This window comes from Grus americana, chromosome 17 (assembly GCF_028858705.1).
Source record: "Grus americana isolate bGruAme1 chromosome 17, bGruAme1.mat, whole genome shotgun sequence".
Lineage (NCBI taxonomy): Eukaryota > Metazoa > Chordata > Aves > Gruiformes > Gruidae > Grus > Grus americana.
In genome coordinates, this window is record NC_072868.1 from 11,587,040 (window position 1) to 11,731,218 (window position 144,179).

At 46.3% G+C, this 144,179-nt stretch overlaps 2 protein-coding genes across 3 annotated transcripts; both read right to left on the reverse strand.

Annotated features, from left to right (window-relative positions):
• Positions 1-238: 238 nt before the first annotated feature.
• NTSR1 (neurotensin receptor 1) lies at positions 239-62,488 on the reverse strand. Its single transcript, XM_054846029.1, has 4 exons — positions 61,053-62,488; positions 17,786-17,987; positions 5,838-5,928; positions 239-3,453 (listed from the first exon to the last, which is right to left on the reverse strand). The coding sequence occupies exons 1-4, from the start codon at positions 61,719-61,721 to the stop codon at positions 3,204-3,206; spliced, it is 1,212 nt and encodes a 403-aa protein (XP_054702004.1). The 5' UTR covers positions 61,722-62,488; the 3' UTR covers positions 239-3,203.
• A 28,896-nt stretch (positions 62,489-91,384) lies between these two features.
• On the reverse strand, positions 91,385-119,739 carry SLCO4A1 (solute carrier organic anion transporter family member 4A1). 2 transcript variants are annotated; one of them, XM_054845987.1, is made up of 12 exons: positions 119,679-119,739; positions 105,725-106,686; positions 104,544-104,634; positions 103,581-103,702; positions 103,154-103,265; positions 98,071-98,225; positions 97,185-97,380; positions 96,467-96,632; positions 95,666-95,835; positions 95,223-95,287; positions 94,532-94,680; positions 91,385-93,732 (listed from the first exon to the last, which is right to left on the reverse strand). In XM_054845987.1, exons 2-12 carry the CDS (start codon positions 106,530-106,532, stop codon positions 93,583-93,585), a joined length of 2,184 nt encoding a protein of 727 aa, XP_054701962.1. In that variant the 5' UTR covers positions 106,533-106,686; positions 119,679-119,739; the 3' UTR covers positions 91,385-93,582. The 2 variants fall into 2 exon arrangements, with proteins under 2 accessions (XP_054701962.1, XP_054701964.1); XM_054845989.1 differs by lacking the exon at positions 103,154-103,265 and having other exon boundaries at positions 104,588-104,634.
• Between the last annotated feature and the right edge of the window lie 24,440 nt (positions 119,740-144,179).

Here is a 144,179-nt window from a genome sequence, read left to right on the forward strand (position 1 = left end):
GCATGGAAAGAACCATTTTTCTGGTATATATTGGGCAGTTCATACCTTTTTCTTCTCTACGGTACCATGCTTTCCTTTACAAAACCATGGGGTCTTGCAGTGAGTCATCCTCACTTCTCTGAGCTCAAGGAAACTAAATCTCAGGTCAAATATAGCAAAACTAGGTGAGGAGGAGGGGAGAGGATGAAATCAGCTGTAACTTTCACTTCTCTGATCTCAAGGAAACTAAATCTCAGGTCAAATATAGCAAAACTAGGTGAGGAGGAGGGGAGAGGATGAAATCAGCTGTAACTTCCACTTCTCAGCTCAAGGTAGTCAGATTTGCCCAGTGGAAGAGGTAGTTTTGAGCTGTAATCTCAGGTTAAGGCCATAGACTCAGGTCTGCTCCCGTGTTAAACTGCAGGAACAGAGCTGTAGAAGCCAGCAAACCACTCGGATAAATCCCCCCAAATAGTCAGCTCTTCAGGACTCGAGTGGCCCAACAAACATTGTGGAAAGAGTTTATGATAAGTTCATTTTTACTCCAGCTTGTTCCCATTTTCATGTCAAACCAAAACTAAACCTACCAGTTTCTCTGAGCCGTGATCAAATATTCTGTAAGCTGCCAGTGTATCTCAGTAATGGAAATCTAAGCCAAGCATTTTATGTGAAACAATTTTTGCACAGTGTTTTCTAAGATAATCAAGCACTTTTCCGCAGGTTGGTGTTGAACAAGTATATTAATAATGTTTAACATTTCAAAAGCAACTGAGACACGCAGGATATTAAATCCTAATGAAAGTCAAAGCAACACATAGTTACAGCTTCCGTGGGAGGTTTCAGAAATGAAACCACCTCCCAGCTGTTGACTCTATTTAGAAATGAAGTTAAAAAGTTTGGGTTGTCTTCAGAAACATCTGAAGTGTCTTGCCTGGAAGGCCAATGTTAAGTGTGTGACATTAAGACTTCTCTTCCTCCGCTCATTGTACCTGGACTTTCCCACAAGGCAGTATGTACGGGTCTTCTAGACCTTCTTCCTCCAACCTGCCCAAGCCATTTTTAACACTCACACAGATAACATTTGCTGGTTCCTCACAGATTTCCTTCCAAGGAGACCAGTCTCCTTTTTGCCTTTTCGTGTGTGTGTGTGTGTGCCATTGCCTGTTTTTCTTGCCAAAGAGAAGTCAACTGTGCATGAGCAATGAAAGTGATTTGTCAAATATAATCTCTACCCTCTGTTTGGTACAACCAGGGCAAAAAATTAAAAGAAGACATGACAGGACAGAGCTTGCAGTTTGGCTGAATCAGAAGAAACTAAAGCCCCACTGATTTCTATTTCGAGCGCTTTCTTTTGGAGTGGTTCTGTACTAGGCGTTAAAATAACCTCCCATCCCTGGCAGGTGTGGTTGGAGGTCTGCCATGGTAGCTAGCTCTGTACAACTGCCAGGTTATAAATGCCTTGGAAGTAGGTAGCCATCACTCACAACTCACAGCAAATGCCCCACAGGTGTTTTCTCTGTGCCCTGACTGCAACAGGGCCTAACCCATGAGATACCATAGGAGAAGTCACCAGTACGCAGTGGGTCAGTAACTGGTCCCCATCATTGTGTGACGGTTCACTGGAGACAGATCCACATCTCCAGCATTGAGACTTCTGTTACGTACCAAGGGTGCTCGTTAGCTGAAGAGTGACAGGGTATGGACAAAGCCCAGAAAGCGAATTGAGCCAAGTGACAGAGTTTGTCACCACAAAGAGGCAAGCCTTGCTCTCCTAATGAAGTGTGGTGCGAAAGGGGACACAAGGTCACCACCAGCAAAACCACAGCAGAGGTTGCACAGGATGATTGGTTGGTTCCAGGTCCATGCAGGTCACCACCTGGTGATGTGACAGCAGGGAAAGCCCTTTAGCTTGTCCCAGAGACCCGTGATTTCTGGTGTTAAAGGCTCTGGAGCAATTTGCTGCATCACATAGTGGGCTGTTAGAGGTTGAACCATATGGGAGAAAAGCTCACGCTACCTATCCTGGCCAGCTGAGAAATTTCAAAGAGAATTTTCAGGTCTTGTTTCTGTTTCTCTGGCTTGTTAAAATAAAGTTGTTTTAGAGCTAAGATTCCCCACTTTAGACCGTATTGTATTTTTCATTTGCACTATCTGAAGATTTGTGTGTGCAAATTGGTGTGCCAACAGGACCGGTAGCAAAAAAAAATAAAAGAAAACGTAGAACAAAAGGCCCTGCTGCCTACAACTTGTATAACCTCTGAGACCTTGTGAAAATGGTGAGGAAACAAGTAAAACTGGAAAAATCTGAAGATCCCACAGAATTGCTCTTGTCTCAGCAGCCTGGAGCCCTCATGAGCCTGGTGTTTTCTCACCTCTTAAAGTAGACCAGTTAACTGTTCTCCCTGGTAGAAAATAGGATTTGGCTGTATGGCAACAGTGAGATTTTCCATTTCTGTTCATTTTCAGCACTCTAGCTGGGCACAGTGTCTGCATTCTTGACTTTGCCAGAGACTTTATTATTTATTGGTGTTGCAGTACCACTACCAGCAAGAGAGGGGGTTCACTGTGCCAGGCACTATATATGCCCTAAAGTAAAAGATGGCCCCCGTTTCCCCAGGCCACAGCCACCCCAATCTAGGTAAGGCATCATCTGTTGTTATTTAATTTCAAGGAGCCAGAGTGGCTCTCTTGAGCACCTAGGTCATATTAATCATAATTTAGATATATTTCTAAAATAACCACCTGGCTCCCTGAGTTTTCACTCCTTGTTCATCGAACATCCCATAGATGAGCATGTCCGTTCTCCAAAAACATCCCTTTCTGTTCAAAACTTCTTTCTCCTCATCAGACTCTCTGCTCGGTGCGACCAAGAGGTGTGATCTCAAACCCTTGGATGTGAACGTGGCATCTCTGCACTGAGAAAAGGATGAAATGCAGTATGGTTTTGCCTAAGTTTAACATAGTTTGGCTTCCCAGTTAACACCGCACCTGGATTTATGCCAGACTGAAGTTACAAAACGTGTAGACATCACTCACAAGAGGCAAGGCCAATGCTTTAAAATAACCTCAAAGTTACTGGCAGCACAAAGCCTATTTTTCCAACAAAAATGACTTTGCTAAACACACTTGTGTTACATGAATTTGGAGACCATGCATGAAAGTCACAGAGGCCTCTCTCAAGTTTTGTCTCCATGATGAAATACATTTCCTTTCCTCCTTTGGCTTCAGTATGTAGTTTCCCTTGTGACCTGGCTGGAAAATGTGTGGTTGCTGGAGATGCTGTTGGATTTCCTGGTGAAGGCCAGTCGTTTCTTCTTCTTCCTGCATGGCAGGCACAGCAGTGTGAGTGTCGAGAGGAAGATCTGTCGGAAGTTTGCAGACACCAGGTTGTAGAGGATGGGGTTGATTGCCGAACTGACGTAGAAGAGGACGTTTGTCAGCATGTAGAAGTAATGGTAGAAGTTGAAAAGGAAACTGCAAGGACAGGTAAAAGATAAAAATATAAATAGAGTGTGGAGAACTGAAATCATAGTCACAAGGCTGAGGAAAACATGAGCTAACCTTTCTCAGCTGGGGACTTGAGCTTACGAATGGCGCAGGAGCCACCAGGAAAACATGTTTTCAACTGGGACTGGCCAAACGTAGGTGAAATGCCTCTACAAATGTCTTACCCCAATCACTGGCAGTTAGAAACTTATTTACGCCCTGGGTCTGGACATGATATTCACCTCGTGCATTCGTTTTGTCTTCAAAAATAGCATTCTGGAAACTGAGAAGCCAGATGGAAATTTGTTTCTGTGTCATGCATATACATTAGCTTGACTTTTCTGGCTGCAGTTCTGATCTACAGAGTCTGCAGAAGAGCCAAAACCCAGTAACAGATGTAGTGCTCTCCTTCCGCCGGCAGCGAGAGCTGCATCAGCTCATTCAGTGGGTCCCTGGGTTGGGTTTTGTCTGTAATCTTGGATAGCATTCTCTATTCTGGGGGCAAGTTGAAGATAGCATGTGTTTGAAACATATCCTGACCATCACAATATAAAGTTTTCAACTAGAATTAGTTGAAAACTCTTAGTTGTTTGGTTTGTTGTTTGGTTTTTTTTTTTTTTTTTCTTTTGGAAATATCTTTCTTTGGGACAACTGAGATCAACAACTCTGAGCTGGGAAAGCATTTATAAACAACACGGGTCTCATTTTCAGGAAGATGTTCCCTGGGATCATTTATCTCAGTGGAAACTGCAGACCTTTTTGTTAGTCTGAGCACTGTCTAACAAAAGATAAATAGACGTGTGCTGGAGTACATCACCAATCCCTCCACACCCCCTCAGCACTGCCAAGTACTGCATGGCCCATCCAGCTCTTACAAGCAGAGTTTCTTTATGTAGTTGTGAAGAATTAATATAGCAAAAATTTCTCTTCTTCAGGGACAAGGACATGCATTTATAAATGAGCATGTCAAGCTGCTGCAAGCTCTTGATTAGCTACCATACTGATAGTTCACCATTCATAATATGCCTGTAAATTCACTGTTTTCCTAAAATTGCTCATGGCTTTTAAAAGAGGAAAAAAAAACCATGTGAATGCAACCACAATGCATAAATTCACACTAACTGCAGACAGACTTCTCTACCCCTCTTGCTCAAAGCAAATGCGGTCGTTACATAATTGATTGCTGCTTTAAGTGCTTTTCATATAGGAAAGCAAATAAGAAACAACAGTTAGTCCCAATGTGTGCCTAGAGCTCTGTTTTCATGATTGAAGATAGGGTTTGGGTTTTACTATGGATGGATGTACAATTCCATTCAGTAGACTGCTATATCGTAAATTACTATTTTTTGTGCTTGACGTTTATGAAATTTTAATGTCTTACAGTTGCTCTGCTTTTTGGTATTGTAGATATTATTTTTTTCTTTTCCTGTTCATTGCAGGAAACAGACCTGGTCCCAGGGAGAACAGGGATGTAACAGTGTGACACATTTTTCACTGAGCACATCTCATGGTGTCTCAGGCTACCTGGGTGTGTATCATCCCCAGACAGCATTAGTGCTTAATTGCATATTGAAAATGAATAATCAGCTCTGTGGTTGCTTTGCTGAGGAACTTGGCCTGACGTGGCAGAAAGACTGCACGGAGCTGTTTGTGTGCTCTTGCACATCCGTGAACAGTGCACGTGCATTCGGCATAGACGTGCAATTATCCCTAAATTCTCTGAGAATTGGGACATTTTCTAATCAGTGGCAACTGCTAGTATTTAATTTTGATCCACTCCCTGCAAAACCCAGTAAATAACCGGCCCCAGACTCAGTAAGCAGCACAACTATTTCCCCACTGGTGTAATCTCTCCTGTCACTGAGGAAACGCGGCAGCGTGGAGCTAAATTGCATGTTGACAGGAGCTGCTCCATCTTAGGGCCGGTGATCGATATCTCTGCCACGGAGACAGCAATGCACTTCGGATGTACAAAACCCTCCTGTCCAAATGTCATTTCATTAAGGACCGTCAGAGGTGAATATCCATCGCGGTTGTTAATGAGGTCGAGTCTGTGGTCGCAGCCACAGCAGAAGGAGGGGCTGATGATGCGTTTCGGTTTAAGCTAATGTTTCCTTCACCCACACCTGGGGAATTTAGATGATAAAACTAGGACCCTCAATCTGGCTGGCAAGCACAGTAAGAAATTCAAAAGAAAAACCAAAACAATAATTAGGAGGTTGAGGCTTTAACCCCTTGAGTGGAGAACGCCTTTGCTCCCAGATGCCCACCGCCACCCCCCCAGTCTGCGGGTGCCCCGGCAGCCCCAGCTCCAGCCTCACCCCTACCCCGTCCTGGCATGGGGGGAGCTCGTCCCCCGTGTCGTGACTCACTCTGTCCAGTGACTGGAGGGGACGTAGCAAAACATGAGACGTCGTATGTGATAAGGGAGCCAACAGACCACGAAGGCAATCACCACAGCACCTGCAAGGTATGAAAAGAGACCGTTACTTTTAATGAGCAATTCTTCATCGAGGGTGGAAAAGGGACTTGTCTGTGTGGTGTTTATCGCTGGAAACTGTTTTCCTAAAGCCCCACTTTGTTCTTCCATTGGCGTTGTGCGAAGAATAACCCTGAAGGACAACCAGCCGGCAAATGTCTGTAAAAACAAACTTAACAGAAATAATAGAAAATAACAACAAGCACGGGGGCAGTGACATTACGAACACAAGAAGGTCCGATACAGATAAAGGACTGCTCATGCCTAGTTCAGACACTGGCTTAAACAAAACTGTATTTGCATCGGTCCTTGTGTTTCATGCCCTTGTGGCACTGGGTATTTCGTCCAAAGTACTCGCAGAGACAGTGTATGTTTTTCATCCAGGTAGACAGGGAGCCAGGGACACTATAATCCCATTAGTTTGTAACGCGGAGCCACTGGCCGCAGTCCCCACGGTGCTGGGGATCATTAAACAGCCTCAGGAGCTGCTTTCTGGTGGCAAGGCTCGTCCTTTTGTTCTACATTTCTGCAGTACCTGAGACAGTGATTACAAGATGTTTGGGTCTGGACATTGCCATAATAAAAATGATTAATTAAAGGGTAAGCAGAAAAAGACGAAATTTCTTTTTTTTTCCTTTCCAGATTCTAGCCGAGGGACATCAAACAATGGAAAATAAAATGCGACAACTCTGAGGGATGCAAGTGCTGTTGATAGAGTGCATTTGTCAATCTAGATTAAAAAGTAGATATATTAAGCAATCAAGGGAAAGATTTGTTTCCTTTTGTAATATGCATTTCAACCTCTCTATGAAATGACAGGATTCTGGCAGAATCCTAGCAGGAAATAAAGAAATCTCAGTTAAAACATAACACAATAAAAGACAAGAAGAAAATCAAGGCTAAATAAAATAATTATGTTAATTTTTTATCCCAAATTTGCTCTACAGAGAATAAGGGCCGCATCACTCTTGTCCTTTATGTGACCTGTAAAGGGCGAGGAAGCAGCGAAGCTCTCTTACAGAGCCACGCACCACCAGTGCAATGCGGATTTGGCACATGGAGGCAAAGGCTGCTTTTCCTTCTGCCTTGGGATTGAAACTATTTATGTGGATGTGTCCCAAACCCAGGCACTGTCTTCTCACAAGGACTATGGTGTAGCTCATAGTGGAGATATGCAGAAGATGTGTTTCCCTTGAAAAACGCAGTCCGGGAGGAGCAAGTCTGGCTGTGGTTGCATCTCCCCATCACTGTTACTCAGCCAAGAGGCACAGGGGAGGCTTCAGCAGCAGAGTGGGGAGGGACGGGTCTGTGCCCGATTTTCATGGGTGTCATCACTAGCAGAGTCACTGCCTAATTTGTACAGAAATTAATTAATTGCTGGTGTGCAGCTCCGTATTCACGGCCTTCAATTCCATGTGCTATCTCTCTTATTAAACACATAACTAACAATGGAGACGGTTATATTCTTTTAGCATCAGCCTGCATGATGTATGAGAGCATCTTCCAGGAACGCTGCAAAAGCCATTTATTCAATAAAGTTTAAGGCAACTGAAGGGACATGTTTTGGAAAGAAGGCTAGAGGGTCTGTTTTTATTCTCTTGTCCAAGTGAATTCATGATTTCAGTCTGAATTTTTTTGGCTGCTATATGATCATTGTGATCAGAGATGTAATTCATCACTAGACGGCCTGCAGCTCTTCAGATGCCATCAAGTGAATGAATTTGACCTGTGTCTGATCCTGCCCTGAGGACCTGTGATGGGACTTTGATGGGGACAGCCCCTAGATGACATGTGCCACAGGAGAAGTGGGAAGGTCCACTGGGAAGCTCGGAGGGAGCGCTGGACGCCTGCCTTGTTCCTTCACATTTCTGAGCACCTGTTTTTGGCCACCTCCAGAAATTAATTTCTCTGTCGGATGGACCTTTGGTTTGCCCTGGATGGAGCAGTCCACCCATGACTCCCCAGGAGATCCCGCCCAGGGGACACAGGAGAAGCCATACTCTCCAGCCTCTCCCCCTCCATCCATCAGCCTTGGGCCAACGGGAACAAGCCAACTTCACAGCTCCAGGCCATCTGCTTTCCCAGTGCCTGTACAGGATTAGCTGGATTTTCAGGCTGTGAAAGCAGCTTCACAAATGGCTCCCAACACAAGTTCATTCAAGCACATCATAATTTTTGCAGAAACCTCCATGCACTGGCACTTCCCAGCTGTTTACCCCCGCACGCAGCTCTTTAAGAACGGCAGGATCTGGATTCTTTCTAAAGCAAATTTTAAGAGTTTCACACATCTGCCAGTTAAATTTACAACACGTTAAATGAAAGCGGTTTTCTCCTGGTAAAGGATCTCTGCTTCTGCTGCTCAGACAACGCTGTGCCAAATAATATGGAGGCAGGGATCTATAGCGGCAAAAACACATATTGAGAGAAATATCTGCTTAACCTCAGCAAACAAATAGTCAATTAAGTAATCTGTGGTAATTCTGTAATAACACATGCAATCACTCTGCAATTAAAACTCTATTAAACACATAGCTAAGTGCATTGGAGACACTTATGGTCTGATTTTGAAATCCCAGCTGGGTAGCACGCTATGTGGTTCTGTGCCGCCAGCCTCTGCCGCACAGATTAGGAGCCTCTGACCCGTATTTGTCACCCTTAATCCGTATGTTTCAATTTTATCATACAAGGGATCAAGCAGATTTAGGGTTGCAATCCTGCCCTGTTGGGTCCCCTCCCCAGGGATGGATATGAAATGCGGGAAGGTGTTAACTTTCGTCTGATACAGAACACAAGTGTCCCTTTCTCCCAGACACCTGGTGCCTTTTGCTGCTGTCTTGTGCCTCCCTGAACGCATGCTTATCAAAACAGATGAGCTGTAAAAAAAAATGCTGGGCAAAGTGATTGCCAAAATTTTTTTTTCTCATTGCTATCAGTTCCTAGGACATCTTCTTCATCATCAGAGTCTTGACACATGGGTTTCTTTGGTGAAGTAAGGTGGAGCAGGTCAGCCTGCTGGAGCTGAGCACTGCAGGGGAAGGATTTGACCCAATGCGTGATGGGGGTGACTGTCCAGGATGGTGTTTGTGAGGTTGGAGATTTCCTGCCTCTGTTTTTTGAACTAAAAATAAACCAGACCCATCCCTCACTTCTAATCAATTCAATGCGTTTTTAATAGGAGCAGGGCCACTCCATGAACTTCTGACATTTCTCACATTTGAGCACACGAGGTGCCAAACCTGCAGATCCACCCAGGGCTGGGGAGCGGAGAGGGGACCCAAGCAAGCCAACCCTGGTGTGCTGGGGATGCCAGGGAATGATCCTTCCACCGAGCTGCGTCTTCATTTCCCTTCTAAATTAAACTCCTAATTTAAATCTGTATTAAAACCTGAATTATTGCATCCTGTGGCTTTCCATTCTGTCTTATAATGGCTCTGTTCTCTGCTCATTTGAACGGCATTCCAAGGAAGAAGGGGAAAGAGGAAGGAGGAGTGGTGGAAGATGAGTTCTTGTTTGTTTATCGCGCAGGAAGTCCTGCAGAGGGAAACATAAATTTTGAGTGACATCTTTTTCATCGTGCAAAAGAAGATTTAAACTGTGCCAGTCTTGATTTTCAGACTAAACTGGATGTGGAAACAATCATGGAAGTTAAATTATATTAGATTGCACTGAGTATTTTATTTTACCTTGTGTGTATCCTGTGACTGAAGCTGGGAGACAGCCCTTCTCCAGGGCCAATGTCTCAAAAAACTCACGTTGGGTTAGCACAAGCATGGAGCAATATATCATGTGCAAAAAGACTATGGTGAGTGCTCGGTGGCTGGTTTGACTGAGCACAAGAGCCACGCTCGGGAGGGATTTCCAGCCCTGTCCCTCTTCCGGGGCCACCTGGGGCTCAGCATGACTCAGAGCACCCGGACAGCGATGGGTAATGTGCCGCTGCTGCCAACTCACGTGGGACCCCAGGGATCTGCTGCAGTACAAAGCACTTGGGTAGCGTTTTCCTCCTCGCTTTACCTCTCCCATCCCCTCCAGGGTTGTGCTGAGTCACAGCCCTGCGGCTCCAGGGTGGCCCTCGGCGAGGGTATCCCTCCATCCTGTCCTCGTTTCTCTCTGGGAGAAGGAGAAAAGCGATGCTGCTCCCTCTTTCAACCCTCTTTCAACCTCCTCCACTTTCCTCTTTCAACCACCTCCACTGTTGCTAAGGCCTCCAGAGACACTCAGATCCAGCCTTCCTTGGTAGTTTTGTTCAGATGGTTTTGGCCAATTTATTTCTTTTTGTCTGCATTTCAAGGGGAGCTGAAATGCATACAGCTGAGGAACAGCATGTTGTAATTTCTGGGCAAAGGCAGGAGATGTTTGGGTCTGTACCAACCCACCTGAACAACACCTCTCAGCCTCGTCTGCATTTTGGCTCATCAGCGGCCGTGTGTCTCCAACGCTGCCCAAGGAATGCACACCTCAGCTGGTACTAATAAAATATAAGATAGTGTTATGGGGCTCATGTCAGGGATTTGCATTAATGCTGATTTCTGGAGAAACAGTCCTTGTGTATTCAAAGCTCCTGAGTTTTATATACTTATATAGTCAAGAGAACCTCTCACAAAGGGGAGCAAGTGTCACCATGCCTTTCGATGTGGGAGATGGTAAAATCTGGGCCAAGTGTAGATGTTGCTGGCACTGACGTGTTAAACCTCGAGGCGCTGTTTATATTAACACGATGCACTACCTGACAGGTCGTAGGCAATATTTATACCAGCGGGCCCCAAACTAGGGGTTACGGGAGCTGTGAGGGTGGGTGTGAGCCTAGTAAAATTAAAACTGGTTATGCTGGTATTTGGGTCACAAGGCTGCAGAAGAAAGGATTTCCATAAAAGTCAATAACAATCAGCAGAGGTTGGAGACCACAAGTACGCACCAGTGGTGCTCGGGAGAGCAAAGAAGGAGAAACTGGGAATAGCAATGGGCCTGGGGAGCCCTCAGCTCCACTGAAAACACGCAGCATTTGCTGGATACAGTCCCCCTGTGCTCTTGCACGTGTTTCTGAGCCGTGTAAACATTAGGTTTGACTCCTTAATTTCCATTCCCAGCAGCCAGAGATCTGCTTTTTATCTTTCTGTATCATTTTCCTTCTTTTTTTCCTACCGAGGGAGGATTGTCTCTTTTTCAGATTAAGGGGTAGAAGATGCTACCTTGCTTGAAAGGAGCCATGTTCCCCTAAATACTTCTTTGTTAATGGCAGCGAGACAGCATGGAGAATAGAAAAACCTTCTGGCATGCAAAACCAATGTATTTTAGTCAGACTGTACTCTCCGGTCCTGATTTTCAATGGCTTCAAGTGACAGATTTGAAAAAGTATGCGAATTCCTGCCCCTGCTCATGCTGGTGATTAAATCGTCCACTGGCAGCGGTTTCATCCATAAAGAGCAAGGCAGAAAATGAAAGTTAAAAGCTATCCCAAGAACAGGGTCCAAGCAGCACATCCTTGATGATACAGTGCAAACTGGGATGTCTTCTCTAGCTTCCTTCTGATTAATTTTGGGGAAAAGAAATAAGAAGTTGCTTGATTCCATTTAAACTTCATTCGTGCCATTTCCCCGAGGGATGTCCGGGTTTTTGGAGGAGAAGGAAGAAGAAAGAAAATTTCCCCTTTGAAGGATAGAAAAGGGGTCCTGCCTTCTCCTCACCAGGTTCAAGACTCTTTCTATTCAGGAAGATCAGGTATAACCCAAACTGACATCCTCTGCAGCCCCTTTCTTCTTTACAGTTTTGAGTTTCACGTGTCCTTTGTTCCTCCTCGAATGGTTTCTGCTGCAGAGGGACCCTGGGGCTGTATTTACTGCATGCTTCTGCAGTGACTAAGACCCTGGCCAGACTTTATGTTTAAAAACACATCAGTTAGCTTTTTAAACACTCATGTGGACAGGGTTTAACACCTGGAAAATCCGCTTGCTGGCCATGACCAGCCCTAGAGTTGTCTTCATAGATGCCACCGCGAGAGCCTGAATCCCAGTGGAAATGCCTCAGCAGGCTGAGCTGCAGTGCCAGCGAAGGGACACGGCTTGGGAGAGGAGAAAAAAGTCTCCCTGTCCCGAGAGGTGCAGCTGTGGTCCCTTTCTGCTCCTCAGAGAGTGTTTATAGAGCGCTCCGATACTGCTCTCTTTATGTCACTTGGCAGGCTGTAAAGTAAACCTGCACGTACAAACATCTCTGGGAAATATATACAACTGTTATATAGTTAATTTATCCTCCCAAATTTCAATGTGACACTTCAGCTGTTAAACTCAGCTTCCACTCACGCTTAATGTCACAGGCGTTTTGCTGAACTCCACTTGGAGTTGTTCAGACTTTTTATTAGAGATACAAACTGTCATGAATTTAGTTTCTTTTCTTGCAAAATAAATGTTTCATGGACAAATCTGACTTCCTTAGAATATAGGAATTACAAAATACAACTGTTTAAGGAGCAGATTTTCAGACTGGTTCTCTTCTGTGTATTGTGGCTGCAAAGTATTTGCTATTTGTTATTCCTGTTTGCGGGATGGTTACATTAAATCTCACAGCGATATTTTCCTCCTCAAACGGATAGCTCTGACTTGGAACATCGGTGCAGAGAAATGAATGAACTTTTCAAAACATTTGTTCAGAAGGGGAATTATTCATGCACAAATTAATTAAATGTAGGCTGCTTGGATACTTCATTAATAATTGGCATTTGTCTAGTATCGAAGAAACTAGAAACCCTGAAATCATAATTTCAAAATTCTTAGACGTTCAGTAAAAAGATGTTGTTTGACTTCATGTCCAAAAAAGCATCTTACTGAGGCATCAGCCAACCGGCTGTGGGAGACCGAAGGATATTCTTTTAATTGGTTAAACCTCTCTAAGTGCTTTATAATTACTTTCACTAAGCAGCTTCTGTAACAGAGCAAATGCTACCTGGAACTGATCACATTTTAATAGGCTTAACCAACGTCCACCCAGGGACGCACAAAGCTTCCCCTTGGTGTCCATCAATTTGTCTCAACATTGTGATGAGAGCTCAGCTCTGCCATTCCATAGCTCCTTCCTTCCATCCACGTGGGAACCGATCCGACGGGCAGTCGGGGAGGTGTGGAGGGCTGCTCGGAGGAGGATGGGCTGCAGGTTGCTGTACTGATGGGGACAATTAGTCACAAAACTGTCCCCTTTTGAGAAGACACGGTGGCCAGACAGTGCTTTCATACTGAGCCAAGCTAAATATGCCCTGATTCTTGAGCAGCTGTTTGGAAATGTGAGACTGAGATGGGGAAGGTTTATATTGGCTCTCTACGTCTGGATACAGTATGCGATGGTCTGGGCAGTGTACGTGAGGTTTTGCCTGCTGAAGGCTGCTTATTCTGAAGGATGTATGTGTGCATGTGTGTGCTTAAGATTTATTTAGGATGTTATCAAATGATTGGCATATCTGGCTATGCAATTGGAGAATATTCACCCTTCCACGAAGCATCACACAGCGCCCAAAAGACTCAGCTTCCCAGCACTACCGTATAGCCAAGGAATAATAACAAAAATTGGAGGTGGTTTATAATTGGAGAAATGGAAGAAATATTGGATGGATGAAGGAGGGTATGAAATCTCTTGGCAGGAAGTATTTTTAGAGGCAGCACTGGTGCAGACGTTGCCCTGTTATCCTCACAAAAGAGCTGGGAAGCTGCCAGCGCCTCGAGCTCTCTGAGTTTGGATCCTCACACCTGGTGAACGCTGACAGCAGAGACAGAATTACAATCAGAAATCACATACTTAATGAATTAATGAGGTGGCTCCCAGGCAGCAGGGCTCACACGTTCCTTGATCCCGATCTCCCTAATTATTTTGTACATGACCATTTTCAGACAGAGCCAAGAAAATACATAAATGCTACCAGAGAGGAGGAAAATGATATTGTGGATGTTTTGAATGAAGCTGTTAGCCTGACCACTTTCAGCTCATATTTCAATGCAAATAAATACATAATCTCAGTAGATCTGGAAGAAGGAAGGAAGGTGTTTGCTGCTCTGATCTCATCCAACAGCTCTGCACACCATGAACTGCAGAAATTTCTTTTCTGAGCACTAGTTTTACAAGTTCTGAAACATCTCACTCTTAAAACAAAATCAAGCTCTCTGTGCTTCAGGCCAAAGTTCACTTTTGGAAATGGAAAATACTTTGACCCCCATGAAGATCTGATTTTGTGCCAACAGTTTTATTAGTGCGGACAAGTGTCATTTTTCTTTTCCCATCCTCTTCCATAAACTAACCTAGACTGTGTACATGGTTTTGGCTGCCCTGGATCCCAGGATAAATCATGTGCGTCCTTGTTTATTTTTTGCTGCTTTTCAGACAGCTCAGAGGCCTGGTTTATTAAAAAAAAAAAAAAAAAAACAAAAACAGGTGACAAAAGTAAATATGAATCAAGCACCTCCAGTAATCAAGTGCATCTGAAAAATGAAATGAAGCAGGATTTCACTCACACTTGCTAGATAAAAAAAGCCTTTCTGCATGATGTGGTGAATCACAGACAATACTGACAGTAGATTTCTTATTTGCTGGATCTTCCTCACTCCAGAAAAGGGGCAAGCGCCCGCTCCTTCATTGCCTCCCAGCAGGGAAGGGAGCTCAGTCCTGCTGCCAGGGTGGCACTGCGGAGATGCACATAATATCTGTGCATTGCTGCCACGGGGCCCCGCGGTGCCACCTCTGACCCACTTCTGCACCATTTCAGGCTCCAGACTGAAGCCCTCGCTATTGCTAAGTTTTCTCAGCTTTTGCAATACATAACAAAAGCAAAAACTTGCGTGTAGGAGAAGAAGAAGAAAATTAAGCTTATTGTTCAGAGAAAGAAGGGCTGTTTTTCAGTGCATTGGAGGAAACGTGGACCTGTTGATGAGGGATGCTCTTCCACCACCACCGAGCAATGCCCAGGAAACGGCAGGTGTAAATTTAGGTCTTTCTCTTATTATTCATGAAGAGCTCTCTCTTCTTGATGTCAAAAGAGTATACAATACTAAAAGGCGAGAGAGAGGTGTGAGATGTTGTAGTGCAAGTGAGAAAAGGCAGCTTCTCGCTTAATGGCAGTGGGCAGAAGCGTTAAGAAACAGGAAAAGATAGCAGGGAACCGAGGGACCTGCACGGCCCCATCCGGGCAGGCTCGGTGCCGAAGCAAGGCTCACTTCTTATCCCCGGGTGGATGCTGGTTAACTGGGGTGCAGAGACGGTAAATAACTGCAGCCCGACAAGATAATTTTGGGGAATTTGATGTCTTCTGGGTTTTTCTCTCCTTTTTCTCAGTGGTCGAAGCCAGGGTGCACATGACAGCTTGCATATAGCATGGGCATAGCGCTCTGTGTGGGATATATCCCTCGTGAAAAACAGCTGGAAAAATCTGGAGAGAAATCTTATGGAGGTTTTTGGTGGCTTCTCTAGGGCCAAGATTTCCTTCCTTATGGTCTTGGCCAAAGCACTTCAGCTGCCAAGAGCTTTGCCATGAAAAGCACCAGTCAGAAATCTTTCTGCTAACAAACTCTCACTGGCTAATGTGCATGAGGACTCTCACAGTTTAATAACAGTACTGGCATACTTTATTAGATTTTTTTTGGGTACTATTTTTGAACAGCCTTTGCTTTATCATCTGTCAGTTTATGCTACCAGATTCCTTGGTCTTTTCCTCAGCTTATTTAATTAAGCCATCCAGTATTTTGCAGTACAGCTCAATTCCTGGGTGCAGAATCTTTTATTTAACCTTTGTCTGAACCAAAGCTCTGCAGAAAAAGAAAAGGAATAAAGTGATATATGCAAGGCTTAAGTTGCTGTTGACTGAATAATTAAAATGCTGGGCTAGTTCAGCTTTTTCAGAGTCTCTGTGTGTGAGCAGGTCTGGTTTTTAGCTTTACATATCAACAAGCAAAGGCAAAAGAAAAGGATTATTTATGATTACCCTAAATGTGGTTGTTTGGAAGAACAGAAAAAAAAAATAAATTAATCTCTTTCTGTCTTCATCCGTGGAGAACAGAGTTGTGTCTAGTCTCTCCGTGAAGTTATGAATACCCACCTGAGCAGTTCATAAATGGCCACTTGTGCTCACAGCTATCAATGTTGTTTGAGACACTGCATCTGCAAACATGAACCCTTTACTGCATGTGAAATATGGATGAAGGTATTTTCCAAAATAGGGCTTGGGAATTTGACTGAAATATGTTTAGATAGCCAGCCCTCAAAGGGCTGCAAAATTTAGTTAAAATCATAATGGATGGGGCCCTGAGCAACCTGATCTAGTTGGAGACGTCCCTATTTATTGCAGGGGATTTGGACTAGATGACCTTTAAAGGTCCCTTCCAACCCAAACTATTCTATGATTCTATACAAGAAGTAGCATTTTTTAAAAAAAATTCTGCTGCATACTAATTTGGCTTGGGGCAAAAAATGTCTTTTTTTTATATATTGTGATTAGCTGGGTCAGAGTCTGTAAAACACTGGGTGCAATATCTGATGGGAGAAGGTAAAGTGCAACTCACAGACGGGTGCACACTCATCCCTTGGGAGCTCTGCTGGGTTTATAGTGAGACATTTGGCCCCCAGGAAGGGAGATAAATCGGAGTCACCTTACCCCAGAGCTGAACGCTTGACTGGGGAGATGTTATGTGCAAGACAGGACTAGGGGAATTCTCCCACCGTAGACAACACAGCGATCGCCTCTGCCACTGTCTCACTTCAGGTTTTCAAGTGTGCAGTGGAATTATTTCTGGGATGTTATAAAATATCAAGTGTATGGGATTACCTGAGGAATGTTTTGCTGTCAAATCGGTTTTGTTGTTATCAAAGTTTTGAAGAGGAGAAACATCAGGAAGAGTCTGAATCGATCAATTTATTTTTTTTTTAATCTGAGTCATTTGGCCAGTATTTTTCTAACAGACAGAGGCAAATTGACATCTGAATTAAAGCTGTGATTGATTGCAAAAATCTTTTCTCCTATGTGTGTATCTTCAGGGGAAAAGTGATTTTCCACATGCCTCCAACGAAGCAGAGAACACCTTCAGAGCAGCTCCTGCTTTTACCTTGGGATCAGGGGAAGGAAAGCCACCAACACCGGGCTTCCAAAGTCTCTGCTTGTAACAGCTGAGAGGAATTTGCACATCTAATTTACCATAGGCAATGCCAGTGGGGCTGCATACCCTGTGCTATGTCCACTCTAGCTGATCCCTTCAAACGCAATCCCACGAAAAAAGTTTGGCTTTAAAACTACATCAGTCCCCTGGTCACACTCAAAGCCTAAAACCAGCACCAGCTGAAAGAGGTGTTCAGGCTGGAGCTGGCCAGAAAGAGAAAAACAAAGAGGAAAGCGTGTTGTTATCAAGTTGTTTCTGTTTCATAGAACATGAAATAGATTTTTTTCCTTAAATTTGATTTATTTTCCCTCAACTTCTCCCCCACTGAGCACAATTAATTAAATAATACTTAAATCTCTCTCGAGCTTCTTTTCTTGATATGATTTTTCTAGGAGAAAAAGAAAATAGTGGAAAATAGAAGACAAAATTCCCTAGAAAACTCTTGGTGACTCAGCAAGAAATATATAAGGAAGGAAAGAGACCATGAGACCAAGAGAACAAACAAATTTATTTTCCAAAGTCTGGGGCTTTGAGACAAGAACTGGACAATTTGGCCAAATGTCAAAGCATTTGGGGGCAATTGGGATTTCCAAAAAGAGCTACTTTTAATTTAAAATATGTGTTGGGTGAAAGCATTTACCAATTTCAACGTATTACTCTTCAAATCATATTTACTTTGACACCTCTAGCCCATTCCATGCCAAGATAGGTGTATACTTACGTAGGACCCTCACGCCGTGCTTCAAGGCTTGCACGCGGCTGGGCTCCATGGACATGCTGAGCATCGTCTGCTGCCCGCCGATGGTGCAGACCTGGTTTTCCTGGGCAGCCTGCTTGAACATGACCATGAGCTGGTTGGCGATGATGGTGTTGAGCACAGAAATGACGACCATGGGGAACACAAAGGAGATGAAAGTGTTGACCTGCGAGGGAGAGATGCGGCACGGTCAAGGGATGAGAAGGATCAGTGGAGCAGGAGGTTGTGTTCTATTTCTCACAGCAATAGAGAAACAGCCTGCAGTGGAAATCTTGTCCCTCCACTTACTCTGCTGGCTTTGGCTTTTGAAGGCTTATTGCACAGAGGGAAAACTCACCCACCAGGGGCATACATTCATTCACGTGGGTCAACACTCAAAAAAGGCAAATTCATTCACATCCAATTATGTTGTCTTCCCCTTTTCAGTGCAGTTCATTGCCAGAAATGTCTCGACCGAAACATGCCATTCATCTCATCTCACAAACAGCAGGATGCTTCTTGGCTTTCATTCTGCATAGCGTGACTTCTAAATAACTGTATGTTATTGTCATTTTTCTTTCTTATGAGCACTCCTTGGGATCTTTTTAACTTACTTTTTTGTGCTCTGTTCTTTCCTTGTATATTTAATGATAGCATTTTGTTATCTCCTAATCAAATTATCCAATAAACCTTGTGCCTTAAAGGATTAAAATTGATCAGAATAAACAAGTGGAAGTTGTAATGTTTTTAGTACAAATTATTTGATTACTACAGTTTTGATAAAATTAAATGGAGGATCAAATTAAGCAGTGATTGAATCAAGTGGAAGTCACTGTTCGTGTCAAATAAAAGCAGGAAGGCTTTATGAGAACCTTCTGTGCTGTCTAGAAACCCCGCTGGAGCTGAGCTGAGCAAACGGCAGCCCAGGGAAACAGAGGCGTGTGCGGGATTCGCCTGGATGTTTGTGTCAAGGCTGCTGTGGAGGGGTGGTGAGCTGCCGTGCTAACCCTCCCTGCAGCACGGAGGGGCTGGCTGCCCGCGGGGCTCGTCCTCGCCGCTGTATGGCTCAGGAGAGGCTCGGCACATCTCTGACATGAGTGTGCGATGAATCAAAAGCCCCTTAAATTTTTAAAATTTCAAAATATTAACAAGAATTAAACTGTGTGCTGCAAATCACCGTGGAAGAAATTTTATTAAAAGTGATAAAACGACAAAAAGCTAAAACTACTAAAACCGATAGGGAACGTTGCCCTGTGGCAGGGTTACAAGGCATTCTAACTTCTTCCCCAGATAGCCACATGACTTGCACCTTGGTGCTCTAAAACACAGAAGCAATCCTGCACTCCAAGCCAACCCCACGTCCCTCTGCAGAAAGCCTCATCTACAAACAGGTGCTCCGTCTGCTCGGATGGACACATCTCCTCCCCACCCACCCACGCAGCACCATCACCTCAGTGTACAAGCATTTGCTGTACACTCGGTATCTCGTGCAGATGTGTGGTCTCTTTGCTCTGTAGGGATTGAAAAACGCCAGGGATGAATGGAAAGATGGAGAAAGAATCCAACCACACCCCAGGATGCTACAGGGGAGCCATGAAAGAAAGAAATAACAAGGACGTAAGCATATGGGAAGCAGGTGCACTGGCAATCAGAAGCACTTAAGTATCCTTGTTGATAAATTTGAGAAAGTTGCAACTCCTCTTTTGGTGAAGACAGGCAGTGTTGTTGTTGCCAAAGTTTTCTTTAGATGGATCAAGTCTCTATACAGCTTTATGCTCCAGAGCTCAATGCGTTTAGCAAAAGCACCAGCTGGGTTTCGTCTCTCGCAACCCACATGGTGAGAACATCATCTCTCATTTATGCTGGTAATAATAATAGAGCTCCTCTGCGGACTGAGGAAATTCCTAGATATACCCCACCATTACAAGCTGTTAATGGCCCATTTTGTTAAATATATGGAAGTTTTCTAAGCTTCTAAAAAATAACACATCTCACAGCCTTCTGCGTATAAAGAAGAGTTATGTTTTGGAGTCACCTCAAGACACAAAGAAAGATCATTAAGCAATAGGGACCAAGTTCTCTGGTGGCACAAAATGACACAGTTTCACTGAGTGATTTGTGCTTGTAAAGAACCTGCTTCATTTATTTAACCTTCACGATGCAGCTGGGCTGCATTGGTGCACACAAGGGTGAAATGATTTGCTCAGACTTACCAGATCAGACTAAGAAATCAGCCCTGTAGTTCCCCACTCCTATTTCTATGGCTTTAGTTGCTGAGCGTCCTTCTTTTCTACTGCTGAACAATGTTTGCACATCAGCAAAAGGAAACGCTTAACTCTGGAAATGCTTTGCTCTGTCATCTGCGCTTCAGAATTTATTGGCTTGCATTCAAAACCTTTGCCCTAGCTATGAATTAGTCTTGCCTAATATAATTATGCAGAACTCAAAAAGTCTTTTCTGAGCTTTATTTAAAGCCTTGATTCATTCCATAATTGTATTGTGAAGTCTTTAAAGAGCTTGGAAAATTGGCTAGAATAGCATTGACTTTCCCTTTTATGAATTGTTATAGTAAAAGTGTGAAAATTGCATGCTTTCTATGAAAGACTATATTTAAAGGCTTTTTTCTGCATCTTGACTTGTACCAAAACTCTCATATAGTTAAAAAAAATAATCAATATTTTCCCCAGAGGCAGAAGGTTTTAATTTGTGGAAAGAATTATTTGCAAACACAAACTCTCGAGGACAATAAAGGCTAGAAGAGCAAATCCTCCTCCTGCAAACTCCTTGTATTCAGTGTTTTTTTCTGACGAGCTGCTTGCTGGATTGTGTGAGTCCAGACCCCGGCACGCTGTGCAGGTCAGGGCAGCAACAATTCGTTTCCAGGTGACTTTGCACACTGCGGGAGCTGATGCCTCAAACGCCTCTTCAAAGCCAGTGGAAAGTTTCCCACCTGCTTCAAGAGGAGCTGGTCTGCGATCCCAGGATGACACATTCAAAGGTCTTCAGGAGCAGGAAGACTTGTATAGGTGTTTAATGGGATTTTTTACAGCACTGAAACTCCTAACTTCAGTGGGACTCAGGTGGCTATGGCTGTCAGTGAACACCTGTGGGAGCCTTTGAGTCCTTATATACCTTTACAGATCGCTTTGGCCCAGGGAAAGAGGATTTAGACAGTGTCCAGGTTCATTTTTGACCTGAAAGTCTCAGGCTTTATGTTGGCTCACCGTGGAAAGGACAGCTTATGCAGTACTGGATCTACGCTAATTCTGTATTCAGGGCTGTTTGGATGCAGAAGCAGAGTGGTCTGGCCATATCTCTGCTGTCACCAAGTGTGGTTCAGTCTGATTCTCCTCTCCATTAAAGCTGATGTGTTTGCATCAGTGTAAACCCACCGGATCCGAGGGTTCTGCTCAGCACCGTGACGGGCAGTGACGTGCGGCATGAGCACAGGGCAGAAGCACAGAGCTGTGCATGGAAAGGCTTAGCACTGGCTGCTCTCTAGTGTAAAAAACACCCAACACCACAAGCGCTGTGACTGTGTGCTAAATCATTAAAAAAAAAAAAAGAAAATCCAATACTACAATGTTTGCCACTGGCAGGAGAGAATGAAACACTAACCCACTTCCATGCTGCTGTCGCTCCTGTAATCAGTGCAGTCCTGAAAGCCATTCAAACACCAGGCTGGCAGCATCTGTGGGATGGGATTAGTCCTCAGGACCAAATTGTGTTTCATCTCGCACAGAACAGCAACCTTCCCTTCCAGCACTGCCTGAGCAGTAACACTCTTCTCTGCCTGCGCTGCGCAGGACGGTGATGACATGGATGCCTTCTGAGGGTGAGCTCCCAGCAGAAATCTCTGCCTAGACCCTGTCCCCATGAAGGCGTCCCTGAGATATCCCATCACCTGAGGGATGCAAAGACACGGCAGTGACCCCCGCTCTGACCCAGCCAGTCCTCAGAGGTACAACACAGAGGTGGTGACGCTGATCTTCCCGGCCCCGACTTGGCGGCTGTGGGCGTCCTGCCCTGCCCAGGCTCTGAGCCTCCCTGGCTCTCCAACGATGCCGCACTTTTCATCCCAGCTTTCTCTTAGCCCCCTGTTGCCAAAGGTGATTTTAATTCCAGCTGAAATAAGCAGGGTTTTGCAGGACACAGAAGACAGAGCAAAGCTGGGGATGTGACTTCGTAAGCTCATGAGAAGACAAATGGAAATTTATGGAAATTAAGTCACACTTCTGGGGAAAAGGGAAAAAACCCCAATTACCAGCCTCTCTCGGTCAGCTCAGGAAAATTCAGACTTTGCATGAGACTAGAGAATTTGGCATGATGAGAGTTTTCTTCTTCCTTCCAAACAGGAGTGAGGGAGAGACCTGGGGGAAGGGACCAGCAAAATGAACTGACACAAAAGCAGAAGCCGGTGCTTGGGTTTGTGACTCTTCCTAAATCTTTTCTACGGCAAACTGCTCCCCTGGCTCTGCTGAGCATGCTGATGTGATTTGCTTTTGCCAAGTCGTCCCTCAAATTATTTGCCTGCCGTGGTTTCCCTGGGTTACCACTAAGAGTGGACATCAGCTCGTTCGCAACGGTGATGGGGAAGATGAGCATATAACTTCACGGAGGAACTCCCCAGAGGGCTTAAATGAGTCCTGTAAATCAGAAATTTTGTGAAGGTTTATTCATTTGTGCTCCAAGATGACTTCTGGAGGAGCACAGACTCACAGTCCACTTGGAAGAAGATAGGTTTTCCATCCCTCCTACAAGCCCAGACTTTTGTCTTATATGTATTTGAAGGGGAGGAGGGAAAATATTACGTTACAGGCATTTACAGGTCACCGTCGCTCCCAGCAAAACTCAGCCTGCAGCTGACTGTTCCCATGGTCCATCCGTGCATGGCCTTGAGGGGTACAGAACTGTTAATGAGTGTTTGCAGATGCTTTACGAGGTCTTGGAGCACTTAAGTAGTTAAAAGTAAAAAATTAGGCTAAAGGCTCTTCCTGGAGATACAGTAGCAAGTTAAACACCTCCACTGGAAGTATTTATAATAAAAAAGCCAAGAACCAGAACTATTCATAATATTTTCAGTGAGAGAGCTTTGATGAGAAAATGTTCCTTTACTAAGATCGTAAAAGATTTTTGAACTTGTGTCTCGTGTTTTACCACAAGCTGGACTTTTTTTCTAAGTAAATGAAGTCCCACAAAGTAAATGAAGTGAGAAATGCCGGTCGCAGCAGCAGCACAGCGTGGTGCCCCACACCGGTGCATCCCACAAAGCAGCAGCCGGGAGTAAGACTCCTGGAGTGGATGTGATGTGAGGGGTAGGTGACATTTAGGGACAATTTTAGCTCTGGGTTATGACAGAGATTTTGTGGCAGAGACCAAAGATGTTTCCTCTTTGTCCGATAAATGGGGCGACAGCAGAGCCAAATTCTTGGTCTCTGCCAGCGCCACGTCTCTGGAGACACGGCCCCTTCCAGCAGTGAGCTGGGGTGCTCAGAGCAATTTCTACCCCTTCCTCTTTGGGGATGTGAGAAGGACAACTGAAACAGAGAGAAGAAATGTGGATGATGGTGAGCTGGTAAAACCTCACCCAGACTGACTAAGCTTCTCTCGTACTTAATTTCCCCCCAGCACGCCTGCCTGCCGGCTGGGAAACGCTGTGAAACGGCTGTCAGCCTTTCTGTTTTCCGCTGGGGATGATTTCTCATTGCAGAGACTCTCCTCTGGTCCAGCCACCCCTTGAGGACATGCCTGGGGAAATGACTGAGAAACCCAAAAGGAGCTGAAAACTGTCTCAGGAGGAGATTTGTCTTTGCTGGTTTCCTGGAAGTGGTGATGGAGAGGACTGAGGATGCAGAGTATCGTTTGATTCGTGGTTTTGAGCAAAACAATTAAACCACATAGCTGGGATTTAACAATCTACTACATTCTGGTTCACCTCATTTCCAATGGAAATGAAAAGTAAATTATCCTCCCCCTGACTGTGGAGGCAGTATTGTTAGCATATGTCAATCAGAAAAGCACATTCTGCTACATCAACATTCGGCTGCCAAAAAATCTTATTTGACTAAATGTACTTTACAAAATTACCAGTTATCTCACTCAGTGGCTAGAATTAGCTTTTTTTTAACCACCCAGTGGATAATTTCAGCCTTTAATAAGCACAGTGCCGCATTCCTGGATACAGCAACCTGTAGAAGACAAAGCAGGAAGGGGAAAGGCACATGGTGTTGGCATGCCAAAAGGAGCATTTGGCAATGGCACTCATGTTTGAGGTTCACAGGATGTATCTGATGATAAATCCAAAGTTGTTTGGTTTGTTTTTTTTTTTCCCCCCAGTAAATAAATTACCATCTAATTAAGTCCCATCTTTGCATAGCTTTCCAAATTTCCATGCCAAGTATCTCGCAGTTATCAGCTAAATGCCATTCCTTAGATACAACAGGGCAGGAGAGGTCTGCGTTTGTGAGTGATGGACAAAACAACAACTGCTTTTGTAGCTGTTCCTGGTACAGACAGGAATGTGGAAGCTGAAAAACTGCAGCCTAGGAAGGGAATTCAGCTCTTCTGGAAATTTTAGAGGAATTGTATTAATTTCGGAGTGTATTAGCACTAGATTTTAATAGAAAAAATTTCCAATCTTTCCTCTGTCTGGTCATTCATTCAATAAATATCTAAATCAAATCTGCAGATTCAAGGAGGAAGCTTAAAAGAGTATGGAAGTGAGAGACTAGACGAAGGAATCCAGAATGTGCGAGTGGGTATCGAGCACTACTGGGGACCTGTACTGCAGGATGCAGGCGCCGGTCCTTATCTCAGACAAGTGCATCCTGGTATGGAAACACAAATCCTGGATAAATAGGAACAGGGCCAAGTGCTGGAGCCTGCGTGTATATCTGGAGCTCTAACAGCGTACTTGAGGAGCAGCTCGATCTTTACACATTGCTGGTTTTAACTCAGGCAGGTTTGCCTGTCACGTTTTATTTCTGGCAGCTGCTGTCTCAAGCAACCCTGACAGCGTGATGCAGTGTGACACAGCCGTCACCCTCGGACGGAGGCTGTCTGGTGACGTGGATGGGCAGCGCGAGGTGCCCTGGGCAGGCTCACTTGGCGGCTGCATGCGGGTACGGTCAGATCCTGCATCCTTGCAGGGTGCCCTCGCACCACCAGACAGCACGACACAAACCACGCTGCCTTGACATACAGAGGGACTTCATCAGCTGGGTGAAATGGCTCTCCTCTTGCCTCGTAACCAGGAACCGTATGTGAGTATCTGATGCAGATCCAAGTGATGGGACATTATATCCCATCATTAACTCAATGAATGACTGAAGACAAGATACCAAACTCCAACTAATACTTTATCTTTAAAACATTCTGAGAAATGTCCACAAAAGACTCTGTTACCACACCGTAAAGCCCTGTACCTCTTCTATCCAGCTATAGGTGAGTATGGATGCCATACATCTTCTCCAAGGTAATGGAGTGTGATGGTGTGAGCTGCTCTAATCCCATCCCAAACAGCTCCCCTGTTCATCTCCAGGAGCTGTAAGCGCAGACCAGCGAGATTGAGGAGCACCTTCACTCTGCCTCAGCAAGGCCTTTTCAAAAGCGTTAAATATCAAACCCAGACATTTCAAATAAAGGTTATGGTGATGTGAAACGTTGCTCACAGGCACAGGTATCTGATGTCAAAATGTTACAACCAGCTAGGAATTACAGAAGCAAACCTTGAAGCTAGGACACAGCTGCGTGGGGACAAGGGGATGGATGGCAGTCACAAGCAGCTAAACCTCCGGGAGTCGGGGCAGTGATGCGGATGTGAGCCTGATCTAAACACGGAGACGAGCAGGACATCAAATGTGTGTCATTCATGGAAAAAGAAAACAAAGAAAAGCCTCAAACGCTGGCGCATCCTGCCCAATCTACCTCTGATTAAATAACTCTGCGGGTTTTGCTGACCTCAGCTGGCATCAGCTGCAGGAGCTTGAATTGGCCAAACCTCTGTGTTTCAGACCTCTGCAGGAGTCCCAGTTTTCTGCTTGTTTTGGATAGGGTCTGGGAATAGGGGACTGCAGGTACTGTTGCTTAGGTGAAGAAAGAGAGCACACAAGTCTGAAGATAAACTACCAGATGGATCTGATGGATGCTCCCAAGTGACCGGACCAGGTCCTGTTCCCATGATGCTACTGCCTTGCACCCATTAATGTTAATGAGACTGATAATTCATTGCATGGCAAGGACATCTGAGTCTCTGTTACTGACATATCCATTTACTGGCCTTATTCACTGGAGGAAAACCCCCCAAAAGACAATTCAGAGGATGATACAAAAGACTTGTGCATGAGCTCTGCCTGCTTGCTTCTATTAAGGTGTTCCAGGTTTTGTATTGGTAGATATTTATATCAGAAGAAAATGCAGGTTACTACAAGGCTTACAGCGGCAGCATGCACTGTTTGCAGTCTGTGCTGTACTTTCAGATCTACAAGGTTCAAGTACCCGCAACTCACTGCAAAAGAGGAGTTGTTCAGTACAGCCTGGTGATGTGCAGGAACCGCTCACAGGCTGGCGATCTCTCTCTGTGCTGGCTGGCTGCCTCCAGTGTTGTCTCCAAATGGCTTACACCAGACATGAACTCTTCCAAAGGGCTTAATTTAGCTCTAGCATTGAGATCAGAAGGAGGATCTGCTTAAACTCTGTTTTCATTAGCATTTTGTGTTTGCTCCAGAGTAGTGATGTTTCCCTGGTACCGTGCCTTCCCTCTTTAGATCCGTGGCCATCATGAGAGAATGGCCAGTCAGGGTAACAGTTTCAAGCCTGTGTGTGGTCCCACACTGATGAACTATAATGGGAATGCAGAGCAGCTAATGATCTTGAGAAGTTAAGTTAATCACATACTCTGCAGGAGTTAATCAGATACAGAACAGATGGAAATAAATTGCATACTGACAAAAAAATCCATCATATCTCTATGGCAAAAACATTCCTCCAGCTTTCCCATTCATAAATCTCCCTCCACGGAGAAATCATTTGTTCATAAAAAACAACATCTGATGCAGAACAACTTAAATGGGTCTCTTGTTCATGATGGGTTGGCAAAGATGTCAGAGCACTGAATAATGGTGGCATTCCTGAGCTTGACTGGATACCTGAAGAGATTATTTAACCTCATTTCTATGCATAGTTACAATCCTGTGACCTAAAGTATTTTCAGATTTATCATAAGTAATAGCAAAAAAGGTATGATTCATACATAAGTGTTTGATATAAATCTTATTATTCCTAATTGTACACAAGGGTAATACCTAAGTATCAAACTCCCTGGGGACCTCAGAGCTCTTCATTACCATGCTAAATGCCAGAAAACCACCTTCATTTTAACTATTCATAAGAGAAAACGTCCTTTCCTCCTGATCTTTGGGAGACCAGTCTCAAACCTGCATGGTTCTCCTGATTCCAGCTCCCAAAGAGAGAGAAAAGCTGTGAAATTCAGGAAATCCTGGAAATAATGGACTGGATGATGGGCAAATGGGAAGGTTTTAAGGTTTGCAACAGTCCGTTGCAGAATGCCTGGTTGTACATCGTGGATATCCACCTTTATCACTTGATAAAACTGAAGGGTAAAAGACTGTTTATTTAGAAAAATGAAAGAGTAAAACAGTTACAAAAAAAACCCCACCCAAATCAAATAGCACCCAAAACAAAACAAAACCTACCAAAAACCCCAACCTAAAACACAAACAATCCCAAACCCTCACTAGGATTATGCTTGATGAAGATGATGAAGATGGATTTGGCGAACTTGAACATCTGACTTCAGTTAATCCAGGCCCTCCTGCCACTGATTTAAGAGGCATATATGGAAGTGAAAACAGAAGGGTTTTGGCCCAGGATTGCTGCTGCCTTCCTGGACCTAGTGACGGAGGAAGGAAGAAGTGACAGAGCAGCAGTGGTGATCCTCCATCATCATTAACCTGAAAGTTTTAAATCTTCTCTCCTTCCTCCTTCCGGAAATCTTCCTTCTTAGTTTCCTGTGATTGGGTACATTGAGCTACTAGGTAAATTAATTAAATTTACCCAATTTTGCTTGCAAACAATAATAAAGTCAATTTGTGCGCTGTCAGTTTACTGGCCTCGGCTTTGCTCCTCAGGTCTAGTTATCCATAGCACTATTTAGGGCAATATTTTTGGTTGAACAAAAACTCAGTGAATAATGTTCTTGATTTTCCCTTTGAACATGTAGGTCTTTGTTACTATTTCCCCCTCACCCTCCCCAGCAGCTATATTCTACTGAAGGGGAAATAATACTTCAGCTTCAAATGACAGGTTGGAAATATGCTTTAAATAATTTACCAGTGCAGTTGGATTTCAGTTCTCCCTATCTGCTGGTATTTTGGTTCCTACTTGTTTTTGCCAAAGGGATATTGCCCATTGCCTATCACAATTTATTTTGTTTTCTCCAGTTCTGCTGCTTGTCAGCCCTCTAAATAATTTAATAAATGTTCATACAGTGCCTAATGCTCCTGACGTCTGAGTAATCCTAATCCAGATTTTGCAGTCTATCTTCTTGCCTGTCTTCTTTTCCACTGGGCATTGCACAAGCCGTGGGGGCTCACGTGGTGGACATTCATCCAAAGAAAGTGCCTCCATGGCTTGGTGCTTCCCCTGGTACGGGCTGATGCTCTCTGTTGAGGGTAGCTAATGATGTCCTTGTCAAAACCAAGAAAATCATCCTCTTGCCTGTGCTGTTAGCCATGACTACAAGGCAGGGCAGCTTTAATCACGACTGCTCAGCACATCCAACGCTCTTGCTCCCGATGCACGGGTTTTGCAGCCTGGGACGGGTGCAGGAGTGGCAGCCACCGCAGCCTTAATGAGAGGACAGATTACACGTGTGTCTTACAGGTGTATCGCCATGCAAATAAATCACAGCGGCTGTTTTTCTGAGCTGATACTGGGATTGTTGCTTCTATAACGTCTGCTTGTTATTCCATCCTTCTTCAGTTCGTGCTTGTGATAGTTGTAACAAATGAGACTGGATAGTCTCTCACAGAGCATGCCAAAAAATAATCAAACCATGGTGACAGTCAATTCTCCCCCATCTTTTCTTGTTCTGTTAATATTGAGTCATTTCAGTCCTGATAATCAAAATGGATGGCTTTTGCCTACGTGGGTATGAAGTTACTTGCAGGGAGCAGGCCAGTGTGGGGATTTCTAGTCAGTGTTTTAGGAGTAAAATAAAGCAAAAGGTGTAAGCATGGGAGTATAATAAGCAAAGATTTCTAACTGCGAAGAGCAGTAAACAGTTAAATTAAACGCCGCTTTCTTTCTTTCTTCCCACACTCTCTTGGCAATGTATGGTCGATGGATCATGACAGAGAAGAATGTGGGTCTGTTCTGCTCACGCGGTGACTATCAAGCTTCAGTCTTACACCTGGCACGTGGCAGCACCACAGCCAAGCACGGCCGTGCAGGAGCGGGGTGCTGGGCTCCCCTCTGCCGCTGGCGGCCAGGCTGGGTGCCACGCCGGGGCCAGAGCGTGGGTGTGCAGAGCATTAGTGACCCCCCTCCCTCTTCTGCCCTTCGTGGGGGGGAGATGGAGATGCAACCAGCAGCTGGATGACAGGCGAGCACAGGCTCATCAAAGCGAGAGTGCAGGGTAATTAATAAATCAGCTCCATCCCCCAGGATGATACTGAAGATTTAAGATAGAGACTTCGCTATAAACCAGGCCTTCAGCCTGGTGCATGAGCCACGGACACTACAGAAGGATTTAAAGGAGACTTAATTTCAAAAAACAAATGTAAAGAGCAAATAATTCTCCTACTGAAAAACACATTGGACCTGATTCTGGTTTTGCATGTTCTGCTGGGTGAGGTGGAGGCAGACTGGGGTAAGGGGTGCTATAGGTGTCTGAGAGACAAGAGAGATAATGGCAAAGAATGATTTATCTGTTGAATTGTTTCAGGATCAAATTTTCTGCAGCTATTTGTAATATTTCACATATGCTGAAAAGTCACATTAATATAGCTGGTAAAATAACAGCTTGTCTGCTTAAAATAATTAGTAGTTGACAAATGTGTTGAATTTTAAATCCATGAGGAGCTTTGGTTAGCACTAATAAATGTTGATTAAGGTAGCAATTAAAATCTAACAATCTCTCTGGGGGTCTGAACTTTAAAGCTGAAGTTTGGAACATTCCTCAATTTACAGAGAAAATGCTGCAGTTCCTCCACAAGTTGCATTATTAAGCTGTGGCAGTGCGGATCTTTTGTCTTTATTACTTTCCAGTTCACACAAAATAATTGCAGCCTAAAGTAGTGCCCCACAGCCAGGAGCAGCAACCAGCACCTATCCTACTCTAACATCTGATCGACGTAAAACCCTTGGTACGACGGTGACATTTAGCAGTGTGAGGTTTTAGCTTTCTCTCAGAGTAAGTTAATGCTGTAAGACCCTCTTGAAGTCCCTATTTCCATGGCAGTCCTTCCCAGGAGGCAGTACCTGTCCCTCTTCTCATCAGGCTTTGAAGAGGGCTGGAGAGATCTCCATCTCTCCTTCAAGATGTTCTGCTTCAGAAATGTCGCTGACCTCTCCAAAACAAGCAAGGTCAAGTAGCGCTGAGTGTGCGCTCGTCTCTCCTGAATCTCTCTCCTGCGGCTCTGAGAGACCCGACTATGCATCTCTTAATCAGGATGATTGGATGAGCTACCAAGAAAACGTGTTGACTTGGTAGTGACTTGAGGAAGACTAAAATTATCTCCCTCAGCTGCCCTGGAGCAATGCAACCAAGGCAAATCAAGAAGCACATTTTTGTTTATAGAATTGTTTTACTGATTTATCATCATGGGACTATTCATGAAGGTCTCAGGTTCTTTATGATCTTACTAAACCTGAGAAAATTTCAGTCGCTTCCCTGCAATTTTCTATTTTTGCATTTGTATTTCATGGAGCATCTCTTCTGTGCTGGCCAAATCCTTTTTTTTCACTCTTGCTGTGGGCAAGGCATAAATCTAACACAAAACCAGATTTGTCTTTCTTCCTTTATCACACACTAGCTGTGTGTCCTCCATTAATTACATTTCATCCCCCAGTTCATAAGCTGAATGCCAGCAGGACAAAAACAGGAATACAGGGTGAACTGGGAGCAACTTGGTCCTCTCCTGTTCCAAGCGTAAATGGGTGTGCATCGGTATGTCTGCCCTTGTCGGGCAGCTTTAATCACCATGAATGTCATTATATTGTTATATTACAGTCTGTTTTTTCAGGTCTGCTCCCGATGACTTTGGGAGCAGCTGAAATAAAGTCCTTTTCCTGTAGAGTACTTGCAGTGGCTATTACTGAATAAATAGACCAGCAGAAAATTTGTGCACATTGTAGTCACTGTGTTCAAATCCAAGGACCGTGCCTGGGGGAAAGCTGGGAGGTCAGGAGGAAGCTGTGTCCCCTTCACCTCTCAGCGCTACTGCTGCTTCATCCTCCTCCTGGCCCCAGCATCCCCAGCTCCCGCTGCAAAGATCTTGGCTGCCTGTGAAACAGCCTCCATCCTGGACAGCTTCTCATTCTGGGAAGGACCTTTAATAATCTGCATAATTTTTAGGTGCTTTCTCAGCCCAGCCTGTGTGATCTGAGTGTGGCTGTTGGTTTCTCTGCAGCACTGTGTATTCCTCAGTACATTTGCTGAGTTCATCCATTGCTAAGGATATTTACAGCAAGAGAGAGCTGGAGAGCTGAGGATGTGAAGTGCTGGAGGAGGAAAGGGAAGAAATCTGTCCAGAGGGTGGAAAAAAAAAAAAGTCCATTCACTCTCAGTTGATGTGTTTATCACTTTTTTTTTTCTTTTTCTTTTCTCTGTTGTAAGGATGAAATACAAATGGCTCAGATAAATGCAAAAAGGGACAAAAACGAAAGCATGATAGCTGGAGATGCTTGGAGCTGTTTTTTTCAAAGGAGGCTTGAGAACTGGGTGCAATTGTGCATTTACATTTGAGTGAGCAATTTCCATGCCTAAAGCTTTGAGACAGGTTGCTCTCCATGCAAGATGGATGCAAGGGTTGAACCAGCCAGGAACTAGAGCTGCGATGGGGCATGAGAGACTGTTGGTGAGCATTGGCTCAGCTAGCTCGGCGCTGCAGTAGTGGGGCTTTTGGGGAAAACAGCAGCTGCTGCAAGAGGTTCCCAGGTGGACCCAGTCATCCTGGACGGGTCCATCCACAGCTATTACCACCTTTCACAAATAGGAGTATTAAAGCTGGCTGAGATGGGTCTACCTGTACTGCAATGGGTGCTCAGGGCTGCTGTGGAGACATCACCTTAGGTCTCAAAACGTTACTGTATGGGAAACCATGAGCTCCCTAGGAGAAATCAGGGTGATTACTCATGCACAGACTTCCAGACTACTTAAAAGGGCCTATTTAATATTTTTACAGTAATACTATGCACTCTGCTGCTCTTACTGTAGAATTACAGGTGTCAACCTGAGGAGAGGTGGGGGAGGCACATTTTTGGAGAAAAGTCATTTTGCCAGAGGGATGGGACAAACAGCAGGGCTGCACAGAGACCTGGCATCTCCAAGGGGCTCAGAGGATCTACAGGTTCCAGAGTGCTGACCTGCTGCCTCACAAAACCCTGAGGGTAAATCAGCAGGTAAATACACATATGGTGAGGAGAGTATGGAAGCATGTGTTGGCTCAAGTGGCGAGCAAGGAAAGGTGGAAGCAGAGAGAGAAATCCTAAATCTAGCGTAGCTAGAGAGGAAAGCAGGTATGAGAGCCGTCCTTCCCTGGTGACAATGTCTCTGCTGGCTAATTAAAACCCACTGCATTGAACAGGTCAGGTGCCAACGAGCTGCAGGTCCAAAGCCTAACTGAACAGCTGGAAGGCCACCGTAACCCCAAATCCGCACGGTCTTTCAGAAAACGATCCCAGGGCAAAACATATCAAGAAGGTCATGGCTCTCTACTGCAAACCATAACAAAGAAAAGTCCTGATTGCATTTCCATTTCTCAAAATTGATTTTCTCTTTTTTTTTCTTTTTTAAAGTGCAAAGTGAACATGTAGGACCAAAAGCTATGGGATAAGACTGCAAATGAGACTAATAGGCCAAATGTCAGATTTGTTTCTGGTGTAGCTGCTGAGGAGTCATTACTGAATACATTCTTTATGTAACCTACTTTGTTTTACGGCATAATCCAGCCACCAGATGACTGGCATGAGGAAGATGTTTTGTCTGTGGGCTGCTTCTTTTCTGTTATAAATTTCTTTGGATCTTACCCCAAAGCATCTGGCTGTAACATTTGAGATTGGCTAAAAGTCTGATGGATGAAGCAAGTCTGAGGTGCTGGGTTAATTAACTCCTTGGATTCTGTATGGAGCCATGGCTGCCTGCAAAGATATAAATTGCTGTTCCTTAAATTAAGATTCTGATCGCAGGTTTAGAGAAATCTCTATTTCCCCTGGTAGTTCAAACTCCTGTATAGCAATTTGCAGCCTTTTAACAGCAGGGTTGTTTTTCAGATTTACCTTTCTCAAAACCACAAGTCTTCAGGGAGGAATGGCTGAAATGTTGATTTTCTGCTGGAGCAGAAATCAGCTTCCAATGCCCTGACTTCTGCAATGCAAGAATCAGGAGCTAAACCTCTGCAGGTACCCAGTAACTCATGGTCCTGTTCAAGGATCTGAGTGCGGCTGTAGGTAACGTCACCCTCCGCTCACAGAGACGTTGCAGCTGATGTTGCTGGCACTTGCTGACACTGGCCTTTGCTATGCGTTAACTAAAATAATTTCCTTTTTTAAAAACAAGAATTTCAGTGCAAAAATTGCTGCTTTTATCCCTAAGGCAGGCTTCCCAGACACAAGACTCAGCCTCAGGTAGAAATCATTCCTCTCCCAACAGTTATGGAGGCAGAGTCCTTGCAGAAGAGGAGGTGATTTAGCAAGATGAAATAATCACAGTTTCATGAATGCAACCAGGATTTCCCTGTTAATTACCTAACCGGTTAATTAAGGGGCTATTTTTTTATTAAAATTAATTCCCATCTTTGTAAAATACATGGCTTAGAAAGGGGATAGTACAGAAGTGTTTATCACTGATGCCCTAAGATGCTAATTTCCCAATGTTATGACTTGTAATCAAGATTAATTTTCTCTGACTTATCCTCCAAAGGAAAGACTTTACACCAGTTTTGACATTTAAATTACCTTAGATTTGCAAGTCCAATATTGTCATAAATATTCATAGCCAAAAATTGAGTATTTAGTCTTTAATTTTTTAAATTTTTAATTCACTACTAAAAACTGGTTTCAGAACAGGCACAGAGAAATGAAGCACCTTTTATCTGGAGCACTGGGAGCATCTGGCTTTGCTACCCCAACAGTGAACCGACATACTACGTTTCTGTTTGACGCTGCTGTTGAACATCCCATACACCAAACATTTGACAGTGAAATATTCCTTTGATCATTTTCCTTACATCTATTTGCAAAAAGCTACTTTTACGTAGAAGTTATTGGACAGCACTGCCGTTGTTTTAGCATGTGTCACGTCCATTACTGCATGAATCAAGGAGAGGCCAGTGCAAACCACGAAAGCAGAGCTCCAGGCAGCCAGCAGCTGCCGGCACGAACCGCTGCCGCGTGCTGTAGCCGGCATCGCTGTGTCTGGTCTCTCCTCTCGGGCAGGCAGAGCATTTATGCTTTCACAGTTATACAGACAGAAGATGCTTGACTTGCCCTGAATGCCGTTCCTGTGCACACAAACCGCAGCCTGGCACGGGCGAGATGCCTGCTGAAAAGAGATGCCCGGGGATTTGGGAAAAAGTGCCTTTTTGTCGCTTCCTGGCTTTTACCCTGTGAGCTCACTTGTACGTACTGACCCTTCCCTGGCCCCAAGCTTGTGCCCAGGGTGACAGTGTGTCAGCCTCAGCACGTTGCCCACAAATGTCCCGGTTAAACCTAGCAGGCTCCAGGCTCAGGAAGGATCCCCGCAGCCTCTGTCATGGCGAGGTGCACTCTTGCTGCTCCTCACCATCCACCCCGTTCAGTCGGTCTCTTTGGCACCATTTCAGTGACCAAGGAGAAAGCTGCGTCGCTTCATGCGGGGACTGGCAGCCTCCCACGGGTGATGTGCCAAACCCCATTCATCTTCCCTGTGCAGAGGTTCAGCCGCTGGCAGAAACCCAGGTGAGAAGCAGGAGAAGTGAGATGCTCCAGCCCCCGCCCTTGCTGGTGTGGGTCTCTGGTGGCTGATTTCTGTCTCGAAATGTTCTAAAGATACTCTGTTTTTCTCCAGGATTTCCTGAGAACATAGGTTGATGTGGGATGGGAAGAGGGACAGGGTCAGCCCATACGTCAAGGAGAGGGCTGCCTCTGCTCAGAGCCTTGCAGCCAAAAGCTGATGGATCCTGCCAGGCAAGTACCTGCGCACGTCAGTCTCAAATAAAGGGCAAACTGGCTTTCTAATGAAACGTTCTCCTCATTTCAGTGACTGATGACTTCTTCAATTTTATCTGATACCTTTCAAATACAATTAATTTCTCCAGTCTTTGTTCTCCCTTCAACAATAAGGCAGGGACAGAGAACCAGCAGTATTACCATTCACTTCTCAAAACCATTTCTATTTGCAAAAGGCTAATAAAGACACGACTCACAGTGACCCCCTCCTACCCTTAAACCAAGGAATGTATTTTAAGCACAAGCACCTTCTGAGATAAGCCACTGCCAACGCTTTAACTAACACGAGATGGAACATGACCCGTACTGCTTCTATGGCACACTAGGACACCCCCCAGCTCACCCCCACCCCAGGGACTATATGAACCTCTCCTGCTGCCAGGCACCCACGGGTGTTAGTGTCCTTATCTTCTTGTGTCAGCATCTTTGCACCACAGGGACAAAACTGACTCCTACCTGCTAGCCTGCTAACAGGCAAGTTACAGTCAGATTGATTTTCTGCTGCGTAACTGAGGTGTCTGCTCCTACCTGAGATCAAAGAAGGATCTGCTTGCCCAGGAACTCACCAAGATCTTTTGTTTGCTTGCTTGTTTTTCAGTTCAGTTCATTATTTTAATAAAAGATATTTTCTCTGCCTACAAAATCATGCCTCACAATGGATGACAGACTCACTTCTAATATTATTTACCTCTTCTAGTTGAAAAGAAATTGCTTGTAGTGAAGCTCCAAATTATTAGAGGGGTGACCTAGTCAGCTGGGATCTGAGCGTGGACTTAGAAAATGAATGCTCCACATTTTGAAGATATGAGGAGGGGCATAAAAGATCTGGGATGCCGAGTTCACGTCTGTCTCTGCCAAAAATACTGAAAAATGTAATTATTTGATGAGGTGATGTTCCGTATGGTTAACACCTAGGACTAAATTGAATGCTAGGACAACAAGTTGAGTCCTTCCAGATCCACTTTTCATGAAGGACCAGTCATGAGAAGGATGCACATCAAAATTGGTGAAGATGAAGTTCTTCAGCTCTGAATTGTTTTGAGACACTCTACTTGAACCACAGTGGTTAGAGAAGACACATAAGAAATCTTAGACTCTGTTCTCCCAAGTAATTCATTGCAATGTAGGAAGAGATGCTCCTGTGTCACTCTGGTAGAAAAAAAAAATGACAACAGCCTGAAACTTCTTGATTTCTGATTCAGTAAAAACTGAGAGTCTTTTAAGTGACAAGTTCTCATAAATAATTCCATCTAATGGAAGATACTTCGGTAATTGCGATATTTTAATTTCAGCCCTTTAAGTGCAGAGAATTCTCATTAGCGCTCAGTATTCAGGCACTGCAATGAATTTTCATGGAGACAGAATAGCATACAAAGCACTGAGATGGTGGAAGTACATTGAATTTATTCAGCATTTTATGGACAAAGACATGAAGTGATTCATTAAGCAAAACTGTCCATTCCCTTCTGGGTACAAGACAGTTTCTATTATTCCTGTTTTTCAGGTAAATAAGTGGAGGCACAAAATAACTAGATCTGATCTAAACCTCTTCTTCACAAGCATTTTCACAACAACTTTCTCTGTTTTCTAGCAAGGTTTATTTCTATATGAAGTCTTCAAGTGACCCTGGGAAGTCTGACTTTCCATACCTCAATCTAACTCCTGTGTAATATTGCTTTGACTAAAGGTAATAAAAACATCTACAGGGGAGCTGAAATGCCAGGCTGGCAGACTGAGTACACAGATATTATAGATGAATAAAGTAAAATTTAGATTTTAGGAAAAAAACCCATGCCTTTTCACCAGTGCAGAGAGAATTTGGCCTGCTAGCAATGTTCATGGTTGTTTAAAGGAATTTGTGGTACCTTGGAGAAGTGACTCTTCTAATTGCCTTATGTTGTTAACCCTGAAACCAAGTCATGGAAATTAAAGCATCCATGTCCTCAGTTATTCCACTGGCACTGGAAGTGCTGACGGAGGAGGAGGGATATTAAAGCAGGGTGTGTAAGAACGAGAGTGAGTGCTTGTTTTACACCAATCTCTGATCTCTCTCATGAAGCAATGGGTCATCGTGGGCAAAGCATTAAGAGTGGTAGCACATTTTCCTTCTGATTGTCTCTTATCTTTATGTGGTTTCAAAAATAGGTGTAAGCAAGGATGCAAATGCTGCTTCCTTCATGTCTGATGTGGTTAAATGGAGCTGTTAAAGGTAAAGCACTGCAGGTAAAGCTGTTGGGAATGGGAAGAACCAACGTGAGTCATTCCCCCCATTTAGCTTGTATTGAATTACCAGCTCAGGGAGGCATCACTTGATTGTGTTTAAGATATAAATTAAACGTTCTCAAGACTCAACTCCTTGCTGGGCTGTTGTTTACAATCAACACGTGAGTGATAGAGAAGAGGACAATTGCCAAAGCAGAGCCAGATCTCAGCCAGTCTGGAGGATTTGCTGTGCATCACTTTGTCACTGCTGTGAATGTTTTCCTTTGGGGTGTTTTAGACATGCTGCTTCTCCTTGCTTATACAGAGAAGATGCTGCAACTGGGTCGCCCATATCTGGACATCTCCACATCAAGGCGCATTTCTCCTGCCTTCTCTCATTGTCTTCCTTGACCACCTGAATCTTACAGGCTTTGCTGCTGGTTACCTTAATTTCTCTCTCATCAGATCCAGCTCTATTTGATGTTCTTTTTTTTATTTGTTCGTCGAGCAACTTTCCCTCTCCGGCCCAAATCACACTGCAATCCCTCTCTGAGGGTACCCAGCCTGTTTTTGAAAATACCCCTCTTCTCCATTACTTACAGTTCTTATTAATTTTACCTTCTATCCCCTGCGCTGCTTTATTAGGAAAAGCATAGCTACAATGACAGGGTTATGCCAGCTTTGACCACTTTATCAGGTTCACAGCTTGTACGAGGAAGCTGAGAAGTGTAGGTCACTCCTCACTCACCCCAAACCCGTGGGCATCCAGGTACATCCAGGTCTCTGCAGTTGCTACAAGCAGCCAAGGCTGTTGGCTCTACAATAGCTCTTTCAGGGTAATTGTGAAACCACCTTCTCTGATCTTTTCTCCTTTTGCATGAAGAAGTGGCTTTTTGTATAAATGCGTGTATGTGATACCAGGACCAGCTGTCATTCTAAAGGTAGAGTTCAAACCTAATTCGAGTGCATCAAAATGTTTCACAGGACCTGTCTGGGGTTGTGGAAAAGGCATTCAGAATTTCTGCTCTGCTGCACAGCTATTGGTAAAGCAGGGATCATATAGATAAAAAAAGGGATTTGTCTGATCTTTAATGATACACTCAGTCTCACAACCTGAGATCAGAAATAAAGAGCCTGAACCAAACATAAAGAGAGAGAGGCACCAGCCATTTGAGTACTGTGTGGATTATTATATTTAGAACCTATTAGAAACCTTATTAAGTACTCTTCCTCCAGGATCTCCCTTGTATATACCGGGCACAGACAAGGAAAAACATTTGATCTTAAGCAGTGAAGGAACATGAACAGACTGAAAAAAAAAGACACACTAGAAGACAGATACTTTAAACAAAATGAATCAAGAGAAAATGCCGAGAAAATTGTGCCTAACTTTTAGGGGACAATTTGTGTATAGGTTTACTTATTTATTATGCATTAATTAAAAAGCTTAAAAGAAATGGAACCTGGCTCAGGGTTTGATGAAGCCAAATCAGACATGCTTTGACTCATCGCAGTGAGACAGTGAAAGCTGTACAAAAAATATAACCAGAAAGATCTGTTTGGAGAATTTAAAAGCTTTGTGCATTTAAGAATATATTACACACTGTCGTAAGGTAATGAAAAGTACAGGGATTGAGTAGATGCAGGAATACAAGTTATAAAAACAACTGAAAAATGTCTTCGTCCTGTAAGGAATCTCTAATAATTGAAGCAGTCCTAATTGCCATGATTAAGTGAAAGAGCAAATCTTGTGCCCCTTGAAGCTTGTTAGACCTGTGTTGTCAACTTTGAATAGCTGCTGTATGCACCCTCACTGCAAAAGCTGTGTCTTCTACATCCCCTCCTACAGAATGAAGCCTCTAATGTAGGTGGTAACACGCTGCGGTCTTACTTCTGGAGGTCCCTGATTCGAGCTCCACCAACTCGCAAAATCACCCAGGTGCAGGCTGACACAAAAGGATGGGGAGTTACAAGCCTGGAGGTACAGGATTCTTCCCTGGCTTAAGTATTCAGCAATTATAGACAAATAATCTTCTTCTGAGAATGGTGAATCAGATGAAAAATGAATTTTTGGAAGGAAATCAGAAGCTACTTGAGGGTTCCTGTTAAATTCAACAAACAATATTGACAAACAAAAGGGGAGAAATGTTGAACTATTTCAGTGTTTTCAAATAAACACTTGTTTTCTCTCTGAAACACTAACACATTTCATTTCAAAATATTAAATAAAAAACCCCATGCTGAACTTCTGTTTTATTTCAGAATTGTCCTAAGCTAAAAAAGAAAGAAGAAAAAGATGGATTCTAAGCCAAAAATGAAGCAAGGTGGTTCACCTCAGCTCAAACTAGGTTTTATTTGCAAACAAAGTGCTGTAGGTCAACCCCAAATTAATTGCTTTGTTTATCCCATCCCTGATAAATTTCTTAATACATTCTTCTCAGTTTGACCCAAACATACTTTTTCCTTTGAAAATGAATTATTTCACTACAAAACCACAAACCATATTGTTCTCCCAAGTGCACGAGGAACATCTCCAGTGGAAAGACAGGATGAAGGAGAAATAGCGTCTCCAGCCCATGAGCACTGGAAGCAGGAATGCAGCTCTTGCCATGGGCAGATGCATCTCCACAGTCTTTGACCCCAGTTTTCCTGTGACAAGCACTAAGGAATGAATAGGAGCAGTAGGGAGGATCAGCTTCTCCTGCCACTGCAGCCTGGAGAGACCACACCAGCATCTGGGGAAAGCCAGGGCAGAGATGTATCACCCTCCTCTGCGCCCCAGGGCTATCTCTGTATTCTGTAGCAATGGTCTGCCGGGCAATTTCATTAGAATTAGGCAGAAACATCTCCAGAAGCACATCTATGCAAGTGACAGCTGACTCCTTGGTAATGACAGCTTTAGAGACAATTATGACAGGCAATTGTTTAATGAGAACTGGCATTTTTCATGAAAATAATTATATTGAAGCACAAGGACATTTTAGCTTAGTGTCTCTGGCTTTTCAGCCAAGCCTGTCTTGATGGTTGACAGTCCTAACTACATTACCCTGTCTAACCAGCTCTGGACTGCTCATACTCACGGCAAGCATTTTTTGATGTACCATCAAAATCTAATCAATAAAATCAGGCTGGCATCCCCGTAAACACAAATACAGTGCCCACTTCAGGCAGAAAACCCAGCTGCTGGAAAAGCACCAGTTACCTCTGGCATATGACTGCCTGGCTCCCAAAGTTCAGGAAATAGCCTCAGTGTCGTTAAAACACAGCTGCTGAACAAGAAAAGCAGTCACAAGGAAAGCCACAAGACTAGTCACAAGCCTGTGGTACATGGAAAGAGCGGGCTGGTCTGGGCTTGCTCTGCCCTGAGCAAGGCGCAGCCTCAAGCAAACGCTTCCAACTATCTGGACCAGCTCCCTCATCTGTGAGGCAGGGAAGGATGTGATACATGCCTGGAGGATTCATTATTTCTGAGCTGAGGAGCATTTTGAACAGATCCCCAACGTGTACGAACTGTGCAGCACCATAGGAATGTTAACTGACCTCAGCAGAGCAATACTAGTTTTTCCAAGCTGATAATCCATCTTGCAATGGGCCTTGAGTACGCCAAATACCTTGAGTATGCTAACACTTGCCATGTGCAAAGGACTGGGGCCAGGCCACAGTGCCTGAAATTTCAGTCGTCCTTTCTTAGCATGTCTCCAGCCACAGACACTTGCCACCCTGCTCAGGGTGCTTCTTAGGAGATTACTAAAGTTGTTAGAAAAAGCTTGCAAATGCTTGGTCATTAGCATTTCTGTGATGCTCGTCATCATTTTATGACCTCCCTGTCCCCACAGATTAGGTTCTCTTTTCTTTGGGGGAAGGCAAGGCTCACAACAGCCATGGCACAGGGTCTCTGATTTGTGTCACCCAACAGCCAGCCCTTCTGGCTGCTTGAAGGCATGAGGATATCGGTCTTCAAAGGATATTGGAAGGATATTGGTCTTGTCTTGAAAGAAAAACTGATAGCAGCCCATGCCTACCTGGGAATAGGTAGGCACAGCATGGGCAGCCCTAATTTCTTCTCACTTTAGCTTCTTTTTCAGCCTCCCCCCCCGTTGCTTCTGATTTTTCATTCTTGGCCACACAAGCTCTGTTTGGGGCCTGGAATAAAATATTTGGACCTACTACAGTCATGGCTCCAGGGAAGGTCCTGTGGGGTCGAAGGGTTGCATGTGGGAGCCTGCAATGTGCCCAGGACAGTCTGGCTGGGGACACTTCTCCCCATGTCCTCTTCCAGATATCTCCCAGTAGCATCCACACACAATGACACAACACAATGACATAAATAAGCCAGATAGTGCTGTCATGGCTTGCACTCTTCCTCTTCATACTTGTTGAGCAACTCTTGCCATTTTGATGGATCTTTCTCTGCGGAGAGCAACAAATATCTTCATTTTTCATCTATCATCTGGGCTGAGATTAGTCATTCTTGACACGGGCATTTTCCAGCTAACAGATTAAGCTTCTCCGACTGGGCACAAAATATTTGGATGTTGTCTTGCAAGATTTAATGAATTCCTTGAAGATTGCTATGCACTCAGGCTCCTTTACTGCTGCAAGGATGGGCTGTTGGTGCAGCTCAGAAGAGATGAAACAAAAGCTAACTGGGAATTGCTGGTGTTGGTGAGATGCTGCCAGTCCCTCTCCCAAGGTGGAAGATGGAGCTAGATCCAAAACAGGAGAAAAGCAACAAATGTGAGCATGGCATTAACACCCGAAGGCTTGCACAGCCACTGGGAATTGCTGGGACCAAGGATTTATCCAGCAGTCTTCATGCTTTGAAAAAAATAATTTCCTCCTCCTTTTGGCCAGAGCAGTGACTGCTGTTTGTTGGTTTAGACAGTGAAAGAGTGGGATATTTTGGAAAGAATAAAAAAATAATATCTGGGAACATTTCCATGTCCCTCAAATCTTGCTTAATTTGCTTTAAGGTTTTATTAAGGACACAGAATTGTTGACAATAAAATTATTTCTCTGTGCTGGGAGAGGTAAAGCAGATTGTTACACACAGAGAGAAGGGAGCTGACTGCTCTCATAAATAAGTCAATGTGTTACTCCTGCTAGACTGGAAGTGGAATGACAGCTCTTCCAGATGCTGATGCTCTACTTCTCTGCGACCTTCGGTAAACTCAAGTTTGCTAAAAATACCCTACAAAAGCACACGTGCTTCAGGGCTACAGAAACACCTGGAGCAGGGGGATTTTAAATGATTAGATTCCAGCTCCCCACCTCAAAACCCAGCCGTGTTGAGTATTGCACCTCTGTTCCCATTTCACGTGCCTAGATCGTCTCCGCCGTGGCTGATGTGCTCTGTGTCCGGGGAGCGGGGAAGGCTGATGGAGCCTGAGGCTGCTGAGCTTCCCAAGGGCGGTGTGGATGTGTGCTTGCTGCACGTGGACCATTTTGGGAGCAAATCATGGCATATGAGGGGAGAAAGGGGCTGCTGAGCCATGTCGCATTATTTATGGGGAAGATTATTTCAGATTATGTTTCTAATACACACCCAGTCTCACTCTCCTCCCTCCCCTGCCTTGACACACCAAAGAGGCAGGCGCATGGCAGTGATAAAACATGTAATGAAAATTAAAGGGAACAGGAGATGGAAGCGCATTAAATTCCAAAGCAGAACTTCGTTTTGGAATGAAAGTTCCCTTGTTCCTCAAAATGCAGCTCACGTGCAGCCAGCGACTGCCCCAGCAGCCAGCAAGGGCATGTCACCGTCCCTCTCTGAGACCCAACAGAAGAAGCAAATCAAGTGTCACCGAGGCCCAGGCTCTTTCTCCCCTTTATTTGCAATTTGATGTCTGAGATGCATAAGGAAAGAGAAAGCATGAGTATGACAGGGTGATTAATGCTTATCTGTACCCATGCAGAGAATAAGTTACCAATCAGCCACTCTGTCCCTGTCTCCTTATTTAAAATGCAAACTAACATGAACGAAACAATAACATTTTAATTAGATGGAAGTAGAAAAGCTACAGGAGAATGATATTGTTGAAGCAGTCTGAGGTTCCTGAGCCACATGTAATTACTTTGATAGATAACACACTAAAGGGAGAGTTAAACAGCAAGTTTCCACACCACTTTTTGCATCACTCCGTCTCTTCTCACTTACGGTGATAGAAACCAGGGACAACTAGGGTGGGAAATGACTTTCCTTCCAGTGCAGCAAGGACAGCCTTCTGGGGAGTGGACCCAGCCCACACACCAACCCCTCCTGCACCTTATCTGTCTTGCATTAAAAAAGAAGAAAAAAAAAAGCCCCGCAGCTCCAAACCAGAGGATGCCCACAAAATGTTACAGGACATAAGCCGTGATGGAAGCCTGCAGGAACATTGCCTGACGCAGAGCCACAGTGATGAAAAGAGGAGCTGGGTCACATTGCCAACGTGGCTCGTGTCCCTGGCCAGGGAATGGGCATCCACAACTTGGCAGTGGTGACCCTCATCACTGCCCAGGGCTGAGCAACGAAGTTATGGCATGTATGAAGGGGGGGGGGGGGAAGGCAAAAAAAAGGCAAAAAAAGGAAAAAAAAAAGAAAGGACAAAGTAAAGTGACCCATGGAACTTATCACAAATGTAAGGATGTACTTTAACTACAAAAGGTAATGAAAGACCAGCTCTGATGCTAACTTGCACTCTGGTGTGGTCCAGGGTCAATCCCTTTGTAGCCGGTTCCCCCAGGGTGACTGCAGCTGCAAGCCCAAATTTTGGAGCGGTGCAGCCCAGACCACGCAGCGTATCGAGGCTTTCGAGACGAGGCCCGTTGCCAACACAAAGTGTGTCACCGTGAATCATCCGCACACTGGTTTCAAAGTACAAAACTGTTCCCTGAATCATGGTAAAAAGCACAAATGTTCTCCTCTGAAAAAGGAAATTCACTGACTCCTTCTTGAACCAAAAATAGGGAAAAGGTTATGTAATTCATTTACTTTGAATAATAAGCATTTCAAAGTTATCTAAACAGCACTAATAACAGGGAAATCTCTGTTTATTTAATCAGTCGGGTTTTGCTATGGGATTGATGCCGGTGCTCCAGGCAAGCTTGTCTCATTTACCTTAAAACAATTTAAACACAAAACTTTACCCAGCAGCCGGGAGAGGCTGGCACAGCAGCAGCCTCGCTTCATATCCCTGTTACTGCCTTAACCATGTGCTCCTAAAAACATCCTTTTTTAGCTGAACACTATGTTGTGAGCAGAAGGAGAAGCTGGGAGCATTTTGTGATTAAGTCTTGAAACAAGCTGGTTTCTTAGGTGTGACCAACGCACATTTCATCGCTGATTTGCCCCATTTCCAGCCCAATCATCTTGGCTGGAGCCAGATTTCTGAACAAGTTGCAGCTAGAATTATAAATGAAAAAGCCATGCTTATTTTCAGCTGAATTTGTTGTCTCCCTGGATAATAACTCTGCTTTCCTCAGCAGTCTTTGCAATTCATTCTTTGTGACTGGACACAAAAGCCCTGTTTCCTATGAGATCGCTTATCTCCAGCAAAGCTTCAATGGAATATCGAATGAAGGTATGAAAACTCTGTCAAAACAACCACTGTCCCAGCCTGGAAAGTAATTTTTCATGGCTTCCCTCTTGATGTTTGCTGGTAATAATTTTCATCAGGTTCATTCCCAGAAAGGATTTTCTCCCCATCAGCCTCCCAGGACACTGGGGCACAGCCCCTTATACACAGGTGAAGAGGTCTTTGATTTCCAGCCCCGTTCCTGGGGAATTCCCAGGAATCTCCCTGTCGATTCACCATGTGCCCACGATTTATGCCAATAGATGTGTTGGTGTGACACACGTGCACAATAAAAACAGCGTGGCAGGGCTGATGCTGGAAGCATTGGGCTCACCCAGCTGCTAGGAGTGAAACCAGCTTCGCCCCGCTGTGACACCAACCCTGTGTTTGGGACCCGTGTCTGTTTATAAGTGCAGGCAGCCAGGCAGTAAGACCCGTTCTCCACCCGAGTGGTTTCCTCGCTGCTGAGATGCTGACCTGAGAGGCCCCAGGCACGAGCTGGCTCTTGGCAGAAGAGCGGCACCGCTCCTGGGGGGATGCTGGGTCTGACGAGCAGTAGCCACTTGGTCAATGCAATGGCTCCATGCGGCACAAGCAGGTTTTGCAAATGTGCTTGTGTGAGATTCGTAGAACAGAAATAGAGGGAAATCTGCTAACTATTAAGGTTTTCCTTTAGTTTAAGGCGCTGGGGTATGAACCGCTCTCCTAGAGAGGGAAGAAAGCCCACTGCTGAAAAGGAATTAATGCCCAGGAAATTTTCAGCTCTGCTTCAATTTTGTATCAACAGTACCCACAGGCCACAAGTCAAAATAATCCCTACAGCCAGATTGATACGCATGGCCTTAAAAGCAAGCTGCTTTCCCCCATTTGGGTTGCTCAGAGAGGTGTTAGTGCAAATCCGCACGGAAAATAAGGGAGTGCACCCTGCCAGACACAGCCCCGTCACAGCCACGCTGGCCCAGCCCTGTAAAACTGGGAAATAAGAAAAGCCACACGAATCACCCAAACCTGCCCCTTCTCCTGACATTAGTGAAAAATCACCTGAAATGGGTTTTGCTGAATTTGAAGGCACATCTCCAATTTACATCACCAAGGGAGAACGGTCCCTGTCTCTTGTGAAAAGAGCTGAATTCAGCTCGCAGGCAGGGCACCGGCTGAGCGGGGGCGAGCAGATGCGAGGAAGTCAGTCTGTTCATTGCCGTATGGCTTCTCTGCAAAGCTACAGCTGCACTTGTACAGTTTGAGTCAATAGTTGCTTTAACGGAAAACCAGTTTTGTTTTGCAGGCACAAAGGCCTCTTCTATCACTACCCAGCAGGAGGTATATAAAACTCTCATTTCTTGCCCTGTTTCTGCCCTTGACTCTTTGCTTCAACTTTTTAAAGGCTGCCGGTGGGTTTTTTATTGCTTTAGGGTTTTTTGTTTTAATTGAAACTGAGTAAATTACATTTTTCCCTAAATGGTTGATGAGTTTAACAAAGTTTTCCATTATATCATGGGGAAGAAACCAGCAACCTTCAGAGCAGGAAACAGAAACATCATTTGAACTTGTTTGGTGCAAGAGCAAGGAGACATAACTTCGCAACGAATGCCTGAGAGCCCTTAAAAACAACTTTTGCCTGGGCAATATTTAAGGGATGGAATTTAGCACAGCACTACATGATAGGAAAAAACCTCTGGAGTATGCCCTGCAATTTTCCCTCTCCCAAACACACTTGTTTCAAAGTAATGAAGACACAAGCCAGCTTTACTTCTGACTGTAACATCACCGTATATGCGGCAGTCTTTCCTGAAACATCTCCATTGATAGAAAGGGGGGAAAAGGGAAAAAAGAAGCATTCATGAAAGTGGAAGACCTGCATCATCTCCCTGTGATACAGCCATTCCCTGCAGATCACATCTCTCTAACCCTTTTTAGAGGAACTCAGGCTAGGCAGGGAGTGACAGGAGTAGGAGACCTCATTTGCTGGAAGAAACAGAGCTGGCAAGCAGCAATGCACCTGGCATCTTATTCTTGAAATAAATAGCTCCTGCCATGATTCATCTTCCTTCTCTTTTCCTACAGGACCCCTAGCATTAATATCACTAGTGAACTAGACGCCTGTTCCTTCTTATAAAGGAGCAAAGTAGCTCCCTCTGACACAGCTCAGCTACTCCATCCTAAAGCCCTATCAAGGCTTGTAACCTGAAATACTCCTCTTGCTTCCAGCACCTCCTTTAGCCACCAGCCTTCCCCTGACGCAGTGGGGAGCCACCCTAGAGAGGGTGAATTTAAAGAGCAGGTTGCTAAGGGGTTGCACCAAGCCGAAACCTTGGTGAAACAGGGCAAGACCATGGGAAGCACCAACAGGACCTGATGGGATTTGGGAGGAGCAGGAAGGCTGCAGGCAGGTGGGGTGGGTTAGGTTAGTGGTTGGGAGCTGAGCTGGGGCAGCTGGGTGCTGGGAGCTGGGAGCTGCAGCCTCTTTGCATTTTGTTATTATTACCACCTCCCTGCCCCGGCCCCTTTTAAAAGTCCCATTTCTTTGGGTTAATGGTGGTTTTATTTTCACTGGAAGCAGTGCCCTGAGACATGTTTTCAGTGAGAGCTGCATATTCTGGCTTGGTGATGAATTGAGGGAAAATGCATCCATAATGGATCTCTTGCTGGAAATTCTCTGAGCTTTTTGCTGCTCCCGAGCAGAGTGTGTTCAGTGGTGAGCTAGAAGGTCTAATAGGTTTCTGCCATTTTCTTTGACTCTCAGAAAAATGGCTATTGTAGCTACTAGTGCTCTATCTTCAAACAAAACTCCTTTCTTGCTAGACGCTAAAGAATAAATGATATTTGCTTGGCTCCTGGATGCTCTTGGAAAATAACCAGCAGATTAGGCAGTGTTTCTGGCGGTGCTGCCATTGCATTGACCTGTCTCCAGTTAAAGCTGGCTGGTTATTCCCTCCCGACACCCCAACGCTGCCCTCAAGCAATAGCTGCCTTCAGGAGGTCTCACCATCACATGACCCCTCTGAGACAAAAGGAGGGGGAAGGTTTCTCTTCCCCTCTGCAACAAGAGAAAATCTTTCAGTGAGCAACAAGTACACTGGTGACAAAGCTGGTATCTGTACAATGCCACAGGGAATGAGTGGCATCGCTCCGGTGGTTATTCAGACTGTGAGCTCTTTGGCACATGCACCACACTTCAATGTTGTTTGTGCGAGACTGAGTGTGCAGGGCTGGAGGCTCAGGATCCCAATATCCACAGCCACGGCTGTTTATCTGCATGGAGCCTGCTCTTCTCTAACACCCCTCCCTGCAATAGCCAAGGAGCAGGTTAAACCCCGAGTTTTGTGTCTTTCCTTTATGCATCTCAGAAATGCACCTCGATGGCAATCTGCAGAGCAGATGCCAAAACAAGTCTCAACACAAGCCGCAGAACCCATGTCCTGCAAAAGCCCCTTTGCATCATTCAGTGTGCTGGAGCCTGAAGCAGCTTCTCTGCTGTGGTGGTTTAACCCCAGCCGGCAGCTAAGGACCTGACAGCCGCTCGCTCACTCCCCCATGGTGGGATGGGGGAGAGAATCAGAAGAGTGATAGTGAGAAAACTCGTGCGTTGAGATCAAGACAGTTTAATAGGTAAAGCAAAAGCCGCATGTGCAGGCAAAGCAAGCCAAGGAATTCATTCCCCACCTCCCATGGCAGGCAGGAGTTCAGCCATCCCCAGGAAAGCAGGGCTCCATCACACCTAATGGTGACTTGGGAAGACAAACGCCATCACTCCGAATGTCCCCTCCTTCCTCCTTCTTCCCCCAGCTTTATATGCTGAGCATGACGTCATAAGGTATGGGATATCCCTTTGGTCACTGGGGTCAGCTGTCCCGGCTGTGTGCCCCCCCAACTCCTTGTGCACCCCCAGCCACTCGCTGCTGGTGCTGGTGCCCTTGGCTCTGTGTAAGCACTGCTCAGCGGGAACGAGATGCTTCAGCACAAATCCAAAGCACAGCCCCATACCAGCTACTATGAAGAAAATTAACTCTGTCCCAGCCAAAACCAGCACATCTGCAGAGCTGGAGTGTGAGCCTGATCCATGGTGAAAAGCAAACCAAGACTGATTCTCGTCTTGGCAACTACTAATGGGTTTGGCCACATTTCACAAGGTGACATTGGTCACATTTCTCCTCCATGAAAAGTGAACTTGGGCAGTGACCTGGGCAGGGCATTCACTTCTCTGGAGGGTGGGAGGGACAGAGAAGGACCCAGACAGAAGATCAGACACAAACCTATTAACAAAGTCCGTAATGAGGTGCTGAGCCCACAGCATTATACCTGACAAATTCATCACATGAGGATACAAAAGAATAAACCAGCCCCAGATAATTGCAGGCCATGAGAATATGTTCAGTGTCATCTTAAACATGGTGAGATTAATTTTTCTGACAGCTTGTTTAAAAGAGAAGTGGGCCATATCATTAAAAGAAATAAAACCCTCACAGATGGCCTATTGCGTGACCAGAGGAGATTATCTTTCAAGGTTCTTGCCTACCTGGATGTCAGCATTTCCCAGAAGTGTTTGTGCCTCCAGCCCTTTCCTTTGGCTGTGGAGCCACAAGCAGGCTTTCAGGCGCTGATTGTTTGCAAAAGAGCAGTCTTAGTTATAGATTTCTTGATGCAAATATTTTTAACACTTGCCTATAAAGCACCGAGCACAAATCAGCACCGTATAAACTGGAGAAATAGAAAAGCCAGGCTGTTAATCTTCATAATGTGCCTCTCAGCAGGGATTTCACTTGAATGTTATTTGCATTAAATATGATACCGAGTGCTGGATATGCACTTATAAATAAATTAAAGGCCATATTTAAGTCAAACGCTGTCCCACTGCAGACTCAAGCGTGAGAGCTGTTCACAGTGGACTGTACAGATTTGGTCGGCTGCCTGACTCGCTGGAGGAAATAGTAGTGGCAAGTCCCATCTTGGTGCCCTGAGAAACTCATTTTGGGGGGCAATTAACTCCCTTAGTGGGGTTTGTAGTGCCAGCCCAAACTCTGGTAGTGCTGGCTGTATTGTGGACACTTTCCTTGGGCAGAAAAGAGTATAGGTTTGCTGGAGCTGATGTTCAGCAAAATACCTCAAGTGTTTTGGTCTTTTCATCTGATATATAAACATTTATAGCAACACAGTCAGCCTTGCTCTTCTGGCAATAAGAAAAACAAAACATTTGTGCTAAACTGCACTGAGATGAATTCATTTAGGCAAATAACTGAAGAAAACTGTTCCTGGCCTCGGAGTATATGAAGCGATAGATGGACTCAACTGCATAAAAGTGAGAGAGCTGAAGCTTTTGATGGTGACAATTAAAATCCCTGGAGCAAACACGGGGTGTTCCAGCGGTGGGACAGTGACTCCTACGGCACAAGCCCTTTGGGAAGAGCTGTGGGGACAAGCTCTCCTCCCTCCTCCCGGTACATCTTGCCTGCGGCTGAGCTCAGAGGAGCAGCGAGGGCACGAGCACGGCTGGTGGCACGGGCACAGGGGCTCGGCTCGTGCAGCACAAACAGCACTCGCTTTCCACCAACCCCTCAGCAGTCACCAGCCCAAATTCAAGAGGAGATTTTTGGGCAGCAGGAGTTGGGGCTTTGGTCCTGGGAAACACATACATATCACCCTGAGAAATGTCCTGGCCACCGGGAATAGCCTGGTACCTGTGGCAGCATGGATGTGAAACGTCCCTCCATCCCAGGGCATTAGACCACAAATATTTGGAGGAAGGCATACGATCAATGCAATGTCACACCACATTTCTGTGCCCTCCTTACTGCCTGGGGCTGCCCAGCACACTAATCCATCGCTAAACCCCCGAGCAGCTTTCAGAGCCTGCTAGTTTATTCCAACCTGCTACAAAAAACCGCAGCCCCCGGCCCTTTGCTTCCCTCTGCCCCTCCTCACGCACTACTTATGGATTTTCTTCACAGTGACTGTGCACGCATGAGGCTGTGCCTGTACCTCCTCTTGTACTGCTGGGGATGGGAGCAAAAAAAAATCAATTCGACTTCTCAGAGGAGAAAAAAAAGCATATGCCAAAGGGGCAGTGAACTTATTGGTTACTTTATTGCTGCTTTTCTCCAGTGTCTTTCTCTGCGGCAGCTCCTCCCTGCCTCTCAGAGCCTCAGGTGTTATACAGGAATTGTTTCCTGGCACGGTTTGATCTCCGGGCTGGACCAGGACTGCCAGGCTGGCCACGTGCCCTGCTCTGCTGGGCTGCTGCACTGTGATATGCTTTCTGACCAAATTCCTGCATATTTTTTAGCCTTTTGAGGCATTTTTCATCACACAGCCCTCCTGCACTGGCCAGGAAGCACCTGGTACCTGCCAAAGTGATGTGAAGGAGACCAAGCGTGGGGCAGTTTGTCCCCAGGGTTAGTGACTGCAGTCTATTAGGTGTCTGGGGCATACACACCACCCCATCACCGCATCCTCAGGGCAGATATCTATTTATTTGTCTGAACCTGTATTTTCCTTTCCTCCTACAGTGCTTTATCACACTTTACACACTTCGAGTTAAGGAACAAGTAAGTATGACAGTGTCATAAGCCTGTGACTGACAGTGATAAAAACACAAAACATGGGCTTTGGGGAGGAAAACTCATTCCAGCGAGTTTCGCTGTTGAAGAAATGAGTATATTAAAACATATAAATTGTCCCTGTGAGGCTAAAATGTAAGGTCTTTGCAGGAGCAATCAATAGTGATGCGAGCAATGAGCTGAACTTTCCCAGTGGCTGTGTGAGTTGCATTTTTATAAGATGGTTTTGAAAAAATCATAAAATAGGAGGGAGAAGATGGTTAATTTGGTATTGAACATACTCAAATAGTTATGGACTTATTAAACAAGTTTTCCAAGGGAACAAGGTGATACGACAGTCCTACCAAGTAGAAGACCACATTTATTCGGTTCAGCACTGCAGATCTGCATTGTTCTCGATTATGTTACAATTAATAGGATGGGGCATTGCAATCATTGTAGTAATTAGCTCTTTGGAGTCCTGATCAAAAATAGGGGTCTGCTGAGCTAAATGCCACCCTGCATCAAAATGTTCATAGCTGATACACAGCAGGTCTTTGGTCTGCAGGTCTGGCTGAAGCTGATAAGTTGGTAGACCACTTTCTTCAAGGTTAAAGGAGGAAGAAAATGAGATGGTTAAGGGATGAGATTGCTCCTCCTGCTGCTAGACACGACACAAAGCCTTGAGCAGCAGAGCTGAGGCAATGGGTGAGCATCCATCAGGCTGAGCCTGCAGGGCAGGAGAGGACCCATTGGCAGGGTCCTGAGTTGCCCAGGAAGAGAATGCAACCTGCACATCCATTGCATGGCAGAAACCTGAGCAAATGGACTGTAACTTTCTCCTGGAGTCTCACTGCCTGCTCAGAAAATAGAGGTCCATGCATTGGCTCTGTAAGCCAGTGTCTATCAGAGAAGACAACCTTGTGTTAGCCCTTTCTCTTGCAGTGGAAACCATCCTGCGGGATCCAAAAGTCAGGCAAGTGCTCCAGCCAAAGGGAGAGCAGGTCTTCACTGGCCCCAAAGAAAGAGTAACTGGACAACTCATGATATTTTAACATATGACAGTTCCAAACGCCCCTGGTGTCAGCAGGAGGCAGGGCTTGTTGGCACATCCGGAGTGTTGCACTGAAGTGTGATCTCTCCTGGGGTCATTCAGCAAGTGGAAAGGCATGGAAAGATTAAACCAGATCCACCCTCAGTCCCTGAAATAAAGGTCCTCAGGCAGCTTCCAGGATCCCAGGAGTCTCTTGATGGGCATACCACGTGCTAAGGGACTGTTTGCAAATCTCCTTCGTCTCCTCCTCCGGAGGAACAAATCTCTTGAAGAAAGGTAAACCATCCGCTTCAAGAGTGCAAGTTGGCTGTAATAGCAATAGCCCTAAATTTATTCTTTATTATCTAGAGGGAATAATAATTGGCAGGAAAGTACCAGAAGGTATTTTCAAAGAGAAGGGAAAATGCTGAAATCAGGCTATAAACCCAGTCCTGTCTAGGCTGCGTGTTCCTCTTTTATATATTTAGGAATTCGCTTGGCAAAGAGACATCTGGAAGGTTTTATAAAGGGAGATTTACTGCAGAGGGTTCAGCATCTGGGGAGATGTACGTCCACAGGCTGGGTGTAAATCATGGAGGGAGCCGACGGGCAGGGAGGACGGCGAGGGGCTGCTCTGCCGGAGCCGGCAACGCAGCCATGAGCAACACCACCAAAGCCTGGGCACGTCCTCCAGCCTTGCTGTCACTCCAATGCCTCTCCGATTTACTGATACTGAATACGCTTTTTGCTCTGTTCATGGCTTTATAGTTTAGAGGTACTCCCAGCTTTTTCATGAGCACTTTGCATATAAGAGATGCTTTTTTCCCCACCTTTCAGATACTGAAGACTTTGTGAAAGTTTACATTTTCCCTTTTTTTTTTTATTTCATTTCCACTAGGAAAAATCTCATCTCTTTGATTTCTGTCTTCAACTGACAATTGTCTCTAGTCCCTGAGATCTTAAAAGCTTCAAAGAAACCTCACTGAGCTTTCTCTCAAAAACAAAGTTCAGTTAAAAAGACCTTGTTCACTCTATTATTTTTTTCCTTAGAAGAAAAGAAGCCCCCGTGAAGCCGTGCCCAGCAGTGCACTCTCTGCACTGAGAATTATCAAAGTGAAAAAGCTACAGGAGATGAGAAGCAAATCTCACACCTTGAACCACCTGTGGGTGACCAGCTCCTCCAGCCTGCCAGACGCATCTTCTCCAAAGGACGAGGACGAGAGCAGCGCTCCCCAGGGAGGTACAGCCCTGTCCCACAGCATCCTCTGTCCTGACAGGAGCAGGGGTGATGACAGGGAGGGAGGAGGATGAATGTCCACGCACAGATGCACCAGGAAAGCACTTGGGTATAGGGATATAAAATTGTCTCACTGCTATTTCCCTCCCATCCATGGAAAACTTAATGACTGCTACTTTCAGTGCAGGAAAATATTGGGAATGAACCGGAAGCTCAGAAAGTCCTGCTACTCAGTCAGGGTTAGTACTCCACCTCCACCACCTTTTCTAAACCAGCCCTAAGCACTTGTTTCCTGAATAACTCATCAGCTCAACTGATTTATCATCACCTTTTTTGTTTTTTCTTCTTTTTTTTTTTTAATCCCACACCTAAGTTGCTTTGAAATTGGATAGAAGAAATTGCATCCATGGGAGGCAAAATGTGGGGGCTGGTGTTATCAGAGCATGATGAGTTAGCTGTCTCTCTCCCCTGAGATTTTCATTTAAGGGAAAAAAACCCCAAACCTTTCCAAGAGATCACATCTCACACAAAATTACAGAATGGAGCTATTCAGCCCAGCCTGTGCAGGGGATGGCACGGGTGCTTGGTGCCTGCAGCCAGGCAGGGGAGCAGCGTGTGGCCTCGTGCCCGTGGCTTGCTCAGGTCCCTTTCCATGGCAGGGCTCATGCAAGCGTGGTTGTTCTGTCCCTCATCCTGGAAGGCACGTCTTGCCACCCTCTAGGCTGCAGCCTTACAGGATTCACTCTTAATTCATGGCCAAAGAGCAGCCCCTGTGCTTGGTGCCATCCGCACCCTGGGAAGCAGTGCCCAGCCGTACTCGAGGAGCTCCGTGCTCCTTCCACCATGAGGAAGGGAGCTGCTGGACCACCAGCTATCGTGATGCCAGACCAGCATTAATTATGATGCAAAGCACTCTTGGCTTGCATTTCAAAGAGGTCTGGGACTAGTGAGGACACTTGCTATTTCGTAAGGGAATTTTAAAAATATAAACTCAAATTCCATAATAAAGACAGCAAAATTTATCACTCAGAGAAAGGCAGCTCTTCGTGAAACCAAGAGACTGGCTTGGCCAGGTCCCCTGCTCAGATGTGTCCTTACAGAGGGTGGCGGGGGACAGCAGCTGAGACTGGACTGATCTCAGATGGTCACACCAGACAAGCGACTGCAGGGTGCTGATGTGTGTACAGAAGTAGGGAAAAGGCTGGGAAAGCTCAGAATTCAGCCTTTCCCACCTTGTCAGCCCTGGATCCCACCACGCTCCCCAGCCTCTTCAGATACCTTCGCTCACCCGCTGCCCCGTGCCCCTCAGCAAGGGGTAATTTCACAGTAGGGAAAACACGATGGTGACACTATCGAAGCCGAAAGCCCGCTCTGTCCCCTGCCCAGGCACCCACGTGTCCCGCAGTGGGATGCTGTCCATCACGCGTGCCTCGGGCAGGACACAGAAGTATTTCTAAACGTCAGGAAGCAAAAGTGCCATCTGTGAGTCTCAAGCAGATGCTGCACACAGACGATAGTAAAAGCCTTTAAGGGAAAGGAGGGGGGAAGTAGGGAGAAGACAATTAAATAGCTGTTTTAAATGATCTGGAAGAAGATTAAAGGCAGCTGCAGGTTTGTTTTCAGTTTGTGGGGGTTTTTTTGTTTGGTTTTTTTTTCTCTGGGAAAAGGAATCACTAGATTACCTTCATCTCTTCTGCCTTTACAAACTGCTGTTAAAAGGAAAACCTAAGAGCTAAATTGATCAGCCACATTTCCTCATTCTTTTATTATCCCTCCAGCTGACATCTCAGGAAGGGGGGAGCGAAAAAGAAATCAAGTGAATTAAAATCAATTGGGGGAAAAAAAAAAAGAAGAAATTATGTAAGAACTGGCAAAACACAGCAGGCCAAGTGGTTACGTAAAGCAATGAACACAAGAGCTTATTTAATTTAGATCTAGCTGCAAGACGGACCACAGTGTAAACGGGCTGGGATTAGGCGGGCTGGGATTAGGCAGGCTGGGCTGTCATCATGCGTATGCTGAATTAAAGCCCTGCGTTCCTTGTGCAGTCCGTGGAAAAAAGGCAGCTTTTTAGGGATGCTCACACCACCACAGATGGGCATCCCCACTGAGACGGGTGTCTCTCTCCATCCCTGTGGGGACAGATCCAGACACATTTAAACACCAACATCTTCATTTTCTTGCCTACCCCAGGGGCTGGCGGCACCGTGACCCGACGGGACACAGTCCTGCCACAAAGGTGCCGATTTGTTGTGCCACCGGAGGGGTTAGCGGCACCCAGGCGTGGGCTTCTCTGGTGTACAGAGATCCTGCGTGTGTAGCCGAAATAGTTTTATCAGCCCGGGCCCAACGGGTGGGATGATCACTGCATGGAGCTGTAGTGAGTGACTTAAAACAGTACTGTCGTTAAAAGCTGTAGTAGGAATTTGGCTGTGACCTAAGGAAAAGAAACCAACTTCAATTTCTCTAGTCAACATCAGTATAAACACAGGATTCCTGAACTGAAGCCATTGACTAATCCTGGATATGATTTGCCAGCAAACCTGGAGAGAATGCAGCCATTTGGTTTTATGGGTTGCTATTTTCGTGTACTACGGAGAGATGCTTGTCATGTTTATTTACACGGCACCACAGATCGGCCAGCAGGCAGAGCCCGGCCGTCCACACACCGACCGTGTGCCGTCGCGGCAGAAAGTTCATTGCACCACCCCTCCGAGGTGCTCCTCACCGGAGGAGCATGTAAGGGACTGTTTGCAACATTGTGCATGGAATTAATAACTTTGTGGGCCTCTCAGACAAGTGGGAATTGAATAGGTGTCCTTGGAAGAGTGTGCATAGAGTGTGGTAATGGATGCCAAGGAGCCAGGCTGCACCTTGTGTCTCCCAGCTTCAACGTCTGGTCCTTCCTTCCTGTCCCCTTCAGACCTGAGGCTCTTTGGCACAGTCCTTCGGAGGCATCACAAGAAGAAATGTAGGAAGAAAGAAAGCAGAAGACCTCCTTGGGCAAGCGGTTATTTCATGTGCAGTGTTATTTACTCTACAAATCATCTGAACTATGAGCAGATTTCATAAAACATAATAAACAAGGGATCTGGAGGGACAGGCGAGCTGCTGCCACGCAAGGGTGGGCTGATGCAGAGCAGAACTGCAGCAAACCAGCTGTCCACCCGAACCCGTGAGGAGGTCCAGAGAAGTTCCCAATGTGCTTCCCAAGAAGTTGCCCTATCAAATGAGCAATTTGGAGCTGACGGAGCTGTGACAGTTTTTGGAGGCGCAGGGCCTGCTGCCATGTGTTTTAATAAATGGGTTCACACCAGCTGTCCGTGCAAATAAAACATTAGCACGTGTCAGACACTATCTACCCAGGCACTTGCCATAACTTAGGGGACATTTTGCAGCAGAGCCATCCAAGTGCAGACTGTGCCATACCAGCGGGAAAACACATTCCTCTCTCTCCCGTGAATTACGGGGTGCCAGGGAGCTGCCCACCCCCCACCCCCATGTGTGCCTGATCCAGGCTCAGTTAAAATCCTGGGATTTTAGGTCAAGGGGTCGCCTTGACTCTGTGTGCTGGGACTGAGGATGCTGAGGATTGTAGGTATTTCTTTCAACTTCCCCTCTTTCCTCAGGTCTGCTAAGGACCTCTCCAGAAAAAAGGTATGATGGTAAGAAAGTAAGAAGCAATAAAGGAAAATCAATTTGCACAGACACCCGGCCATGAAAATTCAGACCTTTTTGAAAAACAGGGCCAAGAGTGTATGATGCTAACGGCACGCAGGGCTGCACGTGGTGGGATGGGACGACACTCAGTGGGCTCCTGTTTCAGGGGAGCTGGTGCCAGAACCAACAGCAAGGCTGTGAGGTAGCCAGACCCACAGGTACTGACCCAAAGTGAGCAGGGGAAACATCTCGTTCTGCCTCGGAGCTCTCTTATCTGCTTCTGCCACAATGAGTAGCTTTTAAAACCTCCTCCAGCTGAAGTGGCATGAAAACATGAATGTACTTGTATGGGGACAGTTTTAAGAGGTATTTAATTTATGTGGAAAAAAACCCTAAAATTGGCTGCAGTGTTTTAGAGGATGGCTGCCAGCTAAAGTGTTAACTAGACCTAAGTAACGTGGCTGCAACGGACTTATTGCTCCTACCAGATCCCATGCCGATGCCAATACTCAAACCAGACATCCCTGACTGACAGAAGTAACAGGCAAGCTTGACAATGAAGAATACATAATAAACCACATTCACAGGCTGACTTAAGCAGTTGCAAGGATAGTGACAAACAAAGCTGGGAAATAGTACTGTCCTAAAGAATTAAGTATCAGAGGCCACACAGAGCTTACGTCTCCATGGCACGAGGTGAGATGTGCGGTGCCCGGCCGTACTGATTGTGTGACACACGGTGACACCCTACAGAACATCTCACTTACTGCTCTTCCTGCTTATCAGCATGTGCTGCGCTGAGCAATCTGTAATTAGTAGAAGAATACCAGTAATTACTTCTTACAGTTGTTGTGGAGCTTAAGTGGTACAAGTTCAGTAATATAAGCAAGAATCAAAAATGCTGAGTGTTGTTTGAATACTTTTTTTTTTTTACTTCTTATAAGGAAACTTGACTGTTCCCACACAGTCTAATTTCACTCAGAAATGGCCATTAAAATTTAAATATTCAAAGCAAATAGTGAGGGGATTTTGCAAAAAGAGAGGTGTTAAATTAATACCCTCAAATATTCATCCCAGGAAGCTTGTTCCAGTCCAAGGAGGAATGTTGTCCTGCACTGATCCAAGCAGAACCATAGCTCACACTGGGCTCTTAGTCTATAAATGGTTCTAATTGCTCTGTTCTGGGACTGCCTTTCAATCAGTCAACAAATAAACCTATTGGAAAACTAATGGCTTCCAAAAAAAAAAAAAAAAATCCCGATTTGCTTTAGACAGTTTGCCAAACAGGAAGAGGAGTGAAATATGTTGAGTGATTTATTACAAGTGATTTGCCAGCTTGAGCAAGTGCATCATTGCTCTGCTCAATTTAAAGACACAAAATGAACGCAAAGAGATGCAAAGACCTGCTCTAAAGCAGCTTGAATCCACAGCAAAAGACCAGGGCTCCAGACTTTCGACCAGCAAGACCTCTGCACGTCACTCTCCACATTACCACTGCCCTTTCTTTCACAGGTCTTCCATTATTTGTCTTTTTTTAAACCTCTGCAGGGCTTACGACATGAGAATGCCCGTTCACACGCTGTGCAATGGTTTCCATTAATGCACTTCAAACCTGACTTGCAGCTGCTTTGCTTATTCACTCTGGAGCCTTCCCTGGTCCAGGGCCCTGCATCACGTTGTGTGCTGCTTCCCTGTGCTCAGAGGAAGGAAGTGAAGCCGTTAAACAACCTTCCTGTCTTAGCAAATCTACTTTTGTAACGAGATCCCCTGAGAAGGTACAGTATGGTAGAGTTTGGGGTTCCCCCCTCCCCGCCCCCCCCAAACAGCTGCCTCTTTCTTTTTACTTTTAAATTAATTCACAAGTGAAATTAAAAAAAAATACATGAGGAAAAACCCACAGGTGAACTTCACATACTTTGCATTTATGTCTGCCTACTTCTTTCTTGGCTAACAGAATAAGGATAGCCTGAATAATAGCAAGACTGTAAAATATGTTGAGAATTGTTTAAACTGTAGTCTCCAAAGACATGGCTAGGAAATAATCCTCTGGTTTTAGCCCTATCACGGTAACAAGGAGCATCAGTTTAATCCTAAGAGGAAGATGACTGGAAATAATGCATTTCAGCCACACTGTTCTCAAATCAGATGGCTCACATCTCCTTAGAGAGTAGAGAATTTGGGTTAAGTACACTGGGCTGCCACTGACAAAATCTACAAAGCACCTACAGCAGAAATACAGCCCCCACCATCTCAAGATGAAAGCTAGGTATCAAGACAAAATGCAGAGGGAATCCAGCGCTTCTGTGCAAGATGAATTTTCACTTGCTGGAGCAGTCCTGGGGGAAACTTGGAGAGACATGTCTAAACATCTACAGGCTCTGGGCTCGAATCTAACTGCCTGTACCCTTGCCCACTTTTAGTGGGAGAAATGATTCTGATTTGTTTGTATTTAAATTCCCTCCCTTTAACTGTGGGAACATCTCAAAGGCTTTAGTACGCATGCAGTTTTAAATTCTAATTGGTTGCTGATTAAACCCACCTGAAATTCATGTTCAAAATAAAAGATTGAGAAGCTATCACATGTGAGCCTGGCAGCAAAGGGACTATGGAGATTGGTGTCTTGCTCTTCCTGTCTCTCCTTCCATGTCTCTTACATTTTTCAAGTCTAATGCTCCAGTAAACAAATGCCTCAACCCCTCAGAGCACTGGAGCGCAGCAAGTGTTGATGCTGAAATCCTTTCCACGCATGGGCGTGTTAGATTAAGCAGTGTGTGGAGACCAGCAAAGCCTTTCTGAAGTCAGGAGGGGTCTGCTAGTTAAACCGGCTATGGATTTCCCCATGACAGCAAAAGTACTAGCCTCCGGCTTTGAAGATGCAGTTTCTTTTTGGATGCCTATGCTACACCTTGTTCCCAAAACTTTCTGAAATTCGGATCTGTCACTACACGGAGGAATTGGGCTCTGGATCAACCCGAGAAACTGGGAGAAGGGGGGTGCTGGTTTTATTTCCCTCGATCTGGCTGGCCGCTTTCCAGCAGAAGGAAAGGAGATGCAGAAGATGCAGAGAAAGGGCGGAGATTTGTGGTTTTTCTGACGATGAACTGCCACATTTGGGGAGGACCAGAGCATCCCCTGTCCGAGCCGGCGGCCGCACGGCAGAGCGGGGCCCGGTCTGCGGCACACGGTGCTCCGGTCCGGGACAGCGTGAGCTCAGGGCACCGGCGGCGCGGGGAGAGGAGCTCCGGGGGGGCTCGCACTGGCCCGGGCCCGGATTAACCACGGTCCAGGATTTACCCCAGTGCAGGGTTTCAGCCCGGCGCTGTGGGGCAGGAGGGGGTGCGGGGTGGGGCACAGCAAGCGGAGCCGAGACATCCCCCCCACACACACCCCCCCAAATCTCTCCTGCCCGCACCACGCACCGGTCCACCCCGTGAGCGCTGCCCGGGACGCCCCCCTTCCTGAGCCGGTCCCCCCCTCCCAGCCTCCCCCTCCTGTCTCCGCAAAGTTTGGCCACCCGAGCTGGGGGAGGAGGCGGCTGCCCGATCCCGGCTGCTGCGGGAGCCCCGGCCGCCGGGATCCTCACCTGGATGACCGTCTTCAGCGTGGAGGCGTCCACGATGGTGGTGCAGATGAGGGAGTCGGGATTCTGGTCCTTGCCGTAGATCTCCCCCATGGTGAAGATCATGGGGATGGCGAGGAGGAAGGAGGCGATCCAGATACAGCTGATGAACTTCTTGGTGCGGCTGCGGGACATGATGCTCTTGGCTTTGAAGGGGTGGCAGATGGCCATGTAGCGCTCCACGCTGAGGCTGGCGATGTTGAGCGCCGTGGCGTAGGTGCAGGCGTCCCGGAGGAAGTAGTAGCCCTTGCAGACGGCCCCCCCGAAAGCCCAGGGGTGATGGACCCAGATGAAGTTGTAGAGCTCGATGGGCATGCAGAGGAGGAAGATGAGGAGGTCGGAGAAGGCGAGGCTGGCCAGGTGGTAGTGCACGGTGCTCTGCAGGTTCTGCAGCGACTTCTTGCGCACCAGCGTGTACGCCGTGATGGAGTTGCCCACGGTGCCCACGAAGAAAAGAGCCAAGTAGATGACGGTCACCATCACTTTGGAGTAGATGTCAGTGTTGACGTCCAAGTCCTCCTCGTCGGGCCCTTTGGGGAGCAGGTCGGAGCGGTTAGAGGCGTTGGCATAGCCGCTGGGGTGCAGGTGGAGGGGGCTGCCCGGCACGGCCGGGGCCGTGGCGTTCAGGTGCATCCCCGGGGCCGGGCCGGCCCCGCCGGGGCCGCAGCTCGGACCCGCCGCCGCGCCCCGACGTGCCGCTGCCCCCGGCGTGGAAACTTGGCTCGTTTTAATGCGGCGGGGAGGAGGCGCCTGCCGCTCCCGGGCTGCCGTGCGTGTGCGTGTGCGTGTGTGAGACACACACACCGCCCGGAGCAGCCTTGGCTGTGAGCAGCCTGCAGCTCCGGCTCTCTCCTCCCTGCAGCTCCCCGGCTCCCAGATGTGCCCTGGCAGGGCAGCAGCCTCCCTGCACACACACGCACACACACGCACACACACCCGCCTGCCTGGCACAGCCGCACCGCCGGAGACCGCGCACCCCCCGCCGGCTCTGCCGGCGCTGGCGCTGCCTTTTCCCGGCCCCGGGGAGGGGGGGGGGCGGCCCCTCGGCTCGGCCCCCCCCTCCCCACTCCCCGCCGCCGAGGTGGGTTTTACAACCCCAGCTCGGTCCCCAAAGTGGGGCCCGGGGAGGGGAGGGAGTGAGCGCGTCCCGGGCTGGGCTGCAGAGCCCCTCCTCGGTGGGACCCCTCCTTCTCCATCCCTCGCAAAGTCGGGCACAGGGACTGGGCTGTAAGCTGAGGGCTGGGAAGGAGCTGGTAGGGGGTCAGAGCACAGCCGCCCCCCACCCCCCCTGCTCTTCCCGAGGAGAGGAGAGGCACCAGGGATGCTCCATCACCCTTGGACATCCATATGTCTCACTAGTCCCCAGATACCCACCCACCTGCTGCTAGGAGAAGTGCATTTAAAGGAGGGGAAAAACACTTTTAAACACCTACTTCTGCCCTGATCTGCCTGGGGCACCCTCAGCACCATGGCACAGCAGCGGCATCAGCGCACAGCTTTGCTTTGGTCCCCATCAGTGACTTTTCCCTTATCCCCCTATCCTCAGGTTTCGATATGTGGGGTCCTCCCTGAGCTGCCCTGTTGCAGGGGCAGGGCCTGTGGGGGTGCCACAGTGATGCCAAGGGTGACACATGAAAGGGTCCCCCGAGGATGAGCAGTCTATAGTGGGGTTACCCTCTCAGGCCTGGAGTGCTGAGCCAGCCAGCTGCCTTGTGAAACTCCAGTGAGCTGTTTGTCCACTCAGTTGTCTTCATGATAAACCTCTTTACAAATGCATAGAGGAGATCTAGGAAAATCCCATTCAGGGAATCACTGATTTATCCGAAGACAGCCGTAATTTGTCCCATTCATTCATTAGCAGGTGTTGGGTACCTGGTTCCCAATAGCCAGTGGGATGTGTGTGCACTGAGGTCCCGCAGACTGCTTATCTATTTGATCCAAGAAGATATCTAATCCTGCAGTCAATCAAATAATCCCTGCATGTAAATAATGAACTTTCCATGGCCATCCACTAAAAGTCAATATTCCCCCAAACTTTCCTCCTCTTAAAGCCATCTGATAGGACTGCCATGGAAGACTAACCAAAATCAGATTTATTTAGTCTTATTATTCATACAAATTTGGAGAGAAATGTTTTCCGGAACTCATCCCACACTAGTTTAAAGAATGACTAATAATCTCTTAACACCAATGTTCCTTTCATTTAAAAGCTTCTGCTATGAAATTTCTATTGGCTGAGAGGAGTTTGTCAGGGTTGGTGTTCCCAGCTGGTCTCACCTGTTGTTCCTGGTCCTTGGATGGGTTCTTGGCATGGATCAAGAATATTTATCCTGAAGAAGAAAAGTGGAACATGGAACAAGTAGTGGGTTGTACTTAACTATTGGTGTCTGAAGGAGAGCAGCAGCTGGGATGCAAGCCTTCTTCTGGCTGCCTGGTGTCCCTGTTCCTCAGCCCCCAAGTTGGAGGGAGCTTATGGCCCCATGGTCCCAGCACAAACCCATGCTCCTGGATAAAGCACTTCTCCCACAGAGGCAGCAAGTGAGTTCCTTTGGGATCCTTGTCTATAATGAAGAGTTATTGTCCCTTCCTGGTTCTGTAACTTCATTTTGGCCTTGTGGAAAGCAATTGCTATCCCCACAAACAAGATACCCATCTGCTGGTCTAATTTTACAGTGTGGATGTGCGCATTTATATCAATAGCTGTCTCTAGAAATGCTCTGTTTTGGATTCTGTTGCCTCATGTTTCTGCACACAGGCGATGCTAACAAGGGGAGCATTGCATCTCCCTGCTCTGTCCCAGCAGCTGTTCCCAAGTGCTCCATGTGCTGCCTCCTCCACTTTCCCTCCACGCCAAGTACTGGCAGGGAGTATCAAAAGATATAGCTAAAAAATAATTCTAATTACACACTGAAATATCAGGTACCTGGAATCAATGTGGCTGTTGATTTACAATCAACACTTTAACAGGCTGGTGCAGTCTGTACCAGCCAAATTTCTCCTTTCGTGAAAGTGCATTAGGAGATTACTGACTGCCCAACGAATGGGCTCTGTTCTCCCATCATTAAAGGCCTCAGTAGAATATTTCTATGAACTAATTAATTTAATAAATTCCATTAATTCCTTGGCAAGTCTGTCTCAGCCACACGTGAAGCATTCTCACTATCACAGGCAGATAGCTCTGCTCTGTTCTTTTTCTCATAGATCTGGGTTTGAGCAAAGAGCTCATCTTCAGGGATGCAACCTTGTAATTCCCCATGCAGAAGTGTGGGTCACTTCTTGTAAAGGAGAAGGTAAAAGAAAGTCTTGTCTCTCTCCAGATGGAAAGGGGTCAACCTCTCCTCTCTCTTTTTAGAAAGCTTTTGGTCCAGGCACGTTTTACCTTCTGTCCTTGCATCACTTTTACAGAGCTGCACACCTACTGCTGGTCCAGAGCTGACCCCCTGCCAAAGGAGCAGGCAGAGGTTTAACCCTGCCAAAGGAAGACATCAACCCCATTCCCGCCTCGCCGTGTAGCACATCTATCCAACACACCTTTACTCTCCCCATTGCTAGTGCGTGGCCTGGGGGATGTGTGAAGTCCCTTTCCTGGTGTGGGATAATGAAATGAATGACAAAAGTATCTCTCCTTGCCTTCATTTCTGCTCTCTGCAAGGTTTTAATCCATATTCCCCTTCAAGCAAAAGCAGAGCTGGAGATGCACCACTCTCTTCTCGTGCACCAAAGCCTCCAACCTAAATCCCTGCTGTTTGTTTCTGAACTAGCTGACCTTTTAGCTAAGCTAGGCTCGTTTTAATATATTTTGTATGTGTGTGTCTGTGGCTTAAAAAGGGAAAGAATCATGGAAACCAAGAGAATTCTGATCTCAAATGTTACAGCAAGGCATTTACTTAAAATCTTGCAGGAAAATGTCACCTAAAGACCTCATCTATTAAAAGTGCCTGGACTTTGAGCTGAGGGTCCCACAGTGACCAAGATGTGAGGCCCACAGGTTGCCTCACTCCCTTTTATGTTGACCCAAGTGTTTTTCATCTTTGCTTTTTCCAGTTGTGATTGGGAACCTCTAGGAATTTTTCATATTAATCCTATTCCTGTCTGATTTCTCCGAGTGGGATTTTTCTGAAGGGCACAGAAAGCAGCAGAGAGAAAACTCTGCAAGAGGCGGGTGCTGAGAGACAGCATCAGCCTTTTTCCCATTGAGATCCGAGCACCCAGCCCCAAATACCTGTTCGAGCAGGTTCCCGTGTCAGGTAACACTGAGCTGAGTCAAGCCTTTAAAATCAGTTCCCAGTGGACTCACTACAGACAGGCTCTCCCTAAAAGTCAGGAGTGTCTAAAGTGAGTTAGCAAGGTAAAATCCTGGAGGGTACAGGGCTTGTACTGGATGCTGTGCTTGAAAAACAAAGAAGTTAGGGAGAAAGGGTTGATAGAAAAAGGTACATATATCAGCCTTGTTTATGACAATATTGACTGTATCGTTACTTACAGACATGGAAGTGCATCCCTTCCTGCGCTCAACATACTGCAAAATAAAGTGTTGCTAGTTTGGATGAGCAACAAAAGATTCCCACCCGCTGCATGTTATTTACTGCCTTTGGCTGAACGGATTTCAGGAGAGTATTTTAAATCAAAACTGTTTTAAATCAAAACATGGGATATTTATTGCCTCTGATTTCCATAGCAGAGGAACCTGCTGAGACTCCGCAGTGTGAGCGCGTTGGTGCGCTAGTTGGCAAAGCGGACAGACCATACCCAGCGCAGAGCAATGATCACGCACCCCAGCATTTGTGTCCCTGGGCAGGTTTAAAAAAAAAAAAAAAAAAAGGCAACCCAGAAAGCAGAACACGTTGGGATGTGTATGATGATATTGGTAAGAGAATTAACCTGAAGAAGGATCAATCTCTGGGAAGGGACAGCTGGGAAATGAGGTGTGCAGGCACCTTTTATAGGTCCTATCTTCTGTGTGCTGCATGGTCAAATTCAGTCCTTTACTTTAGCAAAACCTCTTTAAAGTTAACAGATGTACCGGCTGATAGACCGTGTAATATTTGTCTCAGACAGAGACTGATACATTAACTGCACAGACAGAGGAGATATCCACTGCTTTAGTTTAGAGATAAAGTAGTTTTTGGGTCCCCTGAGTTGTTACTGCAACAAGAATCAGATTCCTCATGGCAATAAAGGCACTTTTATCTTCATATATGCAATAAGTGTGTTCAAGACATAGGCATTCATGCTCACACTGCGCACAGAGTTTCCCTTCGGCAATCCTCTGTTTTATTCCAGGAACAAATATAAAGAGAAGGGACAGAGGAGTCCAAAGGGAGAGTTTGCACTTGCTGCAGCTGGGAGCCTCCGCCTCAGCCCCAAGCACGGTGCTGGCACCCTCAGCACACACACAGACAGGCAGTTTTCTATTTCTAAAGGATTTAATCTGCTTTTGCAGCACTGGCTCTCCGGAGCTGCAGTGGCTCTGCCGGCGGCGCTTCCAACAGCTCCGCTCAGCGGTGCCGGCTCGGAGCACAGCCCTCGCTGCCAGGGAATACTCCAGCTCCAGCTCCGGCTCAGCACCATCCCTTGTCCCCGTACATCGCACCATAATTTGTCAGGAAAACTCAAGAGGCACGGATTAACCTCATTTTCTCATACCCCCAAATAATTTCTGGTGTTTTTCAAAATCTCAGCGTTGCTGGAAATTTTAAAATGCAAATGAAAAACCAGCACAGTAAAAATCCCCGGCAGCCAAACACTCTTACTTAGCTTTTCCCAGTGACATTCCCATACATTTGAAAAGCTCCCAAATCCTTATTAAATGCCTTGGATTTCAGGAAACACACAAAGCACCGGGCATGCTTTGTGCTCTTTCCTAGTGTGAGTCTTTTACTTAAATGCTGGAAATACCATGGGCTGGTAGGGCTTTCTCCTTGGCTGCTTGTGACCGAACGACATGACGCTTGTTCAGACACTGCCTTGGTCCCTTCCACCCAGGAAAGCCCATTTCTTACACTGGGGACACCAGGGCTGCAGGAGACAGCAGGGTCAGCCCCGGACAGGTTCCCAGTGGAAATTTTCCCGGGATGCCCTACACTGCCTTTGAGTTACCCTGTGCCACTTCAGCAGACTTGAAAACTTGGCACTTTCTGTCTTCCAAAGCACACTGTGACCTGTTGTAACTACGTATTATTTGTACTCTACAGTCTGGCTCGTTCCTGCTATTCTTCCCTTTAAGAGCCCACATCCTCCCATTTTTCACCCTGGATTTGCCTGTGCCTGCTCTTCCCAAGCCCACGCTGGCATCCCTCTCACTGTGCAAGGAGAGGATGCTAATACTGGTCTGCAGCCTCTGCGAGTGATGAGAAGGTTCCTCCAGACCATTACCAGGAGGAAGATCGAGAGGCTGCAGAGGCTCCTGAACTCCATCCCTGCCCTTACAGGCAATGGCATCGCGCAGCTGCCTGGGCACAGCCCGACCTCAGCGCAGAGATGTCCCATTCCTGTCCTGCTGCTCCCGTCCCATCCCCGTCCTGCGGCTCCCTCGGTAACATTGCTGCAGGACCCGCTGCGCCGATGGCGAATGTGAACCTAAAAGGAAGGGGTTATTCACACCCCTGTGGGCCAGGGAACTGTCGGGAACGCTTCTCCATGGGTTTGCCTGGGGACATTTCTTTCCTCAGGTACTCGCTGAGTAGTCCCGCAGACCCTAGCAGCAGATCTGCAGATGTACCGGCTCACCCCGTGAGTCCTGGCCCAGCCTAACATCCCAGAACCACAATCTCACACCTCGAGCTTTGCTGATTTTCTTCCTTCTCCTGGCCAGACTTACCCAGATGATTTCTCAGTTAGAGCATCTTGGCCTAGAGATGACCAAATTAGTTTTAACCCTGCTAGAGTGCGCAGAGAGTCCCTGGAGAGGGATTTTTTTTTTCCTCTACGGTCATGGCTCAGTGGTTTTTGCAGCCACCCCGAAGGAAAGGGCTCCCACACTTAGGTAACAGCTCCTGCCCCAGGCTGCAGCATAGAGCAACCCTGGGACTACTCGAAATAAATTGCAAGAAAACAGCCAGAGGATGAAAAAAGACAAAAAAATCTACAAAAAATATCTTCAAAAAATGGCCAGGGAGGCTAATTCAGACCAGCCTGCATTAGGGAGGGAGCTCATTCAGTGCCTTTCAGCATGATACTGGGGCTTGATTGTAGTTGCGTTCAGTGCCTGTGATTTTTTTGTAAAACTGATCAGAGCTGTTTGGGGAACTGCAGGTACTGAAGACATTTGGAAAAAAACCAAAACAGCTCATCTCAAATAAATCTTTGGTTGATTTAGTGGAAAGATGTTTATTGAGAAGGGGAACTCTCTGGACAATAGCTATCTTTCTAAACTTTCTCATAAATCACAAACTGTTCTGACTCCAAGGACAAATATTTCCAGCCGTTTCGCTGTTAAAACGAGAAGTGATTTTTTGCATCTTACAGAAAAAAGTGTCTGCTCTTGCAACATGTGCTCCTTTTTGCTTCTAGAGAGTTCCCTCCTCTGCTTGCTGTCCTGCCTAAACTACAAATATCTTTTCAAAACCCAATGCCAAAGCAAAGGGGTGAACCGATGGTATCTTCGCTAGAATTGATCATTTGCTCCTCAGGGCATGCTGCTGTGCCTGTGAGATGGGGGAAGGCTTCTCTTGTGGAAGACTACAGCAGACGGTGCAATGAAAACACGGTACGAGCTTTTTCTCAGGTTCTTCTAGAATACCTTCTAAAGAAGAGAATCCACCTCTTCTCTTGAAATAAAGAGTCCTTCACTGGTGCAAAGGACATTTAACAGCTTGTTTCTAGCTCAGACTTTGCAGCATTTAAAGAGTCTTCATGAGGAGCCTTATCCAACCTGCCATCTCATATAGTCTAGTATCACTGAAAAGCCACAGGCCTAGCTGCAGAGGAGGGGAAGGGAAATTCATGAACATATTTCATGCCAAAATGGCCTCTGTTAACAATAATTAATTACTGTGTTTATATTTCTCCAAACACATGGAAATATGGAGATCTCATACATACTGGGAGAGACTTTAAAGGGGAGCTTAGCAGAGCGGTATGGTTATAACCGAGGAAATCTTGAGTGGGTGTTACAGTGAGACGTCCAATAGATGTATATGCAAGGCGTATTCCCAGCTTACGTATCTATGCAAGAACACAGGATGCATTTTTTCTCTTGCTCACAAAGCCCATGTATGGATGTTGAAACAAAAAGGAGTTCTCATTTAGCGCGGTACATGACTTTACAGCGAAATAGAAAGAGCTGCCCACCTAGCCTTGAATCCAGGGCTGAATGCTGGAGGAAAAAGTCTGGAAAATTATTTGGGTAGAAGGGTGCATTCAGACAAGAAATTGCTAAACAGCAGCAAAGCCACACTGGTGACAGGGATGTGAAATAAGTTAGAAAAAAGTAGATGGAGTCCTTCTTGCCCAGCAATGATCATTTCATCAAAGCAAGCCATATTTCACTACATGATAAACACAGAAATAATGATGATGATAACTGCCACAAAAGTAGCTGCAGTATGAACTGGTAGACAGCTGAACAGAGTTCAATTAACAAAAAGATTTCTTTAAATGATTTGATTCTCCAGAATTTGCTCTGATTCTTCAGTCAATCCTCCAGCAAATTTTTCAGCCACCGGTCAGCTTGGCACAGATGTTGTGTAAGGCGATGGTGCAGAGACACACTTACAGCCTTTGCCTTTCCTGGAGCCACGCCAACAAGATGGCCAGCGTGACCTCAGTAGAAGGATAAATGCCAGCGAGGAACAAGGAGAAACAGAACCTGTGCAATTCAAGAATTAAAATCTAAAAACCATGCTGAAGTCAGAATGGCAGAATCTGTCCCCATTTTGTTTGCACAAGTTACAATTTTAGAGGGCAGAAGCACACATGCAACACTTTCTTTCACCTCTACAGTTTAATTTGCAAAGCAAGGCCAACACTTGGAAAAGCTTCACCAATGTTTGGGGCATATAATAATATGTGGCACATAACAAAATGTGGGGCTTTGACCATAAATGTCAGGAGCTATTTATATAGATTTTCAGGGGTTCTTTATCTGTTGTCTCCAAACAGCTTGTCTTGTGGGGCGTGTGATTGGGGTGTCTTGCTAGAGAAACAGAGGCACCTGAGATATTTCCATGGTGGATAACAACTGGGGGAATAACAAATTAACAGCACCTGGAGAGCTCTGAAACTACTGGCAAATGAGCTGAGCAAGCAACAAGTCCTAAATGCATCTTTGTGAAGACACGTATTTTGATACATTAGGAAGCTATGTAGTTCCCACCTGCTTGTATCTATACCTTAATGGAGATCTTCAATTTCCAGAAGCACCTCCGAGGAGCTTAGAAATATGCCTCTGCCCTCTGCTAGGCTGTCTGCTTTCCCTGATAAGAATGCAAACACATTTTATTACAAGCCTAAGATACCAGATGGAATAAGAAATCGATAGTTTGCCATATAAAGAGATTTGAGAATATGCTTGAAAAAGGGCAGACTTATGAGAAATAAAATACACATCCTGTGGCAATATGATGAGACCACTTTATCTGTTCGTCTTTTATTGGATTTAAAGGGCATGTGCAGGTATTGAGTTAGCTGCATGACATGTCTCAAGCTGAGATCTAAGTATTATAAAAAGAAACATTGTGATCAAATGCATTCTTACTTCAAGACTTAAAAGGGATTATGTTAAGAGGCAATTTTGCTTATTTAAGCGAAACTGTCTTAGAGCAGATTTTGGACAGCAGATAGAGACAGCAGGTGTGCAAATCCCACCCTCACCAACCAATCAACCCACCACAGAACCCAACTGCAGGGTCCTGTCACAGCCGGTCCCTTCCCTCTTGCTACCCATGATGAGAAATGACCCAGGACATTTAGCACATCACTCTGTGTTAGCTTCTGCAATGGCAGCTCACAGCTTCATCTTGGCTTTGTCCAACCTCAGAGAATGCTAGAAGAGAGCTGGAGACAGGGAGTCCAAGTGGGTACTTTTGCTTGAGGGACGAATCCTAATCCTGTTCTGACTTCTGAATTGAATCATAGAGTATTTGGGAGAAATTGATGCTCCTAATCCAGGAGAGGTGCAATAGTCTCATGCTCAGTTCATGGTGGGTTGAGTTTCTTCTTCTAGTGCTAAAAGTCAGCCAAAGATGTTGAAGGAAAATTTCTCTATAGATTCTTAATTTGCCTAATTGCTGACTTCCTTGCAAGTGCGATACTCACGGAGGACTCAGAAGGCAAGGAGCTATTTTCACTCTTCATTTAACTCTTCTAAGCCATTATCAACTGAGAAGTTGTGATTAGTGCTGCGAGTTCTCCTGTAAAACAGTTATCCAGTGAATCACTCTTCACTGACAAGCCTCTGCCCACCTTCCCACCAGCCTCACCACGTGATAGCCTACTATTATAATTCCTCCAGGGACCACTTATTTCAGAGACAATCCTTTTCTTCCTGTCCTACCTGTTAGGGAGCTGCTCTGCTCAGCTCCATGGCAAACAGCAGGTGCTGATGGAGAAGTCCCTTCCAGACCTTGGTGCAACCAGAGTATCCTCACAGATGGGGCTTCAACCAGTCCCACATCAGAGAGTCATGGGGAACAATCCTGCTGGCTCCAAAGAGCTGATAAGGCTGGAAACAAAGACATGTGCCTCCGATTTCCTGGAGATTCACTGTCCAGGACATGCAGGGGGATCTGAAGTGGTGGTTCTAGGTCATGAAGATGAGGTTTCCCCCACAAGCAGAAGTGTCCCCCCTTGCCTTAGTCAGATCCAGCTGGATCAGGAGGACATTCCCCCCAAATGAGGACTTCCCTCCAGTGTCTGGTGAATACAGCACTCCTGTCCTCTATTCTCTGCCAAAATCAATGCACAGCAACTCAAAATCAATGCACAGCAATGTGCAGTCTTCCACCCATATTGTGTCTCATCAGGAGGAGAAAGGAGGTGCAGATGCAGACCTGCTGCAACGCCTTGTCCTTCCATCCCAGTGGAAGGGCTGGCCTGTGCTCACCAGGAGCACAGTTGTCCAGAAACGCTGGTATTGATCATCATCAGATTGTGCTGGAGAGGAACTGCTAATTGCAACAATAATCACCACAATTCTTGTTATCTTATTTGATCATGCAGACAGATCCCAAAAAGCATCGATAATAACAGGAACCCCCTGTAAGCATCTTTGATTTTCTCGTTGTGAAATCACAAGTTTTGCTGTTGTTCCTGAAAGACATTACATGAAACTCACTGCAAGGTAAATTTGGTTTGAATATTGCCAGTTCGTGGAGAGGGGATGGAGACACAACCTCATTGAGCACCTTGTCTCCGTTGTATCCAGGATCGGAGGCCGGGCTCCACAGGTGAGTCCCATGCTGCCTCCCTGACTGTCCAGACCTGCTCCAGAAATCAGGAATTTGTGATTTTTGCCACCTCCCAGCTGACTGGGAGCTAACTTAGAGGTTCAGATATCACCACCAATGTGTTTCAACCTTCCCGTGCCACCACCTACATCAAAATGAGTGGAGAAATAGCAGGGCCAAAATCCATCCCCTTCCTCTAACTCAATGTACATGTATCTTACTATTTAGAGCTAATTATTACAGCTTGTGTTTATGTGGGTTTTGCCAACCTAGAAAATAGCAGCAAATCCTCATGCTTGGTTTTGGCTTTGAGCAAACACCTCAAACACAACCTCCCTTAAAATGGTCCGATTCCTGCGACCCTTGGGTTTGCTGACATCATGGCAATGATGTTTGGTCCTATGTGGTTTCAATGGCGTTAAGTGATTTTATGATGGCTTTCCCATGGCTCCAACAGCAACCCCCATTCTGGAGTGCAATTTCCATCCTGGCATGGGTGAGTGAAGTACATTTTGTGTGATCATATGCAAAGAAATGCTCTTGCCTTGGAATAAAGCAAGGAGAGAGCTAGCAGCCCAGTTTGCAATAAAACTGCGGGTAGCCTGCTATTACTGCTCAGAGCTACCGTTACCAGCATCTGGCTCAGCACCAGCATACAATAATGCATATAATTATGGATGGTGTGCATAATATACGTAAATACTATACATTATATGGTTTGGCCAACATGTGTGAATTTGAGTCCATGAGAGGAACAGTAGCCTTTACTTTCCCTCCCCATTTCTGTCCAATGAAGATTTTCTTCTGCAAAAAGAAGGTATAAATCCCTATGTTTATAATAAATTCCGAGCATGGGGTGAGAGGATGTTAAATGTTAAATATTTAAATTAAACACAGTAACTTCTGCTGTTCAGACAGAAACCCACTCCCTTGAGATGCTCTTTTGTAGGTGTGTTTAATGGGACCATCTTTGTATCAGCGAAAAGCGACGCTGAGTGTGCTACGACACGACCATGCAGCTGAAGCTGAAGCGTGTTAGTTCACAGGTTTTATTTCGGGGTCTCAGTTCAGCCTGTGGTGAGGTGATGTGTATCCGTTCCCAGAAACTCCAAGCCAGCTTCATGGTATAGGGATTAAAATTTTCCGAAGTACTTTGCTGTAATTACATGCTTCTTTTTAAATTAAATGCTTGAATAATTCTAGAAATTGGCTTGAACTAGAAAATACTTCACCTATAACTACAATTTGCTAGGAAACAGGGAAAAAAAGGAAGAGCTCAAGCAAGAGCAACTATTGTGAGCATAAAGAGGGCTGGGAGAGAGAAATTAAGTGTGAATATTTATCACCAATAACTTACATTTATGTTACCCTCACAGAAGGCAGAATCCTGAAAACAAAATCCATGAACAAATTGGGATAAATATTAAACTTGTATTTATGTTCACTTTCACTTCAACAGTGCAAATACTTAAGCCCATTAAAGAAGAATTAGATTTTCTGGATACTCAAAGGTTTTGTAGGCACTGCCAAATTTGACTGAAGTTGATGACCAAGTTTGAACATCATGTAAACATATGCATCTTAGTAAGCCTTATGTCCAGCCTAAAAAGCAAGACATTTTTAAGTAGCAGACTAGAAACATGATCCATACAATCTTCTCATGTTTGTTCTGGGAATCTCAACTAAAAAGAAGTTCCCCAGGTACCTCAGGAAGGATTTGACCTGACTGATACATCTGACGAAGGAAGAAGCTGATGGCTGGAGCAACTCCGTATCCATGTGAGGAATTTGCTTGCTGGGTAGAGGTTTCGCTTTGGGAATAAAAAACAGCCTGAAAATCCTCATATAGGAGCAAAGACTTACAATGAGGAGATACAGTCTCAGTCACAGATGCACAGATCTGGTGTAAATTAAAACAGAGATGGGAACCCAAAGTAGTTTTCTTTTACCTGGAAACATGGCCTCTAACACCACCACTTCTCTGTGTGTTTGTGCCTGTTGATTTGGTCTCATTGCCCCCCCCTCCCCAATAACATCTGACCCATTGAAATAAACTCTCCTTCTGTGCATCTCAGATACGTAACCACAAAGTCGGGAAGAAACGTGCCACGTCCGGACCCGCAGATCACTGAAACTTGCTGCTCAGGAAGATGCAGATAATGCAGTGAGGGTCCCAGCCTAGATGCTTTGAATGTTATTACGGCTTTTTTATAAAATTGATGAACAATAGCAAGACAGACTCATGGGACTGTCCGTGCTGCAAACACAGAAACAATTGGTAGGAAGGAAAAAAAAATGTATCTGCATAACAGATGGTGTCCCTCTGCTTGCCATTCGTAAATGAATAAAAATACCCCCAGGCTCACAAATCTCTTGCTTTGCTGCTGTGTCTGCCGACTGACACTTATTTGAAGCTAACATGAAGATTTTATAAACGGCCTTGAAGAGGAGAACAGAGAGAATGGCTGAGCAGGTGAAGGGGTCGGCTTGCCCAATACCTGCAAAACACCTCCTCGTGCTTCTTCCTGCCCTGGCCTGGACCTGACACGCAGCCAGAGCTGGACCCAGTGCCCAGGAAATGGCACTGGTTGTCATTTTGCTCCTGCAGCTCCCAGTGGCTGACGGAGCCTCTGGGATGCTTTAGCCCATCTGCACGGCAGCCCAGGGGGCTGGGAACGGTGGGGTTGGGCACTGGTGGAAATGCAGCTGCTGCAGCTTCGTGGCTGGGACCTCTCTAGCTCTGTTCTAGGATCTGGCCGGGCTTTCCTGGCTCCCCACTGCCATCTCAGCTGCCCCTTGCTACTGGGCATCGCCTCCTGCCCGTAGAAAGGGCAGGAAGACAACAGCCAGTTTCTGAAGCAGAGGCTGAGTTTGCTGCGTGACGATGAGAAGCTGCATGGGAATGTGCAGGGGGTATACTGTGTGATGAAGCAGCGGTGGGAGAACACAGCCTTCCCCAGCAGAAGAGACGTTTTGCTTGCAGGAGGCTGGAGAAGAGGAGCCCAGGACCAGCCAGGCTGTTTCTGTTTAACCAAAGCCCTCGCTCCAGTCCGACACATTTCTGTGTTGGTTCGTTTGAGAATTCAAGTGTGACCTGGGGCTGGAGTCACGGCAGCTGCTAAAAGGCTTGTGATGTTGCGACTGCCGAGCTGGAGGGTGTTGAGAGCTGCCCATGGGAGTCTCCTGACCTGTGGGCTGCAGCCCCCAGGAGCTGCTCAGCTTTCTGCCCTTCCCATGGCTGAAAGGAGATGGAACCTCAGGGGGAGATACCCAGGGCTGAAGCAGGCACCATCCCCAGCCTGGGGCAGATGTGTACGATAACTCCAAGAAAGCCAAGGTGCGTTTGTGCTGTGATTTCAGTGACCCTGGCCCCCCACCACTGGCTGCCCCCGTGGTGGCAGCTCAGGGACCTGGTCCACCTGAACGCTCACCCTGTGCAAAGGACTAGGATCAGCTAGACCCAGTGCAGGGCTGCAAGGACTGTTTGGAGCCATGGACTGCTTTTTATTTGAGAATTAGATTAATTTAACCCATCCATGACATTGCACCATAAAAGGGGTCCCGGGGCAGCTGCGAGGTGCTCTGTGCTTGGGCAGGCTCGGCACAGGGAATGACATATGTCCATTGAAGCTTTGTCCACAGTTTCCAGAGATGGGAAGATGTGACAACATCAGGATTGACCGGGATGTTGATGCTATTTAATTTTCAGACTTGTAAAAGTGGTTACAAACTTGAAACTTTGTTTGACTCGTGACTAAAAGCAACATATGAGCACTACAACATTTGGATCAAAGTATCAGTAAAAAAGAAAAGCAGCATATGAGGCAACATATGGTAAATATGTATTTAGAAGCACAGAAAGTAGACAAATTCATTTGGGTCAAGATTTAATCAGATAATGTTTGGTTTAGACTCAGCACTAATGCTATTTAGGAAGCACATTACATTGGATTCAGTATTTAAAACTCTGTTAAAGGCAAATGAAAATAAAAAGCAAGAGAAAAAAGAAAGAAAGAGTGGCAAATTTATGGCATGGCAAATTTATATTTCTTTGGCAACCAGAAGATCAAGTCTAATTAATCTGTACACATCAGCTTTCTCCACATGGCTTGCAGAAAGAGCTAGCCTGTTTATGTGTGTAATGTGGTTAATAACTAATTTCCTTTTGGTTTCTTCTTTATTCATTCGTTTCCCGATTCCAACTAGACCTACAAATATCATCTTAGACTCTGAAGAAGCTCCTGAAGTGGAGAAGAAGGAAGGCTATGACAATACTGGAACCCCTTCCTATGTTAATGAAAGTCTCTGTGATTCAAAAGGTCCTGCAGGTTTTTAAGCATAATATTTTCCCCAAAAGCCAATGAAACACAAAGAACGATCAGTACTGTCATGGCTTGGGGTAGTGCTTTAAGAGCCCCGTGGCCCTGGAGACATGATATCATCTAATGTTTCCCCAATGCCTGTAAAATTTCCCAGTTCCATCACTATGTGTCCTTTGACAGTCTGCATAAGCATATGCATATTGTCGCTCCAGCATACAAAACACATTGGCCACATTTAGATCTCTCTTACTCAGGTGAAGACAACGGAGCAACACCACTATCTGCAGGGTGTGAACCAAATCAGGATCCATCGACAGTCTTTTCCTCAGCCAAATAGCTATAGCTTCAAGCTGTGAATAATACAAGATGTGTGAGATGCAAACATGAGCATGCATGAGACTCATGGTACATATAAACTGTCTCTGCAGCCTGATGGACGGGGTGATTCAGCTCTGTTCTCCATCACTTCTTTCCCCCAGGACTGTTGCATCGCAGATGGCCCGTCGTGGTATCCAGAGCTGCAGCCGTCCCTTGCCACAAGTCCAGCCACCAGCCGAGCCTCTCACGCCTGCTTTCCATCACCTCCTGCAGGAAACAGTATATACTTTGTGACTTTTCATTATTCCTCCAATTGGCCTTGGCCAGGATGTGATGAAATACTCACAAGATCTCTCCCCTGTTTGGTACAGGATGCTCTACCCAGCTTGCATTCACCGGTATGATTTCATTCATTTAGTGCAAACTCAAGTGAGAACTTAAGGTCACGGTACAGATCATTGGAGAGGGCATGGACTGCACAATAGTTAAGGCCCAGGACAAATGATTTCTGAGCAGGTGTCTCTTTCTTTGAGGGTTGGGTTTAAGCTAGGATCAGGCATCTGATGGGGTCTCTGAATTTCCTACATATTCATGACTCTACACATGAGAAAAGTTGTCAATTTTTATCCTTAGAAATGAAATGAGAACAGTTTGAGGTTTGTTCCTCTTTTAACAAAGGCACCAGGTGGCTGGCAAAGAAGCTGTATTACTTAATTAGCAGTAAGCAGAGCAGAAGGCTGTCTGTGAACGAGCACTAGTGCAGCGGAGCTCTTGCTGAAGGAAGCCAAGCAGATGAAGCTGCGGGTTGGAGCCCCTCCAAGTGATGATAGGAGAAAGGAAGAGGGGCCAAGCCGGTGAGAAAACCCTGGCACCTCTTCCAGGCAATCACAGAGACCTTAAACACTCCTTTCTTACAACTGTGCAATCATCTCCTGTCAAGGTACGTGCTTTGCCTCAGCCTCTATATTATCTTTCCTAACAAGGGCTGCTGTCCATAGGACAGCGACTGCAGTAACCCCCCCTCCCCGGGAACCACAACCCATTGAAACATATGGCTCTGCTCCTATACATCTGCTCGGATACGGTAGCATCAGTTCTCACGCAAGTTCCTCAGCAAAGATGGAGATGTGCAGTAGTGGTTCATGGGTACCTATGGCTTTGGAGGAAAAAATTCCACTCTCCTGGTTTTTGGACCATCTCTCCTAATTCCATCAGATTATGGTGTTAGTGAGGGTGGGGGAGGCAATAAGCTAATGCATTAGCCTTTCAGGCTCAGAGGGATTTACTACCCTCCTTTTCCTTATATCACAGAGATGCAACGTCGTTTGACATGGATATTGAGAACCAACCCTGAGATTGTGTGCAAGAAGCTTCTCCTGAGTCCTGGGAGTAATTAATATGTCCCTCCATTTTAAAGAGACAAATGAAAATAACAGAGTTCTGGGGGGTTTGGGACTGCTGTTAGCAAGATTACCAAGAGGTATTAAAAAGTATATGGCTTTTCTGTCTGCCCAGGAGATCAGCCAAATGAGAAAGGAATAACTCCAATTTTAAGCAAAGAGAGGACTCAGATACAGGAGCACAAAGCTCTCAGACACCATGTGTTGTCTCAGGGAGTGCTGTGAATAGCCACAAGCCAGTAAAAGCAATTACTAGAGCATTTTCCCTTTCCTTCTTGGTGGGGATTCAGATGAGTCCCAGCAGTACCAGTGATGACTTCCATTTTCATTAACAGAACGGGAATTTTGAATGCAGTTCTCAGGGCTGAACACATCAGAAAGGACAAGCTTTGCCCAAGCAATTGCAACCCCCATGAGTTCCACAGGAGATCCAGAAGCTGAGGTTATCCCATAATTTCTCCTAGTTTTGCTCAAGTAAGGATTGCAGCAAGCAATGCCTGGCTGCAAAGCTTTCCCTTGCCGGGCAGGTTGGGTGTCTCCGTCCCTGCAGACCCCTCGGTGCTCTTTGCACTCTGCCGCCAGCTTAGTGGCGATCTTCTGTTTATCCCCCTGCCTGTACATCGGCTGCGCTCACCCTTCAGACCTGCCATCTCAGACGGGGTAATCCTCTTTCCGTGCCTTTAATTAAAAGGTCACCTTCCAAAGGCAAGTGAGAGGAGCCTGGTGGTCCATTCTGCTGTTCTTACAAGACAAATTAGCCATGAAGTTATGACTGGGAAATTCAGCATCCCCCAGCAATGACGATAATTAATCGCCATTCCACTTTAAAAGACTCTCTCCTTCACCCATGACAGAAGCAGTGAGGAAAAGGAAAAAAACTGAGGAACAGTGAATGACGATCTTAATGCAACAATGTTATTGTCAAGTCAATGAAGCCTTAAGAACAAGTTAACAGACTTGAAACACAGAAAAAAAATGGAAAGAGGGGAAAGCTACATCTTCTTCCTGGCAGTCAGGTTCTGCTGCCAGTTTGAACTGGCATGATTGAAAGGAGGAAGGACTGGGAATATTCTTCTTGCATTATAATCCATGTGATGGTGGTTTTGGGCGGATCACTTTGAAAGTCACTCTCTTTTTCAATGTTCAAGGACCAGGTGAGCTGGCTTTGCAGGTGAACACAATGTAATCCCTACATCCTTCATCAACAAGTCTCGGTTCCTCTTCTCCTCCCCGTGTGCCACCTACCATGAGGTTTCACCCACGAAGTGCTGGCCGGAGGCACAGCAGGTCATCAAGGATGGTCTGCAGCGGGGGGATGATGGAGAGGAGCGATGCTTGCAGCCTCTCCTTAGCAGAAATAAAACAGGCAGAGCAGGACTGCTAACGAATATGGCAAAATGAGTAGTTAAAGCCACAGGGGCAATTTTGTAATGCCTCTGGTAATTTGTAGCTGCTCGCTAGAGTTTTCCCTCCTTGCCATTTCACAGTGCCAGCTGATTAAATTTTGCTGTCTGGTATTGAGTCTAAATAATAATTAATAACTTATGAGGATGTCTTCTAATGAAGCACGCTCTGTTCCTGTGATTCACTTGGTGCGAAGCATCGGGATTAATGTTCACCAGATCCAGGGGAGTCAGCCGGGTCTGCTGCCCATTTTCCATAAATTCGGATACCAGTTGGTGAGTGTCTGTAGCTGCCACCCCTGTGCCATTCAGCTGGCTTCCAGCTACCCGGGGCTATGGGCAAGGGGACCCCAACCATCACCCCAGCTCCCACAGTGCCGAGCATCATGGCCAGCTCAGGAGATGAGGTGACCGATGAAGTGCCCAGGGAGAATACAAAAATGAAAGCCCGCCAGCCGCCCTGGAAGCATTCAGCCTGTTCCACCAGCTATTTCCTCTTACCCAGCTTTTATTCAGTTTTCCTTTTCTGCATAAGGCAAGTCTCCACCAGGGTAAAGCACTGGGCAAGATAATTTGAAATATTTTTGAGCCCTACAGTGGGTTTTAGCTCTTCCAGCTCCCATGTCTGGTGGAGGAAGACAACGAATCCACCCAGGAATTGGTGCAAAACTGCACATTGGCTTTGCCTGGCTGACCCAGCAGGAACTCCACCACCCCTCTCTTCCCTTACACCCCGGGCAGGGGTGTATTCAAGCCCAGGAAGGGTGGGATGTTTAAACCAATTCACTTTGATACAAACTACGTAGCCGGTTCACAAAGGCAGCTCTGAATTTCCCAGACTGAAATGCACTTAAGCAGCTTTTGTGCAACTTCAGCTCTGATGATCTATGATCAGACGGGTAGTGCAAAGTGCCTGTTTCTCCTCCAGACTGGAAGGCAGCTATTTCCTCAGCTGAAGTGCCGTGTGTGTATCCGATATGCACGAAGAGCTGTTTAAGTATCAGTTGCCAGAGCCTGCCAAACAAGAAATAGATTTGCCTTCTACGTTCAAGTGAATTTTTATTTTTGTCAGTCTTGCCTCTCTTATAACATGTCCCCCTGTGAAATGTGTTGAACGCAGATAACCAGGCATAATGTATCCTCGGGGATTTGCAGTGGCAAGAAAACAATCTTGATATTCACAATGAAAAATGTCAAGTAGTTTTATGCCACTTACTGTATCAAATTATGATGGTTTTTATATTTTGTCTGTGGAGAGTATGCTTTGGAAAAAGCTAGACTGTGTGAATTTATGTATGTGTGTGTTTATTTACTGCAACCACTGATCTGATCAAGAGAGCAATGAGAAATCACAAACAAGCCTCGTCATTTTCCCCGCACGCCCCAGGACTTCTTTTCTTTCTGTGTTTTTTCCCCCTTCTAATTACAGTGATGATATTACCCAAATTAGCAGCTGAGAACACAGCTCACAACTCCGTAGGCAAACACATGGGAAAACCTTTGCAGGATCAGGTGCGATGGCAGCGAGACAAGAGCCACCAAGAACAGGTGAGGTGCTGTCATAGCCAGGAGGACAAAACACATGGGATTTGGGGAATCTCCTCTGTTCCCTGCAGCTATGTTATTCTTTGTTTCTTTACTCTTTGTGGACCATAATCTAACTGCAGCTTAGAATTCAGAGCATCTCTGAAGAGCCCATGCGTAGGGAAGATAGTGGGAGGAAGGTTTACTCACCAAAGGGGATTAATTATGAGAAAAGCAGCTGATGAACATTGAATCAATAGGAACTTAAAGGTGTAAATGAGTAAGAACGAGGCAAGAGCATTTCTCTCTCAGTTACTGGTTTCACCATGTGTTTTCTGGTATCTTCTTCAGCAGGAATAGTGCTTAAAAAACCCAAGTCAGTAAAAAGAAGCCCATTTCCAAATACATGTTATTGGCCTGGAGGAATGACTTGTGTTAACTCTGTCTCTCTCATGTTAACTTTTAAAAAGACAGGTAAAACTTTTCAGTTCCCAGGATATTTGCGCAGACGCTATAATTTAGGAGGGGGTCAGAGATGGACCTGAGCACTGAGACCCAGAGCCCGCAGAGCCTGTTCACGCAGGCGGGTTGAACCCAGCCGGATTGCTCAGGTGCTGAGCAATGAAATGTAAGATCTACGCCTCCTCGTGTTTTAATTCAGACCTAATGCTCCTAAAATTAAGCAAATGCACAAATGTTTGCATTATCTGATCCGAATTCAAAACGGAACCTGTGAAGGTTTGGCAGCGTTCGGGTCTGATACAGAGTTCTAACTTAATCTGCCTGGTCGTCATCTTATCTTGAGACAAAATTTAGCTTTGATGTCACTTTGATCTTTTCCAAGGTAACTTCCAGTCTGGGTTCATTTAGTGTCATTACCCAGGTTTTTAGTACCTAATTAGCCAGTGGGACAGCAAGAGGATGCCGGTTTAGGCTCTTCATATCAGTGGCTCTGTTACGATGGGGCTGCACCAAAAGCATTTACCCACGGAGACACCCGCGAGTGCACTGTCTGAGTTTTGTGCCTTTATGTGTGTAAAGGAGAAAGGCTTCAGGCGGTGAGATGGGGAATGCTGCAGAGCAGAGGAAGGTAAGGAAAGCCTGTAACAGTACCGTTGTCAGAGCAGCGCACAGAGAAAAGGTTATCATGAATGATCTCTCTCCGGTGTCTTATTAATTGTGTACTTTCAATTATACCCTTTGATCGTCTGCAGGTAGGAAAGGATATATTTTCACCTCTTCTAACAGCTGTTTAGGGGTTTTAATTACATCTGGCACATTAAGAGAAGCCTAAATCAAAATACTTGACATGGGGGAGGTTAAATGTTGCTCTTTTAAAACTATGTATTGTGTTTAGATTTATCTCTATAAACAGGATATTACGGAAGCAAATGTGGCAATGCTCAGTGAGGGCTTCCTCCTTAATCCATTTCAGCATTTGCATGCTCTCAGTTGGTTTCTACAGTAATTGCATTTCCTTTATCTTTAATTCATAACTTGATCTTTCATTTAAAGTGTTTCTTTCTTCCTCTATATGTGTGTATGTATATTCCTGCTCGTGGTTCTTGCAATACACAATATAAAGCAAAAACCTAATGCCAGAGGGAAAGCAAGGTGGATTTTTGCAGTATGAAATTTCCGAAAGAGGCTGACATTTGAGGAAGGATTCAGGTGCCTGAACATATAATGTGTGCTGCTTTGGACCCCCCATGCTATCTGAGATGTCCCCAGAAGGGCTGGAAGATGTGACAGAAAACCTTTGGGACACCCAAGTCCTCATGGGGACCGTGGCCCCCAAGGTTGGCTTAATAGAGCACACAGAAAATCATGTTGTCATGGCAATTATTCCTGATGTTGAGCAAATCCAAGGGATGATGATGAAAACTTCCTGTCTGTCTTATTTCTTTCAGGGATTTCAGGAAGGGGAAGGCGAGAGCTAGTGGCCTCCTTTGCAGTGTGAGAGTGGCAGATGCTCGGGGAGGGTCGTCCCCCACCTCGGGCTACACGGGGGGTGCTCTATACCCAGGGACGAGGGGCACTGGGCCCACAGCCCTGGGGGGTATAAGCTGCTCAGACCTGGTTTTAATCTACCTACAGGATTTGTATAAGAATTCCATGAAAGCTGGTAACTAAAGCTCTCAAGAGGTAGAGGATTTGCTGTGATCCTGGGCAGGATAAGATAAGATGCTGTTTCTTTAAAAACCAAAGCTGGCATAGAAGCAGGCAGGAACCCTCAAATCCACAGAAGCTCTGGTTTAGGCTGAAAACACCCAAAACTATATGTTTGAAAAGAGCTAGGATTCCAGGTCTGGGATGAGTGCTTTTTCCTGAGTTGCAGAGACATAAAGGGAATTTGTCTGTTTTAATACAGCATTGGGGTTTGCTCCGTCGCAGGCTGAGCCTTGTGGCTATGGAGAGGTGGCAGGAGGTGACGGGGATGGGAGAGACCCCCAGGACAGCTGCTTGGAAGAGGAGGGTTAATAAAGCACCTCCCAAAGCTGCTGCTTGAAACCCATCTGTCCCCATCTCCTAACACACTAACTACACTCCTTTTCCAGGCAGGAAAACTGTTGTCCCAGCTCTGGGTTTCACTGCAGTGAGCTCCCACTTTGGGAGTGAGGACTCAGAAAAAAGCAGGAATAAACTTCACTAACACGCAGCTACCTCCTGGCATGGGGCAACATTTGTAATGGGATTTTTTTTTTTATTAACCTGTTGAGCCGTTGGTTTCTGTCCCCTGCTGAAATAAAAAGCATGGGCGATGCCAGGAAAGTGGGTGCTGAAACGGAAGTGTGCAAAATGAAAGCAAAATAATAAATAAAATAGCAGCAGTCTAGGAAGTGGATCCATTGAGCAGTTTATCTGTGAGTCAGATCACAATGTACCCAGTCCTGGTGCCTTTCCCACCGCTTCCCCTGAGAGCTCATGAATGCGAAAATAATTCTGTAAATACAATTATTTGCAAATGCTTCTTGGAAGTAACTTTTCCCTCCTCAAAGAAACAGAAACAAAATTCAACAGCGATTATGTAGGAAGTGAGCATAAAACTCAATCGGTTGCATTAAACTGCTTTGCAATTTTTTTAAACGTACATTCCTGAAGAATAAAACCATTTTTCACAACCTGCAGAGGGGCTGGCTGCGAGCAAAAGCCAAAGCACACACAGTCTGTGCCGCGCGTTTGTCGCCGTCCCGGCGTGACCCAGATTCACATGGGATTTGTCACCGTTCCCAGACCAAACACGACCAGGGAAGGCAATGCCCGGTCCACGATCACACAGGGGTTTGTATTGCTGGCCTCACCCTGGGCTTTTATTTGCCCTGACGGGGCTCAGGTGGGCTGTGTGCAGCGTGTAGGCTGTTTGCTGCTGCTGGGGAAAACTGGACCAGGTAGATACAGCTACGGTCCTCGGGGTAACTGGGCAAAGTGGTCAGAAAAAACAGCCTCTCCGGCTGCCCACCTGCAAGTTTAGATCCATCTCGTATCAAACTTATTTATAGGTAAGTTCCCTAAGAAAGTCTGGAACTCTTCATATTTTTATAACCTCTTTCTTCCCCCTGGTGGGACAAGGGAAAAGGAAAATGCAACCAGAATTTGCATTTTGTCACTTGCAAAAGGAATAATTTGATTATATAAATTTAATTGTATTCCTACACTAAAAGCAGCTGCTGAAAACCAGGAAACCTCTCCGGCCGGTGCGTGTCAGTCCCTGCAAGGGGCAGCTGGGCTGCGGGAAAGGCTTCACGGGATAACGGGCAGAGCCCGTCGCTGGTAGTGAGGAGCGTTTGGGAAACCTGCTGCAAATTCCCCCGTTGCCTGTGCATTTGGCATCCATCAAAATGATGGTGGAAGTGACCTCAGAGAAGAAAAGCTGGAGTTATTATCAGATAGATAGCAATGGTATCAGTCTGATTAATCTGCTGTCTAATAGCAGGCTGCCCGGTAGAGGGGCTCGGCTGTGGTTGGGGACAAGGAGATGTGCAAAACAGGGATGGCTGCGGCCGCCGCTTCTGTTGTCTGCTGGCACAGACTCCAGATAAACCCTGGGATGGGATGGGATAACATCAGCGCTCTTCTTTCCAACGTAGAAAATGCACCCGATGACACTGCGAAATGGCTGGGGTTATTTCACATCAAAATTAGGTCTCTGTGATGTAGAAATCTGCATGTGAACCAGTTATCTCCATAGTCAGTGGGGGGAAAAAAAAAAGAAAAGGGGCATTCCTAGCATGCCGGTCATCTCATCCCATGGCAGAAATTAATTTTGCCGCCAGCCTTTGCTCAAGACAAGTCATGCCCCAGGAATACCCACTGCTCCGCCAGCACGGAGGAGGGCAGGCTGGTGCTGCAGGCACCCGGGTCTTGGACTTCAGCAAGATACATAAATTTTCTCACATTTATCCTTTTATGAACTGCAAATTCCTGGTTCAGGCACAAAATAAATTTTCATTTAGCTATTTATGAAACTGAAAAAAAAAAAAAGCAAAATGAAAATTTAGAAATCTGATTAATTTTAATGGAAATGAATTGTGTATTTCCAGGTTTTCAGCTCACTGAAGCCCCAACGATTAATATTTTTTTTCTGAAGCAGAATGAAAAATCTTTAAAATTCTTATAGAATAGGAAAAAAAATTTTGCTCCCTTTTACTGCTAACGAGGCATGAAAAATAACAAACTCTCACTTTCCAAGACCTTCTGCTTTTTCTGTACCTAGGGCTTTTCTCCCATCTCCTCCCTTTCCCCTCATCACTAATAGTCATATAAAAATGCTAAGTATTTTGCGAAGACAGAAATGAGATGTGCCTTCCAGATACACAACATATTTACAACTTCAGGCAAAGAGGCATTCACAGCTACAAAGTTCTGCTAATGAGAGCAACCTTGTGCTTCGTGGGAGTGTTAATCAATTAGACACGCAGAACATTAATGATATTTCTTTTGCCTAATTAGGTTAGCAAAACATGAGTACAGCCACTTTTTATTTTTTCCTTCCAGCTCTCCAGCTTGTGTCCCCCGAGGAATGCCACCCATCTGGCTCCGGGATGCTCCGGAGGGAGATATTTCCCCAGGCACCCCAGGGCGGAGAGCAGCTGGGTTGTGCCTGTACCCACAGCCCCCCCCCGCCCACCCTGGGGACAGGCAGAACATTGCGGGAGTGATGTGGGAAGATTCCTAGTTCTCCCTACAGCTTTTAAACTTTTGAGGCTGAAGGCAGAGGTTTAGCAGCTCGCCAGTCTGCTCTGGGCTGCAGCAGGGAACCCCCGGAGCCCCAGCACCCACAGAGCTGGAGCACATTGTTGAGGTGAATCTCGGGGAGGACCAGATGCTCTCCTGCTTCTTGAGCGTTCACAGGATTCACAAGGAATGTAAAACCCAACTGGGCATTCCCATGAGCCATCCCGCGCAGAGCTACCGAGATCTCCGTGATTACAGAGCTATGAAAAAATGAGATGAGGCTTATCTCTAAGGGAAGAGGAGCATCATTTGATTCAGAGCAAGACAAGAAGCAGATAAGATACCAGAAATGCTCACAAGTCCAGAATAATACAGACCTACAAAGTGTGGGATCTCTGAAAAAATCACTGATAAACTACCCCAAGGCTTCATCAGTTTTCTTCCTGCTTATCGGATTTACACAGATGCAGGTAACACACTGCTTAGTGCCCAGCTCCCCAGAGTAGAGAGAATGTGAAAGAAATATGTTGCAACGTTTTAGCAAGAAAATATTCTTAGAGCAGATCCAAGTGAAGTGTTAAAAGGATTGCACAAAACCAAATAATCTTCCCAGCTTGCTGGTTGAGAATTGCAGATTATCATGTAAAAAAAAAAAAAAAGGAAAATAAAGTTTTAACATCTTGTTAAAGAAAGATTAATCACACATTGGAAAGCTCCAGATTGGGTTTCTTTAGCAACTTGGGCTGTTTCTCAGGAGAAGCTGCTTTTCTGCACAGGGAGCAGCAAGTCTTTAAAAAGTGACTTAGATGGACAACCCCGAAGTGTCCTGACTGATGTAAAAAAGCACAAACTTAACAGTGCCCAACAACCTTTTGCTCCGAGTCTAAACGTTTCAGCGTAACTCGGCGCAGCTCCATGTAACGCCAGCTCTCAGCGAGCGATGGCAAAGGGGCACAATCTGACCTCACTCGCTTGGCTACTGCCCTCAGCACGGGGAGTGCCACCACCTGCCCTTGAGCTGCTGCGGACTCAGTGCGCAGCGAAGGAAGTTAATTGCCATTAACGGAGGGTCGAGGGCTCTGTATCAAAGATGGCAGCATAAATCCAGCCTGTTTTGGTGCATCAAGCTTGACCCTATTGTGCCTTTTTTTTTTTTTTTCTTTTCCCCAAATAAAAATTAGTGTCTGCATCTCCCAAGGCAAATCCTCCGCCAAGCCATCCTGAGGAATGAAGGCATACAGAAATGAGGGGCAGTTTACTTTGCCTGTTTAAAATGTTTTTCATAGATATTGCTTAGGTGACAACTACTGGGCAGATTTTATCTGTAATGCCATAAAGGCTCAGATACCTCATGATTTTTAATTCTTACCTCTGCTGAGGTGGAGGGCTTTATCTGTGATTTCATTGCCTTTCAAAGCATCGCTCCACTTGGAACAGAATTTTTATTTTTAAACTAGATTGCTAGAATAGTAAGAGATCACATTTTTTTGTATTAGTTTGAACCAGGGCATATTAGTATGTCGAACATTCATGTCTAGAGCTACAGTTTCTATAGTTACTAGTGCATTAGTGTTTCACCGAACTACTGCAATATTAAGTTTCAAGTAGCTCTGCTTCCCCCTTACTACAAGGGTAGGTCTGCAATGAGAGTTTTTGGTGGGCTCATCCCACTGTATGTACTTCTAGGAGGTTTCTCAGGACCCTGTTTTAACTGACAGAGTAATGAAGCAGGCAAGATGCAACACAACTGAAATTCTTAATTTAACATGAGATTTAGTTTTCTATGTGTCTCTAGGAAATTGGATGGAGGGTCCTTGGCTGCAGAAGAAATGCAGCGCCTCATTCACAGGAGCAGAATGGTCTCATTTTCCATCTTCTAAAATTGCTTTGTGCAGGTCAATATGTAAACTTGAGGGAAGACAAGAAAATGTTGGCATTTATTCTGTTCCAGAGGAAATAAATTTGGCCACAGAAAATGCCAGAACATTCTGCTCCCTTGAATCCCCTCAAACTGCTCGATAGAAATCCAGTGCCATTTCTGCAGCAGAGCCGCAGCCACCCCACACGCTTCCTGGCCACCACCACCACCCTTGCTGGACTGAGTCTGCCCAGGCTGGTAAAACACACACATTTCCTTTAATCTGCCACTCTATTGCTATTTGGTTTTAAAGCAAGCCAGAGAAGTTATTAATTATGAGCCTGATTCAGAGCCCACTGGGCTCAATAAAAGCTTTTCTCCCGAGTTCAGCCGGACCAGAGCACCCTGAGGTTATTGCTGTGCTCCAAAACAAGCGTCCCTTGCAACCGCAGGAAAACGCAGGTAGGCTTTTCTGCACAACAAAAACAAACAAGCATCTCCTGTGGGGATGTAAAGATTTCATCCTCCTGTAGTTTAATTATTTTTTCACTTCTGTTCCTGACTCTGTGTTGCTTAGTTGACGTCAGTCAATTCAATTTCTGTTCTAAGCAAGAGGAGAGTCAGACCTGGGAAGTCTAATACCACATGGGCAGAACAACACCGCTTGGTCTTGGCTAGCCAAGGAAAAATTTTGCTATGGGGAGAAGCAGCTAGGAAATCACCCGTGAATCCCTCTCTGCATCGCCCAGATTGCTCTGCTGCTGCCACATACCCCCCTGCCAGCCTGTGGCAAGGCAGAGATGTCTTCCCCGCTCCCCTATCACAGCCTTTACTCCCCTTCAGGGGCAGCTTTAGCTCTTTGCAAGTCACATTTTCCAAAAAAGCCCAGCAGCTCCACCGCCCAAAGCTCTACCAGTGAAGGGAAAAGAGCTGCACAGCACCAGCCTCCAACCCGGGGCATGGCCCAGCACCGGGGGGCTGGCACCCCCTTAGCTAGCCCTTCAACCCCCAAACCCCCCTCACTTTTCACTTCCAGCTTAGTGACAACACAGCAACAACGGTGTGTGAAGGTAAAGGGGGAGCAGCACGGATTACCCTCCGAACAGAGGTAGATAATCTTTTAGGGTTAAATGCAAAGGTGAGTCTGGAGGGCTGAGCCACGCATGGGATGGTGCTGTCTTGGGACGTGGAGTTGGGGGGTTCATCGTCATGTCACTCAGCGAGGTGAAAGGCTCAGGCTAATAGTGATTGCAATGATCACATTTGGGGGGAGAAGAAAATCAAGAGGGGAAAATATAAAGAGAGAAACTGCTTTTTGATTGACAGCTCAGAGCTCTCCATCCTTGCTTGGGAAGGGAAGGCTTCAAATAAAAATTTATCAACTTTTGTAAAAATAATACAGCTGGTCTGTTTGGATCCTCACCAGCTGCATCACTTTCTGATTACAAATATCTATTTTCCCTGGAAAGAGCCGAGTTTACATACTAAACATTTACCTTGGACCTTATTTGGATCTTATAAAATATATTTGCCATTTTACTGGTGCAAATCTGGAATCCAGTTCACCGATCTTACCTTTCTCCTTTCTATAAAGCGACAAGAACTTGCTCTTACCCAGCACAAGGACGCGGTGGGACGAGGCACGGCCGGTGCTGAAGCCGGTGCTCGCCGTGCTGCCGTCTCCATTGCCATCTAGCGGCACCGGGGCCACGGGCCCCACCCGCGCCCCACGCAAAACCCACAGCCACAGGCTGCGGTCAGGAAAAGGGCCTGGCCCCACCTGAAAAAGGTGGGTTTCTTTCTTTTGATGCAATCAAAATATGCCAATCAGTTGTGGATTGGTTTTTTTTTTTCTCCTTCCTGAATTATATTAATCTAAGTATAAAAAGTGAATCTAAGTATAAAAAGGGAATTACCAGTATTTGCTCCTGCTCCCATCTATGGCAAGAAGGAAGGCTGGGCTGCAGCGGGGGGAAGCACGGGAAGCCAAGGGGGTGCAGCTGCCGGAATGGGGAGGCACGGAGGCTCTTCTGCACACCCGGGCGTAGAAGAGAAGCCATAGCAGCAGGAAAAGGGTAGGAAGCTCTGCAAAACCATCTGCATATCACATTCAAAGCTTTTATTTGCTGTTATTTTGAAACCTCCAGGAAGGTTCCAAAGTAACTCTTCAGTAGAGAGAAACAGCTGACTGCCTGGGGTTTTGTCCACAATAAAAAACATTCAGTTCTTCCTGCTTGGACTCCCTTGTGGGTGCTCATTTGTTTTACTACCCTGTGGCTTTTCCTCAATACCAACCCCTGCTTGTGTTTGTATTCTTTGACAGCACGAATCACTCCTTAAGCAAACCATAGGTGACACAGGACTTTGACCTCATTTACATTGCATAGGTCTGGGAGAAACTCTGTGGTCTGTGGATGGAGGGCAGCGAATGTTTTACCTTGCCCTCTTTGTTCTTCTTCCTCAGCAACTAAAAACCTCATTTTGCCTTCAAATGTTATTTGAGAGAGAGGCAATTAGCATCTCCTCCTGAGATGGAGGATAAGTCAGTAGGAGATGCCAACCCACAGGATCTCAATGTCACCTGCTGTCCCACCAGCCAGACAATGCTGCCTGCAGCTCCTGTATCCATGAGGGGCTCAATTAACACTACGATTTAAGCACAAACCTAAATCCAGACTCTCCTCCTTGGGTAGATTTGCAGACCCTTGGGGACACCACAATGATCTCCAGCAAAGCCTGGACCCGCACAGGCTGGGCTTCCCCAGCAGCACGGATCCAGCCCACCGCTGCCAGGGACAGCACCTGGGAAAGGGGAATGACTGATGAAAAACACACACACAAGTACCTGTGAAGTACTGGTTATATTTCTATGTGTTTATAGCAATATAATACTTCATACGAAGCTGGGAAACATACTTTCAAATATTTTAAGTTACCTGTATACCTACATAATCTGTTTATGGAACAGGAACGTCTTGTTGCTGCTTACTTAAACCCATGACTTATCAGTCCCACAGCAACACAATAAATGCCCAGAATCCTGTGAGCTTTTCTTTGCTCTAGAAACAACACACTCAGATAAATCTCATTTCAGAAACACTAGAATTGCATTGCAATATCCATATATATATAAAGGAAAACTTCTACCTTTCATAAATACACGATACATGAGTTCCCAAAATACATTCATGCATTTTCCCCATCTAAGATCCCTGCTTGTACCTGAAGTATCTGTAAGCTGGGAAGGGCAATCAGTGGGCAAGGCCTGGAGACAGGCTCATGTTTGCAGGTAGCTCCAAACCCAGGTGGAGGTTGTGAAGAAGCCTTTAGTGTTTGGGTGGTGTCCGGGTTAACTCCTGCACCTGTGGGTCTAATCCTGCCTCCCTGGAGAAACAGGGCTCTCCTGCATGCTGTGCCCCATCAAAGCTGCACCAGTTGCCCGTGTTGAAGCAGCCAAAAGCCACCCTCCATCTCACCCATAGCACTTCTAGTTTTCCCAGCAGTTCCTGGAGATGCTCAAGTCTCTCCCAGTGCTTGGCAGAGGCTGGGAAACAAGGGCTTTGGAAGCAGGAAGGTCACTATCTGGCTTTGGTGGAAGGGGATCTGCGAATGGAAGAAGCTGCTTTCTTGACAGCTGTGGACCTGAAGATCGACCACACTACCAGTGCCACCATCCCTGTCAGCAAAAGGAACAGCGCCACCTCTGCTCTGAGAGTCGGTCCTTGGCTAACAAAGGAAACAAACGCCCATCCCGTGTCCATTTATGAAAGCATAAATATACAAAATATACAAAAACATCTACAAAGTCATTCTAAGTAGCAGCTGGCACAAAAGAAGTGCCAGTTTTGCAGCTCAGTAAGGTAGGTCCCGTCCCCGTGAACATGGTTTATACAGTGTCGGAGTCCAGGGGCTGGCCACAGCCCTCCCCCGGAGCTGTACCTGGATCGTGTGGCTGTGCAAATACAGGCAGGCTAAGCACTAACCTCGCCTGACCTGGGTTGAGAGGTAAGCCAGACATACGCTCTCCCAAATCTCACTTTTCCCCCTCAAACGTCCTGGTCAATATTGCAAGTGCACATTCAAAGGTCATTTTGGGGATGCCGCCCTCTCGACCTGCAAGCAGGCCAGTTCCAAGTCAGCATCCCCTTTCCACAAGGAAGTCTGGTCTTAGGGCAAGCTATCCCTTAAGCTAGCTGTCTAGAGACAAGTTAAATTCATTCTGGCTTTTCTCATCTACCCAAACTCCGTGTCTTTACAGAGCAACTGAAGAGAAGCATTGCATAGATCTGTATCTCATGTCTTCCCGCACCCAACAAACAGCAAGAAGTAACTTCAAGTTTTGCACAGTACATTACAAAAGGCATCACCTTTAAACAATGTAAGGAAAAAAACACTAAAAATGAAGTGTCACCATGGTGTAAACCCTGCAATGAAGTGAGGCAGTGATCGTACAGTGCTCGGCAGCTCTCGGGGATGGCTGCCTGTAGTGTACTGATGAATTTGCTAGACAAATCTCAAACCTATCTCCCATTGCACAGTAATATGAATTTGCATAATTAGCTAACCTGCTCCTGAACAAAAGGAGCGAGGCTGTGTGTCACAGGAAGGAGGAGGACCCTGTCAGGGCTGTCTGCTCTGCATACAGTAGTTTAAGGGCCAGCCATCCTCTCTGCAATGCAGACTGCAGGACAGCAAGGCTCTTTTCAGGCTTAGGAAGCTTCAAAAGAAGTTTTGCTACAGTTGGCTTTACAATTGAGACATTAGAGCCCAGATCCTCTGGTGGTTTAAACCCCACATGCTCCATTGGAGTTACCGGTGCTTATTTCCATGAGTGGAGAATGCGGTCCTTGCTTGTCATAGACATAGAATAAAGCTATGGTAGCCCTTTCTTTAAATAAAATTGAGTAACTGTATATGGCATCAGCGCACAATTTTAAATGTGCTTCTGCTGTTAAGAAAATAGCAAGCACACCAGTGGTTAATTACATTATTTATCTTGAACTAAAAAAAGTGATAATATTACTATAATTTAAAAACCCCTAGGGACTGCATAACGCCTTCTCATCATATTTTTCAGACTGAGAAAGTCACTGTCACGCATACAGTGTTATATATCCTCTTCAGCTGGCAGCGAAGGCTTGTGTTCCTGGAGGTCGCAGTTGCCATTTTCAGATGCATCCGAGCTGCGCGGAGCCGACTCCGGTGGTGGGGGTTTGTAGAGTAAAAAGGCGATTATAAAGAAGGTCGATCCAAGCACCTGCAGCCATGAAGACATCCCGTTACTCTCTGCTCCCCCCAAAACCAGTTGCCTAGCTCTCATTCAGGATAAGATTTGCTGACCAAGCTTTGGGGGGGAGACGATGCTGAAGGCCAGCCTGGGCAGCAGACCAGCGCACAGAGCCAAAAGGGGTAAAAATCTGGATTTAACTAGCCCCATAGCAATGGGACAGTGAGAATTTGGAAAGCTGTTCAGTCCCACACGGACACCTGAAGCACATCAACACCACCTGAGCGTTTTGCTGAAAGCCTTTTGAAAGCCTCTTTATCACAGCAACTGCTAAACACCACTATCTAGGGCAAGTGCTTGTTTGGGAGCAGTTAAAATAATGGTTTTCAGCTAATAAATAAGAAATGTGCAGCTAAGCTCTCTTATTTTCTAGCGGTGATCAGGGAATGGGTATTTACAGCCTGCCCACAACGCCATCCCTCACTCTCACTAACACACTGCAGTTATATATTTTACTCCTTTTCTAGCAAGAAATCACTTTGGTAACCGTTGGGAGAAAAGGAGATATTTCATATCGTGCAACAGAAGCTGTAAGCCTAGAAAGTAATGGGAATTTAAGAGAATGATGGTGCCTGGAGCGCCATTACCTGGCGAGAAGCAAATGGAGCTTTTGCCTTCCCTGAGAACATTTCTTGTGTGAAGGTCTGATTTGGGTTGGGGGGGCAGATCAGGACAACCCAATTTTGTAAAATTCTCTCCCAGAGTTAAAACACTGTCTCCTAAAAACCTGCTCGCTTTACCAGAGAGTGCAGTTAACAGGCAGCATCACCTTGTAGACCAGTCCAGCGATGAAGGTGTATCGGCTCATGGCTGAGTTCTGGTAAACGTAGCAGGAACCTTGCTCGCCGCACTGGTCCTGCCAGAGCAGGCAGGATTTATCAATCATGGACCCAAAGGCGATGGGGCCAGGGATGCCACCTGCGGGAAGACAGAGTGGACCTTCAGCATGGCAGCACCTATGCACCAGCCTTACAAGACACGAGATGCTTGCAGAAAAGCATCAGGCTCTGCTGCTACCGTGATTAAGCAAACTCATCCTGCAACATCTACAGCTGTGCCCAGAGACACAAGGTACCCAAAATATACTGAATTTCAAGATGTGAGAGTCTAGCGGGTCTCCTGACCATCCTGACCTACACGTTGCACAGGAGCCAAGGACAAACACTGGATCTTTAATAACTCTGCTCCTTTTTTCTTAAAATAAGGACACATTGCCTGGATGTTTCTCTTCAACTCCACCTGCAATGTTACAGAATCTTTCATTCAGTTTGCAAACCACATGCAAAGGGAATTAGGTTTTTCTGAATGACAGCAAACAAGAAAACATCCTCCTTTCAACACGGTGTGTCCTACCCCTTTCTTTTCCAACCCAACGTGTTTTATTCTTAGGTAACAGCTTGGCACATGCTCCACAAAGCCAAGGGACCACAACCCATGCCCGAATTCACTCTGTTCCATACCTAGTGTTCGTACTACAATCCACTGGATCCCGAGTGCGAATGACCTTTGACTATCAGGGACACACCTGGGGAACAAAAGCAGATTGTTTAAAAATGCTGCCAGGCTGCACGGCACCTCCCTGCCCCGCGATGCCACACACTCAGATCCAGCACACTTGGGACCTCCGTACCCTCTGGAGATGGACATCCATCCCAGTGCAATGTCCCCCCACCACTGCTGCTAGCTGGAACACACACAGAGGCGTCTGATGTCAGAGGATAGGAAATTTTATAATTGGCAGCTCTTTCTCAGCTAGACAGGGAAGGGAATCAGTCCCGATGTCTCCAGGCTGCCAGTAACAAGGTGGCTCCCATCACACCTTCCTCTTGGCTTGGGTGGCAGGATAAAGCAGAGAGGTGGATTTTTGCAGCAGTGCGGGGGGATGAGGCGAACCCGTGCTTACCGCAGAGTGGCGGTGACGGCAGGAATACTGCTCAGGAAGGTGAAGAGGATCACCACAAACATGAAGAACAGGAGCAGGGTTTTTTCCTCACAAGAGGAGGTGCATTTCCCTGCTTCTGCATCACCGGAGCCGAGCAGGATGTCCTCAATGCAGCTACACTCGTGATAGACCTGGGGAAGACAGGTCAGTGGGTGGTTTGCCAGGGAGAGCATAGAGATAGTCACAGCTGGGCTTTAAAAACAACGAACTTCAGGGAGGGCAGAAACCAACGAGTTTCACTCCTGGAGCGGAGCAGAAATCAAGCTACATTCTTGATAGACCTCTGTTTCAAACCAGGTTATTAAATAAGAGAAGTGAGCTTTGCCAGGCAGCCCTTGAACGCCAAATGTCATTATTACCCTTCTCAAGCCTGTGCCTGTCTCTGAGCAACACGCTGGAAGGAAGAGGAGGTGCATCATGTTCACTGAAGACCCAAAATAAGCATTGGGACAGGAATTAGGTGCCCACCAAGCTCCTCGCCTGCCTGGGTGATTCACCACGGATTTTGGGGCAGTTTGACCCAGAGCGAGGCAAAACCAAAATTGGGCACATTGAAGGAAGCAAAGCAGGGTGATCTCAGCTACCTTCTGCCTTCATCCCAGGTGGTGCCTGAGAGCATCCTCTACCTGCATGGGGCTGTCTCTGCCTTTTACACTGATTTGCAGCAAAGCTCAAACCTGTGGAGACTTTTGCAGAGCCAGCCAAAACACTCCAAAGAAGATGTGCCACTGCCTTGTTACTACACGGTGCTTTCAGACATACCTTCTTGCCAGTCTTGGGGTTTTCAGACACAGTTTTGCACCCGGCGTGGCAGGGTGAGTAATACATGATGTCATCACTCCCGCAGACAGGGCTGTAGGTCTCCTGTAGACAGCCACACTCGGTGTTGCAGGCTGCTGTCAGGTTTAGGTGGCCACCAGGCAAAGCACTAAGGGAAACACAGCAGCAGTCAGTGGGGAGACACTGAACAGCATTTTCCAAGAGGAAACAGGTAGAGCAAGAGAAGAAGGGGGAATGGCAGGAGATGTGGTGGATCCCCAAGCAGCACAAAGCCAGGCTTGGGAAGGGTTTAATCTCACCTTGAACATGTCCTTGAGCTGTCTCTTTCCCACAGCTACCAAGGGAGTTTAAGAGACCAGCTCACAGGGAGACATCTCCATTTGGAGAGTCCCACTTTTAGTCCAGGTTATCCCAGTGGATAGAGACGGGGGACCCCATGAAGGCAACTGAAGAGTGGAGTATCTCACACTCTGGCACTGCTGATCTCCCCTCCCTCACTAAGGGGGGTGCCTCTTCCATAAACTCCAACTAGATACAAAAGTTAGGAGATCAATATTCTGGATCTCACCCTCAGTATCTGCCCGTAAGGCTGACTGGACATCATCTTCCATCAGCAACACTCACACACGACTACCACCAGTTATCCTTCTATTCTGACCAGGGCCATGCAGCACAAGGCTGATGGGATGATTGTTATTACCTTCCCTCGTACATCTGGGTTACTCCTGCCATCGGCATGTTAGGGCAGTGAATAAAAAAAATGAATATAGCCAGCAGACTAAACACTGTGCAAAATAAACACAATTTGATGATTCCTGAACAGCGGAGTTTAAATTTATTCACAAGGAATCCTCCCAGGAATGTGCCTCCCCCTCCGGCTGGCACAACCAGATAACCTGGAAAAAAAAAAGGAAAAAGAAAAAAACATAAGCAAATTTAGAAACGTCAGCAAGGAGTTTTCATGTCTGAATACATTAACTGCAGTGTGTCTGCATGAGAATAACCCCTTGGTTGCTGCGTGGCTTCTGGGTGGGAGTTCAGTGGACTTTGCTGTGGTATGTGGTCCTCCGTAACAGCTCAGGTAACGTGGCATGAGCCTGGTAAGGCAGCTTTTCCTATCTGGAGATCGTAAAACAGACTCTTTGAGGAGAACATCATGAGTATTGATGCTTGTTGGACACCACTTCCTCAGTCTACGCTACGGCAGCTAAGTGAGGATCTTCCCGGTTTCGGGATGCTGACAAAACATATTCCCCAGTTCAGACATCCCTCGTTAGAGGAAAACACTTAGTTAACGTTTCCTGGTAATGCACTAGAAGGAACAGACTACAACTATTTCGCCTTCCTCTAGAGCGTAACAGATGGCTACAGAGGCAACACATTTCTTCCCGATGTCAGTAGATACAGCTCTGAAAACGCACTTGGTACAGATGTGCTGACGGGAAACGATCCCATCTAATAGCTGAAGACAATAACCGCTCTGGAAATGAACTGCAAAGAGCGTTTGTCTCCATTCTAAAGGGGCTACGGTGCTCTTCTATTTGTAGGCAAAATGGGAAAACATTGCAAAAATCTGGTTTTCTTACCAAAAAAGGTAGCAGCTTCAGAGGCACTTAAACTAAACTGAGACTCCAGGAACTTGGGTCCAAAGGTGGACATCCCAGCAATGAGGGTGGCTTCGGTTGCTCCCGCTAAGCAGAGGAAGATGAAGGTGGGGTTCTTCAGAAGCAGCAGTACTGATCTGGGAAGGACAAATATACTGCAATTGAGTCACTGTGACATTTTGATTTCAAGTCTGTCCCCTATCTTCAAGTCAGAAGAACCACATGTAAGACAAGGTAGCATCCCACCAGGTTGCATTCCTTTGAAAGAAAACAATCCAAAAGGGAGTTAGTTGTGGTTTGAAAGATCAGGGAACTTCTCCCTTTACATTTATTGAGTCCCACCAGACAAGGAAGGATGCTGAGGATACTCTCACACCTCTCTATCTACCTGCACAGAGCAGATGTTGGTGCTTTGTGGAGATAGTCTCCATTGCAGGTGGGGATCAAAAAGTTTGCCCTCAAACTCTGCCTTTCTGTATAACGTCTCTCACGTGCCAAGCTGCTCTGGCTCTTAGTTCCTACTGGGTGTTGTCCTGACTATCTTCAGGCGCCTAAGAGACATGCTTACTCTGGTTCTTTTATAGCCTCATTGGCTACAGCCGACCACCAAGGGAACCTGAGGAACATCAACCAAACACCTAAAACAAGAGGGAATAATCTGGGACTCTTCTCTGTGGATCTCATGAGGGCACCAGATGGGTCTATTTATCCCATGTGCACGTTCAAAATGGGAACTGGATACCAAGAGTGTGTGTGTGATATAATTCAGACTCAGGGTGCCTACAACTTCTGTATGGACTATTTCAGTGGTAATTTTCCAACATTTAGGGTCAGGCTGAGTATTTTCCATTCCCTAAATGCAGCAATACTGAAAGGACACTACTCTTCACCAAATCCCAATCATTTCAAGGTTTTATTAGTCCCTGATGGCAGTTATCTTGAGAATCCCGACTCAACTAAGAGCAAGGAACAAAGCTGTGTTAGATACTCACGTACGCACATGCTACTCACGTGCACCCATGTCCTCATGAGAATAACAATCTCCGATAACCATGGATGTTTTGCAGCTCAGGGGAAATACCAGGCAAGCCTTTCTATATGGAGGAAACACCTCCAAGATACCTTATATCCCACTGGAAAACAGAAAGCAGTCTTTCTCCCACAATCTAAGCACAGTTTTACTTTAAGCTTAATGTATAAGTTGAGCAAATACATTTTCTTTTCGACCCACCGGGATTTAGTAGAGAGCCATAGATATGCCTGAAAAATTGCCATGTGTCATTTATATGCAGAAAGATGATCCAGCAACAGTTCCATCTCCGAGACACAGAAAGGCCCTCAGGCACACGGGATGGTCTCAATTATCTCTCACTATCTCGGATATTGGACTAAGAGGGTTGACACTGCTTTGCAGGGAGTGTTTTGTAACGAGCTTGAAATTCTGCCACGTGACTTTCCCCAAGCCTAGCCCGGATCCACAGCTCACCTCATTCCTGAGATCGGCACAACCCCATCATCCCACAGCGATGGCAGTGACAGGGATGCCATGGGATGTTCACTGAACTGAAAGGCACAGTCACTTACCACCTACTGCCTTGGAGGAAATGTGAAATCAGAGAAAATCTACTGTAGTACAACTGAGAGATGTGCTGAGGCTCAGCATCAGATTTATGCAACTTTACCCACATAAAGTGGAGAATTTCATTATACCAAAAGAACAAAGAAGCTGAAAGACAGAAATACCACACATTCTTACACCTTGATTACAGGGGTTTTATACTAACCATTGTCTACCTGTTGGGATTAGTTTAATTTACTAAACTATTTTTCAGGAATAATCTTTTCAACCGTGCTTTATTTGGAAGCACAATGCCTAATCTCTTAGTGAGAAAACACTTCTCACGGACCTCATGGCTGATGTAAAAACTGCACAATGCCTTCCCCTTTTTACAGTTCAAGAGAAAAGAAAGGAACTGGTCCCTGGCACCAGTGTGACTTTGTGCCTCTTGGCCAAAGGTTGCAGGTTACACTTGCAGGTTGGAAAACGCAGAGGAACTCCTTTCAGCGCTAAGAGTAAGGATTTACTCATGTAATGTAATCTATTTGTAGACAGAAGACGTATTTTTGAGGAGCTATGACATATAAAACCTTACCAAAGTCACCACAGACCTTTTCATTGCTATCAGTAGGATTTTAACCACACCCAGAAATGACCTAAGTCTTGAATAGTCTTGACTGGCCTCAGGTCTTGCAGCCAAATGGATTTCACAAAGCTCAGCAGTGCCAAAAGAAGAAACCCACTATCTATAAAAGCCTGATCCTGCAAGTCTTTACTGATACGGGCACATATAGTTACTCTTTCAGCATGTAACGGCCCTTCTGAGTAAGTTGGGACCACCTGTGCAATCAGAGCCTGCTCCTCTGAGGAACACTTGCATGCCCAGGACACCCCAGACCGTAACAGAGTACGGCCACAAGCTAATGAGTCAATAACGATAGACGGATATCTATGCAATCTTAGAGCATGCGAACAGGGACTTTTCCAGCACAAAATGACACCTACTGTCACCACCACCAAAGGACTGGAGGGCAGCATACATGTCCCGCAGGAATGTAAACCATCCTCCCTTTGCAACACACGGAAGCTCTAGCAATGCCATGAGACAAACCGAAGCCCCACCATGCCAACTAATTCAAGAGGGATGAGTGAAATATTGACCGTAGCTTCTCATTTTGAAGATCAGCACTTGACAGATCCTCACAAATTCTGGTCCAAGGCTTGCTAGGACAAAGACTCCTCTCCTGGCACAGCTCTACGTGTCCTCTGTTTGAATCCCTCTGCACTGACAGCAGGGGTTATTTCATGAGAGCAATCATATGGAACCAGAGAAAGGAAAATACTATTTTAGCAGGCCTTTTCAACCCAAGAATTAAGACAGAAGTCTCTTCAGGGCAGAGGATTAAACTGTATGCTCTTAGGCAGCTCTGTGAATACAGCAATTCATTAAGCTCGCTTAGAAAGGACCTGATGGGATGGAATAATATTTTATTTCATCAGTATTTCTGCTTATCTTTGTGAGACTCTTACTGTCCGTGCTGTGAGAAAACGTGTAGCATCCGATCCCTTACTAAAGCAAAAGCAACAGTGTCCTTTGGCCTCACTCTCCAGCCTGGTCCATGTGTCCCCAAGAGCTGCACAGATGTGCTCTCCTCTTTAACGCAAGTTTCCAGAATAGCAACCCTTTAAGGCACTTCCCTTTTATTAATCAAAACCAGGGAGCACAAACGTCTGTTGGGTTTTTGCTTTCAAACGAAAACCACACTAAGGTCTGGACTGATCTGAATTATTTGATATGAGTTGCCCACCTTTGGTATTTGTTTTTCAGGAACAAGGGGTGAAAGAAGATGCTCCCCGAGGAGGACTGCCTCTGTACCTGCTGTCAGACAGCCTTCACCGAGAAACAGCGGGAGCTTTGTTCCAGATAAGCAAGAAAAGCATCAACCACTGAATTTCATCCTTCTCTGCTACCCTATTTGTGTTGGTTTTAGTCATAACCTTATCATTATTTAAATGCAGATTTTGAATTTAATTTCCGTGCGGAGAATAAACCGTGACCTCGGAAAATGGCACCCAGTCAAGAATGCCATTTAATAACAGTATTGAAATCTGCTCAATGTAATATTCTTCATAAAACTGCCTTAACCCCTGGTAAACTTCCCACAAAGTCTCCCAAGAATTTCAGACCAACATGAGTAGTCGCGTTGACACAACACAGAGCGACTGCTGCTGAAAACTCCCATGCCCAGCACCTGCTTCACCCCTCCGCTGCCAGCACAAAGGCAAACACCACAACTAAAGTTCAGAAGTAATTGCTGGCAGCGGCACGGGGTTTGGCAACATTGAACGTTTGCCTTTGCATGGGGCAGCCATCACACAAGCATGCAAAGTCCTCCCTAAGAAAGGTGGTGGGAAAAATACAAAACAGAAAAATCCCTTTATTGACTGCAAGCTCCGAAAGGAATCAATAGCCAGATATCTCCGCAACATCCACAGCCTGCACACCAGCTCAACCCAAGCTGTAAATAAAGCAGCACCTCTCCCCCTGCCCTCCATTTAAATACAACTCCACACCAAAAAAAAAAAATCTTAAGAGATTTCAAAGATCCATAGCAGAAGTTTCCAGGTTAAAAGACCACACTGAATTTTGGCCACTCACTCATTCCCACCCAGGATCCCTTTAAACCGTTTCCTACCAAACCTCCTTTGGTGCGTGTGTGCTCGCCCACAGCACAGAGCCAAGCCGCGGCCCTGTGATTAAGCACACTGCTGTGTCAGTGCTTTGCAGGAGAGATAAGAAGTAGTAACACAAAACGTGGATAGAAGACGCAAAGGGAAAAGAAAATTAAAAAGGAAACTAAGAATCAAAGAGAACTGAAAGGTACAGTGCAGGATATCTTGTTCCCTGGATTTGGAATGGAGCTATAAGAGGTGGGGGTTTTGTTTCCTCTCCTTTCTCATTAAAAGGACAAAACAGGGATCTAACACAAGGAAAAATAGAGGAAAGGAAGAAAAGCCCCAAGGGGATGGAAAGGAGGAGACGTTGGACAACACCCAGTTGGGCCAGGTGAGGCCAGACACAAGCAGACAGGAGGAAATAATGCCGCTGGGGAGAGGGAATGAGATGGCAACGCCTGTGCCTCTCCTATCACCTGAAGGTTGGCACCAAGCCACTCTCGGTGAAACTCAGCATGTTGCACATGACTGCAGGTGGATCTTCACACGTGGACGTGAGCTTCTGAAAACCACAGCTATGACCAGCCCCTTGTCCCCTGCTCTCCCTGCAATCCCCAGCACGATTTCTAGTTCAGCCCATTTGTCAAGAGTCCCCGGTCGCTGATGGGACCGGGCACTTTGCAGCCTCCTCTGGGAGAAAGTGTCATTGCTATGTTTGAAAATGGGCAAAGCCTTTTAGCTAGCATTGTAGAAAGCAAGCTCAGTTTGGGCCCATTGCTCTCGATTCTGGGGAGGGCTTCCTGAACCTCAGGCACAGGGTGGTTTTCTCACCGAGGCAGATCTTTAACTGTTTTCCCAAAGTCCGGATCCGATGCTTTTTTGTGGCTCCCGTCTTTTAGCTGATGAGCCTCTGACACCCTCATCACACTATACCGCTGCGATCCTGAAAATGAGAGGCAAACAGGAACAAGGAGCACATGAGATGTGGATGCTTCACCAACACGGTGAGTTTGCGGGGGGAAAACGCAACGTGACATCCTCCCTCTGCCAACGGCTGCAAGGGAGGAGCAAGGAAAGAAGCAGCTGGAAAGCCGCGGAGGTGAAATTCAAGTAGGAATTACAGTTTAAACACTGGAAGCTCTTCCTCTGCCCCTGTGTCCCCAGCTACACGCGTGCATAAGGATGCAAGCCCCAAGGTGAGCCTGAGTGCTGCGCAGCCCCGGCCCCAATTCCCTTGAGCCGCAGTGGGGCCACGTACCTGGGAGACGCTGAGGGTACCCCAGGATGGGGATGGAGATGAGGAGGGAGGCTGCTCCAGCCCCGAGGAAGCCAATCCACCACGCTCCCACCCACAGCGTGTTCTCCGGGGAGATGTCGATCCTGTAAGAAACAAAGCCGAAAGGACACAAAGGAGAGACGGCGGTTTGAAACGGAGCGGGACAGCTCGGCACGTCTCGTGCTGAAGCTGGTGGCAGGGGTTGGGGGGGGAACATCAGCAAAGGAAACCAAGCTCTGGCCTCTCCCACGGCGATGTGCTGGGGAAGGCACATCCACCGTCCCTCCTGCCACACCATGCTGCTGCCTGCCTCACCGGAGAGCACACCGCTTAATGAGACAGGGGAATTACATAATTTAATTCTCTAATCTCTAGCTTGCACATTCACCTCTTCCCATTTCATTTGTGCTTTGGGGTTGCTACGATCCTTCTTCCACCCCAGAGCCACCCTTTGCAAGAAAACTGGTGGAAATAACCCATTCCTTCCCCTGGAAACCCGCTCCCCCCCTTTTTAACCCATTCCTCTGCCAAAGACCCTGTAAGGAGATAAGAACAAATTACAAATACTGAGAAGCAAGGAGGGACTAAGCATCCTGGCTGGATGACCGGGAGGATGAGCAGCACTGCTGGTAGCATTGCCTCATCAGGGAACCCATTCAAAAAATTCACCTGCTGCTCGTAGCCTCATTAACACAGGCAGTGCAGCGGGAGGAAGGATTTAATCTGACAGGTTGGTCAGCAATTTTCTTCCAGCGACAGCACTAATGCAAGCCACCCTTCCAGCTTTGGCCCCCCCCTCCCAGAAACACCACGGGCACGCTTCCACCCAGCCACCGGGTTCGTTTCTCCACATTATTACTATTATTATTATCATTTCTTTTTGTTAACCCAAAGGAAACATATAGCATAAAGGAAAAGGAACAAGATTATTTTTTAGCGACTTACTCTCTGCCAATTTCAGTATAAATATTTAGAAACATTCCTCCTACCAGATAACCCGCTGCAGGCCCAAGGATTGCAGCAGTGTAGAAAACAGCTGAAAGGGAAAACAAGCCGTGTTAGAGAAACAGCAGCGTTTCAGCCAGGGATGCCGTGGAGTGCTGCCGGCGCCCAGCATCCCCCACCCCACCACGGCGGCCCAATTCCCTCCTGGATCCAGGGTGCTCAGCCTCCTGCCGCCTCACACCCCACTCCCTAAGCCACTGAGAAACAAAGCCAGACGGTTTTAATAAGTTTTCATCTCACACTTATGTTCCAGGGAAGCTTTTGTATCCGACCTGGGAATTCTTCTAGCATGGGGCAGGCAAAATTGGTCCACTGGAAAAACATATTTATGTAGTTACTGTTTTATTATTCAGCAGCGATGTAGCTGACCCCAGCGCTACGTCCTGACCGCTGGCGCGATGAGCAGCAGCGTTGTCTCCCCACCGACAATACACAACGTCTACGCTAAACACGGCACCACTGGCACTTATTTTCATCTGCTGCCGTGGAAAGATCATCAAATTACTGATGATCTCCCTGTGATCTCCTGTCCCTGCACAGCCTTCTGATACAGCAGTACGGGCAGACTGCTAAATTTTGAAATTGCTCAAAGGTCAGCCCTTTCAGCAATTTCACCCAATAGCACCGTAAGTATTTTGCAATTGCTAAGTGATCAGCGACACAGAGCAGAGGAGCGAGCTGAGCCTCTTCCCTCGGTGAAGCTTGGCTGTGCTTTACACCAGCAGTATCCGAGCAGCCCAACGACCGTCCCTGCTGTCCTACGGCACTAAAGCTGTGATGTCTCCTCGCACGGATCGGGCATGGCCTGATGGTTGTTTGCCAGAGATGCTAACGCCACACACATGCTGGGGCATGCTGGAGGGCTCTCCCCAGCTGGCCCCGTGCTGGGAGCAGAAGGCACCTCCTGATCTGCAGGGTACGCATTGCAGGAGTAAAAATATCCAGTTCCTGCTCATAAATAATCAAAACCTCCCCAACAGCTGCCACTTCCCTCTGATTACCACCTTGCCCGTTATTGGGAAACTGCTCAATGTGGCCTGTCCAGTGCCAAGACAGAAGGACCGGCTCTCCCCTCCATCGCCCAGCTCACGGGTTCAGGTTGTCCCTCCGTCTCGACTCACCAATGTACACAGGGGAGTAGTTAGTCTTGACGTTTTCATCTAAATAGGTGACGCCGAGCGTGTAGAGCGGCGTGGCTCCCATCCCGTGCAGGAACTGCCCCAGCATGAAGACGAATCTGTAGCCAGAGAGGCTGGAAGCAGCCTGGGTGCAGGGCAGGCTCTGGTTCTCCCCGCAGATGCCCACCTCCGCTGCCGAACGCACCTCGTACCGTCCCGTGGTGAAGTGGGGTAAGGTGAAAAGCAGGGAGCCCAAGCCCATGACCTGCACGCCCCAACCCAGCCATCGCGGTTTGTGGCCGTTCCCCCCAAAATAACTGACGAAGGTCAAGCAGATGCACGCCGCGATGTCGTAGGAGCTGGCGATCAGCCCGCTCTGGTAGCTGCGGAGGTCGAAGCGTCGCTCGATGGAGGTGATGACCGTGTTGATGAAGCCGTTCACCGTCATGCCTTGCAGGAAGGAGGCCACGCAGAGGAAGAACAAGACGCCCTTGGACGTGTTAAAGGCCTGTAAGCACCCGGGGGTGAATGCTCCCCAGCCGCACGCCAGTTCCTCCCCTTCGGCTGACACGTATTTGGTCTCTTCCTTTCCCGGGGTGGTGGAGCAGAGGGGTTCGGCACAGGAGTCAGAGGGGCTGGGCGCGCCGGAGGACGCGGTGCCGTTGCTCAGCGGGGGGCCGCACATCTCCCGCCCGCTTGGGGCGTCGAAGGTCTGGCCAGCCTCGCCGGGAGGAGGGGACGGGTGGGAGAAGTCAAGCGTCTGAGCGAAACAAAAGCCATTTTGTCCAGTCGAATTCTGGGGCATTGCCATGAACGGGAGCGCAGAGCTGAGCGGCAGGTTGAGGCGGGGCTGGTGGCCGGGGTGGCTTCACGGGGCAGCGAGGACCTGCCTCTGCGGGAGATGCAATTTTTGGTGCTTACATCAGCAGGGAGATGGCGAAGGTCTGAGCCAAGACCATTCTGATCTGTGAAGAGAGAATTTGTACACATGCCTTTATATAAAGCCATGCTCAAAACCCTCAAATATTGTTCCTTTTTTTTTTTTTTAAGTAAGTATTAGCATTTCACTGTGCAGTTCACACTAGATGTGTGCCCTCCACCAAGGGGGGTGTTGGTACCTCAGGTACTGGGGCACAATTAATATTACAGAAAAACCCCAAAACATTCAAGAGTATTAAACCCCCCCCCCAAAAAACAACGAACCCACACCTATACAGCTGAAGCCCCTTCTCCTTCCTCCTGAGGAGACCCTGGTTAGGCACCAGACCCCCACTTTGCCAGCCACAACCTCTGTCCTTCTCCCTCCCCCTGCAGAGAACGGTGCGCACGGCTACAAGTTTCCCCACTGTTAAAAGTCCTTTGGTCTCTCTTTTGCACTCTGCCAATAACAGTTTATAATTATCCTGAAAAGTTTCCACAGTCGGATTGATTTTATTCCAAGCCCTCAGATCTGTTTACAACTATTCAGTAAAATCCTTTCTATAACTAATTAGACTACATGCCATTTCGGAGGGAGCTGGAGGGCAGAGGCAGCTGACTAACCTGATTACCGATGCGGACTGCCTTCTTTCAACCGGTTCCTGTGCATCTCAGCACCTGATCATGCTGGCAACCAAGAGTATTTTTTCTTAAATGCCTTGACTGAACTATAAATATGAAAGCAATAAGGTTGTCCCTTGAATTCCGGTCTTAAATATGTGACAAATGCTAGGCAAGAACTGTTTTATTAGAGAGCATCTTCAAAGCATCCCGTGTTTCCCAATATTTTTTGCCAATATCTGTTTGAGAGGTTCCTATAAAAATGTTCCTCTTGAGATAGCAATCAGCCTCATCATCAGGGAACGGGAAAACAGGCACTTGTTTTCCCAATAAAACGAACCTTGTTCAGATCACTGTAACCTGGGAATACTGCTGCCTTTGGTGAATAAATTAACTCATCTGCCTGTTGCTGGAAAAACTTACTGACATTTGCTTGGTAGATAACGGTGTGTAAGAGTGCTGATGTGCCGCACTGTACCGGCAGTTCTTGCAGGCACCATGGCAGGAGGATTTGGCAGAACGTGATGCTTAGAGCAGCATCCAGGTCCTGCTCCCACCCCAGAAGGGCAGAGAATAGGCCACGTAGTGCCAGCAAACTTTAAACATCCAGGTCAGTACTGCTACAACAGGTAGCAACAACTCTAAGTTAAACAAACGAGATCCACCTTTCGTTGGCAAATAATTCTATCTTAATTACCCTGTCTGTGGAGCAGACTGCACAGAATATTTCAGGGTCCAGGCTTCAGTAGGAATGTGATGATCGCGCAGGGCAGGGTGAGCTTGGCAGCCAGGAGGGCACTGCTTTTCGCATCCACGCTAGACTCCTCGGGGTAACTTCTACTTTAGCTGGCCGAGTACAGCGCAGGAAAACTTTGATGTGTAACATGTAAATGCAAAAGCTAACTGCAGGCATTGGAATTTTGCTGCAGAGACAGACTGTTGTAATGCATTGGCAGAAAAAGATAATGCCTTGGATGCAAGACTATATTTTTTCACTTTTTCATCCCTGCAATTGTCTTATGACTCTTACAGCTGTAAATCTGTTTTCTCATCTTTGGATGCAATACTGGAAACAATAAATAAGAGTGCTTTAGCACTCTAACTTTATTAAAGTCAGAAGTAATTATTAGGTACTGGATCAGGCTCCAAGGGGTGGAACTGGTCATGCTACCCCAGTGTAAATCAAACGTGCCTCCTGCACAGCAGCCGGCTGACTTCAGCTGAACGCTTCCCAGATCAAACATAAGTCTTATGCTATATTTGACTGCACTTGTAAAGAAGGTTGCTTGGCTGGGGACTGATTTTGCTAGCACTGCTTTCAGTAGATAAAAAAAAAGCCCGTGTCTGTTAGCTGATGCGACCAGGAGCCCAGAGCTCCCCGACGGGCACACCTTCGCCCTGGAGGAAATGCTCCTGCTGCCTCTTCACCAGCACTGGGATCTCTCTTTTGATGTGTCATTAATAGATACTGATACTTCAGTATTTCATGAGTCAGGGAAGAGATTACAGCTTTTCATTCAGGTTTTCTTTCCCTTGAAGTAGCAGGAATCTGGGTCAGTGGACCCAGGTGCCCACATCATCCTCCCCTCTGACTTTGGTTACCCTTAGTCCTACTTAGCAGTAAACACAGAGTGAAACGGTTCCAAGAAAACCACCAGTCCTTCCCGCAAGCAGCAGATGTTTCCCCCACACACAGAAGCCTTCTCTGCCCCCCGAAGCCACATCCTGGCCATCTCCCGATGGTCCTGGACTAGCGACTTGTACCCAGGTGGTCTGGGCAGGAAGCCCGTTCCCTGCTGTCCACCAAGCTGCTTTGTCTCTCTCAAAGCCTTTCTAAAGTGGCAGTGCCACATTCACCGGGAATACTAGCTTCCATAGGAGCCATATGCCACTTCAGAGGACAAAATAGTATCTTTAGGGGAAAAAAACCACCGCAACCAACTTCATGCACTTCCTAATCATTCTTATTCATCTGAGCCATTCATTTATTGCTTCCCATTCATCTCTGCTTTTAATGACTCAGCTGGTGATTTCTTGCTTACGTTGAATCAGCCCCAATGCTATTATCTCCCAGCTATAGATTTAATCATTTTGCTGCAAGATTTTAACTCAATTTTTCTCAGCTGTACAGCTGGTTCCAGACTGCCAACATTGCCAAGTCAACACAACAAAAGCAGCAAGGCAGTGAAAGCATACCATTTGTATTTTGTAAATTTGTAAGACTCCCCCCCCACCCCCCGTAATGTTTAGCATTAAATCAATAGTAAAACTTACAAGCTTTTTGTCAGGTGATCATTTTAAAAGTCACAGGACCAATTAAAAACATTTTGTGTCTCTGCTGAGGACTGCGATTAATGTTACAAATTAACTCATAACTGACATGCAAAATAATCCCATTTGCTGAAGTATGCCAAATAATAGTTAATCTTCCCTTTCACTCTATGGTTTTTGACTTTTATAGGGTATTATTGTGGCAAATAACATCTATTCATAACTTCTGCTTTCCATAGCTGAGCACAGTTTACGGTTTATCGGCAGACTTAATCATTTTTTCAATTCTATAGCATACACGGAGATATTTGCTGAGGAACAGGAATGGGCGATTAAAAAATGCTCAGAAAATGTACTGTAAACCAGGGAGGAGCAGCCCCAGGTGATGCTCGGTGGCTGCGCTGGGCGGTCTCAGTTAGTCTCCCCAACATGCAAGTGAGCCTGACCTTACTAAACAGATATTTGACTTTGGGAAAGTCCACGTCCAAGTACCAAGCTCACGTTACTCCAGAAAGGAACAAATTCATCTGGGCTTGTACATTTAATTTCTCTTGGTAACATATACTGAATTTTTTCTCAGACACTTTGGCTTCAGAGGATTATCAGTATTACTTCTGTCGTGGCTGATAAACACCATATGGATCAAGTGTAATCCACTCGCTGGTTTAGGAATGGGAAAGCCTCCCAGAAGTGAGATAAATCCACCTCCTGGTCCTGTGAATGGGGCTTGTCCTTAGGGTGCTGAGCAGTGAAAAGGGAGACAGAAGAAAGCGCGGGGTGATCGGGTTGTTCACGTGCAACATTGAATTGTTTTCCTGGCAGCTGAGGAACTTTTTTCCTCAGCTTACATGAAGTGCGAACCTTGCATTTTTTAGCACGCTTTTAAAAAGCATCCCTTTGGTTCAGCAATACAGAGGATGCTGCCCCTGCTGGGAGTGGCACAAGGACCAGCCTGGAGCCTTTTGTAAGCAATTCTGACAGGAACAGCATCGTCCTGCACACACAGAAATGTTTCAGGAATGAGAAATACACCTAAAGAGCAGCCAGCTGACCATATATCCAAGGCTGTGCTCACTGCCAGTGCTGCAAGGACAGCTGAAGTGCAGGGGAGGAGGCACCTGGAAGTGGAGGGTGAAGAATACCCTGGCCCACCCCTCATGTCGGAGATGTGCTTTTGCATGATTAGTCCCACTGGATGCTGAAGTATGAAAGAGAGCAGCAGAAACTGGCTTTAAATTATCACATGAGCAAGGACACGTTTATAATTAAATTCCAGAGTAAAGCTTAGCACTCACAAATCCTTTGTATGTTTTCCAAGCGCTTCCCATTTGCTGGCAAATTAATACAATAATATGCAAGAAATCAGGAAAGTGGGCTTGGATAATTTTCAATTAGCTGCTTGAAAATGCTTTGAAGATAAATCTAGCCAGATTTTCTGAGCCTACTTATTTGTTCCAGCTTATCTGTGGAAATACAATTGGCTGCAGCTGCCTTAGACCATCTTTAAAAACTTGCAGTGCCAATGCACAAAGCAGATTTAACTGGGCCACTATACTCTGCCATAGCAAAGATTAGCCAGACAAAAGGTTCTTTTATGTTATAATACGTAACTCCCTCTCCCTAATGTCACTCTTGCTTTAATATCTTTTTTCCTACCCATAAGTTTAATCAGTAACGAGAAGGTTTTCATGCTGGCACTATACTGTGCTCTCCAGCCACTGCACCTGCCCATGGAGCCGGGTGTCTCCGTGGCTCTTCCAACACAGATACACCACCAGCATTTTCCCAATATCTAGCCCTGCCCACAGCATGGTGTTATTTTCCATCATTTGGATTCTTACAATCCATTTAAAGATGCTTAATATTCAGGATGATGTTTCTGCATGAGCCTTTAGTCAGCTTTTCTCAATGATTACCAGTTAGTTCCTATAGATATCCCTTCTTCGTTTCCATGCAAAAGATGCAGATTCAGGCAAATCCTCTGTGATGCAAGAAATGAAACAAAATAAGCAAAACTCAAATGAAGAATACGAGACAAGTATTTACTGCTTCTAAAGATAGAAGCAATAGAAATGCAAAAAATGCAATATCCTATGTTACACAATCCAAGGATGCTGAGCACAGGATAAGTATAATAGAATAACGCTAACGTCTACCATGGCTTACGGGAACTTACTCTTTTTCATCCTCTTGGTTTGATTAGTATGAAGATAAAAACCAAAAAGGTCAAACCAGAGGAGACAATACCATGGAACTTTGTGGAAGCCATACCACAATAAGAAGGATTTGGCACCTAATATGAGGCCCTTCTGTTGTACATGGTGTGTTAATATTATACAGAATTACTGCATCCTCCTCATAAGCAGAGGGCAACAGTCATTGCTGGAGTAGCAAAGCCTCCAAAAAGGCTGTCCACAGGTTTTCTCTTGCATCGCTGCCAGATAACAGCCTTTTCATTATCTCCTTCATCTGGCTTTTTTTTTTTTTTCCCCTCCACTGAACGATCAATTCATGTATTACACCAGGCTGCTCTCCTCTTGCAGGGTATTGGGAATCTATTTTTGGCTTGATCGATTAAGAGTAAATGGAGAAACACAATCGTGCTTGGAGCCAGAACTATTTATACTCGCAGACCATGACCCTCCTTTCTACTGTCACCGATCCAAAAAACCTAGAGAAATTTGCACATTTCCACAACTGATTTTTCCCCTCAAAACACCCACCATGCTACCGCAGACTGCAAGCGAGGAGCTGCCAGAAGCGGGTTTCACACGAACCCTCGCTGTTGAAGAACCATTCTTTCACAGGGTCTTGATGCCTTTTTCCTTTCATATGGATCAAATAGATCAAAATTTTGATATGAAATACAAATCTTAAATCCCTGATCTCTGCTGCAGCATGGGAAAAAAAATCTATGAAATCTTGGGGCATTACGCAGTGCTGTAGAGAACATCTGCCATGGGACATGGCCTCCATGCTGTCTCTTTTACAAACTATGGACAAAGGGGGTTGGAGGTCAACATCCAAATTACCTAGTACTTCACTTTTTCCTGAGACAAGATTACCTTCCAACCCCTAACCTCCATAGTAAGGGACTTTCTGAGGAAAATCGTATACCAAGAGGTCATATTGCTCTACCAGTCAACAACAGTCTTTAGTTTGAGCCTTCTATGACAGGTTCTCCAGCTCAACCCTATGTTGGTGAGCTGGATGCCCACCCATTCCTCTCAAACCAGAGAACACAGAGCTGAAGAGAGCATGTTAGAAGAGCTAAATGCATCATGGAAAAAGCAACTTGCTGATCATCAGCATCCCCTGCAACATTGGACCATCCTCAGTAAGCACAAGAGCTCATGAGTCCATACGATGGGCAGAGGGTGGAAACACTGCACCAAGTGGGAGCACGAGAGAAAAACTACAGGAAAGATTCAGCTGAGGGAAGAGTATTTCCCACACAAGCCCACTTTTCTTTCCAGATGAGCAAGTAATAGCTTCCTCAAACAGCCCCCGGAGCACAAGCTCACTGGTGCACACCGCTTAGCCTGGATCTTGTTTAACATTCAGCGATGCTCTCTAATCCTCTTAGGTATTAGCCTTGAGATTCCTGCCAAGCACAGGAACAGCACAGCCTCCCAGACAGCACTTAAATGAACTCACTGCTTGAAATGGGCCATTTTGCAAAATACAGTAGAACTCCAGCTGTTCATTTTTTTGTTAACCTCAGATTAGCACCTAGGAAGTCACTATGGCATGCAAAATACAAAGTTAAATAACCCCAATTTCTATGTCTCAGGTGACTCCCTAGGAAGTAATTCTGCATTAAGAATGGGATTTCTCTCTCTCAATTACTCATTTAAAGTACTGAATTTGAGTTAGACATTCCTATTGTCTCTCTGTTGCCCACTGCAAGGAGATCGTCACATCCAGGTTATCTAAAGCCTTCAAGCCATGTCTCCACAATCACTATTTTATGTGTAACTAAATCACCCATTACCACAGATACAGATAGGATCTGGAGCAGGTACGGACACATAATCATATTTCTGCTGGATTAGCCAAGCATATTACGCTGAGCTTATTCTGGCCTCATGTTGGCTACACAACAGAAACAATATTTGATCTAGCACAAAGCCAGATGGTGCAAAATTAGCCCTTTCAGCACAAATCTGATGTGGCCCAAGGGAGTTTGGACAACGTCAGTGCACAGGCTCGTAGCTGTAGGACTTCTGACTTGGTGTCTGCAGCCCCTAAGTTTCTGAACACCAAGCACTCCCCATCCACCCTCCAAAGATGAGCTACACCAAGGCATCATACTTCATCATTTTTCATCCGCTTAGAATAAACACAATGTCAGCTTGCAGTTAATTTGCATTTGATCATGTAACACCCTAGATCTTGACACACTGTGGTATATTTTGGGATTTCTTTGAAGAGGGCACATCCCTATTGTGTAATCAAGAGGAAACGATGACCACTTTCCAAAGGATGACTTCTCTTCATTCTCTGACTCAAAATCCCAAACCAGAACCATAACCACAAATTACAGCTATGAGATGAAGGGTAGGACCCCAGACCCAAAGGGGAACGGGACAGAGCATGAGATCAGCACGCTGGCAGCCTGCAGGGTTGCTGAGCATTGCCACCAAGCGCAGGCAGAAGCAGCCAACCTGAAACGACACTTCCCTTAGAAACCTCAGATCCGTTTCAATGACGAGTCCTCGTGCTGCAAGCTCCTACCGGTGGCTACAGCAAAGGTCTAAGGTAGAAAGCACTGAAAACCTCAAGGATGGCCACAAAGCACAACAGGTTGCCAACGGGCAGGTATACCCTGGCTGTGCTGTCCTCAGCTGCCTGCTGCTTCCATGGCCGGCCACATCTAAATACATAAAAATCCCCGCTGATCAGAAGAGGTGAGAATCCACTGATTCCTTTGAGACATGCTGCTGGAAAAATGCTGAGCAATACTGTTCTGCATTAACAGGCCTAAGAAACTCAACTCAGTATGAAACACCAATCCCACACGCACATCATCAATATACATACTAACGTATAGAGAAAGGTGCGTACACAGGCGAGCGCACACACTGCAAGCACCACACAGTTTGCAAGCTGCCCCTCTTGCAGGCTGGCACGTCTTTTATCTGACAACGCTCAATCAGGTCAGTAATTCATTCTTACTGCCAGGGAGTAAATTGTTGCCAAATGGTGTTTCTTCCTGAGATAAAGGAATAAACAGACATACAATGTTCCCATTGTCAACCCAAAACATCTGCTGGAATTCAGAGGGGTTTGCTGTTCATGCTCAACGTGGAGACGGCTTCTACTTTGTGCCCTCCCTTTCCTCACACGTGAGGAACCGCAGCCTCAGACAGCGGCTGTTGGAGAATAGGCTTACTTGGAAATCTGAAAATTGCCTTCAAGGGATTCCCGCTTCCATGCAGCAGCGTAGCGGGGTTTTCATTTCTGACTCAGGATCCTACATTTTCCATTTCTGCTCGCATCCTACAGCCCCCGCCAAGGTGCTACAAGAAATGGACACAGTGGGATAACCTTGTTCTTGGTTATCAGCTTGAATGAGGTCACCAAGAACTGATTTTGATGAGTGTTCCCTAAGAAATGGTGGGCCCGATCCCGCCATCACTGCTTACCCGTTAGCAGTGTTTGCTCACATCAGACATTCAAGCGGGCGTCCTGAGATCTCACACAGAAAGTAAAACGCAATTCAAGGGAATAAAAATTGGCTGGTTTGTGGTGGTAAGCAAGGAAGGGGGTTTTTTTATGCCTCTTGAAAAAAAAGGAATATTTTAGATTCCAAATTATTTTTAAACAATAATGTTGGAGAGAGATAATCAGTGTACCACAGGCTGGATACCTATTTTTCACTCCTTTTAATTCAGTTTCTTCAGCATCTTAAAAATATTCTTTTCAAGGTTTTCCACCAAAGAAAAAAATACACAATGCTAAAGGGATCACAGGCTGATCAGGGCTAGAGGGAGACTCCAGAAAAGGCTGATTCTGTTGTAACGGAGACATACAGCTGGCTCAAAGGGTCTAAATCCTCCACGAGCTGAAGCCACTCCAGCAATACAAAGATGACCATAAAGCTGCTTTGAAAGCACTGTGAGGAAATCCCTTTCTTGAGGGGAATTCTTATGCTAACACAAGGCTCCAGTGGCATCTGCCCTGTCCTCAATTATGCCGGAGCGGTGCAGGATCAGGTGGATCATGGAGGGAAGGTGGTAGCAAGCCCTTCCAGCTAAGGCAAGGTAGAGCAGCCGTGCAGCTGGGACAAGAGCTGAGCTTCTGTTTTCCATGGGGCTTCTAAAGCAAAAGAAATCTTGAATTAAATTTTCAAATCTGATTTATTTGGAGTATGTTAAGCTAAAAAGATTGATCCAGTTTTCCAAGGAGAGGCTATGAGGGAAAAGAAAATCCAGCAAAGCCTGTGTCCTTCAGATGTTTTGGGAACTTTTTATGTCTGTGTCACGGGTTGGTACCACAGAACTCTAAAATCTAAACGTATTTTTTTTATCTCTTAATGCCATCTAGAAAAATAAAGTCCTATCTCATAGCATACCCAAAGCACTTGAATTCCCAAATATGAAACCATAGCTATAAAAATGCCAAAAAGTACTTTTTCTTGGATTTTTTTCACCCAGAACACTGCAAAGTCAAAGTATTTTTTGGGAAAAAAAGTGTTTGGCCTTGCTTTCTCAACATGAAAACGACTCCCTAACTCCTTCAAACCACTGGACAACGGTTAAACAAAGCTTGTCAGCATTTCATTTTCTTTCCTGAAGCAACCAAGCCAAGCTCTAAGAATTCAAATGACTGCAGATTATTGATGCCATACACCAATATCCTTTACCCATTAACAACAGCAATCAAATTCAGTTTCAGCGTAACCATACATGTCAGTGGAATAGTGCAAGACAAGAAATGGGACTAGTGTCTTTGCTGCTCCAGGAAGTTCAAAAACTGCTGGAAAGGCTCAGCACTTTGCTGACTGAGGCAAACAAGAATAAACAGAGTATTTCCCACCGCTAACATATTCCCATTCCTCATAAAACTCATTTACAATTTAGAAGTGGAATGACATTGTTTTTGACAGCAGCAACATAGTAGTATCCCAGATTTAGAGGTACTTCTGCCTGAAGAGAGATTTAATGTTCCTCTGTTTAATATTAAACACTTCACTGCCTCATCTCACGCTCTCTGCTGTACTAACGAGAGGTCTTGATGCAAAAATCTATTAAAGTTAGTGGCCCTCTCTCAGTACTCATCTACAATCACTCATCACAGCTAACGAAGTAGGATGGATGCGTTTGTCTGGGATTCATAAACCAGATGAAGTCCTTGACCTCTCTCAGAATATTTTCCCAGAAAGTGTTTGCAGAAACTCTTTGTTCTCAAATCCCCCAGTTCAGCATCACCGCTCGTATGCCAGGAGGTCACTCAAGGCCAAGATAGAACAAAACTAATTATATCATGGGGATGTCTAGCAATAAATCAGTTTTGAAAAGGAAGAGTGGTTCCATGATGGGAGCAGCTCTTACATCTAGAGATCCCACAGCTGGAGAGGGCTGGGGCAGCTGGGAAACCTGCCGAAACACAGGCACGGGGAGAGCTGTGCTGCCACCGACCCTGCGGGCAAAGCCCTTGATCCTGCCTGTGGTGTGGTCTGGGCTATCACTGCTCCCACATTCTGCTCCTCTGCACAAGGATCAGTCCCTCACTGGGCCAAGATAATGCATTTTTTCAAATGTACTAGGGAAGCACAATACCCTTCAAGGTGGACATCAAAATCAAGACCACAATGCCAATGCATTTCAGGGCAGCCCACATCCGAAACACCCCGTGCATGGTTAACAAGTCCTGCACATTGCTTTAACTCAGCAACCTTGGTTTATTAAGCACAAAATCCAAAGGGGGAACTTTTCCCCTGAAATCATACTCAACGTCTCGCTAACTCACCAGCAGCAAGCAGTCAGCTCTGCAGTTTGCAGAGCATTGCAAAGCATTTCTGCCGTTCACCGTTACATTAATGGGATTCTGGAAGATGCAAACGTCCCAGGATCCGAATAATCAATGTGTGGGCAGCAGCTCAAGGAACTAGGTGAGAAAAACAAGAAACTCAAATGGTAAAGCAGAATATTTGGCAATCCAGCATACAAGCACCTTCACCTGGGGGTTGTGACTAACCCTGTAGGTAAACACAGGTTTCTAGGCTTGGTACACTTGATTAAGATAAAGAAAAGCAAACCAACTGCTCAGTGATGCTTTTTTGGGGTGGACTGAGCAAAGCAAGCAGCGCAAAGCAAAGCCATGATCCACTTTTTGTGCTACTGCAGGTTATAGAGCCCCAAATTGAAGAGCAGGATCCTCCCCAGCATGCTCCATGCTGTAAAGACACACAAAAAAGACTAAAGCTGCCTTGAGAAGTTTGCAGTTGGAAATCATGAGGCTCTGAGCAGCTGGATGCTGATCTCCCTAAGCCAGTGGATATTTCTTTTGTTAGTGGCTGATCCCATTTTCCCCCCCTTGCTTGTAAATCTCCAATCTCTGTAAAGATTTCTAGTAAGTACTTGCTCAGGTATTTCATGGTTTCGCTGATCGAGAATATCTAACCCTTGCAGCAATTGCTGCTTCCCGTCTTATTTGTCATCCCAAGATCACGCTTAATGCTTTTTCCCCACTGTCACTTTGTGAGTTCGCGCCACGTGCAGGGCAAATGAAGGCAGTATCAGTGGAGCGGCTATTTCACAGGGCTTCTGGCAAAGCTGTCACGCCTGGGCACGCTCGTTGCACACTAGATGCCAGCATGGTTTCAGCTGTGTCATGGTGGGGCAGGTGGCTGTGGATGGTCCCTCTGCGGCGCAGAGGGCCGCTGCTTCAGTTTCTGATCATTTTTGGTAGTCTGCAGGCTAGACCTCTTTGCATATAGATTTTTTTTTCTTTTCATTATTTGACTAACCCTCTCTTCCCGCCATTTCATTCTTTTTCTCACATTTACAACAGCTCAAGACATATGTCTCTAAAGATCTCCTTTGTGTTTGTTCCCCCCTCAAAAGCTGTTTTAACACGTGTTTTTACAAACAAATGGCACAATAGAAAGTAGGAGCCCAGAAATTAAAACAACTCCCTCAAAAAAAAAAAAAAAAAAAAAAGGAGGTGCCAGACTGGGATAACTTCACATTTGTAGTATGTTGCCTGGTAAAACCAAACAGCCTATAAAATGGTAATAAAATGTTAATGCAACAAACTCACGTGGTTAATGCACACTTGTGCCTTTTGAGCTCTCAGAACTGAGAAACGCATTTTTATTATAACAATGCTTCTGATTTGTATCCTCTGAACAAATAGGTTGGTAGAAGTAATATAGGTAAGGCGATGACAGTGCTCTGATCTGGGCTCAGCACGCTGCCTGTCACTTCCTCCTCTAACTTCAGTCACTACGCTCTTGAAGCAAGGTTCATTTTATCATTAACATACTTTTTATTTGTTCTAAGGATCATTTTGCCATGCCATCTTACCAGCTTTTCTTATTTCCCCCTTTTTCTCCCCAGCTTTCTAATTTCCCGTAGAAAGGCAAGGTTTTGATGAAAGGAAAAAACAACCCAGTGAATCAGCTCTAACGCATTTCAGTTACAAGACAGTAATACCGGTTTTGAAGCGTCACCGGAGATCGCTTGCAAATGGAAAAAACTCAGTGAGTTTGGCTATTTTGGTGCCTGTTTTCACCCTTTAAAACAAGACGGGCTTTCCCCGGACCACGACCGTGAGCTCTTGCCACCAAACCACCGATCCCACACAAAAGCCCGCACGCCCGGGGCTGGAGCACCGCCTGCCGCCGGGCATCGTACCGCTTCCCCCGGCCCCGAACCACCGCCCCCACCCCACACACCCCCCTCCCCGGGCCGCCGCCAGCCCCATCTCGGCGTTTTTCATCCCCCCGCGGCGAGCGGCGGATGATCCGCGCCCATCTCCGCCTCCTCGGGGATACCCAGGCCGCTCCCGCAGACACGTGCGGCACCGCCCGGCAGGTCCTGCCGTGCGGGGAGGCGGGGGGGGACTCTCCCGGGAAGCCCCCACCCGTGGTGCCCACCCCCCGCCCCTCCATCCCCCCGGCATCCCCCCGCCCCGGTACCTGCCGCCGGGCGCCGCCGCTGCCCTCTGGCCGCCACCCCCGCGCTCCTCGGGCCCGCGGCGGGGCGGGCGCGCTACCTTAACGGACGGGTGCTTCGTCCAATCGGCGGCGGTTACGGGTGGCGACCCGGCCAATGGCGGGAAACTGAAAGCAAAGTGAATGTGGCGGTAACGCGGGAGGAGAGGGGGAAGGATGGAGGGGGGAGAGGGACAGGGCAACGGGGATAGGTGGGAGCAGGGGACGGGGAGAGGATCCCATGTTGCGGGGGGGGAAGAAAAGGGGAGAGGGGCAGTAAGGGGGGAGGGATGGGGGAGCGAAAAGAAACGGGGTAAGGAGAGAGCAGGGCTAGGGGCAGGTGCATCTTATGAAAAATGCCCAATTTCCCGTTCCGGGTGTGCACCTGAGGCCTCACAGCCCCCAGGCAGGGCTCGGGCTGTCCCCGCCCTCGTCCCGTTCCCTCCCCCCACCCCACCCCGGGGTATCCCAGGCTCCCTGCACCCCCGGGGTGCTCAGGGGGACGCTCTCGGATACATCCGTGCAACAAACTGAAGGGAGAAACTGTGCTGAAAGGAGCCGCATCCGCGACTGAGGTGGCAGAGAGCAATGGCGGGAGCTTGATCTTTACCTCCAGCTATTGCAACGAGCTGACCTGGCATAAAAGGAAGAAAAAGTAGGAGAGCAGAAGCATGGGTATTATTTCATCTAGGGCATAAACACAGCTATTACGACGTTATCTTTATTGGTGCAATATAGCGCCACGTGCTATCAGGCTGGGCACGGCTGGGTTAATGATTGCTGAGGAGGTATAACTCACCTGAGAGCTGAAGGAGCTGGGCAGAAAAGCTGTGGGAACACAGCAAACCCCTTTGATTTGCATTAATGCATTTGTTTGAGCCTTTTTGGGGGACATGCTGTCACAGTGGTTGGTTTATAGACTCAGAGTGGTTACAGGGGTGAGTCTCTGGACCAGCACCCACACCTGAGCAGTCCACACCCTCCAGGGTATAAATCACCTGGGCAGGAAGAATCTTGGCAGATGTGACATGGGCATGTGTGAGGGTTGAACCATGCAGCTCTTGTGTGCCTACCAGCGCAGCTTTTGCAGCCCCCTTTGCATTTCTTATAAGGGCTGTTTCACATCACTTGGGAATTTGGCCTGTTTCTGCATGTTCAGAGATAAATAATTCAGGCACTGTATGTTTAGCTCTTTAAAGTGCAATCAGCTCTCCATCATCCAGAGTGCATGGGATAACCTGGGGAATGGAAAACCCCAGCTAACGCTGCACAAGGTGGCAAGGCAGGCAAAGATCTGGCCGGAGGTCTGACATCCATACCCATCTCTGCTCGGTGCAGAGGCAGCAGTGCTGCACCTTTCCCACGGCTGCTGCTGGAGCTCAGGGACCCACAGGTAACTGAGAGCCAGGGCAGGAGCCCAGGCAGAAGCAGACCCTGCAACTCGCTGAGGCTCATCCTGGGTTGCTGCAATGTGCCTTTTGCATCACTGCCTCCTCATCCTCCTCTGAAGCAGTGGCTCCAGGATGGAGCTGGAAAGTGCTGCCTTTTTGTTCTGTCCTTGCTGTACCCCATGGAGTTGGAGGTGGATGGGCTTCTTGCGGGTTTTTCTTCGCTTACTGGGGTAAGTTGGGATCTGTTGAATAAGCTTTTAAAGCAAAATTAAATGTAGGAGAGCCTGCTGCTTGTGACATGCTGTGGTCAGGAAAATCAGGAAGCATTTGCTCTGTGGACACACACCATGCTGCTTTATTATATGAATTGTTTCCTGCACGCCAAAGTTAGGGCATTATTTTGGCTGGTGGTGTACAATCACTGATGATTGTACAGTCACTGATGATGAAGGTCATGTTTCAAACCATTTATATTTTAAATAAACAGGGTAGAAAGGGCAACAGATGTACAAACGTGAAGCGGTGTGTCAAAAGCATCCGATCTGGGGAAATCCCCCATATTTCCTGTTCGCTCATGCCAAGCTACATTCATTGCTGGCTCCAGCTTCGGGGTGAGGCATCCCTGCTCCTCAGTTCTGCTCACTTCTCCACATACATTTCGGTCCATCCTGCCTTTGGTGAGGTTGTCCTCAGAGGTGCGGAGTAATTCTTTTACTTAATTTTTGGTGATTTTTCATACAACATCTCAAAAACACCTCTTGGGTGAGGGAAATGTAAATATATGCAGCTTGGATTTGCATGAGCTAGTAACAACTGATAGGGGTAGGATCCAAGGGAGAAAGTATGGCAAGGAAGGACAGAGGTCACCTGGAAGAAATGTCTCCTACAAAAATCTCTAAAAGATGCTGGGCAGTGGCATAGTAAATCAGTCTTGCCATCTCTGCTGATTCACTTGTAAATGAAAAAGAGTCTGTCCCAGGGGCAAGTTTGTTTTAAGCTGCATTTTAAAACCCCTGGGGCTCAGCCTTCGTGAGCCAATGCACACCTTGCTGCTGTGAGTGGTGGAAGGTTCCTCTGGACCTGAGCGTCTTCCCAGGACTAGATTCATCCTAAGGATCTGTAGCTGATTTAAGGGGTAGGAGAAGCTGGAATTCATTTGCCAAAGCTACAGAAAGGCATGATGCATGTGTGATGTAATGAAAGCTGGGGGAGGCAGGGGGTGGAAAGGATGGGCAAGGTTTGGGCAGAGCCTGGCTGAGCACAGAGAGCCCTGCCCTCGCCGGGGGGAGCACGGGCAGGGTGGCAGGGACCCGAGCACGAGGGTGCTGGGGGCTCAGCATGAACTCAGGTCGTGCCTCGCTCGGTTTCTCTCCTGACTGTGCAAGCCTGCGAAGGGGAAGGATGCAACGGGAGCAAAGGTAAAGATGTATAGCAGAAGAATTAGAGAAGTACTCGCCAGAGCGTAATCCTTGTCCTGCTGCGAGCCATAGACACCTCTGCCAAAGAGACACGGGGAAGGGCGATGGGGAGGCGCAGCCCTGTCCCCTGCACTGCCGGGGACCTGCATCAGCTTTGCTTGACTGGCTGAAATCTTCCTCACATCTGCTCGTGTCTCATCTCAGGACCATCTCCTTTCGCTCCCTCACCTGTGAAGCTCAGCCAGGCTGGACACAGAGCTCTGCCACTGGCTGATGCTGCTGGTGGCTCTTTTAAAATCAAAGAGAACAAGGTTTTTGCTTGGCTAGGTCTTGGTGCTGCGCCCAAAGGTTGTTTCTACCCGGGGCCATCTCTTATCCTATCCATCACTAGAGCTGAGAATTATCAGGGCAGTAACGGTAATAAACAATGACAAGGAGAGTGGTAATTATATTAGTAGTGTTATTACTAACATTATAATAATTATATTATTGTATGGGTTACTATCTCCTCAGGCTTGGGAAGCTCTGAGCATTTTAGTTTGACTGAAACCCTGATTTTACAGGTCATGTTAACACTTGCAGATATCCCTGCAATGATTTTCATTCAATATTTCACACCGGGATGGATTTATGATGTGTTGTACCTCTATCAGAAGCTTTGGGAGTGTCAGGAGGTCTGGGCTGCCATTTTTTATAAATCCCCATAAATCATTAAAACTCTGGTCTTAATGAATGCAAATTTAGTGCCACAGAAGGGAAGTCAGTTGGCTGGAGGTGCTCCCAGAGCTGGAATCGCTCCGTCACCAGCGGCTGTTGCAAGATGTTTCTCCAAGTTCAGTCCTGTACGCCATGTGGGACCTGAGGTGATCATGACAATCTTTGGGCTAAATCTGTGCAGATGTAAACCTTATTAATGCCCGTCAAATGAAACTATCCTCGTTTTTTCAAAGATCCACAGAGCTGACTGGGAAAGAAGGGGAGTTGTTGTACATTCACCCTGTAAAGTCCTGTTCTGGGAACATTTACATTTTTAATATAGTTAAGTGTGCATGTATGTACAAGATTAGGTTAACATAGTAATAAACAATTTATTTAAAGACATAATGTCTAATACAGATTTCTGGTGCTTGAATGATCATTTCCTAATGTCGCCGTTATAAATACTTCCATGATTCACATCTCCTGTTGCAGAACAAGCAACAAATCTCCGGGAAGGAAGTACAGAACTGGATTTTTTTCTAAAAGAAGATGTTTTTTAGAGTTTTATTATAACTCTAATTTGAGCCAGAAACTCATTGACAGGAAACGTATAATAAATAACTAATAAAGATTGGATTTTTCAAGAGTGCTGGCTAGTGGGAAATGCACTTCTGAAAATCCCCCCTGGGATTTTTACCAGACTTTGTGTTGTCCTACCTCTGTAAGACCCTGTTGGTTTTGCAAACTGGAGCGTTAGAATCCATCCTGCTCGGCCCTGCGAACTACGTTTATCATTATGAGAGCAAGGGATCCCGTAAATGAAAGGGTGAGGTAACAAGTTTAAAGCAAACTCTTGCGCAGCTCCTGATTAAACAGCGGCAACCGTTGCCAGAGGGCATTGCAGAGTCAAAAGTGTAACTGTGTTCGAGGAAGGATTAGATGAATTCATGGGTGACACATGCTCTGGCAGCTGTTAAACCCAATAATCTCCATGCAAACCTCCAGTTCGGGGTGTCCCCGAGGTGCTGATGGCCAGGGGAGCGTCACGGGAGGCAGTGATCCTTTGCTGCTTGTCCAGCTCTCGCCCTCTTTATAAACCAGCCAGCAACAGCCCCGCAAAACTGTACCCCAGGGTCATCGGGAAACGGTATTAGGAACTTTGCTGCTGAGCATGCACAAAGTGTGATGCGTTAATTTTAAGAGATAAGGGAGAGCTGTAGCTTCTCTTTGAAAGATTTCTGAAGGGTTCAAGCTCTTTTTTCTCAGATCTTTTCCATTAGGCAATGCGCAGACACTGCAGCCTTTTTTTTCCTAAGATAGAAATAGAAGTGATTTCTCGCAATCCAGTCAAGTTTTATTTGAACAAAATTTGACATTACACCGGGAAGAATGATGGAAAAGTCCAAAGACAACATTGTTCGAAGAGAAAACATGTTGAAGCTCAGATCTTAAAGGTCTTTTCCAACCAAAACGAATCTATGATCCAGTGCAGCAGCTGTAGGTGTGTTCCCATGGAGTGCGAACAGGATGTGACACCCTGCAGCTCTGAGTTACCATCAAGGTCATTTCAGGCTCAGGAGTTACACGGGAAATTTTGACTGTGATGGTGATAAGCACAATACTTTTGTAACTAACTGTTGCTTTTTGGCTGAAAACAGCCCACACTAGCAAAACCACACCGTGGGAGTGCAGACGAGGCAGTGCTGTTACCATAAATACCCCCGGCCACACTCGGGTCCAGCTCCGCTGCTGTCTGCTCCGGGCACGCTGTCAGCACCTCGAGGGCCTCCTTCCTCTGTGCTGATGTGCTGCACCATGCCCAGGAGCTCCTGAGCTGGACATGCAAGCAGTATGTAATAATAACAGTAATTACAGTCCAGATCATTACATGGGTCATGCCCCGCTCCAAAATTTAATTACTCTGAGCATAACTAACCTGCTAAGTTCTTAGGAGGGACTATGGCCTGTGTCTTGAGATGAAGGCTGGAACAAGGGACACTTTCCACCTTACCTTCATGGGTTGCTAGACCTGAAGCTCTGCCCCGGGATGAGGATCAGCCACCTCGGAGAGCTGCGGGTCTGGGTGCAGCTGTGGGAATCCCCTGGCTTGGGGAGGGTGCGAGGGCAGAGATGTACCCTAATCCCACTTTTTCTCTGCTTCATTCACTGGGAAGAAAAAAAGCTATGAAGAATAATCAGAGAAAAACATATAAAACAAGAGCAAATCTTTTGTACGTGACAGCTCAGAATTCATCACTGTGTTGTACCAAGCAGCGATGAAACAGGAGTGTGGGGAAAATCACCTGTACTGTGGTCTTTGCTTCTTATCCGCTTGCTGGGCTTTAGGCACCGTGTCCGATGGGAATATTTACTCTTCATTTAGCAGCAGCACAAACTCCACCGTACCAAGGAAGAGTGCACTGAGCTCTTGCAGGGCACAAGCGAGGTGGCAGCATCTCAAATAAGATCCCAGCAACGCCTGTGGTGTGCAGGAAGCGGTGCAGAGCATCAGCGCCAGGGTTTGGCTCTAACCAAGTTGCTATGGTCAACACAGCGTGTTTGTACAGCAAGAGCAGATCATATTCATCAAAGCAACACCCTTCCTTTTTATGCCTGTTTTTGAAGTGTAATCACCATTCAACTACCCATTAATGCCACTTCTCTCGTTAGGACACTAGAGAAAGAGGTTATTTTCAGTCACCGAGGGTTTTACCTTTTTTTTTTTTTTTTCTTTCCATAAAGCCTGATGAAAAAACAACATTGTAACTGAGGCATGAATTTTTAATCACTTTGTTTTATAATCTTTTTGAAGATTCCTGTTGAACTGAGTGTTTCAACTCTTTCTGTTGTGGACTTAAAATGTTGGCACAAATGTTGCTCCAGATCTCACCTGCTGTGCTATTTGCTCTGCCCAATTCTCCCTGCAGATTTTTATAAATGTTGCCATTGCAGTGTAACAAAGTACAGACCCTTACTGACAGTGATATCATCTGCCCGTATGATCTGGGAGATGGTCAGGAGCATCACGTGTACGTGAAGAATATATTGCAGCATGATATGTAGCACGCTTAGTTAGCTGTATTGGAAAGATTTTCAGATAGCTATTGATTTTCCAGTCCTGTAATTAGTTCAGAGATTACAAACATAGAAAATATTGCTCCAGAAATTGATTTTTTAATTGTTCATAGCACATCACATGCTTTCTGCATAAAAAGACTTTGAACTTTGGAAAAATATTGCCCCTGTAAACACAGAGAAGAAATTACGTGACTCATTCTGTTGCTGTCTCAGATAAGGCCTGAATCCCAGTTGTTCTGGCTGATTTTGAAAATCCACCCCTATAGTTCCTCTTGCAGGACGGATGTCTATGGGAGAGATCGGACTCTGCTCCTGTGAGGCCGGATTGTGTCCCAGCCAGGAGCTGCCCCGGGGGGTCAGGATCAGAGGAAGCATCAGCCATCCCCACGGTGCAGAGCCCTCATCCAGGGGTGCCCCGGTGTGCTGGGGACAATGTTCACCCACGTAACAGTCGTCACTCGATTTGTGCTCTGTGCTTACCGTCACGCAACTACCCGTCACAGCCCCATGGTGCTCATCCCACATATTTCACCAGCACAGCCCCCGCCTCCGTGCTCGGCTGGGAGCTCCGAGTGCCCCTGAGGAGGAGGCAGGCTCCTTTGCCCCTTTTCCAAATTCATGGAGCTGCTCTCGGTCACCACCACGAGTGCCCACGTGGATGCTGTGATGCCGTGAGCCAGCTACCGAAGGGCTCTGGCTGCGACCTGTGTTGACACAACATTTCTGAGCAAGCCTGCATTTTGCTGGTCTGCTGCTCCGTCCTGGTCTCTGCACTGGTGGTTTGTAAGTTTAAACTTTACACTCTTCATATTGCTGCTGGAGCTGCCTTCGAGTGCAGGAAATACCAGGCATGCAGGCGCGTTGTGCCGGACTCTGCCCCAACCCTGGCAGGGCCCGTGTTTCACGGGTAGCTGAGCTCTCCTGAAACAAGTCCCATCGACTGCAGCTCGGCCCACACTCAAATCCTTTTTCCTCTCCTCCCCCCGGCCCTGCAGCAGCAGGAATTCAAGTCTCAGTCTCACATACTGGAGAAGTTTACAGGTTACAGCTTTAGCTCGGTGACTGCCGCGTGTTTCTCATTTGAAGCAACGGCACACGCATGTGCTATTTCCTTGTTATAATTACAGAGAAACTTATTCAGCTCCACTTCTCCTGGCTGCAGTAGGCCTGACTTTGCATTTGGCATGCTGAAAGCCATTAGACAGCGACAAGCCGCAGCATCTCCTGCAGTCGGCAGAGGCCAGAAGTCAGGCTCTGCGGTGTCCTCATCCCTCTGGTCCTGTGTCATCACAAGGGTGCACTGTGCCACCGGTCACTTTGTAGCTCCTCGCTCCAGTTAGTGCTTTTTTTCATTTTTAATTCTCTTCTAGGACGACGAGGGGGAGAGAAGAGAGGAGAGGGATATAAAGACTGGGAGCAGAGCAGATCAGAGTTACTGCAGTTGAGATTTTTTTTCCCCCACTTTCTTGCCCAGCATTTGACATCTGAGGAGGACAGGGAGCTGCAGGCAGTTGGCCAAGGGCAGTAACTTCTACCACAAGTATCCATGGCCAGAAGCAGACATATGATTAACCAGCTATTAGAGACACCCTATGGTGGCTCTGACCTTCAGCCCCACGTGTCCCAGATCCACCCACAGACAGAGTGGGGTGAACCCCAGCCCTGGCAAGGGATGCTCCCACCCTGGCTGTCCCGTTTGCTGCTGTCACCCCAGGCTCTCGCCAGCAGCTACAAGCTGCACTTGTACAAGCAAACATGCCCTGGACGTTCCAGATCTGGAACATCAAATTTTTTATTGCTTTCAAGCAATATTTTTGCATCTGTAATTATCAACTAGAGAAAGATGTCTTCTCTCTTCTTCAGAGGGGATTTTGGGTCCTCCTCAGTGAGCTGCATGAGCTGGCTAGTGCTTCATCTTGGTGACACCATGTCCTTGTTGCACGCACAGGAGGGTGGGGGTGGCTGTTGCTTATGGAAAATAGAAGTAGTTATGCCCAGTAAAAAACCCCACAAACTTCCTCTTCCAAAGAAGCTGTTATTTCTCTCTAACAGAATAATGACAGATATTTTCTGTGAAGGCAAAGCCAGGAGATCCCAACAGACATAACAAGGGCATTGTAATTTGGGGGGGGTGGTGGGGTGGTGGTGGTATTAGAATTATTTGATTTCAGTGCCCAACTGTGCCAAGTATTAAACAAATCAGTTAAGTCACTTCTCTAAAAATCATGCAAATTAGGGAAGTTAGGCAGACAGCAAAATCCCCCAAAAGATAATTTCCAAATTACAGGATTACATATTGTGCCATAGTCACTCAGAGAATTTGGCTACTATGAGATTTCTTCTAGGACCTGTGAAATCTCAGGAAAGAAGGGTTGTTCATTTTAAAAAATCCCAAACTTTAAAATAACAATATTGAAGCTGGGTAATCTTTCATTTGGTTGAGGATGTACTTCTGCAACTACATAATTCTCAAACACACCCAGTCTCAGCAAAAGCTCAGGAAGTGTCCCAGGAGATGGGAAGTGCTGCAGTGAAAGTAAATTTAATAAGACATTAATGAAGCGGGCACCCTCCCCTCCCTCGCCTGTGATAGCTCCCGAGGCAAGCAATGTCAGACCAGGGCACGAATTCTGCTCCCGCACGTGGAATCCTTGCACTAGCCTATTTTTAATCTTTGTGGGAAAATGGTATCCCTGGGAGTGCCGTTACGCAAGAATCTTATTGGAGAAAAACATGGAAGAAATGAGGAGAAATAAAGAAATGAAGAAATGCTTTATTCTTTACACCTCCCAAAGCAATTATTGGGGTCACCTGGAAGCAGGATTTGGGGCATGGATGAGGAATGAATTGCAAATGCTTTCCCTGCCTCCCTCTAGGAGAAGTGGATATGAAAAAAAAATTAAGTATTTCATCCCAAGAATATATCTAGTCTTTGTGTAAGTGATTCCTCCTTCCATGAGGGCAGAGGGGCTGCTACCGCCAGGATACGTGCACCGAGGGAGAGCACCAGGCAAATGTTAGCTCCCCCCTAACCGTGCACTTTTGGGGGTTACCCCGTCCCGTCCCGAGGTGGGAGGATTTGCAGGATGACCCGCGGGCATTTCTCAGATCTCATCTCCCCTCGGAATTCCTACCGGGATGAGGACAGGAGCAGCTGCGTTAGCCCAGTCTCACTCTCCCATCTAGTGGTAAAACGAGGAAAGATGGTCCAGGCAGAAGGAAAGAATTTTCAGTTTTCTGGGCTTTTGGAGGGGGCATCACTGTGGGCTCAGTTAAACCCATCTTCCCCAGCACGCTAGGGATTCAGAATGTCACCAACCTGATCCGGCGGGAAACGCAGGAAAATGCGAAGCTGGCTCCGAGTCGTTCCCTGGGTCTGGAGGGGCTCTTGCTCCGGGAATAAGCCACAAGGGAGAGAGCTGCACGCTGATGAATACGCCCCGGGTAAAACAGTCAGGCTCTAAAAGCATGCACTTCTTGAGCAAAATGATGTCTTTTAAACCGCTTGCAGTGGGTGGGAGCAGAAAGCTGTAGAGCAGTGCGAGAGCTGCAGCTTCTCGTAAATAACCCCTTAAACTGAAATAGCCTGCTGTGCTGCTCCGACCCTGATGCAGACACAGCTTCACAGCTCCTCGCCAGCCGCCCCACATGCAAACCCCACAGCTGCCCCACTGCCTTCTCAGAAAGACCTCTGCAGCCCCCAAAAATAGTAAGGCACAACCCACAGAGGCTGATGGTGTACCAAGATTAGGTACCCGCAGGCGTCGTGCTCAGGAAACGCTGTCAGAAACATGAGCTGGAGGCTGTGCTCGCTAAGCATGGCATACAGAGCCCAAAATTTCAGTAATGCAACAGCCTTTGAAACCTCTCCCAGGAGGTGGCTAGGGGAGGCTGAAGCAGGGCAAGGTGGGTTACTTCAAGCTGTAAAGTTATATTTTATTTTGGCCAGACCCACAGAGCTGGATGGGAAAGGTTTCACCTCTTCTGCAAAACTTTAAGATGCTCAAGGTGATTCAGGCCAAGTAAATCCCAATTTTTCCATTGAATATTGGTGCAAAACCAGCTCAGTCAGTGCCTAACCCCATGGGGCTGTTGGTCCCCGGGCTGGAGAGTTGTGGGGCTCAGGTCCTGCTGTCCCAGCTTCAGGATGCTGCGATTCCCACTCCAGTGTCCAGAATTTAGTTCCAGAGACCTGAGATGCAGAATGGATGCACTCTTACAGAAGATTTATGTTCTCGTGTCAGGTCAAAGAATTGTGGTATTTCCTGGAAGGTTAGATGACATTTTATTTTCAGCAAATAAGATCAAAAGCACAGGGGAGAAAAAAGCCAAACAACCTAATCTCTCATAGATCAGCAGTTTACAAACCCCAGAGGTGCAAGTGCTTGACTCGCATTGCTGTTCATACAAAACTACTTTCCTGGAGCAGCACACTGCTAAAGTTGGTTTTCCCTGGGTGTCACCCACGTAGTCTGCAGTGTGAATAGACTCAGCTGAAAAAAGATAAGTCAGATGAGTATGATACTCCCACAACTGTCAGATTGTTAAAAAAAAAAAAAAAAAAATCAACAAAATAATGGTGCTGGGCAGGTTTGGGAGGGCAGGAATCAGTCAGGTGAAATGGAAATCTTCTGCAGAAGGAATGCAGTGCTCTGGGTGGTTTCTCAGCAGCACCCACACACTGCCGGAGGGGCGATGCAGGTTGGATCCAGCTTCGGCAGGAGCCGGTGATGGGGCCAGGCCGCCTTGGGGGACGCATGAGGCCGCGTTGGTCTGTGCTCACTGGGACGGGACATCGCTGGGCTGTGCACAGTCCGGCTGGGACCAGGGTGGGTGCTGGCTGAGGGTGCTGGGACCCCACACTGCTGGCGTGCAGCTCAGCCACTGCATCTCTCAAATGCTCGGCGTGTCGGGAGAGGGCAGCCTTCGCCACAGACGGATGCAGCCGGGAGGGCGAGAGGCATCCGCAACCAACCTGCCCCAGCACTGCCGGAGCCGTGGCTTCTAAGGAAAGCTTAAATGAGAAAGTTTAAGTGATGCCCAAAGTGGAAAAAGGGGTCGTGCAGATGAAAAAGGCACCTTTCTCATGAAGGCACTGTTGTTGCCAGGGGTCCCATCTGCATCCTCAAGGATGTCCAGAGATGTGATTTACACAGCTGAGCTGGTGGGTTAAAGGGTCCCTGGAACAAGGCTGGCCACAACCTGCTGCTCCAAAATCCCCTCTCCAGCAGACTTGTAGATATACATCAGATTTCCTTTCTTCACTGCAAGCTCATCTACATGCAGCGCAGACCACCAGGCTCATCTGTTTGGCTGCAATCACACCACGTGTGCCACAGCCTGGGGACCCAGGTGGGACATCCTGGGCTTGCATCTCCGGCAATGGCCCTGCAAACCCTCCATGGAAAGTGTGTTCCCTGCTACAGCAATAAAAAAAAAAGGTTAATGAAAAGACATGCTGAAAATGTGGAAGCACAGTTAATGCTACTGCTGTGATGCTTCACTCGAGCTGCGAAGAGAAGATAAAGTTCTGCCTCCCACTAGAGGTGTCACCAGGGAAAATTATTCCTTCCTTCTCTAAATGGCATCACATTGTTTCTCCTTTTCAGCTTGCTGCCAACTTGGTGTCACAGTCTATTTTCATGAAAATAATCTGGTTACCTGGCAGTGGTGATACCCTCCATCCAACCTCCCACCTCCCAGACAAGATCAGTACAAAAGATATTCAAAAATAGATTCACCTAGGAAAGAAGAATAAATAAGGATTGCTCTTAGCATGTGAATAGCTAATGAAGACCCACTTAGCAGTCTCAGCATATTCATCAGCTTCAGCAGATGATCGTTGATTGTGTGTCTGCAGCTACTTTATTCTTCTTTGCTCATTATACCCAGGTCAAATGAAACACACACAAAACCGTGGCAGAAATTATAAGAGCGATGGAGATGGCCATAGTGGTGACCCATCCCAACTGGAAAATTACTGGTTAGGAATTTTTATAACCTGTTACATGGAGCTATTTTGTCTATCAGCAAGAGGTAGGTCACTTCTAATCACCAGGGGTGAAATTCAGCTCATCACACCATCCCATGTCTCTAATGAGAGATGAATCTGAACAGTCCCTGTTCAGGGGAGACCCCTTGGAGAAGCAGCAGGTACGCATTTTGGGGTTGTTTAGGGTTCACCAGCACATCAGTGTGGTGGTATTGCCTGAAGGACTCGGGGCAGTCTGCAAGCGCACAGGCTGCGGGCGAGGATTGAACGGGGTGGCAGGTCTGCTTGGCACCCAGCTCCTCGGAGCAGCTCCGGTGGTGGCTGGTCCCTCGCTGGTCACCGCTCTCCTCTACCCAGAAAGACTTTTCCCTCTTAGCAAGAGATTTTTCAACCAGCTGTGAGAGTCCTGTGAAACTTATAGTGAATAACTTCCATAAATACACCATTACATAAATATAGGGAATCCTCTAACAGGATTTTCTTCTTAAGCACCTTAGGACACTGATTTCTCCCTTTCCCAAAACCAAACCTGGAGAGCTCAGGGGCTGCAAGGTGAACGAAGTTTTAATACTGTATTTGCTAATAACCTGGGAAAGAAAAAAGGGAAAAAAGAGTAAGAAAAAGAGAGCCGGCCGGATCCTGCCTCACCACAAGTTCCCGTGTCTTGATTAGTTTGCCATGAAACTTGTGGCAATGGAAAAAGATGGAAGAGAGGTGCTGTAACGTGAAGTGCTGTTGTCAGAGGACTCTGCCGCGATCTGGACTATGTTGCTATAAAATCTGCTCTATTTATACTTGTCTGATCCACCCCGAGACCTCATTGACTGTGGTTACTCCCAGATCCTTTGGTCTCTGTTCCTAATACAACAAACCATCCTCACCAGTTCTGGGTCAGAGGAAAATGTTGTTATCAGGCTACCTCTATTTTATGGTCTTTTAATTATTTCCACCTCTGTGATTACACTAATTAACTAACTGGTTTCTAATGGCTGTACAGTAGCACACATTACACTTTCATTAATCACAGCATTAGCTAGTCTCATTAAGAGTCCCTCATTTTTTGCATTATGATTTGAAGTTACCCAATGCAAAAGTAATCTGAAAGGGGAAAGAAGTCAATAGGAATAGGCACAGTCTTCGCCAGCAGCTTGGCAGAGAGCCTCTCTGATATATTTAGAAATGTTATGATTTACAAGAGCCCGCCAACCATTTACTTAGTGTCTATAAAAAAAAGGTAAGTTTGAAGTTTCCAATCACAACTATTAAAGGCTCCTTCTCACTTTCTTTGATTCGAGGCAGTTGACTGACACATTCAAATGAGATCAAAAATAAAACAACTGACAACACATCCCCTTCATCCTGATAGCTGTAACTGAGCACTTGCTGCAGCTACACCATCTCTTCGTCAAACCCAGGACGAAGCAGAAATAAAGATCTAAGAGGAGGTTAAGTTTTTGCCACTGGAAAAACATTACTCTGACAGCTCTCAAGACCTTCCTATAAATCCTCATCCGCAGAGACTATTTGATGTGCTAAAGGACTTCTTAAAATAATCAAAATTAAGAACAAAGCAGCCCACACTGGATGGCTTAAATACATGCACAGGGGAACATTCATCACTGTGGTTATGATGGAAAATAATAATAATAAATGCCTACTTAACAGGAGAAATTCAAAAGCCTGTACAAACACCAATCAATTAATTCCGCCAACCTGCCACGCATCAGGCAAGGGAAGGATGATGGGTGAGAAGGCGACTGTCCATCCAGAGACCTGCAAACTGCCAGCGGCAAAGTCCAAGCTGGAGTCATCCCTTGCAGGCAGCGCTGCCCACCCACTCGAGCCCTGCCCAGACACGAGCAGTTTGCTTCATTCCCATTTCTGAGCGCAACTTGCAGAGAGAGCCCGGAGCTCCCCTTTGTCCTCCCCTGCACCCACTCCCGGAGGCCCCAGAAGACATCCCTGCCTGCACCACCGCTGCCATCACATAAAATCTTCCAAGGATTTTGCAAGGCAACAGAGATGCAAATTAGAAAAAAACCAAAAGCGTACTTTTATACATCAGACCTATTTTAGTTTCCAAGAGCTGAAAATTGATCATGCTTTCTCCTGCTGGAGATGCTACAGGTGCACGTAACCAGTGACTTTCCTTCCCTTTCCCCACCCTGGGCCAGTCCTGCACATCAGCCCTTTCTCTGGAAAGCGCTCTTCACCTGCACAGCATCCCACGGCCTGTTCGAGTCATGGTCCTTGCTGGAGGAGCGCATGCTGGTGGGCATGGGGAGGGCTGTGGCACCAGGGGCGATGAACTGGCCTGGAAAAGCAGTTCCCAAAGGAAAGGGTGCAGGCAGCGAGCTAGGGCAAACACAGGAGGTTACTGAATCTTCTACAGGGGAGCCCAGGTTAAATAATGACACTTAAATGCTGTTCCCCAGGCAGAAATCAGCACTTTGCTCAGCTGTTTGTGACCTTCATCAGCACCTTCAGCACAGGTGCTGCTGATACCTTCAGTGAGCACCACTTTATCTGCAGTTATCCAGTTATGCTGGTTTTTGGAACAGGACAAACTTTGACTGATATCCCAGACAGGATAACAGCACTGCACGAGGATTAACTAAACCAGACCTTGAGCAGCAGCTGCAGCATCTCAGCTACCACAGGAGGGTGACCATTGGCTCCTGTGGATTTTTTTTTATAGCAGCAACCTCTCTATTTAGTTATTTTTTCATCTCTTCAATCTCCAACCAGTAGTCTTTGCCTGCTGCAAAGCTGAGCTCTGAAGAAGGATGTCTAGTCCAGCTGCAGTGCGTGGTCCTTCTCCCACACCTGGGCATGCCGACCAGGGATCTGTGTGATGATGAAGAGGGTGGCCGAGCCCCAGTTCAGCAATGTGCTTCAGTGCTGCATAATTTTAGTGAGCGCTAAGTAAAACGTTTTGAGCGGAAGGGACAAGGGTGACATTGCTCGTGCCTGCCAGGGCTGGCTTTGAAAAGCAGGGAGAAGCAGGGAGCCTTCATTTCCTGAAACTAAGAGGCTGAAGAGCCCCCATGACAAGCAAACCATTAAAAAGAAAAAGTAACAATAATACTGAGCAAACTATTGCTTCAGGGGAAAATTTTCTGCTTGGTTTTAGCACAGATGTTGATATTGCACACTCAGAAATGGCTGTGTGGAAACACATTTGCAGTGTGCTATTAGACGGTGCACGAAAGCAAAGAGCTGTGCTTGCAAGGGAGAAATTAAAGCATTTAAAAATTAAAAGACATTTTAAAAATGCCTTCTGAAAGGCATTTTCTTCTCTGAAAGAGAAGTTATGAGTACAGAGACTGACCTTCCCCAAATCACAGACCCTTAAAGCCAGAGTCTGTGACTACTTGTCCAACACTTCACTGTGCTTCCCCAGAAGGGAGCTCTGGTAGGAACCAGCCATCGCCTCTGCACATCCCCGTGGGAGCTCCTCTGCTCGCGGCCAGGCTGTGCCAGGCTCGCCCCTGCAAACCAACCGCGGCTGGGGGCTCCTGCCCACAGCTCCCTGTGTCACCTCATCTGCAAATGTGCATTCATGTGCTCAGGAGCAAATCTGGAGTGCGGGGACCTGCAACATGCCAAATTTCCCCAGGGCAAGCCCTTACCATGCTGGGAGCAGACACCCATCCTGCCTGATGCCTGCACCGCTGGAGAGGCTCTGCGCGTAAATTCAAAAGAAAGCTTATTCATACAGCGCCCTTAGTACATCCACGTGAAGATCCCACAAAGTGTAAGGGGATGCTTTTCAAATTAATGGATGTCGTCATTTCAAAACCCAAAGCCCTTGGGAGGAGGGCATCCTGAGACCCACGGGATGAGGGAGTCGCAGGCTGAGGCTGAGCAGAGATTTTCGGGCATCGTGCACCTGAAGGTGGCACACAGCAAGGCTCGTGCACAGAGGCGATTGCTCTGCACTTTGCATATTCCCTCCGTGTACCGGGCTGGGAAGTTTCATTTCATCCATAATTCATATCTTGCTGCAGCAACTCTACGGAGGCAGTACAGGACCTCAGCACTGGTGATAAGAGGGAAAAGAGAGAGAAGCTTTTCATCACCAGACAGCAAACTGTAGAGCTTGGGTCCAACCAGCACCTCCACTTTATCCTGGTTGCCCTGCAGGCAAAGATGTGAATAGACAGTGGAAGAAGAGCTGTGGCTGGGTTCAGGGAAGGACGAGCTGCCAGTGTGTGTACAGCCTGTTCAGGGGTGCAAGGAAAACCTCTGCATCACGGGAGGGCCGGCCTGGCTCAGAGCCGTGCATCCTGGCAGACCTTTGCTCCTGGGTCGCTGGCAGCTGAGGCTGAAGACGACAACTGCAAACCCCATGTTCAAACCCCCTGTCTTGGCTGGGAGTGACCGTGCACGGCAGCCAGCAGCGCAGGGCTGCTTATTCCTCCAGCCCCAGACATTTTTTAATATATGTAAATGCCATCGCTAACCAAACTCAGTGCTAGATGCCCGTGCACCGCTAGCTTTTGGGGCCAGGTTGCTTTTCTTTTTCACCTGGCCCCAGCAGCTGAAGGGTGACAGTCTTTGCTGTCGCCGTGGATGGGGAGGTCACCGTGCCGCTCCGACTGTATCACGTATAGGAAACAGCTCGCACTCGCTCCCAGGGCTATAAAGCTTTCTCCTGGAACCCCGCTGCCTTCCCTCTCCATAACACACAGACAGAAAAACACAGTTTGTCAGAAACGAAAGTGTTTTGTGAGATTAAAATGTAAATGTTGCACTCGGCTTTTCAGAGGGGGTTTGATATTTTACTTGTGACTCTGCGCGGAAATAGATTTTTGATAACTCTGCGGAACTGCTGCTGCCCAGCCACTGCTGCAAACAGCCAAAACCTTAATAAATAAATCCTCTGTCAGCCAGCTCTGAAAAACAACTTGCTGGTGGTTTGGAGAAATATTGGGAATTTCAAAGCAGCCTTGCACAAGGGGACCTGTAATTACAGCAGCCTCTCCTATGCTGCCTGGCTCTCCCTGGGTTTGAGAGGAGAGGGGGACTGCAGAATATCCTCTTTGACGGTGCTGGCAAGAAACCCTATATATTAACTTTTTACTATGTTTATTGACTTGAAAATGTGGGGAAAGGGCCGTGTCAGGTGACATGCTTTGCACTGTCTAAATGTCACCCATGAATACCAGAATGGGACATTGAAAGGGAGTGTGAAAATAATTCACATGAAATTCCTGCCTGGCTTGGCTCCGGTTTGCAGCCTCATCTCTGTAGGACACCTGCAAAAAGATCTGGCTGAACCCAAAACTAGGTCCCTCCCAAGGCAATCTTTTTTTTTATCTTTCCATGATGGACCCAGGTGTCTTCTTCTGGACTCTCTGACTCTGCAGAAACTTGCACCGCACTCAGCATTCACCACCACGCATGGCTTTGGCTACGTGCTAACAGGTACACGGCACCACAGTCTGTGAATTATCCGGGCACCTTGTTGATCCAGACTGCTGTAACCACTGATGAACTTAAGGAAAAAAATAATCAGGAGGAGTTTGCTGACTTTCTGCTGACAACCAAAGCTCTCAGCCACTCGCCAGTGTGGTCAGAAGTGAGTTGCCTGGAGTTTTGCGTCCCCGTTTCACACACATTTAAACGGTTGAACCTTGGTGTAAGAAGCTCTTGGCTCACAGCTCTCAGTTGAAAACTATGACCAACATAAATATACACAGCTTTATTACCAAAAAGCATCATCAGTTTAAATTAACCTTTCTTGCATAATACATGTGATAACCTGAACGCAACCGCTGCGCAACTCGACTAGCAGTGCTTGGAAATGATCAGTAAGTCAAGAATCACTCACAGGATTCATTTGGAAAATAATTTCAAACAATTGAGATATATATGAAAATGAACAGACCACACATTAATAGAGCTTGAGCCTGATCTGTAAACTTAGCTACTCACTTTTTATCCCTTAAGTAAACTAGGAAGAGTAATGTATTTATAGCCTCTTGACGTAAGTAGCCTTGCTGAAATATTGCATGTAATAAATATTCTGCCATCTCAGAAAGCCTATAGGACAAAGCGGTACCAAGGTACTGCAAAGGCAAACTCTGTGTGGCTAATGAGTCCTGGTGAGCTGCCAGCCAGCTGAAAACATCACAAGTGAGAGAAAGCAATGAAAATATAGACTTTATTAATACAGGGTAGAGTTTTATTGACACAACCGCAATGCAAGGTCATTGGGTAAGGTCTTTCGCCTCTCAGCTTCGCATGGCACCTTTAATCGTTCCTTCCAACCATCACTTTGGAGTTTGGTCAGCTTTATCCCAACATTTGTTGTTTGTCGATTGTTTTCTCCACTGTTTTTTTCCCCTTTCTGATGTAAAGATCATGAGATCTTGGCCCTTTTTCCCTGACCCGTGCTGCCAGCATTGCTTTTTATGGAAATACAAATTACACAGTGCATCCGCATTAAAACAAAATGTGTTCATCACCATTTTTAAATAAGGATGTCATTTGTAAATGCTTTATTCATAATTAATGGAATTATTACTGGGTGCAGCCACATTCTTCATCCATGTACTGTAAGATATGTTGTAAAGTGCATTAGTAAAAGGCTTTATAGATGAGGATATGACAAGCCGACTGTGAAGCACATTATGGGATGTACTGTAGCTACTGTTGTAACAATCTTTATGCAAGATTTTAAGCTATCAGTCAGCCAGGGGCTGATTGATAGTGTAAATGTTAATAATTAATAATAGGATAATGTTGATAACTAATTAATAGTAAATGATGAGTATGGATTTTTTTTAGTTAGTATTATGCTAATATGCATTATTCACTGAATCATAAAATCACGTTAGAGATGAGAAAGTCTCTCTAGCTTTCTCCGTCCGTATCACTGATGAGTCAATGCTGCTCTTTCCCAGCATTTCTGAAGCAGCTCTTTTCATCTGGCTTCCTGGATGAAATCTATGCGTTAAGAAGTATTTTTTTAAAACAAACTCAGAGTTCTGAATATGTGCTTACCAGAGCGATGCATAAAGTCATGGTCTTTGGGACATGAGTACAACAAACCTGCCTGCTCTAGGCATGGGAGACCCACGATCTGGGGGACCCTTCGCTGCATTTACAAGGAAATAGTTAAAAATGGAGGAATTGCCACTACTGATTTCTTTCACTGATGTGTGGCATCGTCCAGCAATTTAAAACCATCAGGCACTCTTACTTGTTGCAGTGCATACAGGAAGGTCCTTGGGCTGATGAGCAACCAGTAACACCAGTGGGGTGTAAAGATGGAGAGAGAGAAAGTTCAGTGGAGAGCTGTAAAGATGGCTCAACGGTGGTGTCATTTTTTTTCAGCTGACGTTATCTTTTTTTTTATATACATGCTAGGCAGGATGAAAAGGGGCATTACGTCACGCTGGGTGAAGTGAATATCTGTTTGCCACCGGGCACAGACTGCTCAGAGGATGTGAAATGCCAGTCGCAGCCTCAAAAATCAGGATTTAGAAAAGGATACTGTGCAATGGCCCCTGGGACGCGCTGGATTCGAACGCTCCCCGCAGGGAAATCTGCCCCTCTCCACGCCAGCAGCGGCTGTCTCCATCGCCCGTCTCACGGCTGCCCTCGCAGGACCAGATATAGAATTTTGCCTTCTCCGGTTTCAAAGACTGAGATGCAGGAGAGCTCCTTCCTGCTACTCAGCTGTTTTATAGACAACCTAAGCCAAAGGCATCAAATATACCGAGCTCGTTGGCATTTTCCTGTCGGCATGGTCTCCGACAAGGAGGGGTGAGCTCCACGTACCCCCTGTAATGACGTTTTGATTCCTTAAACCCTGCTAATACCCACCCAGCTCTCTGGCAACGCACAAACACAGCTTATTGACTAGTGCGAGAGCAATGTTTACAGAGAGCTAAAAAGTGATAGTTAGTGCTGGAGCTCTCTTGTTAAGGAAATTAATATCGGGAGCTTTTTCTTAGAGAGATGAGAGACCTGGGAGCTGATCCACAGATTACCTTTCTCATCCCTCCTCCCTTCCCCGCCTCTCAGATTTTGTGTTTGGCTTTTCAACGTTTTTATTTCAGATAAATCTGCAAGCACATTTTCGGGTGGATGTCACCAGGATCCACTTCCTCCCGGCCCACAGACAGTCTGTCTCTTATCTCACTTACATTAGTATCAATTATTTACAGCAGGAATGCTAAATCATGAAAATGAAGTTGCAGCGAAGCTCTGCCTTGGCTAAGTACCCCACACTGGTTGCAGCTCCCCGAGCCCCTGTGCTATTTGTACTTGGCCTTGGAGAGCAACAGCCATGAATTTATTCCCCCTTTCACATCTGCAGGTAAAGAGCAGTGTCTGGGCATCAACAGCCTGTGTTCTTCATGGGGGCAAAAATCACACAGGGGGCGAGTGCATTGGGCAACACACCTACAGGGAGAGCTTTTCCGCGGTGACTAGGTCTTGGGGCAGCACAGCTCCTTCACGTGCTTGCCACAAGGTTTCCTTTGCTTCTTTTTTTTCCCCTTCCACAGAGGCTTCCTGACACTGGAATGTGATGTTCGGAGGAAGGAGACCATCTGCCTCTCCATGCAGTGATGGAGCTGACACCCCAAAGCAGGGTGCAGCCAGCTTTGCTGCACCGCACCAGTATTGTTGCCATTTCCCTCCTTCCCATGTGTATAATCTCTTTTCTGGGAGCTTGTAATTTTGGGGGAAGAAGCTGCTTCCTTACTCCTGGCAGCCAGTGCCACGAGGTTTGCACGGGGTTCTCACACTGGCACGCAATCACTCAGCAGCTCCTTAAATGACCGAGTGCATAAGGGATTTTTTTTTTGATGAATAGTATTTAAACATGAATAATTAAAATCTCAGTTAAATGGGGATGTTATACAGCTTAGGATAGTATAAATACAAGTGTCTGGGCTCTGTTCATATCTTTACTCTTTGGATCCAGAACAGCAGAAGTACTTCACCTCTGTTAGTAAGTGCACCACTAAGTGAGGTGATGCTTACACCCTTGACCTTGGAACAGTGCCTACCTTTAAATTTCCAGTAATTCTCAATATTTTTCAGATAAATCCCTGCTTGCACCAGAGAAGCTGTCCTTTCCTAGTTTTGGTTTGACTGCTTACCCAACACATTCCCGCTCTGAGAGGAGAACCCTGAGTGCAGACCGAGGCCCGCAGACGAGCTGATCTTGACCCGCCGTGGGCTAGCAAGGGGGCTACCCCACGAGACCCGAGCTAGCCCTCAGGTTGCAAAGCTCCAAGCCTACAGCACAGCTCCTTAAAGGAAACCTCCAACCACCAGTGGCCAATTCAGCCCTGGAGGGGTGATTTCAGGCACCTTTGAGCCCCCCCGGCAGCGTGCAGTGGCTGCGGTCCATGCCGTGGCCACGGCGAGGAGCTGAAGGACAGAGCTTGCCTTGGCTGGAGGTTTCCATCTCCAGCAGCATCCGCTGAGTGATGGAAACCTTCAGCCGAGACAAGTCCTGCCCCCAGCCCCGAACAAGCTGGCTGGACCCTTAGCTGGTGCTTTGCTGTCACCCACACGTGTGATTTTGGGCAGACACAGGGGTTACTCGCACAGGACAGGTATGCAAGGGAGGACCGAGAAAAAGAAGGGTGTTTTAATTTTAACCTGCTGTGAGTCACTTCATTAGCCCTGACCCTGTTTGACCCTTTTACTGTTATATCAGCCTAACTGTTTATTTTCCTCATAAAACTAAAACTAGATCGATTGCCTTTGTCTCAAAGCCCTTTATGTGTCTTGGCGCCCAGGAACAGCCCTGCTGTTAACAACAGGCCTAATGCAAATTGAATCTTTGGGAAACAGGGACAGACACCAAGCCGACCTCCCCGTCTTCCTCCTTTTTCCTGCTTAAGCTTCATCTATTGCATTTAATGGAGAAACTATATCTATTTATTTTAAAAATAAATGTGCAACGCTATCTATATATATGAGCGTGGCGTGTCTGTGTTGTATATGCATCTATAGAATCAATAAGCGTGTCTTGCTGGGGATTTAAATATTAGTCTTCAAAATCCAGGTCTAGAACACCAGATTTATTTGTATGAAAATATACCCTTTCTTGCTTAAGGAAGGATATTAATTATAGATGCAAACCCATAAATCTTCTGGCTTTAGGTGAGATATTTGCTGGATTATAAATATGAATTGGAGATGAGGGTCCTGCTCCTCCTATTATTACTATTATTATTACTTACTGGTTAATATTTTCTATATGATCAGTATCTTCAGGTGGGTCAAACATTACTGGAGAATGGGGAGCTAAGCCTTCAAAGGGTGGACACATGTTGAATTCATTAAAAGGTTTTCTCTCCCAGCCTTGCTCTCCACCGCATTTCACAGTTTGGTGAGTCATTAAACACCCTGCTCAGGTCTCTTCCCCTCCTCTCCATCCTGCTTTTGGTACCTCATTTCATTGTACTGCTTTTGCCAGATCATATCGAGCTCCCTAATGTTTATTAATCATGCCCTGTGCATCCTATTGACAATGTGCTATTGTTTCTGAGGTTCTGCTTCAACACCAGGCTTGGGAAGCAGCCAAACCAGGAGCCACCGGGGACCCCAATATCACCCAGGGCTTTGTCATAGGTGACAATTTTCTTCCCCGCCATTTATTATGGCAGATCTGGGAACATCAGTAATAAGCCACAAGGGCTTGATAGTCCAAGGAGCTGAGCACCCAGAATACCAAGTGGAGGATTTGCTTCAGGCAGGATGTGACAACTTTAATGGGACAACTGTGGACAGTCCTGATGCTGCTCAGTGCCTCCCAGGATAGGGCTGGTGGAGCCTCACCGTACATCACCCCAGAGCTGAAGACCTGAGTGTCACCGGTTAATTCAATACAAACTGAGGCACGACTACATTGCGGTGGATCTCCCAGACTTTAGCAAGTGCTCCAGAGCCAGGCACACCAATTAACAAGAGCTGAATTAAGACTTCATTGAGGACCTCAGGGCTTGCTGCATTTGCCACTGTTTCCCTGCTGATCTCTGCTGCCCCAGCCATGCTGGTTGCTCTGTGGTCCATCAAGGACCAAACAAAGCCAGATGCCAAATGCAAAGGACTAGATGCTCACAAACATTAGTAGAAGGGAAAGGCGTGGAGCTGGTCTGGTGTGCACCACGAGGGATTCGTAAAGGTAGCTCTGGCCGGTGCAGCAATGCAGCAGGTTGCTGACCAAAGGAGAGCACATAGTCGGATCACAAACTAAATTCATATAACACCCCACCCTGAAATTAATAGGACCTTGTATGCCAGGACTGTAAAGGCAGGGCACTGCTTTTTTGAATTAGACTCCTGTGCTTAAATAAATTAAGTGAGCTGTCAGTATATTAAATGATTTAATGCCTTCTTCGGTTTTGCAGTGGAATCCTAATGAAAATACTCCTCAATATAAAATGCTGAATAAATTAAATGGTGAAGTGTTTTAATAAACAGTCTGTTGTTACAGTGAACCACATTAAATTAGTGTTTATCTCTATGGTAATGATGTTGCCCTGGCTTTAAAAGAGTTTCTGCTGGTTCAGGCTTTTTCTGACAAAACATAAGCGTTGTGCTTAAGTTGTTCAGTTCAAAAGCATCTGCATGGTTCCTGGGCCAAAACCTGAAATCAATGGAAATCTTGTTGGCTGGCTGACACGGAGATGGATTAAATGGCATTTGGAGCAGAGGGCTCTTACAGACTGAACTGGAGCTGCTGAGGAAGTGCTGCCTGATGCCCTCTGCCCTGAGCAGGAGATACAGAAGTGTGTGTGGGGTTAGCTACTGTGGTCAGCAGCATCCTACAGTGCTGCCTCCTCCCCACTAATTAATAATCTGAATTTTCCGCTGTGGCTCTCGGGTGCTGGTCACAGCAGTGGCAGGCGGTGGGGGCAGCAGTGATGGC

Excerpts from the sequence above, each read along its gene's own strand:
- SLCO4A1 (XM_054845987.1), bottom strand. The coding sequence starts at position 106,532 with ATGGCAATGCCCCAGAATTCGACTGGACAAAATGGCTTTTGTTTCGCT. Across the intron at positions 94,681-95,222 it reads GATTGTAGTACGAACACTAG|GTGGCATCCCTGGCCCCATC; the intron begins GTATGGAACAGA and ends GTCTTCCCGCAG. Across the intron at positions 93,733-94,531 it reads TCGCTGGACTGGTCTACAAG|GTGCTTGGATCGACCTTCTT; the intron begins GTGATGCTGCCT and ends TCATGGCTGCAG.
- NTSR1 (XM_054846029.1), bottom strand. The coding sequence starts at position 61,721 with ATGCACCTGAACGCCACGGCCCCGGCCGTGCCGGGCAGCCCCCTCCAC. Across the intron at positions 17,988-61,052 it reads CGCTGAAGACGGTCATCCAG|GTCAACACTTTCATCTCCTT; the intron begins GTGAGGATCCCG and ends TCTCCCTCGCAG. Across the intron at positions 5,929-17,785 it reads GCACGGCGTGAGGGTCCTAC|GTGCTGTGGTGATTGCCTTC; the intron begins GTAAGTATACAC and ends CATACCTTGCAG.